At 38.9% G+C, this 139,774-nt stretch overlaps 5 protein-coding genes and 2 long non-coding RNA genes across 16 annotated transcripts; 2 read left to right on the forward strand and 5 right to left on the reverse strand.

Moving 5' to 3' along the window:
• Positions 1-21,245: 21,245 nt before the first annotated feature.
• Positions 21,246-26,802, reverse strand: LOC130415374 (uncharacterized). Its single transcript, XR_008905915.1, has 4 exons — positions 26,783-26,802; positions 24,239-24,310; positions 22,351-22,732; positions 21,246-22,247 (listed from the first exon to the last, which is right to left on the reverse strand). It is a non-coding gene; the product is annotated as an uncharacterized LOC130415374 (long non-coding RNA).
• Positions 26,803-27,651: 849 nt separating this feature from the next.
• Positions 27,652-37,519, forward strand: LOC130417946 (uncharacterized). Of its 2 annotated transcripts, none has more exons than XM_056743823.1 (7): positions 27,652-27,743; positions 28,273-28,385; positions 32,553-32,581; positions 32,651-32,714; positions 36,468-36,602; positions 36,695-36,789; positions 36,979-37,519. In XM_056743823.1, the coding sequence occupies exons 2-7, from the start codon at positions 28,280-28,282 to the stop codon at positions 37,315-37,317; spliced, it is 768 nt and encodes a 255-aa protein (XP_056599801.1). In that variant the 5' UTR covers positions 27,652-27,743; positions 28,273-28,279; the 3' UTR covers positions 37,318-37,519. The 2 variants fall into 2 exon arrangements, with proteins under 2 accessions (XP_056599801.1, XP_056599802.1); XM_056743824.1 differs by lacking the exon at positions 27,652-27,743 and adding an exon at positions 28,496-28,605 and having other exon boundaries at positions 28,367-28,385.
• On the reverse strand, positions 36,504-38,534 carry LOC130417947 (uncharacterized). Of its 2 annotated transcripts, none has more exons than XR_008906243.1 (3): positions 38,203-38,534; positions 36,890-37,125; positions 36,504-36,586 (listed from the first exon to the last, which is right to left on the reverse strand). It is a non-coding gene; the product is annotated as an uncharacterized LOC130417947 (long non-coding RNA). The 2 variants fall into 2 exon arrangements; XR_008906244.1 differs by lacking the exon at positions 36,504-36,586 and adding an exon at positions 36,637-36,736.
• Positions 38,535-39,184: 650 nt separating this feature from the next.
• sf3a2 (splicing factor 3a, subunit 2) lies at positions 39,185-41,763 on the reverse strand. Its single transcript, XM_056743671.1, has 8 exons — positions 41,699-41,763; positions 40,929-41,152; positions 40,804-40,850; positions 40,613-40,722; positions 40,347-40,396; positions 40,104-40,244; positions 39,935-40,003; positions 39,185-39,748 (listed from the first exon to the last, which is right to left on the reverse strand). Exons 2-8 carry the CDS (start codon positions 41,124-41,126, stop codon positions 39,473-39,475), a joined length of 891 nt encoding a protein of 296 aa, XP_056599649.1. The 5' UTR covers positions 41,127-41,152; positions 41,699-41,763; the 3' UTR covers positions 39,185-39,472.
• A 2,573-nt stretch (positions 41,764-44,336) lies between these two features.
• On the forward strand, positions 44,337-47,668 carry plekhj1 (pleckstrin homology domain containing, family J member 1). The gene is made up of 6 exons (XM_056743488.1): positions 44,337-44,664; positions 44,844-44,911; positions 46,111-46,177; positions 46,357-46,447; positions 46,532-46,595; positions 46,684-47,668. Exons 1-6 carry the CDS (start codon positions 44,571-44,573, stop codon positions 46,768-46,770), a joined length of 471 nt encoding a protein of 156 aa, XP_056599466.1. The 5' UTR covers positions 44,337-44,570; the 3' UTR covers positions 46,771-47,668.
• A 102-nt stretch (positions 47,669-47,770) lies between these two features.
• Positions 47,771-50,697, reverse strand: tpgs1 (tubulin polyglutamylase complex subunit 1). Its single transcript, XM_056743693.1, has 2 exons — positions 50,299-50,697; positions 47,771-49,883 (listed from the first exon to the last, which is right to left on the reverse strand). The coding sequence occupies exons 1-2, from the start codon at positions 50,565-50,567 to the stop codon at positions 49,337-49,339; spliced, it is 816 nt and encodes a 271-aa protein (XP_056599671.1). The 5' UTR covers positions 50,568-50,697; the 3' UTR covers positions 47,771-49,336.
• A 3,563-nt stretch (positions 50,698-54,260) lies between these two features.
• LOC130417691 (NACHT, LRR and PYD domains-containing protein 3-like) lies at positions 54,261-101,707 on the reverse strand. Of its 8 annotated transcripts, none has more exons than XM_056743401.1 (19): positions 101,582-101,707; positions 98,707-98,798; positions 98,461-98,571; positions 98,211-98,259; positions 97,641-97,845; positions 95,791-97,549; positions 93,819-93,992; positions 91,535-91,708; positions 81,666-81,839; positions 77,246-77,419; positions 69,797-69,955; positions 68,799-68,972; positions 67,321-67,494; positions 65,527-65,700; positions 64,502-64,675; positions 61,035-61,208; positions 57,570-57,743; positions 55,090-55,263; positions 54,261-54,761 (listed from the first exon to the last, which is right to left on the reverse strand). In XM_056743401.1, exons 2-19 carry the CDS (start codon positions 98,757-98,759, stop codon positions 54,743-54,745), a joined length of 4,269 nt encoding a protein of 1,422 aa, XP_056599379.1. In that variant the 5' UTR covers positions 98,760-98,798; positions 101,582-101,707; the 3' UTR covers positions 54,261-54,742. The 8 variants fall into 8 exon arrangements, with proteins under 8 accessions (XP_056599379.1, XP_056599381.1, XP_056599382.1 ...); XM_056743403.1 differs by lacking the exon at positions 101,582-101,707 and adding an exon at positions 101,034-101,193 and having other exon boundaries at positions 68,799-68,957; XM_056743404.1 differs by lacking the exon at positions 101,582-101,707 and adding an exon at positions 101,034-101,193 and having other exon boundaries at positions 65,527-65,685.
• Positions 101,708-139,774: the final 38,067 nt, after the last annotated feature.

The following is a 139,774-nucleotide window of genomic DNA, read 5'->3' on the forward strand; positions in this document are numbered from 1 at the left end:
ATAAAGTTTAACACTGGATACAGCGCGACACACAAAGCTATTAAAAACAAAGCGTTACACCGCTCGCGTCTGTTGTAAAGGCTGTGCGAAGAAAAAGCTCTTCACTAATCTTGTTGAACTTTTTCAATTAGCTTATTTTTCATTCCCCGCACGGTCAGCTTTGTCTGGTTTTAAAGGGACAGTTCACCCAAAAAGGAAAATTCTGTCGTTATTTACTCACCCTCAAGTTGTTCCAAATCTGTGTAAATGTCTTTGTTCTGTTGAACACAAAGGAAGATATTTGGAAGAACGTTAGCAGCTGACATTTCTGGGGCATCATCATATCAGAAAAAACTTAAATGTAATGAAATGAAATGTATTAAGCAAATTTTCCCTTTTATGGTAGTCAATGACGCAATTTATTTACCATTGAATTTAAAAAGCATATATTTATAATAAAACATCTATCATCTGTCATATTTGAATTTTTATTTTATTAAAGTTGGAAATTCAGGCGGAGGAGGCGAATGTATACTCGAAATTCAGAGTGCATTGTGGGTAAGCATTTGAACATTTGTCGGGAGTGACGTTGTTCACTCATGTTTTGGACACTAGCAGAAAATGGCTGCCATCCAATCAAGTGCACTACATAGGGAGCGGTTTGGGATCCAGCTAGTGAATATACTGGAGCTCACATTGAGGCAGTGCCGAGTCCTCATATGTTCATCTTTTATAAAATCAAAATATATAAATACCCACACAAAACAATCTTTCTTCTACTCACATTAGCCTATAACTCTCTACTCTACCTGACCAGATGGGAAAGTGAGGGACTCGGAGAAGACTGGAGGTGAAATAAAAGAGATGAATCCCTTTCTCCCTCCATCATCTTCCATCTCCTCGTCCAGACCTCCATTTATTCCTCTTCATCCACTGAGAGCAGGAGAAAGTCATGCCAAGGACAGGCGCCGCTCAGTGTGACTGTAATAACCATCTGATCCTGACGCAAGGAGAAAAACAAACAGCTGAATGATGGAGAAATAAAAGGGGTGAATCTAAAGGTGCAGGTTTGTATTATACTGACAGTGTGTGTGTGGTTGCAATTCTTCTCAAGCAGAGATATGATAATGATGCAGAATATATTCATCATCCTACAAATACATCCGTAGAATTAAGTGTGCACGGTAAACCCCAATAAGTTGGGAAAATATTTTGAGTTCTGATGATCCAAGTTATCAAGTTTTGAGTTTGTTGTACTCGTGCATGTTAATTCTTTTTAATTGTGAACATTTAGTTAAGTAACTTTTTTACTAAGAGTTAAATAATAGAAGGGTCTTATTGAGACATCCTAAACATAACAAACAGCGTTCACAGAGAGTCATGTAACACACGAGTGCAATGGCAACTCCCACAACCAAAGCATAAGGACCGGTCTTCTGAACCCCAAAAGTCAAAAGTACAACAAACTCTTCCAAATATCCAAGATAAATAAAATTCCTCCTTTTTTTCTTACTAAAAATAACACTTGATTTCACAATTTACACACGCAAAGCATTTTGGGAACTGAAATTCATTCTCAACAAATCATCTTGAATGAACTTGTTTAATTTAAGTTAAACTAACTCAAAAGTATCAATTAGTTATAACTAAGTACAATTTTTACATGAAATTAAGTTTACACTACACTGTAAAACTTTGCTGTAGTTTTCAGCTGGTTTGCCAGTAATTTAATGTAGATTTGATAACTACTTTATATTTCGCTATAAGTGCTGTTTTCAATGTGAGTTCAACTTTACTTTAATTAAATTACGAAATAAAAACACATTGACTTCTGAGATTCAAAATGAGTCAAAAGAGACTGGTCTCAATACTGGGGTTACACTGCAAAAAAATGACATTCTTCCAAAGCATTTTCGTCTTGTTTTCTAGTAGAAATATTTATAACTATTCAAATTACTATACATTTATATAACAAGAAAAGCGTCCTTGCATATTTAGTTTTGTTTTATGGAAGAAATATAAGAACTAGGTAACTATATGTTAATAAGAAAATTGTGAATTAAATCTAGAAGTTACAGGCAAATCTTCTGTAAAACTACAGCAAAGTTTACAGTGTACTTTAAACTATTGAATTACTTTGAACATTTGGGTTTACAGTGTGAGGAGAGAGACGGTTCTCTTATCCATATTATCCTATATAAAACCAAGCATCACTGTTACAACCAGACATATATATATATATATATATATATATATATATATATATATATAAGACATTAACTTCAGATATATTCGCATGATTTCATGAGATTTTTATATTACATCATATTTCAGTAATTTAGCAAAACACACAGACTGACGGAAACAGAAGACAGACACTGACCTTTAAACACATGAGTACAGAATGATCTCTCTCACACACACAATCACACACATGTACACACACACACACAAACACACACACACGTACGCGCATACGTACGCACACAGACACGTACGCACAAGCACACACACACACACACTCACACACATGTACGCGCACACACACACACATGTACGTGCACACACACACACACTCAAACACACATGTGTACACACACATCTACAAACACACGTACGCACAAACACACGCACGCACGCACAAACACACAGACGTACGCGCATACATACGCACACAGACACGTACGCACAAACACACACACACACACACACGTACACACGTACACACACACACACACACGTACACACACTGAAGAAACCTCACTGCAGGCAATCCAAATGACATTTTTGAAAACAGTATGAAGTTAAACTGGTGAATATGAGCAGACCTGAACGGTGAAGCTTTTTAAATCAGATCATCATTCTGAGTCCATTACTGCACAACATCACCTTACAAAATAACAACAAGAACTTGTAGAAGATGATGATTTTCTGCTAAATAAACACAGGTTTTACAAAAGCCCTACAACTGTTTCATATACAGTTGAAAGAAAAAGTATGTGAACCCTTTGGGCTTACTTGGATTTCTTCATAAATTGGTCATAAAATGTGTTCTGAGAATATTTTTTGCCACAGAACCTTTTGTGAAACAGACAGATTCTTCAGATATTAAAGGTTCTCTATGGAAGGACCTTTATTTTGAAGAGTGTCTACACAATCCTCTCCGTCCCTCTTTTCATCTTTTATTCAGTCACACTTTATTGTCAAACTACGAGCAGGTGTGTGTACATCAGATTGATGTGTTAAGCTGTTTGTACAGTTGAAAGAAAAAGTATGTGAACCTTTTGGGCTTACTTGGATTTCTTCATAAATTGGTCATAAAATGTGTTCTGATCTTCATCTAAGTCACAACAATAGAGAAACACAGTCTGCTTAAACTAATACCGCACAAACATTATACCTTTTCATGTTTTTATTGAACACAACATGTAAACATTCATAGTGCAGGGTGGAAAAAGTATGTGAACCTTTGGGTTTAATAACTGGTTGACCCTCCTTTGGCAGCAATAACCTCAACCAAACGTTTCCTATAGTTGCAGATCAGACCTGCACAACGGTCAGGAGAAATTTTGGACCATTCCTCTTTACAAAAGTGTTTCAGTTCAGCAATATTCTTGTGATGTCTGGTGTGAATCGCTCTCTTGAGGTCATGCCACAGCATCTCAATCGGGTTGAGGTCAGGACTCTGACTGGGCCACTCCAGAAGGCGTATTTTCTTCTGTTGAAGCCATTCTGTTGTTGATTTACTTCTATGCTTTGGGTCGTTGTCCTGTTGCATCGTCCATCCTCTGTTAAGCTTCAGTTGGTGGACAGATGGTCTTAAGTTTTCCTGCAAAATGTCTTGATAAACTTTGGAATTCATTTTTCCATCGATGACAGTAATCCGTCCAGGGCCTGAGGCAGCAAAGCAGCCCCAAACCATGATGCCCCCTCCACCATATTTCACAGTTGGGATGAGGTTTTGATGTTGGTGTGCTGTGCCTTTTGTTCTCCACACATAGCTTTGTGTGTTCTTTCCAAACAACTCAATTTTGGTTTCATCTGTCCACAGAATGTTTTGTCAGTAGTGATGTGGAACATCCAGGTGCTCTTTTGCAAACTTCAAACGTGCTGCAATGTTTTTTTTGGACAGCAGTGGCTTCCTCCGTGGTGTCCTCCCATGAAGTCCATTCTTGTTTAATGTTTTCCTTATTGTAGATTTGTCAACAAAAATGTTAGCATGTGCCAGAGATTTCTGTAAGTGTTTAGCTGACACTCTAGGATTCTTCTTCACCTCATTGAGCATCTGCGCTGTGCTCTTGCAGTCATCTTTACAGGACGACCACGCCTAGGGAGTGTAGCAACAGTGCTGAACTTTCTACATTTGTAGACAATCTGTCTTACCGTGGACACATGGACATCAAGGCTTTTAGATATACTTTTGTAGCCCTTTCCAGCTTTATGTAAGTCAACAATTCTTGATCGTAGGTCTTCTGAGAGCTCTTTTGTGCGAGGCATGGTTCACATCAGACAACGCTTCTTCAGAACAGCAAACTCAAAACTGGTGTGTGTTTTTTATTGGACAGGCCAGCTTTAATCAACACATCCAATCTCATCACATTGATTGGACCCCAGGTTGGCTGACTCCTGGCTCCAGTTAGCTCTTGGAGAAGTCATTAGCCTAGGGTTTCACATACTTTTTCCACCCTGCACTATGAATGTTTACATGTTGTGTTCAATAAAAACATGAAAACGTATAATGTTTGTGCGGTATTAGTTTAAGCAGACTGTGTTTCTCTATTGTTGTGACTTAGATGAAGATCAGAACACATTTTATGACCAATTTATGAAGAAATCCAAGTAAGCCCAAAAGGTTCACATACTTTTTCTTTCAACTGTACAAACAGCTTAACACATCAATCTGATGTACACACACCTGCTCGTAGTTTGACAATAAAGTGTGACTGAATAAAAGATGAAAAGAGGGACGGAGAGGATTGTGTAGACACTCTTCAAAATAAAGGTCCTTCCATAGAGAACCTTTAATATCTGAAGAATCTGTCTGTTTCACAAAAGGTTCTGTGGCAAAAAATATTCTTCAGAATATGAAAAGAAACCTAAGAGATGGTTCTTTAAAACACTCTTGACTGAATGGTTGTTTGTTGTTTGTGTGTGTTTTTTTTGTTACTCATTCTGACTCACTACAGAAAAAACCCCACGACAAACCGTAACAACACACAGTACAAACACAGCACAAACAAACATCAGACATCACATTTCACAGCATCACACATGAACTCTGAATAAATGATGTCATAGTGAACCCCGGAGGAGGCCGTTTGACTCACAAAAGGCTAAAATAGCAGCGAATAGATACAGACTTAAAGAGGCGGACCCTTCGTGACATCGTATGTGTGGTCTTCAGCAGGCTGAGAGAGAGAGAGAGAGAGAGAGAGAGAGAAAGATAGTGAGACAGATGGAGAGAGAGAGAGAGAGAGAGAGAGAGAAAGAAAGAAAGAAAGAAAGAAAGAGAGAGAGAGAGAAAGATATAGAGACAGATGGAGAGAGAGAGAGAGAGAAAGATAGAGAGACAGATGGAGAGAGAGAGAGAGAGAGAGAGAAGATAGAGAGACAGAGAGAGAGAGAGAGAGAGAGAGAGAGAGAGAGAGAGAGAGATAAAGATAGAGAGACAGAGAGAGAGAGAGTGAAATTAATTGGCTCTTTAAACAGATCAGGCACTCTCTTTGTGTGCCTGTGAGAGGGAGATAAAGGGTGTCTGATTTGCTGTGTGTTTGTCTGTGTGTGAATGGCTATTTGTGTGTATGTATGTGTGTGTGTGAGTAATAGGATGATTGTGTGTGTGTCTGCGTGATTGGCTTATTGTGTATGTGTGTGTGTGTGCGTGCATGCATGTGTCTGTGTGATTGGTAATTTATGTGTGTGTGTGTGCCTGTGTGTGTGTGTGTGTACGTGCGTGTGTGAGTGTGCATGTATGCGTGTGTCTGTGTGTGTGTGTGCGATTGACTATTTGTGTGTGCGTGTGTGGTAGGCTATTTGTGTGTGATTGGCTGTGTGTGTTTTTGTGTGTCTGTGTGATTGGCTAATTGTGTGTGTGTGTGTGTGTGTGTGTTTGTGTGCGTGCATGCGTGTGTGTGTGTCTGTCTATGTAATTGGCTATTTATGTGTGTGTGTTTGGCTATTTGTGTATGAGTGTCAGTTGGCGATTCAGTAGGCGGCAGGCGAGTGGATCTGAGCAGGTGAATTCTTGCACATCCTCCTCAACAACAGAACATATGGAGAGATAAAGAAAACACAGACAGAATGAAAGAGAGGCAGAGACACAGACTGTCTTATTCAGTAGATTTAGAAACATCTCAGATATCACAAACAGTCGAATACTTGATGTTTGTTTAAATCAACTACAAGCTCTAGCAAAACATGTATTCATTCCTCCAAAGTAATTTACGGTGAATGAATGTCCATTTTGTTCAGTTTCTGATAGGAATCAAACCCTTGATCTTGGTGTTGCTAGCGCCACATTTAAGCCGTTGAGTGTGATGATTACTTCAGCACTAATAACACAATCCTGGAGAATTCCTGAGACAAAAACTCTCATTTTTTGAAAAGCACTCATTTCTATTCCTCTGCATTTGTTCTACACAATGTTTGTTGTTGTGTTATTGTTTGTTTCTTGTTTTATCGACAATGATTCGAAAATACACACAATCATGTCAATGTCCATAAAGTACATTTACATTGAGATTGAAAAGTTGCTGACTTGCACAACATACACAATACACATGCTATACACACAGAAATACACACACACACAGATGTACATTTATTCCTGTTCCTGCTTTTTAGTTGCTCAAGTAGACATGCTATTCTACAATAGTGTGTGTGTGTGTGTGTGTGTGTGTGTGTGTGTGTGTGTGTCTGTGTGTGTGTGAGATTGGCTATGTGTGTGTGAGTGTGTGTGTGCAACACACTCACTAGTTTAGACAGAGCGAGTTGTTAATCCTTTATCAGGTGTTTCACTCAATAGCAAACAGAGGCAAAAGAGATTCTTTATCTCCCTTCAGTCTCTTAACACACACACACGCACACAAACACACACATTTTCCCCTTTAACCTTCACATAACAAACTAGAAAAAAAATCTACAGAAGATAAATGAACCCAAAGATGAAATGCACTTTTCAACATGAAATGACTTTAATTTTCTTTGATATGAACGGTCCCTAAACATTATGGAGAAAATACAAATGAAACATGATTTTTTCACCTAGAGCAAAGTATAGAGAAAAGATTCACACACAAAAGGGAGAGGGAGAGGGAGAGAGAGAGAGAGAGGAGAGAGAGAGAGAGAGTATCACATACCTCATTCTGTCTCCCACAATGCAATGCGCTGGACTTGACCTTCTGTGCATTTAATGAATAAAGTCAAATCTGCCACCGTACGTCTTTATCAATCTGTTAAAGATGAAACAAAAATATATTGTGAATATAATGAAGAATATTGGCAAATGCTTTATATTACATGAATTATTACAAATAATACATATTAAATAAATAATATCGTGTATATACTGTATATAGGGGCCTTTATTTTTTATATGTTAAAAGTGATATGTCAATATTTTGTAATCATGTTATATATCCTGACTCTATTGTATACGGGTAAGACTAAAAAAACACGACGTGATAAAGTGACGTCACAGCAATATATCAATGGTGCTCATATAAACTCATCACGTTTAGTAATCATGTCATTCCACACACACATTGACAGTTTTTTAGAAATGCATCACAGTTTCAGTTATGGTTATTATCAGTTTTTATTTAAAAAAACGCCCATATTTGCAGCACAAAAATCACTATTTTCCCATAAAGTGTAACACGACCGGAAATAATCCTGCCCGACTCGATGATCGAAAATATAATACGGCGGCTTCGTGGAACTAGCCTATTGGGGAAGGCAGGTCACTTGCAAAAATCACAATTAATCTGCATATTTTCGATTAATAAGTAAACATGACCTGAACTGTCTCATTACTTTGGTTTGCTAAGTGTAAATTGCGCAAAAATAAATATTTTTGTCATCTCCTGCATACACATACTGTTAAGCGCCTCACGAAGGCCCCGCCCCAGTGACATGTCAGTCTTAACTTATTGACGATTGGCTCGTTTTACTGGAAGGCGAGACTTCGGGCGCTAGAGCGGCCATATTGAGCGTTACATTCCTCGCCATTTATTGTAACAGAACTGTTAATATTATCATCTTTGACGCATATCATTCAACTGCACATGAACACCAACAAATCTTTCAAAAGAATCCGATAAGAACCGTTATTAGGATAAACTTGTCTCTCCGATATCTTTTTAATTTAGACGGCGATACCAATCTCAACTGCTAGATGTCAGTGTACCATATGGTTTCTTTAAATGCAACCAATTTGCAAGACCCTTTCAACTGTTAAACAATTGTTTATTTAATAACAAGAATGTACAACAAAATCCAACTAATTGTTTATTTAATACAATCATTATACAATAAAATAATAATATAAATCTCTAATTTTCACCCTTCTAATCTCTCTCTTTCACTCTAAATTTTCTATTTTAAAGATTTTTTCTGGCTTCAAAATAACAATACAATAAGGTGGTTTTAAAATAAAGTGCTAGGTACACATAAGAAAAAGAACAGAAATATGTTCTCTGTCTCTTGTGAGAGGTTTGACAGTCTCTTCAGATGTGCTGCTGTCTGTAGATTGCAGATAATTATAATCTGAAAGTACATTTTCACACAGAACAAAAGAGCAGCGTTTCTCCATCATTGAAGAGTCCTGTTATGTATATAACAAAGCGTTCACATCGCTGCCTTCACGAGCACTTCGACGTCTGCAATTTCATGTGACCAAACGTGTTTTCTTTTAAGCTCGAGACTGTTGCATTTGTGTTAAACAACAGCTGTGTTGTGTGGTTATGGGTCAGCAGACGCTCTATAAAGATTCAGAACAGTGAGCGAGACTTTTTCTGTAATACACAATGAATGACTAAACACTAAACCTTTCAGGTATTAACAGGACAAAATAATTTGCCATCAAACTGCACATCAGGAAACGTGGGGCTTTGTTCGAAAATACCAAAAAAATGCCTAAAAACCTCACTTGACTCAATACACTTTGTTCGTGCGTTGTGTTTTGTGTGTTTTTTTGTGCCAAACCTCAGTAAATTCTTTTTAAAGCTGAGCATCAGTTTAAACTACAAACTACACAACACACATAAACAATCCTGAATACAACTATGATTACTGATTTGAGTAATTTTGGACATCCCTTTAAAGTACTACTGTAAATATAGTAGTGTTGGGTAAGTTACTAACCACGCTTTCAAAAGTGTAATTATAACTGTACAAATTACTGTACAAATGACTCTCTCTAAAATGCATTTAATTACTTTTTAACTACTTTTCCTTGAGGACCAGATTCCAAAAGTATAAATATGATGCGGGACAGTTTTTACCATTTCATAATTTCTTGTTATTTGTATTTCCGGTATTTATTGCATTTGGTTCCTTTTATACTGGTTCCCTTTCTGTCGGTCTCTCGACGTTGTGTCGAGAACGACAGATGGGGTTCGCCCTTGAGAACCAATCAACTCTGACTACTATAGAAAAGGCCAATGAAATTTGGCGAATGCAATTTGCATGCCGGGCTCCGCCCCCGGAAATCCGGTATAAAAGGAGGCCGGCGTGCAGCATTCACTTACCTTTTTGTTCTTCAGAGCCATCGCTCATGAGTACAATTCAGGATTCAATCCTCTACAACTACACGCTGGTGCTACGACGTGTTACAGCGGATCGTCCCTTCCTGCAGCGACCTTCCCCTGGGCGTCTCGGCGGTTCCGGAGGTGTTAGAGATTTTTTCTAAAAGTCCTTTTCAGGACTAACTGAGCATTCTCCAGCGCGGCATGTCCCGCTGTTCTCTTGGGTGCGGCACCCTCATCGAGGAGGGGGATGGACACGATCGCTGCATTAGGTGTCTGGGCGTCCAGCACACTGAAGCAGCGTTCGTTGACACATCTGCCTGCACTGCGGGCAGATTGTCATTCAGAAGTTGCGGTCACGGGTGGCTGTCTTCCTACGGGAACCAGCCACCATTTCGTCTGCTACCCGGGCTGTGACATCTGTGGCTACGGCCCCAATGACCACCCACGTTAGCAGCGTTAGTGATATGGGGAACTCTGCGAACGTAAACCCGCCAGCCAAGTGCTCACGGGCCGATCGCACCCTGATTCGCTCTTCTGAAAGTTTCCCAACCGGCGGGTGCATACCGTCCGGATCCTCACGCACACACTCGGAAACGATGTGTGACGTAGATGAGATGTCGCTCGCAGCATCGGAGGGAGACTGGCATCCGACTCTGCCGAATCCAAACTCCACCCCCAGCGGTCGAGTTCAGGAGGAAGCAGAAGTGATGTCATCCGTGCTAACCCGGGGATGCGTGGTTCCCGAGGTCGGTGCGCGGTGCAAACCGCGCCCACCCCGGGTGCCATGTTTTTCCCGGAGGTGCATGAGGAGCTGTGTAAAACTTGGAACGCTCCACTCACGGACCGTTCCAGTGAAACCAGCTCTGGCTCCCTTACTTCCCTCGATGGTGAGGCAGCCAAGGACTGCGTCGAGATCCCCCGGGTGGAACGTCCGCCTGCGGTGCACCTGTGCCGCGGACGGCTACCACCTGGGGGGGGATAGACCACTCCTACCGTCCAAAGCACGTAAGACTTTGGCATCACTGGTGTCGAAAGCTTGCGATGTTGCGGGCCAGGCTGCCTCCTCTCTCTATGCCTTGGCCATCCTGCAGGTCCGCCAGGGCGTTGAGAGGGCTCCACGAGGGTAAGGCCGACCCGGGTATAATGCAGGATCTCCGTGCCACCGCTGACAGCGCTCTACGGGCGACTAAGGCGGCGGCACGGGCCCTGGGTCGGACGATGTCCACGGTAGTGGTCCAGGAGAGACACCCCCGGCTATACCTTGTGCAGAAGAGTGACAGCAAGGAAGTCCGCTTTCTTGATGCACTCATCTCGCAGGGTGGGTGTTGGTAACACCGTCGAGGACTGCGCTCAGCAGTTTTTTGACGGCGAAGCAGACAGTGGCAATTAACCACATTTTTTTTCACGCCGCGACTCGGCCGCCTACAGGCCTCCGAGATCTCACGTGACGTCTGCTTCCCTGCAACCCAGGACCCTTTCGACATCGGCTCCGGTTCCTGTGCCCCCACAGGCGGCACCCCGGAAGCAGAGGTCGAGGGGGAAACCTCCACCCCGTCAGCAACCTCCTCGCAAGAAGGGACACTGACGGGAAGACCCCAGGGAGAACAACATCGGGCCCGAACCTTCACAGCCACGGCTCTGATCGGTCGGTACGGGACGACTCCTGCCTCGTCACCAAAGCCGGGCCCTTGTTAGGGCTTGGCGCCCACTTACTCACTGAGTTTTCTGTTCTCCCCGGGTTTACTTGCAGCCGATCGCACACTCCACTGGACTGTGCTCGGCGAACCGACCTCACACCCTGGCGAGGCGTGAGGTCGTACACATACGACAGCCGTCACCACTCTCAAACCGACAGTGCGTGCCGTTGTCCCGCCAGGCAGGTAAGTAGGCGGAGCAAACCTTCCCTCCGGGGACTCCCCACGACATGGTTAGCTCCGCCAGCCGACGAACCACCCCCCGTGGGAATGATGAAGCAGACCGTCCCCTTGGTCACCCTGCCACAGTCCCTGGGAGCTCGAGAGCTGCCCACACTGTCTCGCTGGCTAATGAGGGCGGTCCGTCTTGGTTACTCGATCCAGTTCGCCAGAGACTCACCCAAGTTTCGGGGCATCATCTCTCCCTCTGTCAGAGGCAGGGACGCATCCGTACTTCGGGTAGAGGTCACCACCCTTCTGGCAAAACAGGCATCGAGTTCGTCCCTCAAAACCAAGATGTTCAGTGGGTCACCACCCGCACTTCATCGTTCCCAAGAAAGACGGCGGGTTGCCCCCAAAGGCTGCGTACCCTGAACAGAGCACCTTCACAAGCTGCCATTCAGGGTGCTCACACAGAGGCGCGTCCTGACATCTATGAGGCGTCAGGATTGGTTCGTGGCAATCGACCTGAAGGACGCTTACTTTCATGTCTCGATCCTCCTCGACACCGGCCGTTCCCACGGTTCGCGTGCGAGAGGCGGGCATATCAGTACAGAGTCCTCCCTTTCGGTCTGTCCCTGACCGCCCTTTCTCCCTGAGAGGAGGAAGGCGAGCGGGTACTAAACTATCTCAGCGACTGGCCTATCTTGGCACACTCGCGAGATCTGTTATGTACACAAAGGGACCTGGTGCTCCGGCACCTACGTTCGATTGGGACTCCAGGTCAACCAAGAGAGGGGCAAGCTCTCCCCAGTGCAGAGCAATCCTCTTTCTCGGTATGGAACTCAACTCTGTCACCATGTCGGCGCACCTGTCCGCAGTTGTGCCCAACCAGTGTTGAACTGTCTGAAATGAACATTTTAGGCAGACAGCGGTCCCCCTGAAACAATTCAGAGGCTCCTGGGACACATGGCGTCCTCGCGGGTTAATACCCCTCGAGTTGATGCACATGACACCGCTCCAACACTGGTTTCAGAGTCGAGTTCCGAGGAGAGCGTGGCACACCGGCAGCAGGCGCATGGTGATGCCGCCCTGCTGCCGACGCACCATTACCCCTAGTCTTTATGACTTTTTCGACGGACTCAGGTCCCTCTGAGCAGGTTATGAGGCAGGTCGTGGTGACGACTGAAGTCTCCCTGCAGGGGTGCGGTGTAGTGTGCAACGGGCACGCAGGTGGGGTGTTGGACGAACCCCCGCCTGCGCTGGCATATAAATTGCCAAGAGTTGTGGGCTATGCTACTTGAACTGAGCAGGCTACGGCCTCTCGTGCGAGACATGCACGTGCTGTTCCGAGGACAGCACTATAGCTGTAGCGAATACAGATCGTCAGGGTGGCGTTCGCACACAGCAGCTAAACACAACTTGCTCGACGCCTCCTCCGGTGGAGTCAACAGGTGACTCGTTCCCTGCAGGCCACACACCCCGGGCAAACTGAACTAGACAGCCGATGTGCTTTCTCGCCAGTTTATGCCTCATGGAGAGTGGCGACTCCACCCCCGTGCAGTCCAGCTCATTTGGAGGCTGTTCGGGTAGGCCCAGGTAAAACCTGTTCACCTCCCGTAACACCACCATTTGCCCGCTTGATAGTCCCTGCCCTCGGCACGGATATCCTTGCGCACAGCTGGCTGCGGGATGGGCGGAAGCACACCTTCCCCCCCCCAGGAGCCTTCTTGTACAGACTCTGTGCAAGGTCAGGGAGCAGGAGCACCAAGTGTTATTGGTTACACCACACCGGTCTAACCGCACTTGGCCTCAGAGCCGATGCTCTGGACAGCGACTCCCCCTGAACCATTCCCCTGACAGAGGACCTGCTCTCTCAGGGGAAGGACACGTTCTGGCATCCCAGATCAGACCTCTGGAACACCCATGTCTGGTCTCTAGACGGGACGAGAAGATCCTAAGATGGCTACTCCCCCTATACGGCTGAGACCATCACCCAGGCTAGGGCCCCATCTACTAGGCGGTTACACGCCTCTAGACGGTGCGTCTTCTCGTCCTGGTGTCTTTCTCAACGAGAAAGACCCACTGAGGTGCTTGATCAGGATTGTGTTCCCCTTCTCACGAGACTGGAGACTAACATCTCCCTTCCACACTGAAAGTGTATGTAGTCGCTATTGCCACTCATCACGACTCAGTCGGTGGAAAGTTTCTAGGGCAACACGACCTGGTCACCAGGTTCCTAAGCAGCGAGAGGGCGGAATCCGCCTCATCTCCGCTCCATACCCTCTTGGGACCCTAAGTGGTCCTGGGGAGCCTCAGGGCCCCCCAAGGAGCCCCTCGGAGGTTCCGATCTTCCTCATAGAGTAAGACGGCCCTCCTGACGGCGCTCACTTCCTTCAAGAGGGTAGGGGACCACCGAGCATCCTCCGTGTCCCTGGATTGCCTTAAACTCGGCCCTGGAAACTCTCACGTTATCTTGAGACCCAGGCCCGGATGCGTGCCCAAGAAGTACCCACTACTCCCTCCGGGGCCAAGTGGTGAACTTGCAGGCGCTCCCCATAGGGGAGGAAGACCCAACCCGATTAGTGTTGTGTCCAGTACTTACTGGACCGCACGCAGAGCTCTGAAGCTCTGACCAGCTCCGTGTCTGTTGGAGGACAGCAGAAGGGGAAGGCTGTCTCCAAACAGAGGCTGGCGCACTGGGTCGTGGACGCCGTTACGACGGCATTCCGATCTCAGAATCTCCCATGCCCATTGGCAGTGAGGGCTCACTCCACACGGAGTTTAGCCACCTCCTGGACACTGGCAGAAGCGCCTCTCTAGCAGACATCTGTAGAGCTGCGGGTTGGGCTATGCCCAAACACCTTCGCAAGGGTTAACAACCTTCGCGTAAACCCGGTGTCAGCCCACGTCCTGCGTGGCGACATGTAGGACTGGCATCCGGGGGGGCGTATGCCTGCGAAAGTACCTTTCCACCCTCTAACAGGTTGGGTCAGTGTGCTATTTACCTTTTCTTCTTACCCGAACACATTGCTAAGAAACTGGTACCTCACCAGCCTCCCTTCTTACCCAGACACTGGTTAAGAATAGGCATTCCATCCATCACCAAACAAGCACCCCCTGGGGGCTGGCTGGGCAGAGCAGCCTTCCCCCTTAGGCCGGGATACCATGTGAGCTATCACAGATAGCTCTAACCGGACCTAGTGCTACCGGACGTCTGTAACACCCCCTCCGTGGGCTGTTCCGTCTGATGTATCCTCATGAGAATGGTTCCCACTCCTGGTAACCCATGAGCTTCCCCAGGTGGGCCTCCACCTCGCGGTTAACTACTCAGTCCGCACGTTCCATGCGTTCTCCTCCAAGGACGAGACCATACCTATATCCACCATATTCCTCCCCACGGGTAGGAGGTGGCCTCTGTAGCGCTTCTCGGATTAAGAGTCGCGCTTACCCGGTGTAAACTGATCTGGACGGCCTCTCGCCTATAGAGAGCTAAGGCCCCGTCCGTGAAAGTTACCGGTCAGGGCTGTACCCATCTTTCTCCAAGAAAGCTCTGGAAGCCCCCGACCACCACACTGGAAGGTTACAGTCTCACGAAAGCTTCGAGATGACACGCCCAGGCTTGTTACCGTCGCTTCGCTAGAGATTGTGACGCGATACAGCGTTGTGGCGTTTTCCATAGGCAACCCCATCTGTCGTTCTCGACACAACGTCGAGAGACCGACAGAAAGGGAACGTCTTGGTTACGTATGTAACCTCAGTTCCCTGATGGAGGGAACGAGACGTTGTGTCCCTTATGCCACGAACACGTATCGTATTCTGCTGCAGTTTGAGAGGTCTCAGGCTCTTCAGAACAAAGGTAAGTGAATGCTGCACGCCGGCCTCCTTTTATACCGGATTTCCGGGGGCGGAGCCCGGCATGCAAATTGCATTCGCCAAATTTCATTGGCCTTTTCTATAGTAGTCAGAGTTGATTGGTTCTCAAGGGCGAACCCCATCTGTCGTTCTCGACACAACGTCTCGTTCCCTCCATCAGGGAACTGAGGTTACATACCTAACCAAGACGTTTTGTTGCTGTTACTTACGGATCATATATTAAAGCATGCACACAAATATTGCATGCAGTATACCTATTCTTGATATTTAATTAAAAGGGATATTGTCTTAATGAAATTGCTGTTAATTTACTCACCCCCACACCCCAAGCCAAGAAGTGGGTTGTATTGTTTTTTATTCAAGAAGATATTTATGACGATATTGAATTAATGAAGTCAAAGAGATTACATAAGAAAAAAAACGACTCTAAATATTGAAAGGGACAATATTTTCATTTATTCATCTACATGTAGTTCAGAACATGAATATGATTATAATCTCTCTCTCTCTCTCTCTCTCTCTCTCAGTCTATTAGAGGTAATAAATTATTCTCCAGCGATATTTATTGATTGTGTTAGATGGAGATGATCGTTCCCCCACGCCTGCAGCAGAGATGTCAGTATAACACTAAACAGTTCACACTCACTGGATTCAACGTGTCTGTCTGATGTCTGAAGAGTCTGTGTGAGCCGCAGACAGATTACAGAGCGTCTCACTTCACTGCGCCTCCATCACGTTAAAGACTTTAGCCGTCACTCTCCTTTCACCTGAACAACACACACAAACATGCACACACACACACGCACGCACAAACTCACACCACATAGACACATGCACAAGCGCACACACACAACACGCACTCACACACTCACATACACACCACATAGACACATGCACAAGCGCACACAACACGCACAAACACACGCACACATCCACACATGCAAACACACTAACACACATTTACTACATGGCCCATTGGAATGCTTGATTCTGATTGGCTAGTCGCGACATTTGCAGGTTCGTCATTACCAGATAACCACTGCTCAAAACTAATAACACACGCTAAACCAGATGCAGCAAATCGTTTTGACCGTTTTTTTTACAAATTACATATGTCTTTTAATAACATATATTACCAAGCCCGGATTGGCTAATGAGGAAGACCTGAAAGACTCCTGGTGGGCCGGTCTGTTTTTTGGCCACAAGGCCTGGGGTTGTTGTGCCACTGCAGGGGCGGACTGGCCATCTGGCATACCGGGCCGAAACGCAAATGCTGACAGACGGATGCATTAGAAACGCGAATCGGAATGACAGCAACCCCCACCCACCGTCCACGGAATGGATGGACCGCGCTCTCAAGAATGCCAGGGCCGATTTTAAGTCCCAATCTACCCCTGTATATGACATCATATTTACAAATGATTAAACCAAATTGCCTGTTCGTGACATTCGAACGTCGTTTCTTACATTAAAAATGAAAGTGAACTGCTTTTCATCATGAAAGGACTGCATTCAGTAAAATGAGCTAATAAAATATTTCAAATTCCCATTTCATGTCCAATTTTTTTATTATGTGTATTTCAAATAATATTTTCCAGTTGTCACTGTCAGAAAATTCTAGAAATATCTGTAGGAAGATGGGATGAAGTGATGATGGGTGTCTGGACTTGATTTGTGAGGAAAGTATGAGTCATAAAAGACAAAAACCATCAAAAAATTAACTAGATTCAATAAACAAGATACATCAAACCTCATATTCATTGTAAAACATCATTGTTTTTTCCATAACATCATATCTTAAACCTGTTGGACACACACAAGAAAGTGTCTAGTGTTGGCACAAATACACACACACACACACACACCTGTGATGGACAGCAGGAGGAGATGGATTAAATGTTGAGTTTATCAATACTGTGTGCCGTGAAATGAGCTATCGATTACAGAGCCAGAGGACACAACAGAGCTCAATAGAGAAAGAAACGAGAAGATCCACAGGAAATAAAACTCACATGAGCATCTCTCAAACGTGAGGTTTATAAACGTCTCAAGAACAGCTCGAGAGTGTCTCCTGTCGCCTCGGGCTCAGTCAGATGAAAGACGTTACATTATCATCCAACCAGTGAACCTGTCAAGACAACCTCAACAACACCCAAAGAAACAAGATATCCTATCACCTGCGTTCTGAAGCACATTTACCAAACAAAATCACATGACAGTTATAAAATAATAAGAAAACATCATTCTCACTACCGAACAACTGTAAAAAAACCTCTATGCGTAATATTTGCCTTGTATTAATTATTTATACTCAATTTTTATCTATAAATCTGAGGCACTCATACATGGTTTAACTTCACTCAAAACAACTGAAATCACAGAAAAGTGTAACATTTGGGTGAACCTTCGATATGTCATATTTCAAATAATCAATAATTTAAGCACATTCTAGTACGTTACGTCATTATTTTTCTGTGCCTTTGCTGTTGATTCATCTCAGACATGGTTGTTTTGGTTCAAGGCCTCTGTGAAGAAAATAATAGAGAAAACACTTCCTTTAACCAAGGTCACTGAAAAAGTGGGTCACTGTTCTGAAAAGATTAGAGAAACCGCCGCCCAGACGACTGGAGTTTTCTCTGAGCAACCAACCCAGTATCACGGCAGTTCGTGGCATTGTCACGTTTGTGGTGAAACACATGGACAGAGTACCCAGGCGCAGAAAGCGGGTAAGGGGTAAACATGGGACTTTAATAATAAGAACAAGACAAAAACCCATGAGGGGGTAAAATAACAAACAAGGTTATAATATGACAGGTAACAGGAATACGGACTAACTAAACTAGACAAGACTAAAGATAACATATGACATAACTACAAATAACTAGACTAGACTACACTGAACAAGACACAGGAACTCACCCACATGAATCGAAATGAACCAGCACAGGACAGAAAACACAGGGGCATTAAATAAAGGACAAGAGGGAACAAGTGTAGGGCATGAAATCAATTACAAACAATAATGAGGAAACGAGGCCGGAGAGAACGAGACCACAGAGTATGGAAGGCCATAAGTGTCATAATTGCCTCTCTCCACATAAAACATGAGGATCTGCCATGGTTCTGCCTCTTCATGTCATGACAGGTATAGACACGAAATTTGCAATCCATTAATGCGTGTTCATAGAATATCCCCATTTTTTCGTGCCACTCAGCACTACTTTCAGACTGCGTGTGTATTGAAATTTATATATTTATAACCTGATATCAAACGAAGTCGTACATATTTAAGGATGGCACCTCACTTCACCCCAAACCCTAAAATCATAGCCTTAATTGCTAATTTAGCAAAAAACGTGAGTTCCACGAGGTGGCAGAGCAATGATAAATGGCTTCCCTAACACTGCCCCTAAACCTGACGTCACAGGAGAAAAGATAATACAGAGATTCACACAAACGAGCCACCTTGTAAAATAAGTATGAATTCCAATTATTTTGCATCAATGTATATACATACACATGAAAGATACTGCATTTTAAAATACGTTATATTCAAAGTTGTGCTGCCTGACACGAAAAAGGGGGAAATTCGTGTCATTAAACACAAATTAATAGAATACAGTTTGTGACAATGTCACAAATTCCCTGTAAACAGTAGGCACTAGCCGTGAAAATAATACATGTTGACCGCGATTTGCTGAGAGGTTGTCGAATGTCTCAGGGGGCAGGTGTGTATTAAATACCATCTCTGGTGTCAGGAAGGTAACACTTCTAATTGAACGCCTGAGAGTCTCGAGCTTTCGTGCTCTGCCTTCATCTCGCCAACAAATCCGCTCTGATAAGCAGATGAACTTAATATGCACATCAGCCGCTCCACAGAGAATTAACAGACCCACAAGGTCACAGAGAGTAGATCAGTCTGACAAACACACACACACACACACATACACACACACACACACATGAAAGGAGACTTTGAAGGGACATGTGAAGTGAACTGTGATTGTAGCCGACTGTAGAAAGTTCCTTTCAGAAGTGATTTGAGACTGGTCATAAAGGGATCATAAACGCTTTATGCTGTAACGTGATGATAAAGTTGTTTCAAAGTCAAAGCAATTCAAAAGTTATTTAAGGGCCGCAATCCCAGAAAATGCTCTTTTAAATGTTTATCTACCAGAAATTGAGTCGCAGAAACACCCTGTAGTTATCCTAATCCATCTATTCTTCTTTTTGTAATCTCCTTTAAACCACAACAGTGACACAAAACAGGCTGTTGGGGATCGCCTAACAATCTGATGTCACATTGATTTACGTCTGCCCATGACCGCTCATAGACTCCGCCTTATGAGGACTTAGGTCCACCTTCAGCCAGAGAAACCCTATCAGCCATTATCAGACAAGAGCGGAAGTAGCCACTAGCCAGCAACAAAAATGTCTAAGAAACAACAAATGTGTGCTGTTGTAGGATGTAAAATGGAACATAAACTAGGCCTGGAAGAGAATTTTCCGACAAGGGCGGGACGATGATGACTTCGGGAAGAAATTAACTTTTTACGGAGCGACAAAACAACATTCACCGGTATGTATCTCCATTCCGGAAAGACTTAAAGAAACGAGCCAGGACTCCTTGGAAATGTCTCCGCCGGGGCATTCGAATGACACTGATCGCGAGTCGATGTGACCCCTAGGTCGGGAGCTAGAGCTCCCGGTAGCCGGAGTTTTCACGTATTTCCTAAGTGCGACAATACTTAGAGCTTATAGAACCAGAGTTTGCATTTGTAATACAACCTGGTTGCTAATCTTTACATACATGTCTGTCATATACAAGCACTCGGAATGCATGTTTTGGCCTACATCCGTGTTTATGTCTGTTAGTCATTTGTATGGACATGATTGATCATCAATGGACAACATTTCAAACAGCAGATGTTGTTCTATATGTTTTTATCTTCTCCATTTAATTAGTATGTATGAATAAGGCATTGAGGTGATTTTAAGTGCAGTTAGTGTATGGTTTTGGTTGGATAGGGCATTACAGACGTAATTGCCCTTTGCGCCATATTGCTTATCTGGAAAGCACATGTGTAAGCGTTAACGTCATATTTTGCATACGGGGAGGGGAGCAGAAGCTCATTTGCATTTAAAGAGACACACACAACTGTGTATGTTCAACATATTGTAATGAAATATATGTGGTGTATTTTGAGCTGAAACTTTACAGAGACTGACTATTATTATATTACAGAAAACACCTGGGATTGTGGCCCTTTAAAAATAAGTCACGGCACTCTGCTAAATCTGAATTTTTATATTTTCTGAGATTGTTTGCCATTTTCTGCAGTTTATAAGAATAAACCTTCTCGTTTTTAGGATGAAATCGTCTCCTTTGCTTTATTCAGAATAATCCAGAATGCTTTTAGCTACCGTATAAGAAAGTAAAAGGCGCAAGATTCTTCTTTTCATGCTACTTTTCATAGCATTGTTTTATGGTATTCGAAAATTAGTATTCAATTTATAATTTAAAAATTTCTTTCGTTGTTGAGCACCGCTTTGATACGTGCGCTTCTAGTCTAACTCAAGCGTAAAATGATTTTACCGCTTGTAGCCACTAAGGGCCCCCCAAGCATGTGGGGCCCTACGCATTTGCTTGGTGGTTAACAATGCTACTGCATACAGCCTACCACATCTGAAAACAGGTAGTATGTAGGCTACGCAAAATATCAGTATGTGTTACGTAAACATCCAGATGACTTACTGCATTCGCCAAAATGTGGAGTAAACAATTAGAACACCTGGTGCTTAAAACGCTTTCCCAGCATTGCAATGCAATTTAAATCTGACAAATGAGTGAAAATGATAAACTAATTGTATATTCCCATATACAGTTGGAAAAAATGAAGAGAGCATTCCAGATGTTTATTTAATTTATATTTTTAGATGTATTGTGATCATTCAGTTCAGTGTCTGTTAAATTAAAAAAAAAATCAAACCTCAGGACTGACATAAAGTAATCCAACAGACTGACAGCATGAAAAAACTGAGAAAAATCCTGGTTTTCACATTAATATGTAAGTTAGATCTTATCCTAAATACATGTATATTACTGTCGTATTTCTTAAGGCCTGGTTTACATTTCGCCTCTAAAACCACGCGGAAAACGCGGCACTCTGAAAAATCTAACTATTTTCATCTCGATAAGGCGCCAGCACGCCAAGAAAAATGTGCCTACCGCGCGTCTACTTTTAAAGTGCGCTTTCACAGAAATCACGTGAAATGTGAATCGGGCCAAAAGTGTAAACAGTCATTTCAGAATTAAAATGTATGTTACGTGTCATTGCGTTACATGCATGCTGTACGTGTCTTCTTACTAATCCCTAAACGTGCATTATTACGTCTGTTTGTCCACCCCAAGCGTCCATTCCAGCCCCACACGTTAGTGGCCCAACAGGAAAAGTTCCGGTACTCCAGATGGCCCTGGTCAAAGCCGTAGGCCGGCGGGGGGGACAGTCTTTCGGGACTTTGACAGAATGTCCTACCTGTCAGTCCGCCCCTGGTTGTGATGTTGGCCAAACTGTAAATGTCATTTGAACGTCCCTCAGATGGATGAGTAAATACTGCATGTTTATTTTTTGTGTTCAAAATCACCCTGCGGTAAGCAGGACGCACCTGCTTACCGTCATATCAATCATATCGCTCGCAGAGGCAGTCTGACAGAATAATGTTTGATTTCGAGCAAATCCTCCAACGGCGATGCGACTGAACCCCCACAGGTCCAGATGCAATTTAAAATCTGCCAAGCAAAGTCAAACAGTGAGGAGTCCACTTCAAAATGTTTAGAGCGCTGATTTTCCCACTTACTGTGTGTGTGTGTGTGTATTTCATAAAACACTCACATCTCTCGCTCATTCAACCCCATGCAGCGGATGCTGGAGATTTCTCGAGCACTGCTGTGAACTTTCAAACCCCCAGAAGTCTCTTTCATCGGCCCACCGCCACTGTTGTTTAAGATTTGTGTGCCGTCTGTCTGGTTCTGTGCTGGACATTATGATTATTATTGCACCATCTTGAGTGACTTGTGTTTTTAGACAGTAAGGGCGTAAAGTAGCTTGAAACACATCACTTTCTCATTACACTGAATGTTTAAATACTATTCATACATCACATGACATCACTCATTGACCCATAAGACAAATCACAGATGAGATGTCTCTCGGTTATTTCTCATAGACGTCATTGAGAATAAATGGAGAGCAAATGGGAAAGTCTCATCTGAGTCTAAAAAAAGAGAGAAAATATATATATAAATGTGAGACACATGAAGACAGTGTGTGTGTGTCTGTGCGATTCTCTGTCTTTACAAAACCTTTTTAGATCAATTGATACCAAAGAATCTTTTCATCTGTCAGACATAAGCAATCTTATATGTGTTGTTTTTCAGGGGCGGCGCCAGGACGTTTTTCTTGGGGTTGCAAAGGGGGTGCTCAACAGTTTAGAGGGTGGGCTAATAAAATGATTAAATTAATAAATTCCTAAGACAACATGCAATGTTGGCGTTTAAATACAGAACAGCATCTTAAATATATTGTTGTAGTGCATTAGCCTACACTTTTACAATGGGTGCATTTGTTAATAGTTATTGCTAATTGATGATTATTATTTTTACATTTTTGAACAAGCCTGCATTTTATGCGTGCGTTTTTTTAAAAACATTATGCAATGTGTAAATAGCCTACTTACGAAACAAACTTATTTATGAACAAAAAAAAACAAATGAAGCAGAATAAAGCAATGAACCTACACGAAGTCTACAGTAGCATCTATTCTGCGTTTAAACACGCTTATTTCAGACCAGAATGTGATCAGACTAATAAGAACGTTGAATATATTAACAAATGGCCCAAACTCCATGTAGCCTACTCTGTTGTAGTTTTACAATTCTGTTTTAACCCAAACTTAGATAGCACCCGCGCTTCACGTATAAAAACTTACAAACAAGAGCCAAATACGAAAAAACGCATTCAAATATTTTACACTGTATGTGCAAAGACCTTAAGTCTTGATAACAGATGCCAATATATTCAATATCCAAAAATACGTATTTTGTTTTTTATTGATTTTTATTTGATTATTGATTTTTTGTTTGCATTTATATAAAAAACAATAAAATAATGTTTTACGAAATAAAATATTTAAATAAAATATCAGTGGGACTATTCATCATTGGTGGAAGGGACAAGCCTGTCATGTCTGTTAAATTACGTTGCCAGTTGTTCACCCCAACCTTACCCCTTAACTTCATTACTCAAACTCAAACTTTTTTAATTTGATTAAGAAAAAATGGTTTTATGATCTGATAAGTGATGGGAAAAAAGTAGTCAGAAGACGGATTCGAACCTGTGATGCTTAGAAGTTAACATTGCTTTACTCTCTACGCCATGGAAGACATCAGCCGGCAAGCGTCATTTCACATTTCTAATCCAATCAGTAACTGGTAAATAGCCACCAAGACGGGATATTTGCGATTAGTGTTAATAGATACTCCGTAAAATATATTAGGATATGCTTGGGGGTGGGTGAGCAGTTTCTGACGGGGCTATAGCAAGCCCCCCACCAGCGCCGCAACTGGTGATCTACAAAAAACAAAGCCGTATAGCTCAACATTTCAAGTATGCAGTGGATTGTGGAGGATTTTCTTATGAAGAGACTCTCTGAATGTGGAGGCTGAAGGTCAGAAGGTTTGAAAGTGGCCACATGAAGATATCGTATATTTTTACTGCCTACCTTGAGAACAGACCTCAGGTCAGAAGCGTTGCCTTTAAATACAGCCCGCTAGGGTTTGGAACAGAAAGTATGCTGAGCCAAAAATACAAAAAGGACACAATGTGTTAGCAAATCAGGTGAATGATAAAGATTTTTCTCTTCAAACCTACATAGAAAGACATGTCATCATCGCACAATGTGTGTGTGTGTCATATGTAATGTGACACATACACACACACACAGCTCTCAGAAGTCAGTCTATAAAGGGCACTGCTGGAAGATGTTGCCATGGTTACACGGATGTACTGTATGTGTAAAATTGAAACACTTGGATGAAAAATTTAACAAAGGAAAATAACTTTTCTTTTCTAGAGCAACTCGAGAGAATATTTGAAGCTAAATGTGTGTAGTTGTTTATTCTGCCTGACTCTCTCAGTTTGTGTGTGTGACTTTTTTGGCTTTTTTGTGCCCACAGAGTTGACAAAAATATTAGATAACCTACATTGTAACATGATTCATAAAACACGTTTTTTTTAAGGGGTCACTGTAATAAATCCAACGTAAAGAGCGAAGAATGTTCTCAATTGTGACTCTGAAACATAAGCATGGATTTTTAATCTTGACTTTATGAAGAAGTGTGAATAAAGCAGGACAGACCAGCAGAGACCGACTGTAGTTTCAGTTGTGTGGTGTATTTCGAGCGCAGGGACGCCCCGGGCGACGTTAGCCCACTTTCTTACCCTTTACCACACGGCTCAAAGCCCTCAGACACCTTCAAGACTCAAAGTTAATGTGTTTGTGCTTGAGGTCAGCGTGAGATCTGGCTCGCTCAAGTATACTCACACACACACACGCAAACACACAAACACCCATCTGCTGCGTGCTGGCACTGAAACATAGATATTTTTATCACCTGAAGGACTGGATCACACCATCAGTTGTCGTTCTAATAGGAAACTGATAATTTTGCTACAGACGAATTGAATACATTTATTAAATATTCTGTTATAGTCTTGCACAGTATTAGTTCTTTTCATCACATAAACAAGTTCTTAAAGAGACAGTTCACCCAAAAAGAATGTTTTGTTTCTTTCTTCTTCAGAACACGAAAGAAGATATTTTGAAGAATGTAGATCATCAAACAACACGTGACTTCCATTGAACACAAAACCACTGAGACGTTTCTCAAAATATCTTCTTTTGTGTGCCACTGAAGAAAGACTCACATACAGATTTGCAAACGCGTGAGAGAGAATAAATGATGTCAGGATTTATTTTCATTTTTATTTTAACTCTACTGTATGGAATTGATATTCTAATCATTTGTCCTGACAGTATCGGGAATGTCTGATATTCTTTTCCTTGACACATTCTTTACAGTCAGTATCTTCAGCTATGAGTCATGATCGATCGTGTTTCACGTTTTCTATCATATTTATTCTATTTGAACTATGCCAAGGCCAATATACAGTAAGTGCTAACATAATAAAACATTCATCCTGTATGAGATATTTAATTCCCAAAGACTTTCAAGATGTCAGACACATCACAGCAATAATATTGAACAGAACGCATTCACAGTGAAAATATATTTAACACTTTATGATTGAATAAAACCTAACAATAATTCGGAAAGATCATTTCATTTTAGCAAACAAAAGTAAATTGTCGCAATAATGTGAATAACATTTCCACTCAAACACTCCCCACAAGGTTAGTTGTGTGTATCAGTCTGTGAGTCTTTTCACAAAGCAAATGTGTTACAAATCAAAGTAAATGTTTATTATAAAAAAAATGTTGGTCTTCTATTTTATTTTTATATTATATATATATATATTGTTTTGCTTTGTTGTGGTTATAAATTAATGTTTAATTGCATATATTTTACGCAGCTGGTATGTAGAGTCAGAAACCAAACCGACGCTGCGGGGGCGCCAACACCCGGAACAATAAAACCAAAGTTCGGACCGCAGCAAACGAGTGTTTGTGAACGTGTACCGGAAGTGAAAACGGGGTCACAAAAGTGCGCATGCGCTGCTTATCAAGATTGTTAAGATGAAACCGTCTATAAAGTCAGTTTTGTGCGTGTGTGTGTCCTCTGTGCTCAGACTGTCTCTCCTCCTAAATGAATCTCAACTGAGTGACATCAGCCGTGAAGGAAAGAGAGAGAGAGAGAGAAAGAGAGAGAGAGTGAGAGAAAGAGAGAGAGAGAGTGAGAGAGACTGAAAGAGAGAGAGAGAGAGAGAGAGAGAGAGAGAGAGAGAGAGAGAGAGAGAGAGAGAAAGAGAGAGAGAGAGAGTGAGAGAAAGAGAGAGAGAGAGAGTGAGAGAGACTGAAAGAGAGAGAGAGAGAGAGAGAGAAAGAGAGAGAGAGAGAGAGAGAGAGAGAGAGAGAGAGAGATAACCATGTATCGAAAACCCAAGGTTTAACAAACCATATACCAGTTCATAATACAAGAACGTTGCAAAACATATACAGTATAATTACAACTTTAACAACAAAATATTAGTCAAATATTTTAAATTTTAGTTTAATAACTATGTAAAATCAAAACATATTGATTACCTCAGATGGTTACTCCGGTGACGGTTAGCCGTAAAGTGTACACGCGCAAAACTCCGACTCCTCCCACCAAGTATCCAAATAAGGTTATGTTTCCGACCAGCCGTCGTATTGATAATATCTTTTCGATATTGAATCAATGTTTTACTTCCGACGGTAACATTTCGATTTACCGACAAAATAGTTGATTCAACATCGAAATATGATTGAACTTTCTATCCAAAAAATCAACATGGATTCCACCACGGTTTGCTATCTGGGTAGTAAACATGGTTACTATAGTAAAACAATGGTTATCAATGCACCAATGAAAACATGCTTGATGTGATTAACACGCAGATCTTGTTTGAGTGATCTTAAAGAGAAGACAGTCAGGTCAGGTTTGTTTGTTCATGTGTGCATGTTGACTGTCATTTACAAACTCTGAGCTTCACAATTCTGGGCTTCGTGGGATCATAGCGCCACCTGCTGTGTGTGTGAAGGGATTACAGACACATTAGTGCAACACATCCCGAAAAGAAAAGCGGAAGACATGTCTGTGTTCTCATTGGATTCTTAAGGTTTTGTGTATTAGCATAAAGAGACCAAACACTCGAAGATGAAGATGCTTTATAATGTAAAATGTACTTGTGTTTTTATGCACTTATGAAAGTGTTGTTTTTGATCACCATGATAAAATTTCACCAAATAACACAACAGCACATTCGGAAACATAAAGCTCAAAGTTTTTACTCGAAAATCAAATGTCTTCAGCTGTTTAAGATATAATATAGACTATCATGTTGACATTTGACTCACATTTCATTACAGGATTATCAGAGTCCTGCAACACTCTCGCGCGTGTTTTTATTCTACTGCACCTGTGCGTGGCTGTCACGCGCGCGCGTGCGTGTGTGTGTGTGAGCGAGCGCTCTGTTGTGTCCTCTCTGACCGTGTGTCCTCACGTCTCCTCACCTCCATGCAGGTAAGACTCTGTGTGTCACTGTGACGTCCACATCCAGACTTTGTGTTCATCTCACGTGTTTGATTTTCATCTGTTGTTACTATCAGAACACTGAGAAACTCACATGATCAGATACTATTAGTTCAAAACAAGAGGTTGTTTGACACAAGACATTTGCCTTTGGAGGGATATTAATGCTTTAGATATTTCTACATGTTTGTTCGTACCATTGGATTTAAAAATACTCAACACACACACACACACACACAGAGAGGTCCATTTCTGACCTATTCCATAACTTCCAAAGAATTTCATGACTTTTCCAAGTCTGAAAATCACAGCTTTTTAAAAGGTATTCTCCAACCATGTCTCCGTTCTCAAATAATTGCCTTGTGTCTGTTTTAAATACTATAGTATACTATACTATAGTCTTTCTACTATTGTGTGTGTTTTTCTGGGTGTTCATTTCTCTCATGTGAAATGAACTGGTGTCTATTGTTGACTGTCCTGTAACGTTGACCTCTGTCATGTAAATGTCATCTTTCATCAGGTGAGTTATGGATGAAAGCACATTTGAGACGTTTGAAGACGAGCTCGGTCAACCGCTGAAAGACGTTTTTCCTCCAAAGCCCCTCAGAACAGCTCGAACGGTGGGCCGAGCAGGTATTCAACATGAGAAAATAGTAAATGCACAGACACGATTCCTACTTTACGAAACATTAGCGCAGAGGTCAAGATGTCTTTGAAACAAAGCTTCTCTCTGCTAAATAAAGATCAGAGCTGAAGGCACGGAGAGTATTTGTGGTGTTCAAGTGAACAGTGATTCTAATAATATACATCTGAATGGCCTTGACCAACATGAGCAATGTAACACCAGTGTTGGGTAAGTTACTCTGAAAAAGTAATGAATTACTTGTAACTAATGACATATTCTATAGTGTAATTAGATTACTGTATAAATTACTCTCTCCAAAATGTATTTAATTTAAGGGAAGCCGAATTAGCTTTTAATCGTTCTCAGGATATTCATTTTTAATATCAACAATTTAATTTTTACTAGTCAAATGATCATTCTTGATTTCAAAAATGAAATCTCTACTAGTAACAATTGCTATTTTTGATATCAGTAATACAATTTTCACTAGTAAACATGTGAATTCTTGATATCAAAATTTTTATTTCAACACATTATTTTAAAAGTTATATTTCAGGTATCAGAAGTGCAATTAGTAAAAAACATAATTGTGATATCAATAATTACTTTCTTACATGAAAAAAGGCCAATTTCTGATATCAAAAATTCAATTTTACTTGTTGAAATGCTCATTTTTGATTTCTGTAAATTAATTTTAACATGTTGCATTTGGTATTTCTAATATCAGGAAATAGATTTCAGATATCAATAAATCTGAGAGCAATCTTAGATATCTAAAATGGCTTCCTCATAACAATCACATTATTTATATCAAGAATTCAAATTTTCACTGGTGAAAATGTAATTATTGATATCAGAAAATGGAATTTTTACATCTAGTAATTCAATTGTTTATATCAAGAATAAACATTATCTCTAGTAACCACACAATTATTGATATTAAACATTATGTTTTTTACTTGTAAGAATTGCATTTCTGATATCTGAAATAAGATTTTTAACAAATAAGAAATTACTTATTGATATCTGAAATTGAATTTGAATGGCAGTCGAATGTGATATTTAACTAGTAAAATAGAAATTACAGAAATCAAGAATTACGTTTTCTAATAGTTGAAATTGAATTTTTGGTATCAAGAATAAACCATTTCGATGAGTGATGACGTGATTGCTGATAATCAAGTAATCGCATTTTTACTAGTAAAAATTTAATTGTTGATATCAAATTTTTTCCCTGATAATTATTAGAAGCTAATTCATTTACATACATTTACATTTAGTCATTTAGCAGACGCTTTTATCCAAAGAAACTTACAGGTGGGGTAGGCAATGGAAGCAATTGGGACAGCATAAGTACAACAAAAGCATAAGTGCAATCAAAAAGAAGACTGGTCTCACATAACCTAACACAGTATACACAATCATTCATTATTTTTTTTTTTTAAGAGTAGGGAAGAAAATAGAGTCAGAACAGATCAGTCAGATGTTGGCAGAAGAGATATGTTTTCAGATGTTTCTTAAAGATGGCTACAGAATCTGCAGATCTTGTAGCAGTGGGCAGATCATTCCACATAGGTGGAACAGATCCGGAGAAGAGAGAGATCTTTTACCTTTTTGGGATGGCACCAAAGGACGCCGTTCGCTTGTAGAGCGTAGGGATCTGGCGGGTACATATGTCTGCACTAGCGAGTGAAGATAAGGTGGTGAACCAGTGGTGGTCTTGTAGGCCAGGAGCAGAGTCTTGAATTTGATGCGAGCGACTATAGGGAGCCAATGTAGCTTAATGAGTAGAGGAGTGACGTGTGCTCTCTTTGGTTCATTAAAGATAACTCTTGCCGCAGCATTCTGGATCATCTGTAGAGGTTTGGTTGTGCACAGGGCCGCATTACGAGCTCACTGGGCCCCGGGGCTATGAGTTACTGCAGGGCCCCCCCACCACTTTAGGTCACCAACTACAGAGAAAGAGGAAAAAAAACAGCTTTTTTCTAAAACACTGCTGAAGTTGTTTTACATAAATATAATCTAGAATCATTCAGAATAACTGTTGCCAATTCCTTTACAATATACAATTAAGAAAATAGCTTACCTTAAAAAAAGTGTTTCCTGCTTTTGCGGAAAGAGAAGTCCTTGATAATGTCACTGAAGTCAAGGGATCGGAGAATGTCATTTTCCAGGGACATCAAAGTAAGATGGTTCAGTCTCCCTTGTAACATGGATGAACGAAGACGGTTTTTGACCAAAGACAGTTTGGAAAAAGAACGCTCTCCACTGGCGTTAGTCACAGGCAAAGTCAAGAAAATACGAAGAGCTATGTTCATATTAGGGAACACAGACTGCAGGTTTTTCTTATAGCTGGAGCAAGGCTATGGCACTTTTGTTTTTTTTTCATTTTTTGTAAAGTCCTTGAATTGAGCAATTTCATCAGGGAAATCGTCTTGCAAATCCGTGTCGTATTTCTTCTAAAGAGACACAGCATTAGAATGTAGTTCCTCTGAGGTGATTGTATGCATGTTGCTCAGAAATCCAAAACTTTGCTCCAGATCTTTGTAGGATTTGTAGTGCGATCAAGCTCACTCACAAGTTTGTCAATTACGATATTAAAACACACAAACTTGAAACTTCTGTCTTCCTGACATTGTATAAAGTAATCAAATATTCAATACATAGCTTTCAATATAAATTCAACATCCATTCTTATTTAATTTACTACAGTGATTCAGTCAAGGACAGTAAATGACTTTCTTTCTGATGTTTGATTAACATTATTGACACAATGGCGACAGCAGCTTTATTAGCAGCTTCTGTCACTTTAAGACCAAGTGCGCTCTGCAAGACCGTCTCAAGTTCACCATGGTATCAAAACGAGCATTTACAAAATGAATCCTCTCCTGCTGCTTATTGTGTCGGAGCAGTTTAAAATAACTTGTATCTATACCACAATGCTTAAATACGTGTTTAAATTATAAACTTACATCATGATGATGGCGCAGCACAATTGACATATTTCTACCGGACACATTAGCATTATCGCCACTGCCAGCCCTTTAGGCGAATAGTTTGATCAAACACAAAAAGTAATATCATACATCCATCAAGTTAATAATCAAACTTTACAGTCAACGTTACCTGAAATATGTGGGGTCGCTGTGTCTTTATCATCAGCTCCAACATCCACCACTCCGTGATGATCAGCTTTAGTAAAATAACCCGATAGTTTTGGGATTTTACTGAGTAGCTCATGTTTCCTCTGCTGTTTAGCTTTTAAAAAATCATTTTTTGAGCCCCACTCGCACATTGTTTTTTTAAAGATGACATTTTTAACTGTCGAAGACTGTTTTTTGCGTGGCAATTTTAAGAATAGTCTAGAATGAAGTGAAGAGTGGAGGCGATGGATTGATTGGTTGATGCGTAGGCTATATTCTAATAAGGCATCGCCTGATAGGCCTAAGCTGAATTGTTGTATATAAAATAAGCGCTACTAAATAACAGGGCTAATTTGTGGGGGGCGTGGTAAGGCTTTGGCAATCAGATGGCTAGTAGTAATCAATCTGCTCCACAGCCAATCACGGGCCTCCTCCTTGCTCGGGCCCCGGGGCTTTAGCCCCGCCTAGCCCTATTGTTAATGCGGCCATGGTTGTGCAACCTGGAAGCCTACCCAGTAGCGCATTTCAGTAGTGCTTGCCATATTAATTACTCATTACTAATTACTTTCTATATGCTACCTCGGCCTTGATTTGTTAAAGTCCCCGTGAACCAGAATTTGCTTTCATTTTTACTTCCGTTTTATGACACATTTCCGAGTAAAAGGGAATTTCAGAGAAAATGAGTGGGTGTGGCTTGACAGCTGAAGGGGAGGAGTTAAATGATGCTCCACCCAGGCCGTCTAATTTACCTCACTTGAAATTGATAGTCATTACAGGAAGAAAGTGTATTTTCAGATTTTAACTGAAGATTATGAGGTCACATAAATTTGAAAAAGAAAATGACGAACATTGATAAACTATTTACTATAAACGCTGAAATATTTAATGATAAAATAAGAATTGTCATTTTTAATTTTATATTTACATTAATCATACAATGATTGTTGAACTTTTTTTTTTATAAAAAATAATAATAATAACATTGTTGCATGTGTTCAGTGTTTTTCTCACCTGTTTGTTGTTTTGTTATAGAGATGTACACACAGAGGAGAACACGAGAGGTGAGTGACATCTCACTGTCACAATCAAACTGGTGAATTATTCACTTAATAAACATTCTTCGCCGACAGGAGACTCCAGGCCTCCAGCAGGTGCCGAAGATGACTCCACGAGAACACCCGTTGTCCAGTGCAAGTATGTCACAGGCTCACCTGCCACAACCTCACTTCTGCTCGTCTCTAGACCTTTAACTCATTTTTAGTTCTAATTCATTTAGATACTTTTAACTCCGTCTGCTTTTGTGGTGGCATTTAATAAGTGTACCAAATGTTGCCGCCGGTGGTCCAGTGGACTGTGTGAACATGCTTTAGGTCACTACCCATCACCTATTCTCCTCTCTCTCTCTCAATTTAAGTTTGCCTTATTGGCATGAAAAAATGTACATTCGTATTGCCAAAGCATTTGCAGCTGGGCTGCGTACAAATAAAGATAATTATATTAATGAAAATCATAATTTAGTAAAGTGTGATGTGTGAAGTGTAACTTAAAGTGGTTTATAATTTATGTAAATAATAAAATAAAATACTCAAATAAGGTGTAATATATGTAGTGTAACTTAAAGTCTTTTATAATATATGTAAATAATAAAATAAAGTGTGATGTATGTACTGTAACTTAAAGTGGTTTATAATATATGTAAATAATAATAAAAAAATAATATTAAAATAAAATAATAAAATAAAGTATGTTGTATGTAGTGTAACTTAAAGTGGTTTATAATTTATGTAAATAATAAAATAAAGTGGGGGGCACGGTGGCTTAGTGGTTAGCACGTTCGCCTCACACCTCCAGGGTTGGGGGTTCGATTCCCGCATCCGACTTGTGTGTGTGGAGTTTGCATGTTCTCCCCGTGCCTCGGGGGTTTCCTCCCCTGGTCCAAAGACATGCATGGTAGGTTGATTGGCATCTCTGGAAAAAATTGTCCGTAGGGTGTGAGTGCGTGAGTGCATGCGTGAGTGAGTGAGTGAATGAGTGAGTGTGTGTGCCCTGCGATGGGTTGGCACTCCATCCAGGGTGTATCCTGCCTTGATGCCCGATGACTCCTGAGATAGGCGCAGGCTCCCCGTGACCCGAGGTAGTTCGGATAAGCGGTAGAAAATGGAATGGAATGGAATATGTAGTGTAACCTAATGTGGTTTATAATTTATGTAAATAATAAAATAAAATAATAAAATAAGGTGTGATATATGTAGTGTAGCTTAAAGTGGTTTATAATATATGTAAATAATAAAATAATAAAATAAAGTTTTATGTATGTAGTGTAACTTAAAGTGGTCAATAATATATGTAAATAATAAAATAAAATGTGATGTATGTAGTGTAACTTAAAGGGGTTTATAATATATGTAAATAATAAAATAAAATAATAAAATAAAGTGTGATGTATGTAGCGTAGCTTATAATATATGAAAATACACTGCCCTTCATAATTATTGGCACCCCTGGTTAAGATGTGTTCTTTAGCTTCAAATAAATTCAGTTTTGTTCTAAATCATACAGGACCACAATGAAAAAAATATTTAACCTATTTAATATTTAAATATAAACCTTTAATTCAAGTGCATGTATTCAGTGGGGGAAAAAAATCCCACATAAAAAAAATATTATTTTACATCAAATCATGTGTGCCACAATTATTAGCACCCCTGATGTTAATACTTCGTACAACCTCCTTTTGCCAACAAAAAGGCACCTAATCTTCTCCTATAATGTTTCACAAGATGGGAGAATACAGAAAGAGGGATGTTCGAGCATTCCTCTTTGCACAATCTCTCTAAATCATCCAGTGACCTGAGTCCTCTCCTCTGCACTCTCCTCTTCAGCTCACTCCACAGATTTTCAATGGGGTTGAGGTTTGGGGACTGAGATGGCCATGGGAGGAGCTTGATTCTGTGTCTGGTGAACCATTTCTGTGTAGATTTGGCCACATGTTTAGGGTCATTATCTTGCTGAAAGACCCAGTGACGACCCATCTTCAGCTTTCGGGCAGAGGCCACCAGATTTTGCTTTAAAATGTCCTGTTATTTCAGTGCATTCATGATGCCATGCACCCTAACAAAGTTCCCAGGGCCTCTGGAAGATAAAGAGGCCCACAGCATCACCGATCCTCCCCCATACTTCACAGTGGGCATGAGGTGCTTTTCTGCATACTCATCTTTTGTGTTCCGCCAGACCCACTTAGAGTGATTGTTGCCATAAACCTCTATCTTGGTCTCTTCTGACCAAAGCACACGGTCCCAGTTGAAGCCACAGAACTGCTTAGAGAACTCCAGACGTTTGTGTTTATGATTGTGAGTGAGAAAGGGTTTTTCTGTGCATGCCTCCCAAACAGCTTGTTGGCATGTAGATAGTGCCTGACGGTTGTTTTGGAGACTTTGTGACCTCAAGATGCTACCATTTGTTGCAATTCTTTCACAGTGAGCTTTGGAGAACTTTATATTTCTCTTACCATCCTCCTCACTGTGCGTGGAGGCAAAATAAACTTGCGTCCTCGTCCAGGCTTGTTTACCACTGTTCCAGTTGTTTTAAACTTCTTAATGATTCCTCTGACAGTAGATATGGGCAGGTGCAGGCGAGTGGCTTTTTTCTTATAGCGATTGCCTGACTTGTGAAGGTCGACACACATCTGCCTTACTTGTATGGTGTGTTCCTTTGTCTTTTCCATGTTGAAGAGTGGATAAGAGAAATGGCCTCTGTGTCACGTCATAGTAATACCCCAGGGAAACAGGAAGTGATGAATTACGAATTAAATGTTCCTAGATACACTTGGTAAACTACTGTAGAAATGACCGAAATACTTTAATTGCATATATTTCCCAGGAATTGTTAGGGGTGCCATATAATTGTGGAACATGTGATTCTATTAAAAAATAATTAGTCACGGATTTTTTCCCCCCTTTAAATTCACTTGAGTTGAAGGTTACATTTTTCTACAATTTTCAGTGTGAGAGTATGCTTCTGCAATACAAATTTAATTTATTTTAAGGCTTTTAACACATCTTAACCAGTGGTGCCAAATATTATGGAGGGCAGTGTATATAAAAACAGAAATAGTTTAAACAAAGATTTGCAAAAGCAAAATATAGATTTAAGTAGCGGAATAAAGGGATATAACAATATGATGTTACATATATTGGAAGCTCTCTCTCTCTTTCTCTACTGTACTGTAAATAGGCAAAGAAAATATAACAGAAAGATTTTGCCTTGTGAATATCTCAAAAGACAAGAACAGCTTCTTCTTGCAGGCCATCTCAATATTGAACAGCAAGCACATCCTCCATTACCTATCTTTACTGTTAAGCGTAATATATCTCTGTGCAATATCTTATACTCTCATAAGTCAAAAGTTGTGAGTCCGTGTTGGGGGCGTGTTTGAACTGCTGTATATACATATCTGTCTTCTGTGTTTGCACCTTTTTGATTTTACTTTATATAATATAATGTAATATGATATAAAGTAATACTGTAATATAATATTTTATAATATAATATACTATTATATTTTACTATACTATTATATATTATATCCTTTTAGTCTCATGTGTTCTATTCTTTTCCTTTATATTTGGCGTGTACCGTGTGTCGAAGACAACAGTGCTCGTGTAAACAGAACAAAGTCCTTGTGTGCGTGTGCATGGCGAATAAAGCTTACTCTCATTTTGCGAAAAAGTATAAATGTAGTTGTCCGTTATGTTGAAATGACAGAACTGCTAATGCTGATTGATTTATACATTTAACTGCTTTTTCAGACTGACCCCTGTTAAAATCACCACCTTTGATTTCTGCTGCTTTTGGGAGATTGTGACTGAATTTTTAAAAAGTGTTTCCTCATCTTTTATTATAAATCCCACATGAAAATCATCTCTATTCTTCTGTCCATCTCTTCAGCGTCATTGCGTAAATCGATGTCCATTCAGAATCTGGCTCAGATTGAGACGCCGTGGGAGGGTGTGACACTCAACAGATGTCTGATCATCGCCATAACCATCCTGGTGCTCACCTGCGGTCTACAGAGAATTAACGGCAAGTTCACAACGTCGCCGAAACCTTCCTTTAATCTCTTTAACCTCCTGAAACAAACTCTCAAAGTCAAATGAAATGTTCTCTGCACACAGAGGCTCTCAGGGGCCGTAAAGATGTCGCTGAAGAGTTCACGGCTGTGAGTGAGCGACACACTTTCATCAAGAGAGCAAAACTACCAACACATGAGGTGAGAGAGAGAGAGAGAGAGAGAGAGAGAGAGAGAAAAGAGAGAGAGTGAGAGAGAGAGAGAGAGAGAGAGAGAGAGAGCATCTCCATTATTCACTGACCTTCACGATCTTTGTGATCTGGTTCTGTTTCAAGTAAATAACATCAGAACGTTTTGAGCTGACGAATGCCTTTCACGTGATGTTCTCAGCCTGAGACGTCTTTATGGGACGCGTTCTTCCAGTGGGTCACTGACGATGACGACGATGAAGGCAAAAGCAAACGTAGATCCAAGAGGGCTTCTCAAGAGAGAGCGTCCGGGGGCTTCAGACACAGGGCCGTTCCAAACCTGAGACTCCTGAAGAAGAGAGAGAGTAAATTCAGCGAGAGGAGAGGAAGGCGAGACGAGGGTGAGATGAAAGAGAGAATGATGAGGACGAGAGAGAAAGTCAGGAAGAAAATAACAGAGGAAGAGGAAGAAGTGGAGAAGACGGAGAAAACAAACACACCAGTGAAGGATCACAAACAAAAACTCAAGAGAAAACCGTGAGAAGACTCATGACAAATCTGGCCTGTTAACATCCTTCTTGAAATGCGTTTTGATGATTTTTGCCCATAAAATAAAAAAACAATAAAGAGTGAGATACTTTTTTGACCACATTTACATGATCTTAAACGTTACAAATACGTTCTTTTCGTAGATTCTTTCACGTAGGCCTATATACCGTTTCATCGGACGCGCGCGCCCGATCCCCAAACATCCGGTTTGTGTTAGGCTAGTCTAATAGTTTAGCAATTTATATTAGATTTAATTTATGTTAATATTAATTTGTAGTATTGTTTAACTGAATTATAATTGTATTAAACACATGATTTGTTGAATTTTGTTGTATGTTCATTTTGTAAAAAAAATACATTTGTTCCTTTAGTTCAGTCGCATTTTAAAGAAAGCGTGTGGTGCACTGACATCTAGCGGATGAGCTTGGTATCGAAGTCTAAAGTAAAAATATTGAAGAGACAAGTTAAAGCTGCAGTATGTAACCTTGGTATTTGACCACAAGAGGGCGCATTTCCAACAATAACAAAGGCGAAGCTTGATGACGCTATGAAGCAGGTGACGATGGGAGATGTCGTTTTAAATGCGTTTTCGCCATAGCGATGTATCTAAATTGGATAAACGAATCATGATCACGGATGAGCTAATTTATTTGATTTTGTATTACCTGTATATCTGATCGTATTATTTTATGTCATCATAATTAATGAACTGCAAGGAACGTGAAATGTTATGCTATATTATCCCGTTACAACTTACAGCTATTTGTTAAATGATTTGTTGGGTTAATGTTGTGCAGTGTTACGTGTTTATGGTTAATGCCGTGTTGTTTAACGTGCTCAAACCACTCGTTCTAAAATAAATAATTGATTTGCGTACCTGTCTATCAATACACTCGCGAGAGCAGAGTCTCTGTCAAGTCCAAGATTGTCGCGCAGCTCTCTCCATCTCGAAAACGCCTGGCCGATATTTATCCTGGTTTTATTCCTCCGTTTGTCACACTGTCTGCGTGTATCCAAATATGGACGCTTCCGTTTTACTGGCACTTCAATTCTCGCCAAAGAGTAATCGTGATCCATAACAACCACTTCCGCATTTCACCATGTGATATTATGGTCTACACCGGAACAAAGTATAGAGCGGACATTGCGTCACTGAGAGGCGACATTTCTTTTCCGGGACGGCCAGTTATTTAAAATCGGAATTTCTCTGAAATAAAAAATCTTTAGAGACTTTTGAAATATTGTAAGTACACAACTGGAGGAAATATATCACACTGTGAAAGTTATTTTCTGAAATTTTATTACAAAATTATTACATACTGGAGCTTTAAACCAAGTAACTGTTCTTCTCGGTTTCTTTTGATTGTTAGAAATAATCTACAGGCACTCTATTGTTTGTGAATGTGTACCTGAAGTTCAGTTGGCGTCACAAAAGTGCTCATGCGCAGTAAGGTTTATGTTGTTAAGAATAAACAGTCTATACAAACAACTAGATGGCACTTTAAAATTGGGCTGTATTTTTTTTCATTCTTATATCATATGATAATGGTAAATAAACCTTTGTTTTAACTCATTGAAGTTAATAACAACAACTTTAGCAGTTTGTTCTGCCAATAAATCCATAATTATATTTATTCATAAACCAAGCACCATTTACAACCCCTTTAATCTGAGACTAAAACTGATTTAAGGACAAGGAACAATTCACCTGCAATATAAAAAAAGTCTTTCAAATATCGTTGTCATAAGCACTTGGTTTATGTGTATGTAGTCACAGAAACAAATGCATTATGCTGGAATGCTGTACTTTAACAAACCTGAATGCAAAACCTTCTTTTAAGAACAGAAATGCAACAAGCAACAATTTTTTTCCTTTTAATACTAAAAACACAAAAAGATCAATTGGACATCGTTTGGTGGAGTGGGATTGCAGTGAGATTCACAGATTTTTATACACATAAGAAACACATTGGGACACCCTACACAAACCTCATGAAATCTTTTGACTGGTGTACACATTTACAGCGTTATCAATAACGTATTCAGAAGATGAAAAACATGAGGAAGCTGGTTTACAAACGTGTCCATGGTGTCTAGAGAGATAAGAGTTAAAATAAAATCTTCGAGAAAATCTCCTGGATGTTCAGTTATTGCATTCCGTGTTGTCCGCCCGTGTGGAAGTGGTGCCTCAGGTGGGGTGGAAGGGCACCCGGTGGAGGCATTTGTGGGTGCATCTGGGCACCAGGTGGCAAAGGAGGCATTCCTGGGATGCCGCCGGGTGGAGGAGGCATCATGGAGTCACCGGCTGGGCGCGGCCCCATTCCAGTTATGAGTGATGGCGGACGCTTGATGCCAATGGACACCGCTTGACCCGGCGCAGCGGTCAGAGATTTCTCCATCTTAAAGTGAAACTGCAGAAAGAACTGGAGAAGAAGAGATTGTGTGTTTAACACAAGAAAGGTCACATAAACGATAGCTGCAATTCCAAAACTCAATATTAAAAAAACGTAACCTCTACATTCAAAGTAGATTAGAAAGTACAGACTAGAGTAGATAGTACATTTCAAGTGAACATTAGCAAGATGCCGTCATGAAAACATTTCTCTCACTTGTTTTGTTTCCCTATTCCAGTGAGTCCAAAAACGAGTCTCTGCTTTGTCAATCTCACGACTGGGGACCTGAAAACAAAACAAAAAGAGATGAAATTCGTTTACGTCATGTAAAGCAAAGGAGTTTGAGCTTCACATTACTTCTAAAGCATATTGACACACGACAGACCTTGAACGAGATGGTTTCGTAGGGTTCAGCGGCAAACAGGAGGTACTGCCAACGACGGTCTGGTGGTTCGATTCTCTGCTCATATGCCGACATAAACCGATGCCTCGGTCCGATACCTTCTGCTACCTCTGGATAGTCAATCTGAAAAAACAGAGAAACACTTTGAGAAATGTCAAAACTATCAAAGAAAATCATCAACTTTGCAGACAGATGAATGGACCTGATCCTAGGAAATAAGGTTACCTGGAAGAGCAAGCTCTGCTGCCCACTTTCTGAATCCCTCTGTTTCGTGACTGAGTAAGAAAAACATATTTAGAAAATGTGCTACTACATGATTTAACAGGTGAATGTAAAATATGAATTGAAACATTTTATAGATCAAAACACAAAGACTGACTTTACTTTTTATAAAACGGATAAATCATTAGTGAAATAATTTGACATCAATACACATGTGTATAAGTCAGAATGTTTTTTTCATAATTTATACACAGGACATGATCTCATACCTTTATAACCTGGTCGACCGATCTTGACAAATTTCTTCACTTCAACCTTCACTTTCTCTGGGGCGGGCTGCGCCGGCGATTCCTTTGCCTCTTTCGCGGCTCGTCTCGCTCTGAAACAAAAGAATAAAGATATCAGGTGAGTACCCCTCCAACGCAGATCCCCCAACACATGAATGAAACGCTGGACTTACAGGTTTGTCTGATGCTTCTTGCCCTGCGTGTGAGCCAGATAACTTCCCTAAAGGAGACAAACATGTGAAGTTGAACACGACCACACAATCATGTTCATATGGTGATCATCTGTCAAAGGTCTCACCTCATTGTTGTGAAGCGTGAGACACAGTTTACACTCATATGAGCCCAGGTGGTTTTTCATAAAGTAAGGATCTTTATTGATGTCTATGGTCTCGAGGGCGAGCTGCCGCAGACGCTCGCGTCGGTCCCGGTTGCTCTCGGACGAGGACGCGACGCCACCGCTGCCCGTTTTCCCTCCAGCTCTGTGCTGGAAATCCATGATGACAGATCCTCGCAACGATACTCCTGGAGTCACATAACACACAAACAAATTTGACTTTTATAACAAGATTTCGTTGAAATGCTTTAATGTAGACTTTGATGTATAGTGTGACTTCCACAATTATTGTAAAAATAAGTCCCCCAAAAATCACGATCGCTCAGGTTAAGGGACCGTGAAGCAAAGTTTATTTACACATTAAATCTTTACAGTAAAAACAAGCCGAATAAAAACACAATATTAGAAAATCGCCAGAAACTTCGCCTGCAAGTCAAATGACAAAAAACTGGAAGATAAACACTCTTTAATGTTTACTAATTATCAACTTGACCAAAAACTGCTTAAAGTAAATAAATATGATGTTAGATATATACAAAGAGAAATATAGCCGTTTTAAAAATATAGTTTAAACACTCGTTGAGCTTCATTGAACGCTTACAGCTCAATAAAACCTCACAACATAACGCTCGTGAGTAACGTTAAATGTAATGGGTCTAATGTGCTACTTAAGTCTAAAAACAAGTCGGTTTTAGTTCGCAAAAAAACATTTTAAAACATGAATTTTAACTCACGCTGCCGCCGTTGTTACACCAGTGCGCAAACGCGAAAACAATGCACTTCCGGTTCCTGTTATTTCATCTTCTTCTTTTTTCGGATTTATGGCGGGTAGAACCAACGTAAAGGCGCATTATCGCCACCTACTGTGTTGGAGTGTGAACCAGAGTTTGCCCTTTTCCCCGAAGAAAATAAATAAATATATGTATTACATTAATAAACATTTTCTTATGAATAATATTTAGATCTTGTAAATTCTCTTAATCAACTGTGTTCTTTTGAGATAAAGAAATAAACTCTCCATTCCTTCCTGTATTTTTGACGCGCGCAACTTTATTTAAAAACGTTGACAATCGCTATACAGCAAAATCCGTGTATCATTCGTTCTTTTCATATTCAATTGAGATTTCAAAATCGGAAAATTTAAAAACGGTTTGTTATTTCGTTATTCGTTTATAAATGTAATACCAAAAAACAAATAACGGGTCATTTTTCGTACTTTTGATTTAATGCTCAGATCAAAAATAGGAAATGAAATAAAGGGGGCACGACCGATTTTGATTTTGATATTTAATTTGTTCGATTTGCGTGAACCGGAAGTTATCTTCGTGTGTGTGTGTGTGTGTGTGTGTGTGTGTTGCACTTGGACGTTTGCCGCAATTGCAAAAAGTTACTGGGTATACTGGGTATAACTCTAATGTAGAACGTCTAACACACCCTCAAAGAAAGGTCAGATATGGCACCCCAAATTGTCCAATAACCCCAAAATGCTACAGTAAAACAGTTTTCATGCATGACAGTAGACATCAAGACAAGGTATAACTAGCTGTGGAACTTTGAACGCACCATCAAAGACATACTTGTACAAAAACACAGTTCTGTGTCAAAGTTTACTTAAATCTATATACATGTAACTACATAGCAGTAATATAATGTGTGTATAATGCACTGGCTAAGACCAACAAGAGTATAATAAATTGTATAAGAACAATGGATCAGTAAAAAATTAGAATAAGCTTTATTTTCCAATTGTGCACACACAGACAAGCAACGTGTTGTGGTTGTAGGAGCTCAGAATGAAACAATACAGTAATAGACAAAGACAGGAAATGGAAAAAATAAATATATAGAATAAAAATAAAATACGTCAATGATGAAAATAATTAATTTACATAAGAGGTAAGAGGGACAGTCAATTAAAGATATGCAAAGTATAACAAAACGGTGTATGCTATGCTTTTTACAAATATACACGTAAATTAATTATGCATAAACCGTACTGCATGCTCTGCACCAGAATATTGCACTTTCAAACATGTAGGTACTTTTGGATTCGATTAATATTCATGGTGGAGATAGGCTGCCTAAAAAACTGTTCGATCAAAGTAATATAGAGAATGTTAAGGGGAGTGGGTGATGGAGGTTCCACGTGAAGTTCACGGTCATCTCAAGGGGCATTCAGCAGGTCATGAGCAGCAGCCCATCCTCTGTGAACGCTCTCTCTCACACACACACACATACACACGCCAACAGACACACACACACACGCCCACACACACGCCCACACTAACGCGCGCGCACACAGAAACACACACACAAAAAAGTTTTTACTTTAAAAACGTAAAAGAAGAGAAACGCGAGATGGTCCCTAAGAAGCTAAGCGTGAATAAGAAACTGCGAATAAGAAGCTGGATTCAGCCTCGTCTCATTTCAGAACATCGCTGGATACCCATCTTCTGCAGCGTAGTGAAAATCTCTTTATGTGTCTTGACAGTATCAAATAAGTCTTTAATTAAATCAGCATATGATTCCAGTGCGGCCAGGGTGTCGATACGAAATTATTAAAAAAAATACTGAGTCAACCACTGCAAGATTGAGGTTTTTTATGCTTCTTTAAACTTTTTGCAAATGCGGCAAACTTCCAAGTGCAACACACACACACCGACACACACACGAAGATAACTTCCGGTTTACCCAAATCGAACAAATTAAATATCAAAATCAAAATCGGTCGTGTCCCCTTTATTTCATTTCCTATTTTTGATCTGAGCATTAAATCAAAACTACGAAAAATGACCCGTTATTTGTTTTTTGGTATCACATTTATAAACGAATAACTAAATAACAAACCGTTTTTTAATTTTCCGATTTTGGAATCTCAATTGAATATGAAAAGAACGAATGATACACGGATTCAGCAAACATAAATATGAAGAGTTTGGTTCCCAAATGAGTAAAAAATAATAACATAATAATCAAAAATCATGTTTTTCTATTGTGCATTCCAATTGATATCAATCAAACTGCAGTTGGTTTGTTTTAATTTAAGCCATAATACCTCCAAAAAATACAGCTAACTTACACAATAATCACAATTGGCCTACAGGATTTCATTTTGGAATCAAACTCTTCATAGATATATCTTTTTTTTCTTACAAACATAAATATATGTGTTGGTGAACTTAAAAAAAAAACACTGTTATTAAACACGCCATTCTACAGAAAGGTTTCTTCTTAGAAAAGTGCAATGGCATATTTGAGCAATTTAACTATATAGATAAAGCAAATGCACAACATGACATAAATTACATTTGAAGAAAAAGCTTTGAGATATTTTTGAGGTGTTACATGAGCGCCCTCTGGCGACCGGATGAGTTCAGTTCCTGCTCACACGGTGTGTTTGAGTGTGTGTGTGTGTGTTGTGTGGCGTATGTAAGTGACACACATATTAACTTAATTCGGTTCAGAGTGCGATCAGAACACGATCAGAGGACTTTAATGAGCACGTCAGAATGACTGTCAGCGCGAGGAGCGTCTGATGCGCTTCAACAACACGGAACTGCCGTCACGATGAGACATAACGAGGAGTTCGTGCTTTAAGAGCCAAACATGAGATTTAACGAGAAAGAGTTGATCTTCCTGAGCCGCCAGCCGTCAGATAGATCGGCCGAGCTGGGCATGAGAGGCCCGAAGAGAGGAGACGGTAAGAGCCGATCACTTCATCTCGACCGTTGCGTGTTTCATCACTGTGGGTTTCTAACACGCGTCACGTTATCAATCATCATCACGACTGACACCCAACACAACTACAGTGATCGTGTTATGAAGATCAGTAAAGTGTTAGTAGTGGACAGGAGGTTTATAAAGTTTCTTTTATTTCAGTGGTGAAGAGGCGTCTAGTGAAACTGATCGTGAACTTCCTGTTTTACTTCCGGACCGATGAGGAGGAGGTGAGTTTCGTCACAGTCCCTGCGGTCCAATCAGGACACTGTCCGTCATAATAGTATTCGAAAGTAAAATTAGTTCGTCCCACATCGTAGTATGTTGAAAATAGTGTTCCAAAGATTCCCGGATTGGCCTTCCGGTAGCACCGCGAGTAGGCGGAGTTTAGTGACGCTGCACTGTATTAATAAATTATATCACTGATGCGTCATTAAATTGGCAATTTACGTACAGTAAACATAACATAAGAAATAGCGAATAAGTAAATGCATTAATGGAAAGAAGAGCTGTATTTTGATGTGTGTGACAGTTAATGGCCACACTGTTGTCTAGGCCAGGGGTTTTCAAAGTTTAAGGACACCCAAATATGATGCACCTTGTGTGAAGGACCCTCATCCGAAAATACATATCCAACTATTTTTGTATTTACAGTATAAAGAAACATGTTCGATAAATAAGTGCGGTATTCTAAAAGCAATGTACAGTTTTGTTGGATGTATAAACTGAAAGAGGAGAATTTTCAATTTTATTTTACTGTTCTGACTTTCATATTTTTTTTAAGATTTTAAAAGACTGCTTTATAAAGATCATAAATAGTATGCGTGACGCAAATAAATAAGACAGAACACTTAGAAATAAATATATACTTCTTTTCTCAAAAAAGAAATTCTGGGGAACCATTAGAACCTCCTGGAGAACCCCTGGGGGTCCCCGGACCCCAGTTTAAAAACCCCTGGTCAAGGCAACAACGGCCACTTCCGTTTCCTGTTAGTATGTCCCAGTACGGTCAATCTCGTTTGCCGTGCACTCAAAAGCACATACTATTCAAACACTAAAACACTAACTACTATTAGGGCGTATAAGTAGGATGAATTTGAACTCTGGGAGTCTGATCTGAATCAGGCCCTACGTTCCTTTCTTAAGAGCCCTGCTCCCTTCCGAGGGTGCACCCTCCCGAGTAAGAACTTTGAAGGGATGAAGTGTATGGGGAACCAAACACACTTCTGTGCCATCTTCAGGAGATGCAGTCACGGCCCAAAGGAATGTGGGAATGAATTGGTTGGAAGTCCTTCGATCTGAAGTGCCCCCGGAAGTGGAATGGGATCCAGTTTGTTCTCAATTCAAAGTGCCCTTCAAAGGGGGTTTTAGAATGCTGATCCGTGTCACTGTTTCATTTTATTCATGTTGACATGTTGTGTGTTTTCAGCCCATCGGTGCTCTGCTGTTGGAGCAGTGTCGGGTGGAGAGAGAAGACGAGCTTGTTTTCTCTATTGGTAGGGGGTGGAAATGATCTGATTCTCTGATTAAAGTTCTTGCTCTTTGTACATTACATTTACATTTTTCCTAGAAAAAAAAACAAGATTGTATGGTGATATTTTCACATAACTCAAGATTCACTTTATTTGGACGGACCTTTAAAAGAAAAAGATGACCAGTGTTTTACGTTTTTCAGTGTTTCTAGACGAGGCCGAGCGGAAGTATTTGTTCGAATGTGATTCTCGGACGCAGTGTGTGGAGTGGATAGATGCCATCATGAAATCCAGGTGATGGACACACACACACCGCCTCCTCTGCATCTTATATTTATACACAAATCTCATCACTGAAATCTGTCCTCCGCTTTACAGCTACGAATTCATGCGCAAAAACCTCATATTCTACCGCACGGAAATCCATCGATTGACTGGCAAGGTGAGACTGATAGCATTGATCATTACACAAACACCTGTGCTATATCAGCTCAAGATGAGTAACGTATGTGTCATGTTTGGTCGATCAGGACCCTCTGGAGCAGTACGGGATTTCAGATGAGACACGCTTTCAGGTCAACACTGGTCTTCCTCCTCTGCATCCACCGCTCCCGTGAACATGAAGCCATCGTCACTTGTTCTGCGTTAACCTGCAGTCACATTCGTATGTAGATCACTGTACGTTCATAGAGATGACATCACTGTAATGGGCGTCTGCTGTGTTGAGCCAGTTGCAATAGTTTTATTATTTGGGTGTGGAGGCGAGCGGGATATAATGGGAATCTAAAATTAATTTGATTTTATTTGTTTTGTGTGGACATGCTTAAAGCTTTAGCACATCATCATCTTTCTCGTTTAAGTGCACTAAACTGTGTAGTGTTCAGTAATGGTGTGAGTCATGGAGGGTCTGTATTCAGGGCACTATATTCTGTCTGTAAGTATTGTCAAACATTTCTTTTGCCTCTCATTTCACATCACAATCAAAGGGAAAACGTGTCTAAAAGATTTAAAACAATTGTGTTTTTAAGAGCACATGGTGTCATCTTTATGAAAATGAATCACATCTCATTACTTTAATGGCTGAGTATTCTCATTATTGTCATTTTTATTTCTATTTTTGTTTTCTAATTGATTTTGGGGTGAGCTGTGAGCTAGACACACTTTGTTTTAAACCTAGTCATTTCAAATTTGTTAGAATTAGATGATGAAATAGTTGTGTGTTGTAAAGAAGCAGATGGAAGTAACAATGAGTTCAAATGTACACTAACCCCTTTATCAAAAGAACGTGTAGTGTTCAGATGGGTTTGTTTAACTGGTGGGAGTCAACAGCAAAATATGAGGAGATGACTTTTATTATGTTATCGTGGGTTTAACGCACGTTTTTCAGGACCTTGAATAACGCAGTTCTTATTTCTGAATATTATGAAGGTTTTGTTTGCAATTTCTTGTTCCCAATGGCATGATATGAAAATTATCTTATTTTATTAATAAAAACAATATATTCCTCTTAAAGAATCCAATTGATTTCTTTAATGATACAAATTGCTTTAATGACACAAATGCTTACAGACCACTTTGGAAACGTAAACGATGCTGGTTCAACACCGGTCCAGAAAAACACACAAACAAACAGGTATAACTCAAATAAAACAAATATCTTTTAAGTTTAATTAAATCTTCAAGATCAGAAAATAAAAAGTGTTTCTGGATCAGTGTTCACATCCAGCAATGCGATCTATAAGTATCAGCACAATAGATCAACAGGTCATACAAATGATTTATTCTAATATTTCACCATTCATGTTTATGCTAATATGAACAAAAGAAAGGAAGGCGGATCAATACCGTCCAGTAATTTGATCAAAACATTCTTGGTGATTAAAGAAAGAAAAGCGACACAAAAAGCAAACTTGTAAAACATTTGCGTTTTAATGTTCAAAAGTAAATTGTGTGGATGTTTATATATATATATATATATATATATATATATATATAAATATGAAGAGAACTAGAGGTTGAAGCAGAGCAAGAGCAGACATGCACGTTTGTAATGTGCTGATGGAGAACACGTGACTGTCACTCACACCGTTGAATTATTGACACAAGGACTCTTATTACATTTAATAACACACTGATGACTGAGGAGTCTGTACGAGTGAAACCTGCTTTCTGTTTCTACACAATGATTTTAAGACATTTATTAGAAAGGTTGGCCAAAAAAAACGATTCATCGTTTTTAAAAATGCGATCGATTCAATATCGATTCTCAAAAGCCGTGAATCGATTTCTTCTGAAATGTCACTTTATAAATGGTGGATGTTACATCAGGGAGCGTTTCATGTGCCGTGTCTGACTGAAACCGCTCCCTTTATAGGGATAGGGAGCGGTTTTAGACACAGCCACAGTTTTGACTAGAAGAGATAAGGCTATTGTTAAATGGTTTTATTGAACACCTTCCAGCCATCAGAATCGAGTATTCAAACAGACCATGGTTTAAAATAAAGCATGTTTAACACAACACAGGTTTAATAAAGTTTGCTCAACTATGATGCGTGTTACAAAGCTTCTTTTTCCACCATTATTTTCCCATAGTAGGAAAAATTACTTTATCATGTTTTGTTGTTCTTTTGAAAACAAAAGAAGATATTTTGAAGAATGTAGCACAGCAAACAGTTCTGGGGCACTATTGACTAACATTGTATTTTTTCCTACAATCGGAGTCAAAATCTGTTTGGTAATAACATTCTTCAAAAAATCTTTCTCTGTGTTTATCAGAACAAAGACATTCGTACAGATTTGGAACAGATCAAAGATGAGTAAATGATGACAGAATGTTGGGTGAAGTATCCCTTTTAGCTTTAATAAAATTGAACCTTTAATTCATTCAGACAAGCTAAAGCAAAAGTTATGAAGGTGAAAAGGAAACCGTGCCAAACAAGATTTTCACAAATCTTTCCTTTCCTTCTTGACCTCATGACTCTCAAAGTTCACAAACAGTAGATGTAGCTGAGGTTAAAGCGTGAGTTTCATCCCTGCACCAGCGCAATGAATCACTTCTCATGTCAGTCTGATGTTCTCTGTCACCAGAATTAAAATCGAAACCAGTAACTCACGTGATGATGTTTTAAATTCCAGAACGTTTAGGCTTTACTTCAAAAGCTCTCTTTATGCGACCGAAGGCCTTCAAGTGACCTTTCGCACCCGAGCTATGAAGAGTGCAGCTGCAGCATCTTCAAACTCCTGAGCGTCCATAGTGGGACCCTCCTGCTGTTGTGAAGGGGGCCGTGCCTCTGCCATGGCCTGAGCCAGCTTAGCAGGCGAGATCTTAGCGCTGGCCTCCAGGTAACGTGCCACGTCGGCCCCGTCGGCCGTCTCGAGTGCCTCCTGGAGGGTGGCGAGCACGGCCTGGCACAGCGCTCTCTCCGCAGGTCTGTCCGGAGCTCTGGCCACCGCCGCATACAGGCACTGAGACTTACGGATGTAGTCTGCGAACACGGAGCACGTGAGCACACCCTGCCGGAACAGCTCGAAGGGCACGGCCTCGTAATCGTGACACTGGATGCGTTGCAGGAGGGGTGCGGCGCTGGCACCGGAGAGCCCGCCCTCACTGCACAGGCACCGGAGCACCTCCGTGTACACGACCCCACGGACCCCTCCGGCACTGCGGCGACGGGGGGCGCTCTGCGTCAGAAGTTCATACGCCACTCGGACGTTATTGTTGAATGCAGATCTGTGTCATGTTAAAGAGAAACGGTTCAGTTAATACATTTATAATGCTAATATGTTTCTGTAATGGTATTTCGTGTCGTGGCTGTGAACCTGAACGCGAGTCTTTTGTCAATAAAACACAAAAGAAGATATTTAGAGAAATGTCTCAGTGGTTTTGTGATCATACAATGTAAGTCAATGGGGATCAATGTTGTTCCATTATCAACATTCTTCCAAATATCTTCTTTGGTGTTCTACAGAAGAAACTCACACAGGTAACACATGACATGAGGACGATTAAACGATGAAAACATGTATTTGTGGACTACCCCTTTATCGAAGTATCTTTTACTAATTCATTATACGAAATTGTTTAGAATTATAAAGAAAAACGTGAAAACAAAGGTTTTATCAATATAGTAAAGAAGTGTTAGGACCTCTGCGAGTGATGGGACAGACTCAGGTGCCACAGCGATCTGCTGACGGTCAGATTCTCCGCACTTCCGTCATCCACCTCCGACGACAAATGACCGAAATGTTCTGCCAGAAAGCCGATGGGGTCGTCGGATCTGGACTCGACCAGTTTCAGCAGAGCCCCTCTGAGCAGCGCGCTGACGCCGGACTGAGATAGAAACTCGTGGTCCGTCTCGCATTTGGCTGCTTTTGGATCGGACATCACTGGACCGGACCGTCGCTTCTCCGCCATCGTTTCTTTTCGTCTGATTCTGACTTTAAATGATCCCTTTTGCCAACTAAAACATCGTGTTCCGGTTAAACGCCTCTACGAAAGAGACGGTTGCTATGGACACATGACTCGGATCAGATGATGCGCATGCGCAAATGCGTCTTAATGCGCTGCTGAGCGCACCGATTATGTCACATGACAGCAACATATTGGAGAGCGATTCAGAATTCCACAAGGATTTGTTTTTTTTTCTCAGAAATATGTGAACTATGACCTATGATCTCTATTGTATTGGTTCTAAAAATGTGGCAAAAATGAGAATCTGTCTGCAATGTCTTCTACATGTATTGCACTATAACTTTAATAACCACAATAACTCATCTACTGCACTGTAACTTTAATAGCTAAACTCTGTAATTAATGCACACTTAAGTCACATGCACTATTGTATAGTCTATATTGTTATCTGTTCATAACCACCTGTACATTAATGTTCACAGTATATAGCCTTCTGTCTATATTGTTCATAGTACATACCGACTGTCATATTTTCATAGTACATGCCCATTGTATAGTATTTTCCTAATATTGTATTCTGTATTTATTCACACTGTATATCCTGCACTTCTGGTTAGACCTAAACTACATTTCGACACTGTACTTGTATATGTGTAATGACAATAAAGTTGAATCTAATCTAATCTAATTTTAAAGATATGTCTTATTTCATTCTGTCAATCATTTTATGTAAAGCACTTTGAATTGCCCTTGTGTATGAAATGTGCTTCATAAATAAACTTGCCTTGCTTTGCCTTTAGAGAACGTTACTTTCTCATAACGTTCTGGGAACCAAGACCTAACGTTAGGGGAACGTTACCTTAACGTTATAAAAATCATGAAACTAACGTTTTATTTCCGTAATCATAATCAAAAACGAATCTTTAAAAAAACTTTCTGGGAAAGAAACGTTCCCAGAACTTTAGCCTAAAATATTTTTCTCGGGTCCGTTTGGCCTCACTACACGTCAGTAATGAATACATCAATGGTCTGTTTTTATCCATCTCTTGTCTAATCTAATTAAAATAAGTAAAATAAATCACAAACAATATGGAGGAAGAAATCAATGCATTCTAATGTATATAACACATACCTTTTACTACTATAGTTTATTCTTATTTTTTACTTGTACATATTTACATACACACATAAGTTTACTCTCTATAGCTTTTCTCTAATGTTTATTGTATTGCATTTCTTAATTTTTTATACCCCTTATTTAAATCATCTGTGTAACAGTTTTCTATTGTTTGATGGTCTCTGTGTGTTGTTACTGATTCTGTACTGGTTGCTCCTGTCACCAAAACAAATTCCTTGTGCAAATATACTTGGCAATAAAGCTCTTTCTGATTCTGATTCTGTCAACATCAGACATTTTAGATATTGAAATAAAATAACCAATGACTTCAACACAATATTTAAAGCAGATTTTTATTGACAGAAGAATAAACATTTAATTATCTTCAGGCTAACAATATTTTTGTCTCACCACAGAAGTATTTGCGCGGATCTGTCTTTAGATTTAACAATCAAATGCCATGAGTTTCAGTCCTTACATCATGGTCTGTTGATTTAGATTTCAAATAAATCGAAAATATAAATTTACTCTCAAATGGGGATATTTTTAAATACATAAACCTCTAAAATAATGGGTGAGGTAAAACGAAATGACCGCAAAATTTTTAAATGACGGGAGTGAGCGAACACACATACAGTAACAAACAACCACACTTAAGAATACTGGATTTATATGATTGAATTTTAATTTAGCTTAACTAGTTTATTATTTTACACCATTAAAGGGGACATTTATTAATTTAATTTGGGCAGTATAACTTTGACAGCTTTGACCATTTTTACCATTTAAAAAAGAACCAAAACAAGAACCATCAGGGAACATTTGCTGATTATTTCCTGTTTGCAAAATAATAACCAAAAAAGAACAATCAGCAAACGTTATTTTCTGGTTTCAAAATAAATAAATAAATAAAATAAATCACCAAAAGGGAACCAAAAATAACGTTAGAGGAACGTTCTGTGTTTGCTGGGATTGAAGAGGATATGTCCACACTTGACACGATAGGGGCGACGCGACACCACAAAAGACATTAGAAACGCATTAGAAGTCTTTATAATTTCAATTTTTGTCCACGCTGGATGCGGCGCGACGCGACAAACCCATTAAGCAGATGTCACGCATGTCGTGTCCGGTGTGGTAACGGTGTTAGGCACTTTAAAACGCTTTTCATGAAAAACATGTTTTCATAGGTGTTTGCTTGAACATTCAAAAGTATATGTGAGCAATGTATATACGTGTATGCATGCTTTTATATATGTATTCATTAGCGCAGTTTGATTTAAACCCTATACGGCGCCTCACACCGTGCTGTCAAACGATATCTCACGCTCGAGTGTAAAGCAAGCTAGCTGGGTTAGTTCTCTGCACGCACTCCTCCCGAACTTTGTTAATAAAACATCATGTCTTCACATCAAAATTGAACTTTGGAACGCAGAGAAACTTGCAGTAACTTGCTTTTTCTGGCGATTTGCATGCATATGAATGGAAGTTACGAAACGCTTAGTATGAGCGCACCCTTAGACTGAAGGCTGTTTAAAAAAAATATTTGGACACCCCTGGGTTATGGGCTGTGTCAGAGTATACAAGAAACAATCTGTCCTCAATTGTTTTTTATATTTAGGGTGAATTACATTACTATTCTCCACTCAGTTTATTGCTATAATTCCCGCCTAAAAAGTTCAAACCAGTTTTCTAGAAACTACATTTTTTCCAAAGGACTACAATGTAATGCATTTGTTTAATGCAGCATATTTTTAAATACAGAAGTCTCTTGAACGCATGGATGCATTACATGATGTTAAAGGGAACCCCGGGAATAGAGAGATGTATACAGTTACACATTCGGCGTGCGGTTCATGTCCGACATCTTTTAGCTCTGGGACCGCTCCATCTATCCTTTTCAAGCTATCTCCAAATCCAGCGTTATATCCACAGTTTATATAACATTCATCACCCAAATGCAGTGAATAAACAAACACAGCTGTGCTCTGTCTCTTACTGAGTGACGCGTGGCTGTGCTTTTTCCAGGAGAATTATGCAAAAAGCAACTAAATGTTTTTTTAGGGAATTTCGCGATCGAAAAAAACTTTCCAAAACCTTTACAAACTCAAGGGGGGATGATCAAGCACAGAAATACTATGTGATAAGTCCAACATGTTTTTTGACAAGTTGACCATGTTAAGCATGAGAAGCCAGCATGTTTAACAGTTAAAGACTGCATTTATTTATTTCTTAATTACATATTATTTATTAGAATGATCTGCTTGTTGTATAAACACCATGCACTGTGCTGTGTTTTAACTTTTCTGTTTTCCTGTTTGCCCCTGTAAAGCTGCTTTGGAACAATGCACATTGTGAAAAGCGCTATATAAATAAACTCGAATTGAATTGAAGAAGTCAGAATGCACAAAACACTGTTGCACCACCCCTTTAAAAAACTAAATGTAATCCTCATTTTAACCTGAGGAGGCGCCATTATCTTTCTTCATGACATTATCTGGTTACACCACAGACAGCCAAACATCATCAACACATCAGTTCTTCTGTAGATATAAGGTGCTGTGAGTTAAAGATAAAAATAAAATTTCATACATTTTATTATTGTTGGTCAAAAACATTACAAACATACATATCATAAAATCATTGTGAATTTAATAAAGGTCTATACAAGATATTTCAAGCTATAGTAAAATGCATTTGATTCAGATTTTTATATATATATGTATATTTTTTGTTTTTCTTAAATATATGCATGTATGTGTATGTGTTTATTAATACAACATTAATATGCACAGTACACAAACATATTTTATGTCAACAAAAACTTATATTCTGCAAATGTGACACAAAAAACTCAGATTTAAGGACGATCCTGCTGCATTTGAGCTCTTTATAGTGCGCTGGAGCAGAAAAACATGAAAAGACAAACAATCAACAGTTTGTTTGTTTACATCTCTAACAGACGCCCTCATGTTGAGCTCTTATGAGTCACTGATGTTGTTTGTCCAGTAGGAGACAGAAAACAACTCTTGTAGTTTATGACAAAACACAGTTGCTTGGTTTATAATTTTGGCTCAATCCTGTAAACATTAAAGAGAAACATCAGATATTATTATTATGAACTCATCACAGTGATTATCAACAGATATCATAAAACACTGACTTGTGTAGTGATCATAAAATATGATAAATATAAATGTACACACTTCTAAAGTGACTTACAAATGAGAATAACAACAGAAACACTTCATCTTAAGAACAACACAACACAGGTAGTGTAAATATAACAAGACTAATAGATGAAAGTGTATTTTTAAAGAGTCACTTTTATCAACAAAGAGTATAATTTATAATGACATTGAATTTAATAACAAAATTGATAATTTGAAGAGTAAATAAATAACTCACTGTAGTTTCTGTAGTTTACATTGTGGATCCTTCAGTAGATCAGAGAGCTGCTTCACTCCTGAATCTCCTGGATTATTATATCTCAGATTGAGTTCTGTCAGGTGTGAGGGGTTTGATCTCAGAGCTGAAGTCAGAGCAACACAACCTTCAGATCCAATACTGCAACGAGCCAGACTGCAGAGAAAACATTAAATTCATTTCAATATAATAATGATAATATTTAGCTCCATCAGTATAACACAACTGTTGAGAAAAACAGCATATATTGGTTTGGTATGTTTTGATGCTGGTTTGTGAGCTGGTTTAAGCTGGTCATGTGCTGGTGCTTAGCTAGTTTAAACTGGTCAAACCAGCATCAAACATACCTGATCCAGCATATGCTGTTTATTCAACAGAGACACACACATACACAGATTCATCAGTCCATCAGAGAGCAGTTTCATCTCATGTTAATAACAGTTAGTTTAACTCAAAATGGCATCTCACACAAGCCTAATGGTTCTCAACAGTCCTGAGGATCCACTGCTCTGAACATTTTGTGTCTCTTATTTAACACGTTTCACATCATCAGCTCTTTGGGAGAAATGTTTATGAAAGGAATGGACAACTTGGGTCCTGGAGGGCCACTATCCTACAAAGTTGAGCTCCAACTCTAATAAAATTATCAAACACACCTGCCTGTAACTTCCCTGATATCAAGAGAGCAGATATGGAAGCAAATAGGAGACATAATGTTTTGAAATTTAACAGCCTATGAATACTTGATTTTGAATTATTTTACTTTGGAAACCATGTATCTGAATTTATTTGTCTCGAATTTACCTCTATGAAATTTAAATATGAAAATTCTTGATTTCCAACTTTAAAACCTGAATTTAATGCTCACAAATTCAGATACAAAAAAAATCAACTTACAGAATTTCAGATAAAATACATTCAGATTGATCAAATTTTATTGCCCTTATTCAGATCTCAAATTTCAAGTTAATACTTTTCAAAGAAAACATCTGTCTAATTCAACTGCTCAAATTCAGATCGAAAAATTCAAGTTAAATATTCACATGGTAACATCCGGGCTACCCAGTATAGGAAAAACAGTTGAGCCCAGAGCCCGTCTGCTATTGAACCGAACCATTGAACCGAACCATTGAACCGAACCATTGAACCGAACCATTGAACAGAACCAATGAACCGACGTCGGGCGGCCTATCAGAGCACGACAACCTGACTGTCCGTCATGATCCAAGAAGCGGTCCAGGCACGGATATAAAACCTGTTAAGATGATGACTTCTAGGGAAAACGAAGGCGCTCCGGTAAGTTTGCTGTTTATGTACAATCAGACTCTACAGAACAAAAGTATGTTGATGCTAATTATTTTTTGGAACTATTATTATTATTATTTTTCGACGTGGGTTCGGTTCATTGGTTCGGTTCAATGGTTCGGTTCATTGGTTCGGTTCAATGGTTCGGTTCAATGGTTCGGTTCAATTGCAGACAGGCTCTGGGATCAACTGTTTTTCCTATCCTGGGTAGCCCGGATGTTACCATGTGAATATTTAACTTGAATTTTTAGCAGTGTGTTAAAATAATGAAGGTTTGAAAAATATTGAATGGCAATAACACTGATAAATCAACACATATGAACATTGATTCAATGGTTGTTAGCTGTCAGGGTTTCTAATGATCTTGAAAATGTTGATTATCTTGTTCAGGTGTGTTTGAGGGGTGCGGATCGATACTAATATTGATACTATAAATATTGGTTTAATTTATCTGACAAGATTGATATTTCAGTTTGAATCTCTGTAATCTGCACTAAAGTTTTGCTCCTGTTTCATCAAAGAGCAGACGTGGGTCTGAACACACTGCTTCTTCACATCTGGAACACACACGTCACTCCTCTGCTCTGCTGTTGGGGTGAGAAATACTAAATCTGTTATTGATCTGAGACCAGGTAAGTACAGGGCCAGTAATGCTGATATCAATACAGATACTTTTGATTTTTTAAAGAATACAGTTAAACCTACATGTGTACTTTCCTGTAGAGGAGGAGCAAGAAAGAAGCAGTGTGTTCAGACCCACGTCTGATCTTTGATGAAACAGAAGCAAAACTTTAGTGCAGATTAAAGAGATTCAAACTGAAATATTAATCTCATCAGATCAATACCAACATTGGTATCAATAGTATTGATATTAGTATTGATCCGCTCAGCTCTAGTGTGTTTGATTAAGATCTGAACTAAACTTTGTAGGACAGTAGATCTCCAGGAGCAGGATTGAGCACCTCTGGATTAGAGGACAGAAGACACTAGACTGATGTCAACATATATAGTCTACATGAGGAATCATACAGTATACGAGAGTATTCACTAAATACACTGAAACAAAACTCTGGGTTTGTATTTTAAAATCCTGCAGACTTCAGTAAACTTGCACATGAAGTCTGAACATTATATAAAATTATAACACTATCACTCACTGTAGTTTCTGTAGTTTACATTGTGGATCCTTCAGTAGATCAGAGAGCTGCTTCACTCCTGAATCTCCTGGATTATTACTGTCCAGATCCAGTTCTGTCAGGTGTGAGGGGTTTGATCTCAGAGCTGAAGTCAGAGCAACACAACCTTCAGATCCAATACTGCACTTATACAGACTGTAACACAAAGAAAAACTCTTCACACTTACAGCAAATGATTCATGATTTATAATATTTGTGGGATTATTGTCAGTTAATAGAGAAACACATGTCAGTCCAGTCAACACGTGAGGTCACAGTGAGGTCACACCATTGACATACTGTGACAGTGTGAGTAATATGTGAGTCACTGTGAATGTTTGATGTAAAATCTTCATTATGTTGATCAGTGTTTGCTTTAGCTGGACTCTTCATGCTTCATCATCACTTTTGCTTTATGAATCACAATCTGAAAGTAGATCTGAGCAGAGAACGCTGGCTAACTGGCAGGGACGTGCACAGGGGGGTTGCTCAGGTTGCCCGGGCAACTGCCCATATTGCCCTTCTCGACTCAGGTTGCCCTTCCGAGGTGGAAAAAATAAAAAAATAAATCGTACAATGGATGCAGAATTTCACGTAGGTCTAGATAAAAAACAACGCAAAGCCTCATTCACTTCCATATTCGGTTACCGAAAATGAAAGTCAGTAGGGGAAGAGCAAACTCTGTTTACATGGCTGCAGCGCTGCACGCGACCGGCACCTGAGCTGAGCCTGCATGAGCGGTCCTAGAAGGAGATTGTCGCGGTTGTCGGGTGAGACGACTCAACGTTGTCAGAAAAGGTGAGTTTGTGATGTATAACAAACGAACGATCATCATCATCAAGTTTTTTTAAATGAAGTAAAATCTTCATAAATCCACGCTGAGTTTGCCACGTTTAGCCACATTTAGCCTAAATAATAAGACAGATATAGGCAAAAATTTTTTTGCTGGTTTCTCACATTTCGTTTTAGCAAGAAGAATGAATGATGGAAGTAATGCATCACATTAATTATTTTATCCAAAAAGGTTAAATGCCTTAATATACGATGGCGTTTTAGTGCCACGAAAAAAAAAAGATTTCGAGAATAAAGTCGAAATGTTACGAGAATAAACTCGTAATATTTTGAGAAAATTTACAGAATTGCTGGATTTGGTAAAAGTTCTTCAGCAGGGGGTCACAACGAGTTGTGGCATATGGATTCATATGATAAACCGAAGCAAACATTGAAATAGAATACAAACATTGAAATATTAAAACAATGCTTGATAACCTAATGTACAAAAAGCTGGTTGCATCAAGCTTATAAAAGCCACAATCCTTAAGGATTTATAAAAAAAAAAGTACAAATGTGATCTAAAGAGGTTTTAAAAATGACTGCTGTTGTTGGTAAGGCCTTCCGAACTCACTGGTTCAGATGACACAACTTAAACTCTTAAAATACAACATTCACGTAAACAAAATACGTTTAACGACGAGTTTATTCTCGTAAAATTTCGATTTTAATCTCGTAACATTTCGACTTTATTCTCGAAATCTTTTTATTATTTTTTTTACGTGACATTTCGACTTTATTCTCATAACATTTCGACTTTATTCTCATAACATTTCGACTTTATTCTCGAAATCTTTTTATTATTATTTTTACGTGACATTTCGACTTTATTCTCATAACATTTCGACTTTATTCTCAAAATCTTTTTTTTTTTTTTTACGTGGCATTTTGACTTTATTCTAACATTGATACTTTATTCTCATAACATTTCGACTTTATTCTCAAAATCTTTTTTTTTTTTTACGTGGCATTTCGACTTTATTCTCGTAACATTGATACTTTATTCTCATAACATTTCGACTTTATTCTCGAAATCTTTTTTTTTTTTTTACGTGACATTTCGACTTTATTCTCGTAACATTGATACTTTATTCTCATAACATTTCGACTTTATTCTCGAAATCTTTTTTTTTTTTTTTTTTACGTGACATTTCGACTTTATTCTCGTAACATTTCGACTTTATTCTCATAACATTTCGACTTTATTCTCGTAATCTTTTTTTTTTTTTTTTACGTGACATTTCGACTTTATTCTCGTAACATTGATACTTTATTCTCATAACATTTCGACTTTATTCTCGAAATCTTTTTTTTTTTTTTTTTTACGTGACATTTCGACTTTATTCTCGTAACATTGATACTTTATTCTCATAACATTTCGACTTTATTCTCGAAATCTTTTTTTTTATTTACCAACCAGCAGGTGAGACAGAGATTTTGCACTGTGATAAAGATGACATGACACTGTGTAGGCGAATTGATTAATTAATCAGAGTTTTTCTCAGTCCTTCATATAGCCCGGGAGTTTATTTTCAGTTTTCTGTGGGGGGGGGGTGTGCCCTTTTTTCAGGTCAGAGCAACTGCCCCTCAAAATTCCTGTGCACGTCACTGCTAACTGGTGATAGTGATGTAATGATCTCATTGTCTGGTCATCATATTTCTGTCATTATTCAGTTTGAGATCAGTGTTGGGCAGATGAGATGTTTGGAAGAACTTCTTCAACTCTTAAATGCTTTAAAGTTTTTAAGAGCGTCATTGAAAATCACAGACATGAAGAATCAGTTTATGAATCTCAACAATGGTGACAATCAACAAAAGAAAGCTTCATGCTGCAATGCATGCTGGGTAACATCATAGAACAAAACTCATTCATAACTCCCAGCATGCATTGCCTCATGAAGCTTCTCAGTTGATTGTCACCATTGTTGAGATTCATAAACTAATTCTTGATGTTTTTCTGTCTAGATTTTAAACTGGTGCAGTTTTTATGAGCATGATGTTTAGAAGACCTTTACAACATCAGATTGTCTCAGAACATCTAGACGTCATTTTCTACTTTCACACAATTGTCAACACAAACTTCTTCTCATCATCAACAATTACCCATGAGGAAGAGAAAACAAACACTTCAAAGCAAACACTAAACACCATAATGATGAATGAAAACCAGCGACATCTAAACTTCTGTTTCTTCACATTAAGAGCTTTTGTAGACGTATGACAGAAATAAAGTCAAAGTGTTTTGTAATAAAGGAAATAATAAGAGCACAGATTGAGCACACAGTGAGTGTTCTGTGAGGTCACATTGAGAAAACACCATCATGAGTATTCTGAAAGCTCACGTGACATCAAATTATTGATCTGAGAGATTGAAACATTCATTCAGAGATATAAACTGATGGTGTTGGATTTAAAACTCTTCTACCAGCACAGACAAAATAAATGTGTTTAAATCTGAAATTACTTGCCAGAGCCAAATAAAATTCAAATGTGTTTTAAAAATGTCCAAAATTAAATAAACTTTTGAACACAAGGACTTGAAGTTGATGGAAAAGTTTAACACGTCCTTATATTCAAACATTTCTTATTTAATGACATAATAACACTTTCACTCACTGTAGTTTCTGTAGTTTACATTGTGGATCCTTCAGTAGATCAGAGAGCTGCTTCACTCCTGAATCTCCTGGATTATTACAGTTCAGATTGAGTTCTGTCAGGTGTGAGGGGTTTGATCTCAGAGCTGAAGTCAGAGCAACACAACCTTCAGATCCAATACTGCAGTCAGACAGACTGTAACACAAAGAAAAACTCTTCACACTTACAGCAAATGATTCATGATTTATAATATTTGTGGGATTATTGTCAGTTAATAGAGAAACACATGTCAGTCCAGTCAACACGTGAGGTCACAGTGAGGTCACACCATTGACATACTGTGACAGTGTGAGTAATATGTGAGTCACTGTGAATGTTTGATGTAAAATCTTCATTATGTTGATCAGTGTTTGCTTTAGCTGGACTCTTCATGCTTCATCATCACTTTTGCTTTATGAATCACAATCCGAAAGTAGATCTGAGCAGAGAACGCTGGCTAACTGGCAGGGACGTGCACAGGGGGGTTGCTCAGGTTGCCCGGGCAACTGCCCATATTGCCCTTCTCGACTCAGGTTGCCCTTCCGAGGTGGAAAAAATAAAAAAATAAATCGTACAATGGATGCAGAATTTCACGTAGGTCTAGATAAAAAACAACGCAAAGCCTCATTCACTTCCATATTCGGTTACCGAAAATGAAAGTCAGTAGGGGAAGAGCAAACTCTGTTTACATGGCTGCAGCGCTGCACGCGACCGGCACCTGAGCTGAGCCTGCATGAGCGGTCCTAGAAGGAGATTGTCGCGGTTGTCGGGTGAGACGACTCAACGTTGTCAGAAAAGGTGAGTTTGTGATGTATAACAAACGAACGATCATCATCATCAAGTTTTTTTAAATGAAGTAAAATCTTCATAAATCCACGCTGAGTTTGCCACGTTTAGCCACATTTAGCCTAAATAATAAGACAGATATAGGCAAAAAATTTTTTGCTGGTTTCTCACATTTCGTTTTAGCAAGAAGAATGAATGATGGAAGTAATGCATCACATTAATTATTTTATCCAAAAAGGTTAAATGCCTTAATATACGATGGCGTTTTAGTGCCACGAAAAAAAAAAGATTTCGAGAATAAAGTCGAAATGTTACGAGAATAAACTCGTAATATTTTGAGAAAATTTACAGAATTGCTGGATTTGGTAAAAGTTCTTCAGCAGGGGGTCACAACGAGTTGTGGCATATGGATTCATATGATAAACCGAAGCAAACATTGAAATAGAATACAAACATTGAAATATTAAAACAATGCTTGATAACCTAATGTACAAAAAGCTGGTTGCATCAAGCTTATAAAAGCCACAATCCTTAAGGATTTATAAAAAAAAAATGTACAAATGTGATCTAAAGAGGTTTTAAAAATGACTGCTGTTGTTGGTAAGGCCTTCCGAACTCACTGGTTCAGATGACACAACTTAAACTCTTAAAATACAACATTCACGTAAACAAAATACGTTTAACGACGAGTTTATCCTCGTAAAATTTCGATTTTAATCTCGTAACATTTCGACTTTATTCTCGAAATCTTTTTATTATTTTTTTTACGTGACATTTCGACTTTATTCTCATAACATTTCGACTTTATTCTCATAACATTTCGACTTTATTCTCGAAATCTTTTTATTATTATTTTTACGTGACATTTCGACTTTATTCTCATAACATTTCGACTTTATTCTCAAAATCTTTTTTTTTTTTTTTACGTGGCATTTTGACTTTATTCTAACATTGATACTTTATTCTCATAACATTTCGACTTTATTCTCAAAATCTTTTTTTTTTTTTACGTGGCATTTCGACTTTATTCTCGTAACATTGATACTTTATTCTCATAACATTTCGACTTTATTCTCGAAATCTTTTTTTTTTTTTTTCGTGACATTTCGACTTTATTCTCGTAACATTGATACTTTATTCTCATAACATTTCGACTTTATTCTCGAAATCTTTTTTTTTTTTTTTTTTACGTGACATTTCGACTTTATTCTCGTAACATTTCGACTTTATTCTCATAACATTTCGACTTTATTCTCGTAATCTTTTTTTTTTTTTTTTACGTGACATTTCGACTTTATTCTCGTAACATTGATACTTTATTCTCATAACATTTCGACTTTATTCTCGAAATCTTTTTTTTTTTTTTTTTTTACGTGACATTTCGACTTTATTCTCGTAACATTGATACTTTATTCTCATAACATTTCGACTTTATTCTCGAAATCTTTTTTTTTATTTACCAACCAGCAGGTGAGACAGAGATTTTGCACTGTGATAAAGATGACATGACACTGTGTAGGCGAATTGATTAATTAATCAGAGTTTTTCTCAGTCCTTCATATAGCCCGGGAGTTTATTTTCAGTTTTCTGTGGGGGGGGGGTGTGCCCTTTTTTCAGGTCAGAGCAACTGCCCCTCAAAATTCCTGTGCACGTCACTGCTAACTGGTGATAGTGATGTAATGATCTCATTGTCTGGTCATCATATTTCTGTCATTATTCAGTTTGAGATCAGTGTTGGGCAGATGAGATGTTTGGAAGAACTTCTTCAACTCTTAAATGCTTTAAAGTTTTTAAGAGCGTCATTGAAAATCACAGACATGAAGAATCAGTTTATGAATCTCAACAATGGTGACAATCAACAAAAGAAAGCTTCATGCTGCAATGCATGCTGGGTAACATCATAGAACAAAACTCATTCATAACTCCCAGCATGCATTGCCTCATGAAGCTTCTCAGTTGATTGTCACCATTGTTGAGATTCATAAACTAATTCTTGATGTTTTTCTGTCTAGATTTTAAACTGGTGCAGTTTTTATGATCATGATGTTTAGAAGACCTTTACAACATCAGATTGTCTCAGAACATCTAGACGTCATTTTCTACTTTCACACAATTGTCAACACAAACTTCTTCTCATCATCAACAATTACCCATGAGGAAGAGAAAACAAACACTTCAAAGCAAACACTAAACACCATAATGATGAATGAAAACCAGCGACATCTAAACTTCTGTTTCTTCACATTAAGAGCTTTTGTAGACGTATGACAGAAATAAAGTCAAAGTGTTTTGTAATAAAGGAAATAATAAGAGCACAGATTGAGCACACAGTGAGTGTTCTGTGAGGTCACATTGAGAAAACACCATCATGAGTATTCTGAAAGCTCACGTGACATCAAATTATTGATCTGAGAGATTGAAACATTCATTCAGAGATATAAACTGATGGTGTTGGATTTAAAACTCTTCTACCAGCACAGACAAAATAAATGTGTTTAAATCTGAAATTACTTGCGAGAGCCAAATAAAATACAAATGTGTTTTAAAAATGTCCAAAATTAAATAAACTTTTGAACACAAGGACTTGAAGTTGATGGAAAAGTTTAACACGTCCTTATATTCAAACATTTCTTATTTAATGACATAATAACACTTTCACTCACTGTAGTTTCTGTAGTTTACATTGTGGATCCTTCAGTAGATCAGAGAGCTGCTTCACTCCTGAATCTCCTGGATTATTATTGTTCAGATTGAGTTCTGTCAGGTGTGAGGGGTTTGATCTCAGAGCTGAAGTCAGAGCAACACAACCTTCAGATCCAATACTGCACTTATACAGACTGTAACACAAAGAAAAACTCTTCACACTTACAGCAAATGATTCATGATTAATAATATTTGTGGATTATTGTCAGTTAATAGAGAAACACATGACAGAGATTGAAACATTCATTCAGAGATATAAACTGCTGGTGTTGGATTTAAAACTCTTCTTCCAGCACAAAGTAAATGTGTTTAAATCTGAAATGATGTGGACCAGTTTTATTAATTTAATACATTTTTGCACATGAAAACTTGAAGTTGATGAAAGCGTGTTACATGTTCTTATATAGGCGAGGCAAGATTATTTATATAACACATTTCTTACACAACGGCAATTCAAAGTGCTTTTACATAAAATGATTGACAGAATGAAATAAGACATGTCTTTAATGCAAATGATTTAAGATCACAAATACTTTAGATTTTAAGAAACAATAAAACAGCAATAAAATGGATTAAAAATGTGAGTGTAGTGTATATATAAAAGAATAAGAGCCAAAGAAAAATCAGTGAGAAATAGAAGTGCAGTTGATGTAAAGCAGCACAGTGCTCAGGTTGTGAATGCACAGCTACACAAGTGTGTTTTTAATCTGGATTTAAAGAAGCTTCTGTTGGTGAACGTCTGATGTCTTCTGGAAGCAGATTTCAGCTACGGGGCGTAATGACTAAACACTGACTCGACTTGTTTTGAGTGAACCCTTGTTATCTCTAACTGACTTGATCCTGATGATCTGAGAAGTCTGTTTGCTTTATATTCAATGAGCATATCTGAGATGTATTTAGGTCCAAGACCATTGAGTGATTTATAGACAATTAATACACAAACATTTCTTGTCTCTACTAATGACATAATAACACTTTCACTCACTGTAGTTTCTGTAGTTTACATTGTGGATCCTTCAGTAGATCAGAGAGCTGCTTCACTCCTGAATCTCCTGGATTATTATATCTCAGATCCAGTTCTGTCAGGTGTGAGGGGTTTGATCTCAGAGCTGAAGTCAGAGCAACACAACCTTCAGATCCAATACTGCAACCAGCCAGACTGCAGAGAAAACAAAAATACATTTAATTTCAATATAAGATTGATAATATTTAGCACCATCAGTATAACACACCTATTGAAAAACAGCATATATTGGTTTGGTATGTTTTGATGCTGGTTTGTGTGCTGGTCCTTAGCTATTTTAAGATGATCAAACCAGCATCAAACATACCTGATCCAGCATATGCTGTTTATTCAACAGAGACACACACATACACAGATTCATCAGTCCATCAGAGAGCAGTTTCATCTCATGTTAATAACAGTTAGTTTAACTCAAAATGGCATCTCACACAAGCCTAATGGTTCTCAACAGTCCTGAGGATCCACTGCTCTGAACATTTTGTGTCTCTTATTTAACACGTTTCACATCATCAGCTCTTTGGGAGAATTGTTTATGAAAGGAATGGACAACTTGGGTCCTGGAGGGCCACTATCCTACAAAGTTGAGCTCCAACTCTAATAAAATTATCAAACACACCTGCCTGTAGCTTCTCTGATATCAAGAGAGCAGATGAAAACCATTGAATCAATGTTATAAATGATTGATTTGTCAATGTTAAGCCTATTGAATCAATATCACCTTTGCATTTGCAGTTAATGCTGAAAAAATGTTGACATTTCAACAAATCAGCGCTATTGAGATCAGTGTTTGCTTTAGTTGAGCTCTTGACTCGTGTATTTTAATGTAATTTTTTTTATTGTTTCTCATAACAGTGTGTTAAAATAATGAAGGTTTGAAAAATATTGAATGGCAATAACACTGATAAATCAACACATATGAACATTGATTCAATGGTTGTTAGCTGTCAGGGTTTCTAATGATCTTGAAAATGTTGATTATCTTGTTCAGGTGTGTTTGAGGGGTGCGGATCGATACTATTATTGATACTATAAATATTGGTTTAATTGATCTGACAAGATTGATATTTCAGTTTGAATCTCTGTAATCTGCACTAAAGTTTTGCTCCTGTTTCATCAAAGAGCAGACGTGGGTCTGAACACACTGCTTCTTCACATCTGGAACACACACGTCACTCCTCTGCTCTGCTGTTGGGGTGAGAAATACTAAATCTGTTATTGATCTGAGACCAGGTAAGTACAGGGCCAGTAATGCTGATATCAATACAGATACTTTTGATTTTTTAAAGAATACAGTTAAACCTACATGTGTACTTTCCTGTAGAGGAGGAGCAAGAAAGAAGCAGTGTGTTCAGACCCACGTCTGATCTTTGATGAAACAGGAGCAAAACTTTAGTGCAGATTAAAGAGATTCAAACTGAAATATTAATCTCATCAGACCAATACCAACATTGGTATCAATAGTATTGATATTAGTATTGATCCGCTCAGCTCTAGTGTGTTTGAATAAGATCTGAACTAAACTTTGTAGGACAGTAGATCTCCAGGAGCAGGATTGAGCACCTCTGGATTAGAGGACAGAAGACACTAGACTGATGTGAACATATATAGTCTACATGAGGAATCATACAGTATATGAGAGTATTCACTAAATACACTGAAACAAAACTCTGGGTTTGTATATTAAAATCCTGCAGACTTCAGTAAACTTGCACATGAAGTCTGAACATTATATAAAATTATAACACTTTCACTCACTGTAGTTTCTGTAGTTTACATTGTGGATCCTTCAGTAGATCAGAGAGCTGCTTCACTCCTGAATCTCCTGGATTATTATAGTTCAGATTGAGTTCTGTCAGGTGTGAGGGGTTTGATCTCAGAGCTGAAGTCAGAGCAACACAACCTTCAGATCCAATACTGCAGTCAGACAGACTGTAACACAAAGAAAAACTCTTCACACTTACAGCAAATGATTCATGATTTATAATATTTGTGGATTATTGTCAGTTAATAGAGAAACACATGTCAGTCCAGTCAACACGTGAGGTCACAGTGAGGTCACACCATTGACATACTGTGACAGTGTGAGTAATATGTGAGTCACTGTGAATGTTTGATGTTAAATCTTCATTATGTTGATCAGTGTTTGCTTTAGCTGGACTCTTCATGCTTCATCATCACTTTTGCTTTATGAATCACAATCTGAAAGTAGATCTGAGCAGAGAACGCTGGCTAACTGGTGATAGTGATGTAATGATCTCATTGTCTGGTCATCATATTTCTGTCATTATTCAGTTTGAGATCAGTGTTGGGCAGATGAGATGTTTGGAAGAACTTCTTCAACTCTTAAATGCTTTAAAGTTTTTAAGAGCGTCATTGAAAAACACAGACATGAAGAATCAGTTTATGAATCTCAACAATGGTGACAATCAACAAAAGAAAGATCATGCTGCAATGCACGCTAGGTAACATCATAGAACAAAACTCATTCATAACTCCCAGCATGCATTGCATCATGAAGCTTCTCAGTTGATTGTCACCATTGTTGAGATTTATAAACTAATTCTTGATGTTTTTCTGTCTAGATTTTAAACTGGTGCAGTTTTTATGATCATGATGTTTAGAAGACCTTTACAACATCAGATTGTCTCAGAACATCTAGACGTCATTTTCTACTTTCACACAATTGTCAACACAAACTTCTTCTCATCATCAACAATTACCCATGAGGAAGAGAAAACAAACACTTCAAAGCAAACACTAAACACCATAATGATGAATGAAAACCAGCGACATCTAAACTTCTGTTTCTTCACATTAAGAGCTTTTGTAGACGTATGACAGAAATAAAGTCAAAGTGTTTTGTAATAAAGGAAATAATAAGAGCACAGATTGAGCACACAGTGAGTGTTCTGTGAGGTCACATTGAGAAAACACCATCATGAGTATTCTGAAAGCTCACGTGACATCAAATTATTGATCTGAGAGATTGAAACATTCATTCAGAGATATAAACTGATGGTGTTGGATTTAAAACTCTTCTACCAGCACAGACAAAATAAATGTGTTTAAATCTGAAATTACTTGCCAGAGCCAAATAAAATTCAAATGTGTTTTAAAAATGTCCAAAATTAAATAAACTTTTGAACACAAGGACTTGAAGTTGATGAAAAAGTTTAACACGTCCTTATATTCAAACATTTCTTATTTAATGACATAATAACACTTTCACTCACTGTAGTTTCTGTAGTTTACATTGTGGATCCTTCAGTAGATCAGAGAGCTGCTTCACTCCTGAATCTCCTGGATTATTACAGTTCAGATTGAGTTCTGTCAGGTGTGAGGGGTTTGATCTCAGAGCTGAAGTCAGAGCAACACAACCTTCAGATCCAATACTGCACTTATACAGACTGTAACACAAAGAAAAACTCTTCACACTTACAGCAAATGATTCATGATTAATAATATTTGTGGATTATTGTCAGTTAATAGAGAAACACATGACAGAGATTGAAACATTCATTCAGAGATATAAACTGCTGGTGTTGGATTTAAAACTCTTCTTCCAGCACAAAGTAAATGTGTTTAAATCTGAAATGATGGTGACCAGTTTTATTAATTTAATACATTTTTGCACATGAAGACTTGAAGTTGATGAAAGCGTGTTACAGGTTCTTATATAGGCAAGGCAAGATTATTTATATAACACATTTCTTACACAACGGCAATTCAAAGTGCTTTACATAAAATGATTGACAGAATGAAATAAGACATGTCTTTAATGCAAATGATTTAAGATCACAAATACTTTAGATTTTAAGAAACAATAAAACAGCAATAAAATGGATTAAAAATGTGAGTGTACTGTATATATAAAAAGAATAAGAAGTGCAGTTGATGTAAAGCAGCACAGTGCTCAGGTTGTGAATGCACAGCTACACAAGTGTGTTTTTAATCTGGATTTAAAGAAGCTTCTGTTGGTGAACGTCTGATGTCTTCTGGAAGCAGATTTCAGCTACGGGGCGTAATGACTAAACGCTGACTCGACTTGTTTTGAGTGAACCCTTGTTATCTCTAACTGACTTGATCCTGATGATCTGAGAAGTCTGTTTGCTTTATATTCAATGAGCATATCTGAGATGTATTTAGGTCCAAGACCATTGAGTGATTTATAGACAATTAATACACAAACATTTCTTGTCTCTACTAATGACATAATAACACTTTCACTCACTGTAGTTTCTGTAGTTTACATTGTGGATCCTTCAGTAGATCAGAGAGCTGCTTCACTCCTGAATCTCCTGGATTATTAAAGTTCAGATTGAGTTCTGTCAGGTGTGAGGGGTTTGATCTCAGAGCTGAAGTCAGAGCAACACAACCTTCAGATCCAATCCTGCAGAGAGAGAGACAGAAAAACTTGAAGCAAACTATAATGTGTGATTTATGTGTCTCTGTTATAAACACTGAAAATCAAACTAAAATAAATCAGTGGTTCCCAAACGCTTTTTACATACATACATACATGATACAGTAAATGGATAATTTAAACCCAAATATAAATTGTAATAAGCATAAATAAAATACAAGCAGAACAAACTTCTATTAAACAGTAAAGAACCCTCAGAATTTGGAGTAAAGCACTGTTCTAGACTATGATGATCTTTTATTCCATTAAAGGGACACTTCACCCAATGATGAAGATTCTGTCATCATTTATTCACCCTCAGATTGGTACAAACCTGTTTAGATGTCTTTGTTCTGCTGAACACAGGGAGATATTTGGAAGAATGTCAGATCCCATTGACTCCCATAATATTTTTTTTCTTACTATGGCAGTACAGGGAAATGAGATCTGTTATACATATACAGTAGTGATGCACGATATTGTATTTTTGCCGATATCTGATACGCCAATAATTTTCACCTCAATTTAGCCGATAGCCGATATATGCTGTATATCCACCAGGGCGTTTTTTAGGCAGCTAAAAGCAGGTGCTGGACAGCTTTTTTTCAATCAAGGTGCTCTGGTTTTAAATTTAAAAACAAGCACCAGCAATGAGCCAGTGGAAAAAAAACAAGGGTGATTGGTCGGTCACTTCACTGACCGTCCCTTCTCACATTTGGAAATGAGGAGAAACTAAATTATTTTAAAAAGGTTTAAACAATGAATTTGGTGCATATTAATTAAAGAAGTAAAAAGAGCAGAGGTTAAAGAGATCACAGACTTGCTTATGGCATGTTGACTTTGAAATGTAGACTAAAAAATTTCAGATTGCACAGACGAAAAGCACCCGTGAGCTCAGGTTCAAAGTCTTTTCGATGGACGATAGGCAGGATTTCACTTTATTTTTACTCTGTGTTTTAGTTAAAAACGTTCATCAAGTAGGTAGTGCGCTGCTAACGCAGAGATGTATTTCTTTACGCACTCGGTTAATGTGCGAATGTGCAGCTTTTACCAGTCCGCAATAACTATTCGAATATCAAAAATGTGATTTGAATATTCTAAAAATATATTGCTTCACCACAAGTGTAAGTTACTACTACATAAGACCTATAGAGTTGTCACGTCTCATTTAATGCATCTTCGTTTCAACTGGAATGATTTTATAATGTACAGAAAATAAAAAAATAATTTGTATGTTTTCCTAAATCTTGTTGACTCAGATTGCTAGTTTAATTATTTTAAGTTTACTCACCGTATGCCCGGATCGCCATATTAAAATGTTTCAAAACTTGTAAGCCACAGAATTTGTTAACAATACTTACATTAAGTATAAAATATACCAATGTATTATTAAATAATTAATAATAATTTATCTATTACCATACCTTAGCGGTTGTTCATAGTAAATTCATATTCATTCTTGAACCTCTTGAAACATGAAAATGTCGGCTACATTTCACTTCAACTAATGTTTATGAATTTGGCCTTAACATAAGACTGGCTTTTTCCATACATAAAAGCCTCAGACTTCCTTCTAGAAGTTTAAATAGGGTTGTCGTCTTCCAGTTACAGCCTGTAAATAAATTTGCACGGATGCTTTTTTGTTTATTTTAAAATGCGCTTATGATCCTTTACCTTAGATGAAATAAAAAAGCTGATCTTATTTATTGATGCAAATGCAATGCAAAGCTAAACAAGTAAGACACTGGCTGTGAACGACAAAGAAAAAATATTTTTATCTGGTGCTGATAAGGAAATATCTATGGCTGTCTTTGTTGCAGGGTCAGCTTGGAGGTATCAAGCCCGCTTACTTGATTAATTATCAACATTATAAACAATAAAGCCAGATATTCTTGTCAGATCTGGGTTTTGTTACTGGGAGTTAGAGAAGATCAGCGCGGTTTCTTCGCTGTCGGCTTGTTGAACAAACTTTCACCAGAGTGAAATAGATCTAGCCTTTATGCTTGATTTTCTTATCAAGAACATGTAAAACAAAATAAACAATATCATTATATAACACAGACTGTCAATACACTCGTATACACGCGTTTTGTTCATTTTGTTCAGTTCTGCGTGTTTTCTTTTTGGATTATTTACATTTACATTTACATTTAGTCATGTAGCAGATGCTTTTATCCAAAACGACTTACAAAGAGTTTAGGAGCAAGAAGCGATATGTCATACAGGAGCCATAATACATTAGGTGCCAATACAAAGTTACTGGTTTTAACAAAAGTTAGACCACTACCTGTTGAGAGAAAGGGTTAGTGAGTTTTATTTTTATTTGTCTGTCAGGAATTCACAGAAGAGTTGGGTTTTAAATCGTTTTTTGAATATTGTGAGAGTACCGATCCGTGAGGGACCCCAGTGATCAAGAAGTATTTGGTGATTTCCAGTGTAAAACGTTGCAGATAAATCAAGCAGAATCAGGACCGAGGATTTAGATTCTGTCTTGACAAGCCGCAGTGCTTCTCTGACCGATAGCAGTGCAGTCTCAGTGGAGTGGTTTGTTTTGTAGCCAGACTGTTTGTCATCCAGTAGTTTGTTCTGGGATAGGTCGGAAGACACCTGGTTGAATGCTGCGCTTTCAAGTGTTTTTGCAATAAATGCTAGGAGAGAGACAGGTCAGTTATGCTGATGATACTCAACTTTATATTTCCTCGATGCCTCATGAAACCCACCAGTTTCATCAAATAAAGGATTGCATAGTTGACTTAAAAATGTTGATGAGTAACAATTTTTTACTACTAAACTCGGACAAAACAGAAGTGTTACTTACTGGACCGAAAACTGCTATGCGTAACAACCAAGAATACTGCTTAACGATTGACGGATGCTCCATAAAATCCTCGTCATCAGCTAAGAATCTTGGCGTTGTATTCGACAGTACTCTCTCATTTGAAAGCCATGTCGCCAACACCTGTAAAATTGCATTTTTCCATTTTAAGAATATATCTAAATTACGTCATATGCTGTCACTGTCAGATGCAGAGAAATTAATTCATGCATTCATGACATCAAGACTAGATTACTGTAATGCACTTCTAGGTGGTTGCCCTGCAGGGCCTATTACAAAAACTGCAACTGGTTCAAAACGCGGCAGCTCGAGTTCTTACACGTACAAAAAAGTATGAGCATATAACCCCGGTTCTGTCAACCTTGCACTGGTTACCTATAAAGAATCGCATTAACTTTAAGATCTTGCTTATTACCTATAAAGCCCTACATGGTCTAGCGCCGCAGTATTTGAATGAACTTCTATTGTATTACAGACCTCCACGTACATTACGCTCTAAGGGGTCCTGTCAGTTGGTAATACCTAGAATTTCAAAATCAAGTGCAGGTGGTAGATCCTTTTCTTATCTAGCGCCTAAACTTTGGAATATTCTTCCCTGCACGGTCCGGGAGGCAGACACACTCTGTCAGTTTAAATCTAGACTAAAGACTCATCTTTTTAATCTTGCATACACTATACCTCCATAATATTAATCCTCAGAGGATTTAGGCTGCATTATTTAGATCAACCGGAACCAGGAACACATCCAACAACAAATGATGTACTTGTTGCATCAAAGAGTGCAGAACAGTACTCTACTCTCAGCCAGTCTTGTCTCTTTGTTCCAAGGTTACCGCAGGATGCAGTTCATGCCCAGACCTGATGGCAGAGCTGAGAATGGGAAGCGGTGACCTGACAAGAGCTAAGAGGATAGAGCTGGATAAAGGACGCGACAACTTTGTTTTTCCTACAACATTTCAAATGCTATTAGATTGTTAATGATAATCTTAAATCCTTAATTTTTATATTTTTACTAAGCCTTGTTGTGCAAGCACTGTTGAGCTTGTGCAGAGGCAGCAGCTTTTGCCAGAGGGGAACTGGAATCCCCTGGTTGGGCCTGGGTTCCCCTGAGGTTTTTTTTCTCAATGGGAGTTTTGGGTTCCTCACCACCGTTTGCATATTGTTTTGCACTATCTGCCTGGCCGGGGGGGCTGCTTTAGAATTCATACTTGTATTAAATGTGTCTCATGTACAGCTGCTTTGTAACAATGAAAATTGTAAAAAGCGCTATATAAATAAAGTTGAGTTGAGTTGAGTAATTTTGTCGGGCGTAGAGGGTTCTTCAGTAGGGGCGTGACCTGGACCTGTGTGAATGTTGATGGAAAAGTGCCTCTGGTTACTTCAGTGTCTGTCAGTGGGGTGAAAGAGGAGAGTTCGATGATTGAAGTGGGGGAGGTGTTTACCAAGGTCTGCGGTACCGAGAATTGTTTTCTGATGGATGATGATTTCTCAGTGAAAAATACAGCAAAGTCTTCGGCAGTCAAAGATGAAGTGGGAGGGGGAGGAGGGGGGCAAAGAAGAGAGTTAAATGTCTTGAAAAGCTGTCGAGTGTTAGGTGTATAGCTCACATTGGTGGTATAGAAAGACATTTTAGCTGTGGTAACACTAGCAGAGAAAGAGGAGAGTAGTGACTTGTAGTCCCCTAGGTCAGTAGGGTTCTTGGTCTTGCGCCATTTCCTTTCAGCATCCCTTAGTGTACTACGTTGTTCACAGATGATGTCAGACAGCCAGGGGCAAGAGGGGGTGGCACGAGCTGGTCTGGAGGACAGAGGACAAAGGTTATCTAGACAGGATGTAAGTGTTGATCATAAGGTGTCGGTGGCAGTGTCAGCATCTAGAGAAGCAAAGTTGGAGGGAAGAGAGGATGTCACTCTAGCAGAGAGTGTGCTCGGGGAGAGAGAGCGAAGGTTCCGTCTAGAGTAAACTGGTGGTGATGTTGGTGTAGTGCATGTAGGAAGGAGCATGTTGAAAGTGATGAAGAAGTGGTCCGAGATGTGAAGAGGTGTGACTTGAATGCTGTCTGTGGTGCAGTTACGGATGTAGATGAGGTCCAGCTTGTTTCCAGATCTATGAGTACTGGCTGTGATGAGGTGCGTGAGGTCGAACGAGGCGGTGAGGGTGTAGAAGTGAGAAGCATAGGGTTTCTCCAGGTGGATGTTGAAGTCCCCAAAGACCACAAGAGGGCCGCTATCCTCCGGGAATGATGAGAGCAGCACATCTAACTCTTCAATGAAGTCGTGAAGAGGACCTGGGGGGCGGTAAACTACAACAACGCTGAGTTGAGTGGGAAAAGTGATATTAACAGCATGATATTCGAATGAATAGTTGATACATAGAGAAGATCGTGTGGAATATTTCTAGTCTTCTGGTTTGGCGGGGAGAGTGAGAGAAGGAGTAGTTTGTGGAGAGAGCAGCGGGTGTGGCGGAGTCTTCAGGACGAATCAAAAATAAGCAAAACTAATATTCGAAGATCGATGAGAACTATTAGAAAATTATTCGAAATTCTCACCCCTCCCCCTCCCCCACATGCACAAATTTACAGTATTACACACACATAAACGGAAAGAGATAGAACTTTTACGCTTTATTAATTATGGAATAGGCAATCTTACATCAAGCTATACATTAAGATAACGCGCTGAAACATTAATATATTAACAACCGAATGACGACACTTATTAACAGTACGTCGATCAGCATCAACCGTTCATAATGCTAGGACATATGAGCATGCCCACTTATACCAACTAAAAAACTGCAGTGTGATTGATCAATGAAAATATAATAAAGCCATAAAGATTTTAGACCAGACTTAAAACGCGTTAAAACATATTAACCGAATGACGGCATTTATTAACAGTCCGGAACGATTTCATGAATTAACAGCTCAAAAGGCTTCAGTTTCTATTGTCATGAAAAAGTTTCTCTAGTCTGGCAGTGATGGTTTTTCTAGACGAACAGTAAACTCTGGCTGAACAAACACCATAAGATTTGTAAAACCCTCTCCTCCAGAAGCATCCTTAGCGATCATGTCAGTATTTAAAGCCGTTATTTGCTCCGCCCGTCTGGCATCCAAATTGGTTGTTCTGACCATAAAACTAGCAACTGATTGCTGACCTGTGGATGGATCTGCTGGGTGCTTCGCCCTCAAATGACTTTGCTTCGTAGTTGTTGATCCACGATAAGCCAGCTTTGCATTGCACTTCACTTTATTCTCATTCATTTTATTAAAGGACCTTCACTCAGAACTCATTTTTGACACCGTCTCAATTTACCGTATCCGTTATGCCACGTGGGTCTACAGTGTGCGTAACTTTGATAACAATTGTTGGGAGAAACTGTCTCTTGATTAATAGCCTTTAAGTTTAAGGTGCGTCATTATTGGCAGCGCCACCCTTTGGTTACATGAACACGTTACGCCTGAAAACACAGCGATTTTTTAAAGATCGCAAACACTATTCAAAATTCTATAATTAAAAAACTAATTGAATATTCGAAATTCGTGACTCATCCCTTCTAAAAACAACACATTTTGTGTTGATTTAAGGACAACACATTAATGTTGTTCCTGTAAATACTAGCAATAATGAACGGACGATCATAGCGCATCTGGATGAGCATCAACTAGCTGAATCAGAAGTTTTCATTGGTTTCTCTATTGAGTCAGACCTGTCTGTTATTACAGTAGTTGTGTATTTGACTTATTCTGAGGCTGCGCACACAGACAGATCGGTGTATGATGTGTTTCAAAAGCAACTTTTTCCAATCACTCTCCCGGTTCTTTGATTTAAGTAAAGAAAGTAAAAAAATTGCTTTTGTGCTCAAAGTGCTTTAAGGTAATAGTTAAAATATCTAGAATTGATCTCCTAGTTAAAGAGTGACTTGTGTTGTCTAGTGATGCCGGATCACAGTTATATCTGTGGGCAGGTGGTTCAAGTAATAAAAAACAACATTCTTACTGCGGGTGGGTCGCTGGAGAATGAGATAAATCAATAAAGATGATCATATTAAAATGAGCTGATGGTCTACATGTGTTCTACAAGTTTTGTATCATATTGCATTTCTGTCAATAGATCCTTCAAAAAAACACACATTGTTCCTTTAATCTGTGTATTCAACATGTCCTGCATTTTTGTGGGGTAACGTTTCATTTCTTTGAAAGTAAACAATATATTTTGATAGTTTGGAACTGTTGGTTCAGGGGGCTAAGATGAGTCCACCTAAAAAGGGTCTAGAACCGCCCCTGCTTGATATTCTGACCCCTTTATTCAACTGCCATTAGAAACATATACAAAGACATCATTTGAGATGAAGCACTGTGATATCAAGTTAATTTGTTATAATTTAATGATCCATCTTTAACATTCCTTATTATTCATAAATATAACTGGAGTTTGACTCACTGTAGTTTCTGTAGTTTACATTGTGGATCCTTCAGTAGATCAGAGAGCTGCTTCACTCCTGAATCTCCTGGATTATTATAGTTCAGATCCAGTTCTGTCAGGTGTGAGGGGTTTGATCTCAGAGCTGAAGTCAGAGCAACACAACCTTCAGATCCAATACTGCACTTAGACAGACTGTAACACAAAGAAAAACTCTTCACACTTAGAGCAAATGATTCATGATTTATAATTTGGAGTGTCATAAAACATACACACAGTTTCACCATACACAATTGTTTTTATAAATTTTTCACTTTTCACTTCTAACATTTGTTTAGTGATTTCAGTCTATACGCAGCCTGTGAGTACTAGAGCCTTAAAGTGGTCATTGATATTTAAAATGTGACTAAAACAACAAACTAACTAAAAAAATAAATTACCATGTTTTTGAGTGCCAATTTGTATAAACATATTTTTAAGTGGATATTAAGTGACAATAACATCATAATGCATATTTTACATTCTAAATTTTGGGATTTAAAAAAACATATAAAATAAGGTATTGTGACATTCCTTTTTTGTCCATGAAGGTCACAAAGAGGGTCGTCTAATGAAGACTATCAGAGTTTAAAGTGAAGATGTTGTTTGTGGAGATGTTTAATCCTCTGGTGAGATACTGGTGGACAGCAGACTATTTTCTCAAAACAAATTACCCAAAATGCAATTCACAATGAATATTTCTACAGTTTATTATCTTCATTTACTTTAGTGTTTTACTCCACTACTCATGTAACATCCATCTAAGTGTATTATTTGTTAATTCAGTGTTTCCTCTACATTCATTTTAACGTCACAGTTAAACTCCTCCACACCACAGGTGTAGTTTCTCTCTGACGCACTGTTTCTCATTCATTCTTAATTTGTCTTGCCAGTGTTGGTAAATTATCAACTCTTTCATACGTTTTAGCGACATTTCTGATCCCTTTAGCGACTTTTGTTCAGTAATGGCGCATGTAGACAAACTACTTCTTGGATAAAGTGTGAGGTCTTGCTTTCTGCAGGGAACACCTCTCTCGACGTCTACTCTGTGCAGTGAGCAGCGGGGAGAAGCAGCAAGAATATTTAGAAAGTAGAAGCAGGGGTTCAATTGGGTTTTGTTTTGTGGTGGGGCTTTGTGGGGTGTGTATATATCTTATAATATGATTTTATTAATTGACTGTATAAGTTGAAAGAGTCCTCTGTGCTTGTGCATGTTTTAGGGGAAACGGTGTAAATCTCTTCTGCACTGACAGAACCTCAGTCATCTTTCATTAAAACAACATATAAAGCGCTTTGGCATTTGTTCCTGTTATTTGCACTACACGGAGAGCCCGAGAACAATGAGGATTAAATTACTACTACAGCTATTGTGTTCTTATAGATTTAGTCACTTAATATTGCTCTTAAAATGCACCAGATTGCAACATTTACCTTTAAAATAAGAAAAATACCTTTAGCCCCCAAAGTCTCACAATAGCTGAAACACTAGTTATTTGTTGTACATGTACCATTTGGGACAGAGACTGTGCAAGTAAATGTTATTATTATTTTTTTTAAATTTAACTGCTTATGTAAACTTGGCATTAAAAAATATTAATAAATTAATTGAAGCGAATTGCATCAAAGAAATTTTGATTTGTCATTGTATCATGATGAACTGTGTGATTTACACAACTAATTTGTGTTACTATCTGTAGCTGTCACAGATAGTGTAGTTTCTTGCTGAATATTTGTGTCACCTTTTTGAAAGTTTTTTGTTGTTGTTGTTGGTTTGTTTTATATATTATGCAATATTTGAATACTTATTTGGGAGTATATTTGATTTACATGATAGTTTGGCAATAGTGACACCTACTGGAGAAAATGAGTACCATGAGACGTACTGGTCATGTCATTTGATTTTTGCGTGAACACCAGAAAAGTAACAGAGAAACACGAGGTGTAAGCACACAAATTATTAGGTGCAAGCAATGTAGTGGCCAGGAGCATAAAAAATTGTGTTACTTGCAGAAAGCTGCGTAGATCAGTCGAAGAACAACGTATGGCTGACCTTCCAGCTGACCGAGTGGAACCCTCGCCTACATTCTCGTATTCTGGTGTCGACTGTTTCGGCCCCTTCTACACAAAACAAGGTCGAAGGGAATTCAAGAGGTATGGACTGTTGTTTACGTGCTTGAGCTCCAGGGCTGTACATTTAGAGATGCTAGAAGATCTTTCATCCGATGCATTTCTGAATGCCTTAAGATGTTTCATAGCAATCAGAGGAGCCGTGAGACAGATTAGATGGGGGCTAAGAATGAGCTGGAGAAAGGTTTGAAGGATCTGGATCAAGAGAGGATCTCTACCTATCTTGCAAGCAAACAATGTGACTTCCTTATGAATGTTCCTGAAGCAAGCCACATGGGAGGTGTGTGGGAACGCCAAATAAGGACGGTTAGGAATGTGATGAACACTGTTCTAGCACAAGCTAAAGGAAGACTGGATGACGCGTCATTAAGGACATTTTTTTACGAGGCAATGTCAATTGTAAATAGTCGTCCACTTACAACTAACACAATAACCCGAAGAGTGTTGAGCCTTTGACACCTAATCATCTGCTCACAATGAAAACCTCAGTATCCCTTCCTCCTCCTGGCAAATTTGTCCGTGAAGATTTGTACGCAAGGAAAAGATGGAGGAGAGTGCAGTACTTGTCGGAACAGTTTTGGAGCAGATGGAGCAAAGAATACCTGGTCAACATCAGCCTCAGACAACAGTGGCACACGCCTAGAAGAAATGTTCACGTTGGAGATGTAGTAATTCTCAAGGAGGACAGTGTTCCCAGAAATAAATGGAGGCTAGCTAGAGTTGTTGAGACAAGTGCAGAAGATGATGGGTTGGTGCGAAAGGTTAAACTCCAAATGGGACAAAGTAAGTTAGGAAAAAAGGGTGAGCGACTGACACACATATCCTTTAAAGAGCGTCCAGTCCAAAGGTTAGTAGTAATAGTTGAAAACAACTCTTGAACTATGAGTAAACCACAAAATGGGATTACATAAATTAGTTGGGACATCTAAAATAGTGTAATTCAAATAAAGGTAAACTAACACTGGTTGTAAAAGTGTTGAAAGAGGAGTGGAAGTTAAGTAACAGCTTGTAGGAAAATTGCAGGATTTATTTGATTTGAAAAAATATATATATTACTGACATAAATCCTTTTAATTTTGGTGGCAGTGTAGCTGTCACAGATAGTGTAGTTTCTTGCTGAATATTTGTGTCACCTTTTTGAAGGTTTTTGTTGTTGTTGGTTTGTTTTATATATTATGCAATATTTGAATACTTATTTGGGAGTATATTTGATTTGCATGATAGTTTGGCAATAGTGACACCTACTGGAGAAAATGAGTACCATGACACGTACTGGTCATCTGATTTGATTTTTGCGTGAACACCAGAAAAGTAACAGAGAAACACGAGGTGTAGCACACGAATTGAGAGGTGTAAAATTGAGAAGATTGTTGATGAAAATATGTCTCCTAATGTCTCCTGAATCCTGATTTGGAAAGCACACGGTATGTTGATATATCTTGGTTATGATTTATTTGTAAGTTTAATAAGCTATATTGAACGACGCCATGGCAAATCATTTCATCACTAATTTGATTGTAATTTTGGTTTATTTTCAGTTTTTTCACGGTGTACATTTGATGTTTGTGAAGTTGATTGATTCAAGAGAGGAAGACAGTTAAATAAAAAAGACATCGAAGGCATCAGTTGAAGCGTGTTTTTTCTGCTGAGGAGAAAACATTCAGGAGCCGTTATACTATCAAAAGACAAGTATGCAGTTTTGTTGTATTTAAATGTCTGTGTGAGTGTTTCTGTTTCTATTGAACGTTTAGCAGGTTATTATGGATAATGCTGTTGTGGAACAAAAGACACTTTGATGCAACAGACACACATTTAGACATCTACACTCATTATACAAACCTCAACAAACATGAATAATTCAGATAAACAGATCAACTCTGAACATCCTTAAACAATCTATTAAAATCACAATCAAACAAATAAATACACACCAACAAAACACATTAAATAAGATAATAGGACAATTCATCCGCTTCATTTATTTGTGTTGCAATGCATGCTGGGAGTCATGAATAAGGTTGTATGATGTTGGTACTCAACATACATTTCAGTTTAAAGCAGTTTTGTTGAGTGTTAAGATTCATTCACAGATTCTTGATTTCTGAATTCAGTTGAAAAGCTTTTTTACTTTCATAACTATCACTACACTGGAGTCTTACAAGCTGCAAAACTTAAACTTCAGTATAAAAAATCTTCAGTATTTGTCTTTAATATAAATGTTTTTTTTTAGGTTTACTGTAGACGCTCACACTTCTTGGTTTAATAGTGTACTTACTGTAATATCTGTAGTTTACAGTTTGTGTTCTTCAGTCCATCAAAGAGCAGCTTCACTCCTGAATCCTGTAGATTATTGTGACTCAGGTTCAGTTCTGTCAGACTTGAGGAGTTTGATCTGAGAACTGACGCCAATGTTGAACAACTTTTCTCTGTCAGACTACAGCGACTCAGACTGAGAGAGAAATAACAAGAGAACAGTGTGTTAAAAGACTACTAATATTTACCCTAATCATTCGCACCCTGTATAACACACATGCATGCACAGGTCATCAGTCCATCAGAGAGCAGTTTCATGTCATGTTAATAACAGTTAGTATTGCCTGAAATGGAAACTCATACAAGAAATGGTCCTCAACTCTACACATCTTGTGTGGCCGTTTCTAAATATATGCGTTCTTCAGTGTTCTCTCTCTATGTCATTAATTTACATTTACATTTACATTTAGGCATTTGGCAGACGCTTTGCGACTTACATTGCTTTATTCTATACATTTTACATATGTATTTGCAATCCCCTGGGATCGAATCCACAACCTTGCGTTGTTAACTCAATGCTCTTACCACTGAGCTACAGGAAAGCTAATTAATAACTGTCAAAGTCCAGTTCCAATACTCAAGAACACAAGAGCAGAGAAAGCATGAAAGTATCCGGATGTGTTCTCGATATCAAGAATGCATCGAATGCAGCCTTGCGCGTGTACGGAACCCGCTTGAAGTCAAAAAAATTTTTTTCAGTGCAAAAAAGTCCAAACCTCTCAATTCAGACATTTTGTTGTAATTTTACAAAAAGAAATAAAGACTAGAAATAACTACATCATTATTATTAATACCAGCTTATTCTATTTCCCTATCACACACATAATCATTATTTAATCAGTGGGATAAACCATGAGGCCTCCATCATTAACACACCATTAGAAAATATAAAAAAACAAAACTTGAAAAGACTACAATTTTTTTTACAGCATCACTACTGAAAATAACAGATTGATTTGTAATATACATTTTTAACAGAGATACTGAAATAATTACATATATATATATTGTTGATCATACAATAATCAGAGGTGTCAAAAGTATTTACATTCATTACTCAAGTAGAAGTATAGATACGAGGGTTTAAAAAGACTTCTGTAGAAGTTGAAGAATCAACTCAAGCTTTTTAGGCTTCTCAAGTAAAAGTGTAAAAGTATTGGTTTCAAACCTACTTAAAGTATAAAAGGAAAAGTAATTTAAGGAAAAAAATGCCATTAAGGACAAAAGCTTAGGCCGCGCCACAGGGGCCTATTGTGCACTACCCCACCTCCTCAAAAACACGTTGTTGTAGGCCATAATGACTTGTTATATTAAAATGTCAATGTTGAAAAATATGGAATGCAGACTGTTTCAGCCACATATATGCCAGTTGAAAATAACTCATTTTAGTACAATGCAAATACATTAAAGAATATATATACATATATGTGTACTATTGAGCATTAACATGTGTTTCATCAGGCATGTGATCAACCCAGGACGAAAAAGAAGGAAGACTGCACGCACCCTCGCCCAACCCCAATCCCCCCAAAATAGTCCTTAATGTTACTTATTAAATGTTACCTGATTAAAAACAGGAAACTGTTTGCCAAAGTTATTTTTCACTTAGCAAGCACAAAACCAAACTATTATAATCACTAAATTATGACTGGCAATTTTGGAAATATCAGTTCAAATGTTTATCAGTTCTACAGTCACCTAAACAATATTGAATAAAATAGGTTGATGCTTTGTGAAAATATCTAATGCTCATGTGTGGCACCACTTGAATAGTTTATATTACGCATAATTTAAATTATATTGTAATCAACAAACATTCCTCAAACAATTGAACACAAACAGTACAGAATTCAGCGCCCTCAAGAGACTACCATACACAGCCACTAGATGGCGCATTGCGTCATTCGTACAGCTTCATATTGCAGTATTTATACATTTAAGTGTATGCATTGCGTAGAGACTTCGACACGTTTATATTAAAAAGTGACTAGTTCAGGCATTTGTATAGTTTTAAGCCATTAAATGGAGGAATGGCCTATTTTAATCTCTGTATATAGATATTATTAAGCATATCACAGACGTTACTGTAGATAATTGTAGGAATGATTATGTTAATATGCTGGATTTGTGTATAACTGTACAGGCCCCTTTAAGGGAGCCCCTCGTCTGTTTCCGGTCTGCGTGATACGTCAGTTGTGTTACGTCTGGTATACTGATGGCATGCTGGAGCAGATGCTAATAAAGAACTTCAGGTTAACAATGTCCAGGGGCCCGTTTCAATAAGGAAGTTCAACCAACACCGAGTTAAAATCTGAACTCTGAGTTGATTTACTCAGAGAATCGCTACTCTGAGTTTTCAGTTTCAGACCAGCTGATTTGAGTTAGTTCAATCCACTCTGAGTAAGTTCACTCTAGGTTACGCGCGTGCAGCATGGCGATGAAAAGACATCATCAATTGAGTAAAGATAGCACGATTCACCATGGCAACAGCACATGACAAAAAGCGCTCTGTTCATTTCTCGTCAATCGAATTGAAGGAACTGTTACAAGTGTACAGTGAATATGAGCAGATATTTAGAAAAAAGATCAACACAGTTGGCGTGGGAGAAAAGTGCTTCACGTGTTAATGCGCAAGTTTACATGTCAGTCACTTTTATATTTATTTTGTTGAAACTGTGAAAATGCGAATTATATTTAACTCTCTCGCTCTCATGTAGGTGCTATCCTTCTGAAATAAAAAGATCTTGGCAGCAGCTGAATATGAAATATACGACTGCGTCGTAAAAAAAAAAAAAATTCGAGAATAAAGTCGAAATGTTACGAAAGGTCGAAATGTTACGAGAATAAAGTCGAAATATAAAGTCGAAATATAAAGTCGAAATGTTACGAGAATAAACTCGTTATATTTTGAGAAAAAAAAAAATCACAGAATTGCTAGAAAAAACGGCTGTGGAGGATTTCGTTGAATCCTACTTTAGATTATGATTTAGCAATAAGGAAATTATTTGTCTTTTGGCGCATCATCACAGAGTTATAATTAGTAACAGGACAATACAGCGATCATGTAGGAAACTGAATTTATTCAGAAGAAAAAATCTGACATGAACTACGAATTAACTGATTCAGATGACGTGCTTAAACAAAACTTAAACTCTTAAACTATAACTTTCACGAAAATAAAATACGTATAACGACGAGTTTATTCTCGTAACATTTCGACTTTATTCTCGTAACATTTCGACTTTATTCTCGTAATCTTGAATTTTTTTTTTTTACCGAGCACTAAAACGCCGTCGTAGTAATACAATAACATCATTCATTCAGGAATGTTAAAAGAAATAAAATGCTCTTGCTAGTAAGATGCCTGATTGGGAAATGTTAAATATACTTCTTAAACTGGACTTAAAAGTTAAGATAAAACGTCCAAACGGGGCCTCACAATTCTCTCCCGACATAAATATAATTCTCTGCGAATTAATGCAGCATCCTCTTCTATGGGTTCCTGAATAAACGAACATGACATTTTAAGTTCCCTTTCGAGGGAACTCGCACTGCGTCGCCATGGCAACGCTTTGGGGAACGCCTCAGCGTGACCAGCTCTGAGCACATGTGTCAACATCGTCCAGTAGTGGATTGCTACGTCATAGATGACGTATGGACCAGGAGGTATAAAACGACATCCGAAATAGTGAACTACAGCTCTTTTCTTCTCAGCAACGGCTCTGTGTGTAGTGTGTGTTTGTCTAGTTAAAAGAAGCGTGAGAGTGTTCTGTAAAAGAAGTGTGTTTGGTTAGCCAGTCCCGCTTTTGCCGAGGCAGAGAGGAATCTTCGCTCGTGGGGCTCGCAGATGGACGTCAGGGAGGCTGAAGAGACATGCTCCGGCTTCTCTTTACCCTCCGTAGCTTCCACCTCTCTCTCTGCTGAGTCGGGAGCACGCACTGTGGTTTCTCCCGCTCAGAGAGGGAGTCCGGTTCGGCAATGTTCTGCATCTGAGGATGTAGACATAACTAGTATCGAAGCAGGAGAGTTAGATTGTGTTCCCCCTCTTGCTGCTTCGGTTCACGCCGATCTGGTGGAAGTCATGACAGCTGCGGTAGCCCAACTAACAATAGACTGGCCCGCAGATAAACCTAACGCTCGTCCTGAGAATAAGATGGACGAGCGATGTCTCAAGCATAGCACACAACCCTCACGACGCAAACTCCCTTTCTTTTCTGACCTACATCAGGAGGTGTGTAAGTCGTGGCAGCATCCATATACCGCACGAGTATTCACCCACAGACTTGCATTTATTCTAATGTTCAGGGCTATGAAGAAAGAGGTTACGTGGCGATGCCGAGAATAGAACAGACGCTTGCGAGCTATCTGTCTCCATCCACGGCTTCGTCCCTAAAAGCCCCTACCTTGCCATCAAAGCCATGCAGGGTGACATCGACTTTGATTGGCAAGGCATGGTAGCCACTGAGAGGCATTTATGGTTGAACCTCTCAGACATGAAACCATCTGACAAAGCATTTCTTCTGGATGCCCCATTGTCCCCTACGGGCCTTTTCGGCAACGCTGTAGACACCGTTGTTGAAAGGTTCGAGAAGGCTAAGAAACAGGCTGCGGCATTTAAACTTTATCTCCCCCGCCGCGGACAAACTCCCCAGGCGGCGGGGCGAGAACAGCCACAGGCGTCCACTAGCTATCGTGAGCGTCAGAAGCAGAGTGTTGCTTCCCGAGCCCCACCCCAGAAGGATGGGGGTTCAGGAAGAAAATATAACCCGCAGCCTTACAAACCTAGGACTGACCTGAGGGCAGTCATTCAGGCGAGAAAAGGGGAAAATAAGAAAAAGTCCTGACAGACTTCCCCCCGAGGAGCGTGCGCTCGCACCTCATTATACGGTGCCCGTTCCTCTTCGGTGTCTCCAGAGGGTTCAGCCGGCTCTGCAAATCGAGGTTTGCCGAGCCGTTGCGGTTCCCGTAATAATATCACCAGAGGCTGGCCCCGAGAGGCTAGTTCCCTTAGTCGACCATTTAGCAGCTTGGAAAAGTCTACCAAATGTGTCAAAATGGGTCCTGCGCACGGTAGAGCAGGGTTACCGGATTCAATTTCAAGTCCGTCCGCCCCGCTTCAACGGAGTTTTGTACACCGAGGTGTGCCCCGAGCAGACTCTGGTGATGGAACAAGAAGTAAAAACTCTCTTGTGCAAGGAGGCAATCGAGTTTGTACACCCTCACGAGAGAAACTCAGGCTTTTACAGCCGGTATTTTATTGTTCCAAAAAAAGACGGGGGATTACGTCCGATTTTAGATCTGCGACATCTAAATCGGGCAGTGCAACGTCTCAAATTCAAGATGTTGACGTTGAGACAGATCGTAGGACAAATCAGATCCGAGGACTGGTTTGTCACGATCGATCTGAAGGACGCGTATTTTCACGTCTCCATTTTTCCTCCCCACAGAAAGTTCCTAAGATTTACGTTGGGGGAAAGACTTATCAATATCGTGTTCTCCCGTTCGGCCTGGCTCTGTCTCCACGCACGTTCACGAAGTGCGTGGATGCAGCCCTAGCTCCGCTACGCATGAAGAGCATTCGCGTGTTAAATTACATAGACGATTGGCTGATTCTAGCAAAGTCGGAACATCTGGCGGTTCGACATCGAGATGTTGTTCTCGCACATATGAAAGAACTAGGGTTGAGACTGAATACCAAGAAAAGTGTGCTTTCTCCAGTACAGAGAACCACTTTTTAAGGAGTGATATGTGATTCCATCACAATGCAGGCGCGGCTCGCACCTGCTCGTATTGTTGCAATCCTGTCAGCCGTTTGCAGAATAAAGCTAGGCCAATCACTGACTGTAAAGCTTTTTCAGATGTTGTTGGGACTCATGGCAGCTGCGTCCAACATTATTCCCGTCGGCCTGCTGTATATGAGACCTCTACAGTGGTGGCTCAAAACCAAGGGGTTTTCCCCGAGGGGCAACCCGTTGTGCATTATCAAGGTGACACGCAGATGCCTGCACACACTGAGAATGTGGAAAGAACCTTGGTTTGTTGCCCAAGGACCAGTGTTGGGAAGCACTTGTCGGTGCGTTGCACTGACAACCGATGCTTCACTCACAGGTTGGGGAGCTGTTATGGAAGGCCAATGGGGCCAAAACCGATGGGAGAGCCAGTTTCGATCTTGGCACATAAATTGCCTAGAGATGATGGCAGTGTCTCTGGCGTTGACACACTTTCTCCCACAACTCAGAGGCCAACATGTGCTTGTCAGGACAGACAACACAGCTGTGGTCTCATACATAAATCACCAGGGGGGTCTGCGGTCACGGCAACTATACAAGTTGGCACGTCAGATCCTCCTGTGGTCTCAGGGGAAGCAGCTCTCCCTGAGGGCAGTATATATCCCCGGTCACCTGAACCGAGGAGCAGACTTCCTGTCGAGACAGGGGCTGAGGCCCGGGGAATGGAGACTCCACCCAGAGGTGGTGGAGCAGATCTGGATGAGATTCGGCCAGGCAGAGTTAGACCTCTTTGCAAATCAGGAAAACACGCACTGTCGGCTCTGGTTTTCCCTCTAGGGCTGGATGCCATGACACAGGTGTGGCCGAGGCTTCACCTGTACGCTTTTCCCCCGATCGCTCTACTCCCGGGAGTTCTGGAAAGGGTGCGCAGGGACGGAGTTCGCCTACTGTTGGTAGCCCCATTCTGGCCGGCCCGAGTATGGTTCTCAGACATCATAGACCGGTTGGAGAACTCTCCATGGGAGATTCCTTTGAGGAGGGACCTCCTCTCTCAAGCGGAGGGTCAAATACATCACCCACGCCCGGAGTTATGGAAACTATGGGTTTGGCCTCTGAGAGGGCTAGCCTCTTAAACACTGGTCTCTCAGCCGAGGCTGTGGAGACCATACTTAATTCCAGAGCTCCTTCTACAAGGAAGCTTTATGCCTTAAAGTGGAGAGTCTTCACTACTTGGTGTTCAGCTCACCGCATGGACCCTGTAAACTGCCCGGTTTCAACAGTGCTTGAGTTCCTGCAAGATCGTTTTGCTGCAGACTTATCCCCATCTACCTTAAAGGTTTATATGGCAGCCATTTCTGCCTTTCATGTTCGGCTAGGGGGCATACCTGTTGGTAGAGACCCCTTGGTTCTACAGTTTCTTCGTGGTGCTCGCAGGTTGAGGCCTGTGAGCCACACTAGGGTACCTACCTGGGACTTGGCTACAGTTCTCGAGGGACTGTCAGCTCCTCCCTTTGAACCGATTGATTCGGTCGCTCTAAAGTTTCTCACTCTTAAGACTGTCTTCCTGTTGGCTATTACTTCTCTCAAGAGAGTGGGAGATCTTCAGGCCTTGTCGGTTTCCCCTACGTGCCTTGAATTTGCTCCTGGTTTGGTTAAGGCGTTCCTTTTCCCCTGGGCAGGATACGTGCCTAAGGTTATGGATAATGTACCGAGACCCATTACCTTGCAAGCATTCTGTCCTCCACCTTTCAGGAGCCAGGACCAGGAAAGGTTAAATTTGTCATGTCCAGTGCGAGCACTGGACTCGTATGTACACAGAACTGCGGCTTGGAGGAAAGCGCAGCAGCTCTTCGTATGCTTTGGTTCACCGAAGAAAGGTCTGTCGGCAACCAAGCAAACCATCAGCAGATGGATAGTTGAGACTATCTCTCTGGCCTATGAGGCCTCTGGCAGACCATCGCCTTTGGATGTCAGAGCTCATTCTACTAGGGGTATGGCGGCCTCCTTAGCCTTAAGGTCGGGGGCGTCTATGCGGGACGTGTGTGATGCGGCAGGCTGGTCCTCTCCGCTCACATTCGTGAGATTTTATAGTTTGGACATGAATCTCACCCCGGGAGCCCAGGTGCTTGTGTCTTCCACGTGACATTTTTGTACACACATACAGGCATTTGGACGTATGGCGGTTTGGGTATTTCGTTCCCCAAAGCGTTGCCATGGCGACGCAGTGCGAGTTCCCTCGAAAGGGAACGTCTCGGGTTACGTCTGTAACCCTTGTTCCCTGAGAAGGGAACGAGACACTGCGTCACCTTGCCATACTCCCTACATCCCTGTAAGCCTTTTGCTTCGAAGTTTTTCGAGCTGAAGTTCACTATTTCGGATGTCGTTTTACACCTCCTGGTCCATACGTCATCTATGACGTAGCGTTCCACTACTGGACGATGTTGACACACGTGCTCAGAGCTGGTCACGCTGAGGCGTTCCCCAAAGCGTTGCCATGGCGACGCAGTGTCTCGTTCCCTTCTCAGGGAACAAGGGTTACAGACGTAACCCGAGACGTTCTGTGTGACTAAATAGAGCGCGATTAGGAACACGAATCAATACACAAATGACGTATGCAATTTCAACAACGCTCGCGCTTTGAAAAGGGGGCGGAGATTGTAACAAACCCTGGGTTTGCGGAATAAAACCTGCTCCCGACCAGGTTAGGTTCACGGAGTAGGTTACTCTGGTTACTCACTCGGAGTATAAGATACCTTGATTTCTGAAATGGGCTTGACTTACACCGCGGTCGCGGGTTTGACATACCTCGCGTTCTGAAACCAAAAACCCTGAGTATTCCGTTTTCTGGGGTTGACTTACTCTGAGTTTGCACTTACCCTGCTTTCTGAAACGGGCCCCAGGACTGTTGTGATTTAATAGAGACACACAACAGTTACCAAACCCGGTTAAGTTCCCCACTTAATTAAAATAACATCACACACTATTTTGAGTACCAAGTATGTTTATACTTCTCATCCAACCACAATCAAATTCACTCGATCCGGATGGAGCGAGTTTTGTTTTTACGATGACAAGCCGGAATGAGGAACGAGGCTGTTTTTAAAATGGAAGGAGTAGAAAGTACAGATAACTGCGTGAAAATGTAAGGATTAGAAGTAAAAAGTTGGCTGAAAAAGAATTACTCCAGTAAAGTATAGATACCTAAAATTTCTACTTAAGTAAGGTAACGAAGTATTTGTACTTCGTAACTTGACACCTCTTACAATAATTCATAATGTAAATAAATGTGCATCAGTCTCCTACGGCGCTGTTCACAGCTTCAAACTGAACCTTGACGGCCTCACTCACCTCTTTCATCTACTGCTCTAATCTGTCAATAATAACTTTGTTTCGAGACTTCATGAGATGATTTTATTCATCGGTGGACAGAAAACACAAAGCGTCTTAACAAACTTAAATGTTCATTGCAGTGTTTTGTGTGCGTGTGTGCCGCCTGCGTCTGAGCGCGGATTTCCTTAACACGATTGTATGCTTCATTTTCTAAACAAGAACAAGTGAAATTTATATTATTTATATGAAAACAATATGTGTAGTTGAGTGTTTATTTTAATTTTGTACGTTGATTAGGAAAGCCTGCTGTATTAGCGGTTTTAGTCTCGCTTTGCGTGAAGTAAAATTCTCTCAGAGGGACGTGTTCTTACTATTTTATTCATTTATATCTGAAAACAGAAACTGACAATATGTCAATGAGAACGGCTTTATTGTGCATTTAGTTGTGCTAAAATGTTAAAATTATACTAGTTATACTGTATGTAACCATTTAAGAGAGTAAACTCAAATACGTCGCAATGACGTCATACATATGATAATAGGCACTGCTGCACAGGTCACATTTTTTTCCGTGTTTCAAAGTGACAAAGTTGAAGACATCATTAGACTGATGTGAACATATATAGTCTACATGAGTAATAACATATGACAGTATTTACTAAATACACTGAAACAAAACTATAGGTTTGTATCTTAAAATCCTGCAGACTTTCAGTAAACTTGCACATGAAGTGCAGAACTAATAATATAACAACATAACACTTTGACTCACTGTAGTTTCTGTAGTTTACATTGTGGATCCTTCAGTAGATCAGAGAGCTGCTTCACTCCTGAATCTCCTGGATTATTATAGTTCAGATTGAGTTCTGTCAGGTGTGAGGGGTTTGATCTCAGAGCTGAAGTCAGAGCAACACAACCTTCAGATCCAATACTGCACCCAGACAGACTGTAACACAAAGAAAAACTCTTCACACTTACAGCAAATGATTCATGATTTATAATATTGAGTGTCATAAAACACACACACAGTTGCAACCGACACAATTGTTTTTATAAATTCTACATTTGTTTAGTGATTTGAGTCTATACGCAGCCAGTGAGTACTAGAGCCTTAAAGTGGTCATTGATATTTAAAATGTAAATAAAACAACAAACTAACCAAAAAACTAAATTACTGTATTTTTATTAGTGCAGATTTTTATGAAAATAATTTTAAAGTGAATATTAAGTGAAACTAACATCATAATGTATATTTTACATTCTAAATGATTTTAGACATCAATAATGTACTAAATAATTTCATGATTTAAATTATTTTAAATTGATAAAAAACAAATAAAATAAGGTGTTGTGACATTCCTTTTTTGTCCATGAAGGTCACAAAGAGGGTCGTCTAATGAAGACTATCAGAGTTTAAAGTGAAGATGTTGTTTGTGGAGATGTTTAATCCTCTGGTGAGATACTGATGGACAGCAGACTACTTTCTCAAAAACAATTACCCAGAATACAATTCTAGTTTTTATTTATATTTTTTTCCTTTCTCGTTTGGCTCTCATCGGAGGCGGTCGCATTTTCTCTCTCCCCGTCTTTGCCCATATCTTCCCTGCTTTGTCTCCTGTCTTGTCTCGTCTCATCTATTGAGAGACTCTCTCTGCACTGCTCTCGAAACTTGGAAATTATGGATCTGATCAACTGGTCCCTTAGCGCAATTGACACCATTTTCTCGACGAGAAACAAAGGTTCGGGTGAACCTGAATGCCCTGACGGAACGTTCGCAGCTGGCTACACGATGGACGCGTGGGAGAGAGGCGGATTGTGTGTCTGACGGCTCTTTCCGTGGAGGACATCGAAGATATCTACCTTTTTGGAACCATGATAACAGGTATTATGCTTATTGGATTATGCTTTGCCCTGAGTTATCGAAATATTCTTAAAACGGGAACAGCTGTCAATAGCCTCAAGGTTATTTTTGATGGAGGCCGTGGGAAGAGCGGTCAGCACTGAGACTGAGACTATTAATCACAATATGGATTACATCTTGAAAAAGCTCACGGCTATGGAAAGGAAAATTGATGATGCTAGAGACCAGAATGGACAAAGAGAGTAGCCGTGGAATTGGAATGCGGTTTACTCGCCTCAAGACGAAACAACTGCAATCTTATCTTTTCGGCCCCCCTGAACCAGGATTGGCCTTGGCCGAGGCCGATACTGGAGAAACAACCCTGAAGGGCAATGTGGCGTTCCCTCCCCCATCATACACACACACAGACTTTTGGACCTTATCCCTCATACAGACACACACACAAACACAGACTCTGACCGATTCCAAGCCTCCGTCGCTTTGACCCGCCAGCTTGACAAGCGGTTCTGTGTTAAGCGCCGTAATGGCTGCAGGACCGGATGGCTGCTCGCCGGAGCTGGATTACTTACCCTGTTGCAAGTCTTGTCTATGTGTACTGTGTGCTTGTTTTTCTCCCCACCTTCCTCATGTTATGCTGTATTTCCTTCTTGATACATTTCGTTGCATTGTACTTGTACATGTGTAATGACAATAAATTGAATCCAAATCCAAATATATATATATGAAACAAACTATTTACATGAGAACAGCTTTATTGGGCCTGCATTAAAATAGTAATACAGAATATTTAGAAAGTAGAAGCAGGGGTTCAATTGGGTTCTGTGGCGGGGCTTTGTGGGGTGTGTATACATATCTTATAATATTATTTCATCATTTGACTTTTTGATTTGGCATCGTATCATGATGAACTGTGTGATTTACACAACTAATTTGTGTCACTATCAAAAGACAAGTATGCAGTTTTTTTGTATTTAAATGTCTGTGTGAGTGTTTCTGTATAATAATAGAACAGGTTATTGAACGTTTAGCAGGTTATTATGGATAATGGTGCGAAACTTAAACTTCAGTATAAAAAACCTTCAGTATTTGTGTTTAATATTAAATGTAGTTTCTGTTGTTGTGTGAGGTTTACTGCTAAATATAAGAAAACGCACAATTGAAATGATCACACTTATTTGTTGATGAATGTACTTACTGTAATATCTGTAGTTTACAGTTTGTGTTCTTCAGTCCATCAGAGAGCAGCTTCACTCCTGAATCCTGTAGATTATTGTGACTCAGGTGCAGTTCTGTCAGACTTGAGGAGTTTGATCTGAGAACTGACGCCAATGCTGAACAACTTTTCTCTGTCAGATTACAGCGACTCAGACTGAGAGAGAAATAACAAGAGAACAGTGTGTTCATTCACTTCTAACAGATGTACAATGTTAAGCAGCTGGTGTGAATAGAGGATCATCAAGAGAAACATTTTTATATGGTGTTTAAATACAGTTATCTGTGATGTCACATTTGGCCGCACTAACAATGGAAATGTGCAGCAGGACATCTAGAGGCGAGTAACACTGTGTAATATAAGCGTGCAGAAGTCACATGCAGACAAAATAACAAAATGAGTTTAAAACCACAGAAATGTGTCAAAGACATCTCACATCACTATCTTTAAAGACCATTGAATGCAATCTTGTGAAGCAGCTGGATTTGGATTATGTTGTAGAAGAGTTTTCTCTGAGGAAATCACCTCTGAAAACCTTTAAAACATTCATGTCCAGAGCACATTAAAGTCATAATCCATCCCTGCTGCTGTACACACATTGAATTCAACCTTCAATTTTCACCAGAAACAGTAGACCGCTCATGTACTTTGAGACTACTCATGTCAGCAGACTATGATCTGTCACATACGAGTTCTACTTCTCAATAGTATTTAGGACGGATAGGATGTGAATCTGGACACAGCAGGACTTGAATCACCCTTCAAACCTTTGAGACATCTAACAGAACTAAACATGTCATGAAACTCTTTGAAGAACCCAATTGCAGACAGCCAAGGCAGTACGCACACGGGACAATGAACGCACACTGGACAATGAACGCACACAGGATGTTTTAAAGGGAACCAAATCAAGAGGGAACAGGTGAAAGGGATAAACTAATTAACACAAACTAGGAAACAGGAGGGCAGGAACGATGACGCAGACCGGAGAGAGAGAGTATGGTGACACATAGGTGCCAAAATCGTCTCTCTCCCACATGAAACAAAGGATCCTGTATGAATTCCACCTCTAGACAAAGAAATACCTGACAAGGTGAGGTGGAATCATGACATAAACATATCTGTAACATGTTTGTCAAGTTCTTTCACAGGTGACTGACAGATGAAGCACTACACACCGCCATCTATTGAGCAATATTTAATAGTTATTGAGCGCTCTAATATTAGGAAAAAAACATCCTTCGCTTCACTTTATAATTAATCGCAAAAATCAGCAACACTTATAAAATGTAATACTGTGTCTATTTAAGACTTGCTTGTTTGATTTTAGACTTTTGTAAGGCCTTAATTTACATGTTTATGAATTAATACTTTTTAAGATCTGGGAAAACCTGTAACACTTCAGTCTGTCCCCTGCCTGTGTTTCCCACATGTTTTGCTTGTCATCTGTTCTCACCTGTCCCTCGTTATTGCTAATTAGTCTCACACCTGATTCTGTTCTCCACAAGTGTTTGCATTTGTATTTAAGCCCTGTGTGGTTCTCAGTTCAGGGTCGGTTATTGTAATGTCAACATTGTATTGTCGTCCCCGATTTTCCTGGTCCCTGTTGGACTTCTGTTGGCAGAACTCTCTCTCTTAATGGCTCTGCATAAAACCAAAGAGTCTCTTTGAATACTGGATTCTGATTGGCTGGAGGTGTGCATTAAAACTAATGTAATTCCTGTCAGTTTGATCAATGTTTGAAATGAAGTGACAAAATTAACTTTTACATTTTCACCTGTCTGATCAAAAATTGGATAGACAAGTATTAAAGGATTTTTATGCACTCCACTCCATGTCGGCTGGTTCTTTTCCTCCACTTTTGCATTAAAACGTGGTTTTGATCTCTTACTTATATAAAAACTACACATTCCTGAACTTATTGTTTAGTTATAAAAACATGTAAATGACTCACTCAGCTTTTCTGGATGCTTTGATCACTGGCAGCAGCCTCAGAAGACATTCATCTGATCGATCATAACTTCTCAGATTAAACTCATCCAGCTCCTCTTCTGAGTTCAGTAACACAAACACCAGAGCCGACCACTGAGCAGAAGAGAGACGGACTCCAGAGAGACTAGACTCATCTCCTCTGTTCACATATGTTTGTACTTCCTGCACTAGAGAATGATCATTGAGTTCATTCAGACAGTGAAACAGATTGATGGATTTCTCTGGAGAGAGATTCTCTCTGATCTTCATCTTAATGTACTCGACTATTTCCTGTTTACTGTCAGAGCTTCTTCCTGTCTGTGTCATCAGATCTCGTAAGATTGTCTGACTGGACTCCAGTGAAAGACCCAGAAGAAATCTGAGATAAAGATCCAGGTGTCCGTTCTCACTCTGTAAGGCCTTGTCCACTTCACTCTTCAGTAAATCACTCATGCTTGTGCTGAATCTGCTGAAGAATCCTGATGTTTGCTGAAGAAATGACAGAAACTTGAACAAAGCAGCGAGAAACTCCTGAACGCTCAGATGCACAAAGCTGAACACCTTCCCAAGGTTCAGTCCAAACTCCTCTCTGAAGATCTGAGTACAAACTCCTGAGTACACTGACGCTTCTCTGACATCAATGTCACACTCTCTCAGATCCTCCTCATAGAAGATCAGGTTCCCTTTCTCCAGCTGTTGAAAAGCCAGTTTTCCCAGTGACTCAAGACTCTTTCTAGCCTGCTGAAGATCTACCTCACATTTCCCATCATACTTCTGACTCTTCAGTTTGGTCTGAAACATCAGGAAGTGTGTGAACATTTGAGTGAGAGTCTTGGGGATCTGTGCTTGACTCTCTGCTTCACTCAACATTCTCTGGAGAACAGTGGCTGAAATCCAGCAGAAGACTGGGATGTGACACATGATGTACAGACTTCTGGATGATTTCATGTGTGTGATGATTCTGTTGGCCAGACTCTCATCATTGATTCTCTTCCTGAAATACTCGTCCTTCTGAGGGTCATTGAATCCTCGTACATCTGTGATCAGATCAACACACTCAGGAGGAATCTGATTGGCTGCTGCTGGTCGAGAGGTGATCCAGATCAGAGCAGAAGGAAGCAGATTCCCCTTGATGAGGTTTGTCAGCAGCACATCCACTGACGCTGATTCTGTTACATCAAACAAACTCTGATTCTTTGAGAAATCTAGAGGAAGACGACACTCATCCAGACCATCAAAGATAAACAGAACTTTATAATCATCAAAGTCTGTTGATCTCAGTTCTTTTGTATCTGTGAAGAACTGATGAAGAAGATCCATCAGACTGATATTTTTCTGTTTGATCAGATTCAGTTCTCTGAAAGGAAGTGGAAATATGAAGTGAAGATCTTGATTTTCTTTTCCTTCAGTCCAGTCCAGAATGAACTTCTGCACAGAGACTGTTTTTCCAATTCCAGCGACTCCTTTAGTCAGCACACTTCTGATGGGTTTGTTTTGGACTTTAAAGATGTCATTACATTTGATTTGTGTTTCTTGTGTCTGTGATCTTCTGGATGCTGTCTCAATCTGTCTCACCTCATGTTCATTATTGATGTCTTCACTCCCTCCCTCTGTGATGTACAGATCTGTGTAGATCTCATTCACAAGTGTTGAGCTTCCTTGAGCTGAGATTCCTTCATTCATTCTCTGGAATTTCTCTTTTAGTTTGGATTTGTGTTTCTTCATGCACAGTGGTGCAAGTTCTGTTGTGTAAAGGAAAATAAATGAATGTCAATACATGAAATATGTCAAATAAAGTCAATAATCCACAGGAATAATTCATGACTCTCTTACTGGTCTGTAATGTGTTTGCGAGCTCTGACTGGTTCATCTTCTTCAGGACGTTCAGTGTGATCTTCAGAAACATCTCTGTGACTCTGCACAGATCTTTATCATCATCTTCTTCTCTCTCAGAGCATGATGGGTAATCTGAACTCAGTAGACTCTTGAAGATCTTCAGCTCCTCCTTCATCACAGAGATGATTTTCTGCTCAAGATCCTGAAGTTATTGTTTAAAGACACAGAGATTTAATCTCCTTTGCTAAGAACAAATGTATTTTTACCCACAGAGACAGTCAAAGAAAACATTAACACACCAGAAGACAACTAAAGCAAACACTGATCACAATAATGGGGATTCTATTAAATTTTAACATTTTTCAACATTAATTAATTATTTAATAACTATTTTAAAATGATTCAGTTGTTGTTTTATTATCAGAGTAGCCCTTCTTTACAGATTTAGTGTTAATGACATTCATGATAACAGCACGCACGCACGCACGCACACACACACACACACACACAGACAGACACACAGACACACACACACGCACACACACACACGCACACACACACACGCACCTGGAAAATTGAATCCAGTTTCTTCCCTTTGATGGATTTTGATCTGTTACTGTAATATAAAAACACATTAAATATGTTTGTGTATATGAGGAAATGTAAACATGTAACACACATAGTCAACACTTTGATAATTGTGTGTATTTGTCAGTTGTGTAAAGTGTTCAGGTGAAGATCAGAAGCACAGACTCAAGTTTAGAGAATACAGACTGATGAAGTGATTTACTCGTCTAAAGCATCAGACTGTCCTCACCTCACATCTGCATCACCAAAGTCTCCTGAATTAAAGTTTATTGGATGATCCATTGATCTCTCACTCTTCATGGACACACAACTGGGTTCAGGAGATTTTCCATCAGTCAAACTAAAACACAACAGCAAATACACACTGTTACAACAACTACAAACTCTCACAACTCTGACACAAAGTCTCTTCATGTTCTCAGTGTTATTGAGAATATTATTGTCATAAAGTTTTGTGTAAGTCAGATTCTCTCACCTGTTCATTGTGTTTGTGCTTCTTTCTCCAGAGAGACTCTTTTTGGAGGTCATGACAGCGACTCAAATGTTGACTTTATACCTGCAGATGAACTGAACACATATTGAATATTCAGATGTGAGCAGCAGAAGTCTCAGTATTTGTGCTGTTTTAGTGTCTGTATCTGAACGTTCAGTCGACAGTTTAATGTTCTTATAACCCAGAGAGGAAACTTCCATATAAAACTTTTTAATATTTTAGTTGTTTAAATTGAGCCCCGTGCCTACACAACGGAAAATTACATCAAACAAGCTCTTATTAACATTTATGTAATTGATCTTTTGCCGCTTTATCCTCTTAATATCTTTATCTAGCGCCAAACGCGCTTCATTTCAACACTTTCCGCTCCGCACGCTGCTTCTCCGCCGCCACATAAGAGCAGAAAACACATTAACAACACTTGTGCAGACACACAGAGAAGGTAAATGGACACACAACAATGAACAACATGAAGCAACATTTAAGCATTTGTTTCTTACTATTTACTGTTTGTTATATGACTCCAACCTTTCGACCAGATTTATGATATTCTATTAACCATAACGATTTTATCTACATTGAGCATTAAAATTATTGATCAGCATGTAAAAATTGTAAAAACAACCTGTGAAAACCCAGGATAAAGTCTCATAATCTAATTGATTATTACATCCATCCATTTTCTTCCGCTTATCCTAGGGCCGGGTCAGAGGGGGAAGCAATCCAAGCAGGGATGCCCAGACTTCCCTCTCCCTAGACACTTCCTCCAGCTCTTCCGGGGGGACGCCGAGGCGTTCCCAGGCCAGCCGGGAGACATAGTTCCTCCAGCATGTCCTAGGTCTTCCCCGGGGTCTCCTCCCGGTGGGACATGCCGGAACACCTTCACGGGAAGGCGTCCAGGGGGCATCCGAAAAAGATGCTTGAGCAACCTCAGCTGACCCCTCTCAATGTGGAGGAGCAGCGGATCTACTCTGAGCTCCTCCCGAGTGACCGAGCTTCTCACCCTATCTCTAAGGGATCGCCCAGCCACCCTGCGAAGAAAGCTCATTTCTGCCGCCTGTATCCAGGATCTTGTCCTTTCGGTCATGACCCACAGCTCATGACCATAGGTGAGAGTAGGAACGTAGATTGACCGGTAAATCGAGAGCTTCGCCTTGCGGCTCAGCTCCTTCTTCACCACGACAGACCGGTACAGCGACCGCATTACTGCAGAAGCTGCACCGATCCGTCTGTCAATCTCCCGTTCCATCCTTCCCTCACTCATGAACAAGACCCCCAGATACTTGAACTCCTCCACTTGAGGCAGGAACTCTCCACCTACCTGAAGTGGGCAAGCCACCCTTTTCCGAGTGAGATTATTACATAACAGCCATAAAAGATTAATTTCAGGCATTAATTTCACAAATATTTTGGCATTATTCAGTCAACATTGAAGATATTGTTATAATTTCACAGAATATTCTGTAGGGTGATTTTAAGAAGGACTTTTGCTGGGTTTTCTCAAGCAGGGTCACACATGAATAAATGGCCCGATAAAATATATCTTTTATACAGGATATCCAACTGGACTAAATTGATTAAATATTTATTTATTTTCCATGAACATAATGTCCGGACCTCCGTTTGTAAGAAACTATCAAGACCAGACCTCTTGGAACTTTAATTGAGTACCCCTGATCTATAATCTAATGTTCTTAAATTGATGCAAAGCATTAACAACAAAGATCTCAGATTATCAATCCATCAGATGCGTGTGAACGTTGTGATCTTTGGTATGAAGTTAAACTCACTGCAAGTTTTTATGAAAATCATCATAAAACTTCAGCAAAAAACATTCTCTCCTCCAGAGGGCCTCACACAACAAAAATGGCACAGGGTCTCTTACACCCCTTGGGACGGCCCTGATGATGACATAGAAGTTTAAATATAATATATTATTTACACTTTACTAGCACTTGTGTCTAATTTACGGAATAACCATAATTATCCCTAACATGAAATAAACATGATGTGTTTTAAAACACTGAACAGTTTTAATAAATGATAAGCGCACAGTGTTTCTCTGACACAAACACAGCGTGCAGCTCTTAAACTTCTATGTGTGGTTTTAAAATATATAAAGACTTAAAGAGTCATAGTGTTCAAGTCTTAGTCAAGTCTAAACTCTGATTTTGTCGAGTTGAGTCGCAAAGATCAAATGTGTGACTCGAGTCCACAAACCTGTTTTCTGTCGTCTCACTCTGTCTGTGTTGAGTTTTAGTTTGTTAGTGAAATGTTCTCTTATTGTTTTGTATCAGTTCAGTTCTCACCTGTGTAGAGCCGTTGATCTTCACTTCTTCATCACTGTCTGCAATATTACTTTTATACAGAAATACTTTTCTTTTAGACATTTTAGACATTCGGTTGAGTTTTCTGTTCTCATGACAAAATGGCTCCTGACTGTCGAGTTGTACTTTTACTTTCACTTTAAGGAGGAAGAGTCTGAGCCAAACAACATTTAAAGGTGCAGTAAGTGTTTAATGTTAAGAAGACACTTTTATCCGAATTTGGGTACTCACTGAGTACATCCCTTACGAAAATTAACCATAGTTTTATTTGTGGTATAACGGCTCCTGAATGTTTTCTCCTCAGCAGAAAAAACACGCTTCAACTGATGCCTTCGATGTCTTTTTTATTTAACTGTCTTCCTCTCTTGAATCAGGACAATCAACTTCACAAACATCAAATGTACACCGTGAAAAAACTGAAAATAAACCAAAATTACAATCAAATTGGTGATGAAATGATTTGCCATGACGTCGTTCAATATAGCTTATTAAACTTACAAATAAACCATAACCAAGATATATCAACATACCGTGTGCTTTCCAAATCAGGATTCAGGAGACATTAGGAGACATATTTTCATCAACAATCTTCTCAATTTTACACCTCTCAATTCGTGTGCTACACCTCGTGTTTCTCTGTTACTTTTCTGGTGTTCACGCAAAAATCAAATCAGATGACCAGTACGTGTCATGGTACTCATTTTCTCCAGTAGGTGTCACTATTGCCAAACTATCATGTAAATCAAATATACTCCCAAATAAGTATTCAAATATTGCATAATATATAAAACAAACCAACAACAACAAAAACCTTCAAAAAGGTGACACAAATATTCAGCAAGAAACTACACTATCTGTGACAGCTACATGTGGTACAAGTGTATTTTTTGGTGTGCATTGGTTACTTAGGGCAAAACCATACATGTTTTTTGGTTTTAACTGTAGGTACATTTTTGTAGAGGATTTTAGCTTCTGAAATATAAAAGTGCTGATAATATGTGTGATTGTGTGTTAATGTGTGGAACTGCACACGTTCAATTATTTGACTTCAACACATCTTTATATACTTTAAAAAATGCTTCCATTGTGTTTAAAATAAAGTTCAAGTGTCCTGATCAATGAATGACAAACTCTTAATGTGAACTAAAATATACTTTAATGTCAGTTTGGACTACACTTAATGTGAATTACATGTAATATATTTGAAATTCTTACTGTAAAAAGTAACAGTTGAGCTGACTTAAAACAATGATATAACCTTGACTTCAATGATTGAGTTTGTTAATTAATGATAATGCGATAAAATGTAAAAGATTAATTTAGATCAACTAAAAATGAATAGTTTTTGTGAATGTTAAGACTGCAGATTACACTATAACATGTGATTCTTTTACTTATAAATAAAAAAATTCATAACATTTTTAGCTTACCTTAAAATCCTTTGTTCATGCAACACAAAAAAAATTACAAGAAAAGCTCAAAAGTATGCATGAAGTGAACGGAAAAAATATAAAATCAGTCATCAATTATTTCAAAACTGTTTGTTTAAATAATATACTTCACTATGCTATGTGAACGTTCAGGTAGATGAATGAAATATTAAAATACAGCCCACATGAGCACTGTAAGTTGATTGAATTCGTGCTACATAATGTTTTAAGTAAAGAAGGTCAAGCAAACGGATATATTTGTGTAAACGAAAGATTATTTTGTTATTTTTACTTAAAATCTCTTTAAATTGAATTTACTTAAAAAGCCTGATTCTCAAATATTGTGGACATACTGTATATTTTAAGTAAAGTCAACACATCTTTTTTTACAGTGTATGTAAAGTTACACAATTCTGCCCTAAGTATGCGTTCAAGCCTTTTGATTTTATTGCAATGTCACGTTAATTTCTTATTATTCATTGTTCAACATAACAATGATACATTCAAAGAAATGTACTGTCGGCACTGTTAGTTTCACTAACCCATCCTTGTTCACAGTACATAAAGAATGCAAGTAACTGAATTAACCGAAGTTCTGTTAGCTTTACTTAAAAAGTGTTTGACTGGTCAACTTAACATTGTTGAGTAGAAGGCTAAACCCTATAATATTGGACCTATTCTTAAGTTTACTTCATATAAAATAGCTCATTCAAGATGATTGGTTGAGGGGAAATTTCAGATCCCAGCATGATTTGCGCCGGACTGCATTAAGGCATAATTTTTATTCAGTGTTATTTGAAGTGTTTTTGAAGACAACTTCAACAATGACTTGTTTGTGTTGTTCATTTAGCTTTGAAGTTTAAAAGATTTTGTTGTATTTTTTTGTTTAAGGGTTGCCATTGTTTTGAAGTGTGGTACATGTGCTTAGAGTCTGTGAGAGGTTTATGCGCGCCCATGATTTTATTTTATCATTCAATGATCCTTAACTGTGCTAATGCCAGTACTGAGATGCCTCTCATTTGGTTTTCTCATTGTGTTTTAACTTACATGCAGTACGTCTGTATATAATTTATGTATGACATCAAAAGTACAATTGAGAAGGATGAATATAGAGTAAAATTAACTTAAAATTACAAGTACAATCGGAATGATTTGGAAAAAAAGTTTTGTTAACATCATTAAAAAAATGTATTCATACAACTAAAGTTTTATTAGTTTAAATTACTTAATATCGTTCCAGGGAACCACTTGATGCAGCTTTTTAAGTAAATTCAACAAATACATTTTTTGAGTCCACCAAGAAACCAATGAATTAATGCTTACAACTGATTGTCAGTGTTAATTGTATTGAATCAATATCACATTTTCACCCGGAGTTAAGGTTTCATGATTTTGAAATGTTATCAAACCATCATTATTGTGGTCAGTGTTTGACTTATAGGGCTCTTGAATCTTATATTTAATGTTACAGTAAGTTAGGTTTTCTTTGACATTGTAACAGTGTGTTAAGATATCTTTTGGGGCAAATACAATGAGATCAGATCTTGTCTTTTAAAGAGATATTTCTTAACCTTTTTTTAATAAATAATTGGCAATTCTCTCACTTTTTGAAGCATAATATCTAATTGAGGTAACACCAGATCACCTAAAATTGACTGTGCGACATTCTAAAAGAGCAGCACTAGAGGATCTTAGAGTACGATATGGAATATATTTTGATAGACAAACAGAAATGTATGTAGGTGCAAATGCAAATAGACTAATAATATTTTCACAATCTATTCTTTGGTGGACTGGAAGCCAGTGTAGTTCCATAATTGATATGATCTGTCCCTTTTGTTTTCATTAATACTCTGGATGGTTCATTTTGTATCAATTATAGCTTTTATAGAGTCCTTAGGCAAACCAGTAAACACAGCATTACAATACAGATCATACATACACATAAACGAAAGGGAGAGCCTACCTCACCTTAATGGCCGACACAATAAAGTATCAAATAAGCCTATATACAGTATAGTAATAATATATTTTTTATCAAATAGAAACACACACATAAACAAAGAGTTGAATTGAACAGTATTTGGGTAAATAAAATAAAAATACCCTTAATAAATAAATGCATGATTTGAGTGTATTTTATATAAAGAGTGCTGGGACTTTAAGGGTGCTCTGCTTCAAATAATCTGAGGGTCAACAGATAACACTTTACAATAAGATTTTATTGTTAACATACTGTAAGTACGCACTTAAACTATCATGAACTAACAAAGAGCAAAATACTTGATGTCATACAAAATACAAAATGTCAGTGTTACTTAATGTCAATACAGTTTTCATGTTAGTTCAAGGTGAGTTAACTTTGTTACCGTTTTCAATTTTAAAATAGGTAAATGCTGAATTTAACATGAATAAAGATTAGTAAATGCTGTAGAAGTATTGTTCATTGCTAGGTCAGGATAGCTAATGCGTCAACTAATTCTTAATAAATTCAACATCTTCTTGCCATATGACCAGATGAGGGAGACATACTCATATCAAAACTGTGTATCACAGGGCCTTTGAGAACACATTTCATCATGCTTGTAGGATCTGTCAGAGTCATTATTTTAAGATGCACCAGTCATTTTATTAAATAAACTAACTTAAAAAAATGTGCACACAAAACTGAAAGGTTTATTTAATCTAATAGACTCAGATTTGATTGGCTGAAGACACTGTTTCAAGAGGTCGTTCATGCTTTGAGAGTCTCAATAATTGGTTCTCAAAACTGGTCAATTATTACAGAATAACGCATCTCTCAAAATTGTATTCTAAATGGTGCATAAAACAAAGAAGTGTAATGTGACTGTTCACTTTACAGATGCCTCGTGTGGTTCATGCCCAGTTTAAGCACCAGGGGCCTCATTTATAAAATGTGCGTTTGATCTTTAGCGTGAGTAAAAGAGTAGAGAGAGTAGAAGTCCATGTTCATGTTTTTAAAAAGACGTGCACACTTTTGCTTGTCCGAGTGCAGAAGGTTTCTTGGAAATATAAACCATTCCTGCCGCTCGTATTGACAGGTGCTCTTTCATATGAGAATTATATCAATTAGACATCGTTAAAAGATGGTGATCTGAAACAGTTCAGCTGTCTGCAATTTCAAGATCATTTGAGATTTTAGACTTCACATCTGATAGAAAGACGTAAACGTGTTTTCTGTGCGTACATTCATTCTATAAATCACACGTACGCACTTTGAGAAATGATGCAAATCAAATTTAGGACAAATATTCTGTGCAACATTTTATAAATGAGGCCCCTGACCTTCCTGAAACACAATTTTACATTTAAGTAAAGTACATTGTAAAAAGTAATATCTTATATCTACTCAATAAAAGTATGGCAACAGAATTCAAGCAATTTTTTTAATTAAAAACAACTTATTAGAAATGAATTGTATTGCTTAAAAATTACACAATATAATTGAGTAAATGTAAATAGTGACAAAATAAAATGTACTTAAGGTTACAAGGTCTATTTTATTAATAATGAATAACAAATAATCAAAATAAATAATTCAACTTTAAAGGGTAGAATTTACCTAAAAATGATCAAACACAAAAGGTTCTGAGATGAGTTTGTTGAGGTTCACACACTGATTCCTGATGTCTCTGTGTGTCACATGCTGTAGATTTTATATGCATCCATGTTTTCACAAATGTTTCTATCAAAATGTACTGAAACTCACTGATCTTATTCTCTCATGATCAACAGCAGAGCACCAAACCAGATGAAATCAGAGAATCAGTGAAATATTTGATTAGTTTCTCACAGCATTGAATAACAAATCTACTTTAAAAGCACACAGATAAAGCATTCTAAAATAACAATCTACAAAAGTCAAGGATCAAGAGCCCAACTCAACAAAACACTGATGGTAACGTTCTTAAAACATTCAAAAACTTGACACTGAAACTTCTTATGACAAACTTTTGTTAGCTGGGTATATGTTTTCTGTGCTGTTTAAAGCCCCATTATAGCCGCTTCGGCGAAATCGCTTTTTTAAATGTCTTGCGGCTTTTTCCATCATCTGTTAAGGTCACAGTGTTAGAAGGGAAGAAATTAATTTTGTTATTATTCTTATTTACGGAGTTATTTGTGTGTTTTTCTGTATACTTTATATAATGTCTCTTTGTTTCTGACTTTTTTTCCAAACGTTTTGACCAAGATAAACTCATCTCAGATCCTTTTGTGACTGATCATTTTTAGGTAAATTCTACCTTCTCTGATCATTTTTAAAGTTTAATTATTCCATTCCATTTTCTACCGCTTATCCGAACTACCTCGGGTCACGGGGAGCCTGCGCCTATCTCAGGAGTCATCGGGCATCAAGGCAGGATACACCCTGGATGGAGTGCCAACCCATCGCAGGGCACACACACACTCACTCATTCACTCACGCACTCACACCCTACGGACAATTTTTTCCAGAGATGCCAATCAACCTACCATGCATGTCTTTGGACCAGGGGAGGAAACCGGAGTACCCGGAGGAAACCCCCGAGGCACGGGGAGAACATGCACTAAGCCTGCACATGCACTAAGCACCACTAAGCCACCGTGCCCCCCAGTTAAATTATTATTTTTGATTATTTGTTATTCATTTTAAATTAAAGATACCTTATAACCATGAGTACATTTTATTTTGTCACTATTTGCATTTACTCAAATATATTGTGTAACTTTTAAACAATGCAATTGATTGAAATCTACTAATTTCTCATAAATTGTTTTTAATTAAATATATTGCTTGGCAATACTGTTGCCATAATTTTAGTAGAGTAGATATAAGGTATTACTTTTTAGAGTGTATAACGATTTCTTTTATAATTGTGTTGTGTTAACTTGATTTATTTAAGTAAATTGAACAAGCATCGAATGTAATTTTTATCTACTCAATTAAAACATATTATTTCAAAATGTGAAAGGTAGTTACGCCAAAGTCTAACTGTCTTGAGTCCATTCAACACAATTCAATTTGTTTGAACATGAAAGCTAATACAATGATATTGAAACAAAAATAATTGTTTAAATAAAGCGAACGGTATCGTAATTTTTTTTTTTTTGAGTTTTGATTTAACCTGGAGTAGATGCAGACGGGTGTTGAATTAGTGCTTTACAGCAATAACAACAGTTTTACACAGCGGTTCAATTTCAGAAATACATAAGAAGCACTGTAACGAATTGCTGTAAAAACTACAGCGTTATTTTACAGAAGCTGACTGTTTTTTAAATAATACAGAATATTGCTGTAAAGTGCAATGCATTCTGGGGTAACGTGACGGATTAACTCAAATGTACAGAATATTGCTGTAAATTTCAAATCTACAATGGCGGGATGACCTTCAAAAGTCGAGATTGGGGTAGTGCGCAAAATTAGTGATTCACACCTGTGGTAAGTGACTTATTAAGTATTTTTTCCATATTTGGTAACTATCATACTGGTATTGTTATATAGAGGTATCTACATTCGCGTTTCATATTGGTAACCCCGGATTCAACCTCCATCCGCGGGGACCGAAGGAGTCTTGCGCAGGGTTTTAGCAGAGCCGTTGCGGTAAGATTTCAAACATTCTCCGACGCTATAGCACCTGAGGACAGAAGTTGTTCATGTAATTTTGAGTTTTTGTACACACCAGCAGTATGCGGTATGTGACGAGCTACAGTTCATTGTATTTGAAAGTTGACGGTTGTTTTTTTAATGTTGATCAACGCGCCCGCCGTAGACACGGTAAAAGTTGCATGCTTCGACAGTTGTGATTCACGGGAACTTAGTGTTGAAGATCACACTCGGTCGTGATTATTTTGTGGTGTAATTCAAATTTGCAAATGCAGATATCCGTTAATTCGAGCGCCCAAAATCAAAACGAGTCACCAAATCTTGAGGTAAGTCGATGTTCACGGAGGATAGCCCAGTAAAGTGATTACTGAACGTAACCAGCTAGATATACAGTATATGTAACGGAGGCCAGATGAGAGCTGTAGACGTTAGCGACACCCTCAGCGTTAGAGCAGGACTGTCTCCCAAATAGGACCGTTCGAGGATGGGAGTGAGACAGTGGCGGCTGCTGATCTTTTAAAGAGGGGAAGCTCATTTTCGGCCTAAATCATAAAAATTGTCCATTTATTTATATGTAAATTCTGCCCTACGTTCCTTTACAAGAAAATGCTCTGTAACCCTGTCGTACCAACTAGGCGTCTTTTCCAGTCACTTGACCAGTGTCCTCTCAATGGCCAGCAGAGCTAGGCTGCTTAAACGGCCTTGGCCCATTGTGTTACGGGTGTAGGACTTGAGCCGCTTTAAACAGGAGAAGCTCCTTTCTACACCTGCAGATGTAGCTCCAATTGTTGCCACTAATGAGAACAGTTTGTAAAGCTGAGGCACTGCACTGTCCAACTCCATGTCTTTAAGGAACACCAAGTAATCACACAGCTTTCCCCTGTTACTCTGCAAGTCCTGATCTGAATACAGGACTTGAAGTTCAGACCTCAGTCTCTCTGAATCAAAGTGATGGCCATAACTTTTCAGGACATGGCCAGCAGTACATTTTCTTTTTCACAGCACTTCCAGTCAGCCAGCTAACTTTGTCATAGCAGGAGAGCTGAAAAGACCTTTTACTTTTCCCTATCTTTTGCATTAAATCAATCTTAGGTGTTGATCTGCCCTGCTGTTTAATTCTAAGTTTCTCCTCATAAGGAAGACTTTCTAATGGCTTTGCCAAAATCAGGTCGACAATATTAGCACTGTCAGCCATCGTGTGCAGTTTGCTAGCTGGCTAGTTCAGACTATATGAATTAATGAACAAACGATCTAATATATAAATATATATTTAACTCAACGGGAGGAAATGTGGGAATTATGTTAAACTGAAACAATGAATGTGGTGTGAAATTCTGTGAAATATACGATGAAGGTTGCAGCAGTTTGTCTTTCGACTACACATGCAAAATCCGCGATGGGACTGAGTTGGAAATGGAGACACAGAGTGATACGCGTCATAATCCGAAGAACACGCCCACGCCAACCGTCTCTTTGCATTATGAGAAGCTGCCGCCTCCTTATCATTTATGATTTATAACAAAAAAAAAATGTCTAAAAGCTGATATGTGACAATGTGTATAGCAAACAAGCTAAAAAAAACAAGAAATACGTTTTTATAAGCTGTCGACCCCAAGAAACAAGCATTTTAGGACATAAAAGTGGATCAAAAAGAGATGACAGACCCTCCAATCATCCCAGAGACGCTGAGCGTCCGTGGGCGGGACATAATCGCAGCATTATCCAATGACCGTCTTGTTTCTAAGCACTGAAAAAAACTGTTTAAAGCAGCCCCATTGAAGTCAAAGGACGCTGGGCCTCAACAGAGTAATGCACTGTACGCTACGGGAATGAATGAGAAGGAAATCGAGTCAGCCGACCTAAGTAGCTGATTCTGAACGAAATTGTTTTTTGTTCGACATGAACGTGTTTAACGCATTTTTTGTCAATAAAATGTTAACATAATAGTACATATATTTGACCATTCATTTTTTGACAATTATAGGGGAAGCTGAGCTTCACTTACAGTCTTAAAGAAATCGCGTCTGGAGTGAGACGGCCCGTTACAAATACCAGTGTGACAATTTCTTGACCGTGACATCCCTAACGTTAATGGCTTACATTTCTGTATAAGTACGGTTTTAAGTGTAAGTTACTCCGTGTAATTTGTTTGTAGAGTCACTTATAATAAAATGTGGTTTAAATGTAAAAAGCCTAAAGATAAAATTGTATAGTAACTATTAACTATTGTCACATGTGGTATTGTTTGTTTTAGGACACACTTGCAGGCCACTGGATGCTGACTACTGTAGGTTAGGTTGTGTATGATGGTGCTCAGCACAGCTTCATGTCTGGCCTTACCACTCTGTTCATAGCGTGTTACATATTCCATCTTGAGTACCAGGATGGGGCAGCGTGTATCTTGGAGTCCACGGAAAGGTATTATTTGAACAACTTCCTTACCTGTATTTTAATGATATGTTAATGTTATATAACTTAAATATTTCTCAACGAGAGATGGATTTTTTTTAGTCTCCCCTATTTAACACTAGCAAGCTGATGATTTAATTCATGTGTTTAAATATATACAATTTTGTACATTTAATATATAACATTTCGTTTTTCCTGATTCTTTATAGATATTAATCCAGAGAGTGGAACCAGAAGAATCGTCATCTAAAATCCCAGGACACAGAAGAAACAGGTTGCAGTGAACCCACATGTTGCTGCTCCTCTAAACACAATGATGAATTTTCAGCGTAATCGATGAAAAGTAAGAAGCACACACACACACACACACACACACACACACACAGATCTCATCATTGAATTACATCATTTTATTATTCTCTGTCCCTGACTGTATATGTTGTCCTCTGTTTTTCTCAGACTATAAATTGAATATCTAACATTATTCTCTTTATTCTCTTGCATAGTTCTAGCTACTTGTTGTGCACTGATGGATCAAGATGTGGACCGTTTTGCAGACTCACTTTGGCCTTGTTTAGCGATGTTGTTACATGATGGTTATGTTGGTTAACCTGTTGTTTAAACATTCATTGTTTAAAGAGCAATGTTGGCTACTATGAAGTTGTATAATAAAATAATAAAAATGAATAAAAATATTTCATGTACAACAAGGTACAAAATCGTCTGTTATGTAATTTTGTATCAATTAAAAAAAATTAAAACACTGTATATCCCGTATGCAAAACATACTGGATATACAGTGATTTATGTATTTCTTCTAAATACAGTAAAATAAAATCAAGCAATTTGCTGTAAAAAATACAGCATTACACTGTTGCTATTCAAAATTACAGTTTTTTCCTGTATTCCGCAATTACAGTAAATGCCTGTAATTTAAATTACAGTACTGTGGCTGTAAAATGTACAGTAACTGGCTGGCAACCCTGCTGCCAGTAATTTACTGTAAATTTTACAGGATTTTTTCTACAGTGAGCTTAATTTACACGCAGCTCACCGGAAGAGAGAGAGAGTGAGAGACTCACAAGCGCCAGTCTGTTCCCGATCTGTGTTTACGTCGACCAATGATAAAACAAAACAATGGGGAATACGCGTTCGAACCCAATAACTAGCTTATATATGTGATAGTGGGAGACTTAACAGCTTTCACAACCGTCTCAGACCCTCCCGAATGTAATTATAAAGCTCCTTCACAAACATACAGTCAATTTATTTTATATACGACAAAGATGCCTAGAGGTGAACTGATATTGTATTATGATATGAACTACCTCTCAGGCAACGTCAAATAATTTACAGATTTATTGAGATTAAATGATAATCGATATTTATCCACTTGGACACTGTTTTTTCTTTTCAATTTACTTGTTTTTTATGTTCTGTTCTGCGCTTTGGGAAGTTTCTTTCCTCGATCCATTTGGTCATTTGACTGTCAAACAGTGGTTGACATATTAACTTGATTAAATAAAATATATATTTATTGAACTTGTTTAAAATGCTAGACAAAAGTGAAACTAAAACGTTTTAGATAATGACTTTTTAGTTTATTATTTATAACGTTTTATTTAAAAATAACTTTAAATCATATTTTGGCACGATCCATGCACCGCATATACTGCATACCCCATTTTTACGCCACTAGCTACACGTACCACAGTTTGAGAACCACTGCAATAGATCAATTTGTTTTATTTAGGGCTGTTCATTTCTGGAATCAACCGCAAATTTTTTTTAACGTATTAATGCATTCCTGCCTTGTTTTACCCTCAATTCAACCCCCTCGTGTTCATTCCTCGTTGTGTAAACAGCATGGCTGACACGAGCGAGATGGAGGTGTCCGAAGAATCTGTTGGATTGACAGTTCGAGTATAAAAAAATGGGACTGTTTTTTTTTCCAAAAACACAATAGCCAGATGGATAGCCACGGACTGTAGACCGATTAATATTGTCGAGGACACGAGCCTCAAGAAGTTTTTAAATTGGCAACTTTAGAAGGATTCTTAAAACTACCCTTGAGAGGCACAGTGATGACTAAAATCAATGAAATATGACGCTAAAAAGAAAATGAAGATAGAGGAAACGTGAATTTTTCAAACATATAATGGATTGTGATTAATCGAAACTAATTCAAGAAACCTTGTGATTAATTAGATTACAAATTTTAATCATTTGAGAGCCCTAGTTTTATTTCTAGAATCCTGATTTCTGGATCCTCAAGATTCACTTTGGCAGCATCGCCCCCAGTACCAGGGGCTCACGGGTGTAAGGGTCCCACAAAAGGGTGAGAGAGCCCTCCCTCTTCCCAATAGAGATCGTCCTGACAGGACTAATGAAGCTGATTTATATTCATGTGTCTCATTTACCCTGCAGCTGCTTTGAGAGGCAATTGTTCAAGCCGCAAACCCTTATTGCCTGACTAATGACAGAAGCATCACAGGATCTCAAGACATATCAATGAAAAGCAAAGAGCTTTTTTATATCGATGATTGTTTCAACTGTTTTGTGTGGATCTGTAAGATGCTATAAGATCTCTGACTCTGATGTCTTCCTACCGTCAGCTTTTCAAATGCACTGTAAATCTAATCTACACGGTTGCACCAGACACAATATGTACAATAATATTGTGTCTGATTGGTGTGTTACATCCACCATAATCTTTTTTAATCTTTAATAACACAGCAGAGTACGGCAGAGCTTATCTCACGGTCACAATGACTGAAGCTTTTGAAGTTTAATAGACTGCCCTGTCAACACCCCTTCCCCCATTAGTCCCCCTGAAAAAAACAGCATGCTAAATATTTCATAATCTTTTACTGAAACAAACAAAAAACAAAGAAACAGACGTGTGCTGATCAAACACAGACCGCAGTGTGATTGTTTGTGTCAGTCCAGTAGAGGAGCCATTGTGTAGGAGTGACATGTTTCCATGAAACCAGCATGAATCCTGTTTTATAGATGATATTATATTAAACTATAGTCTACTATATTAGGTTATATTACATTACACTGACCGTTTTATCACATCCATGTAGAACAATAAAAAGCTTACATTATACAGACACTGAACTGTGTCCAACAGCACCATCAGCTCATTCTTCAATTTGTTAAATACATTTATTTTATAAGCGGCGATCACACAGAATGCTATTTTTCGGTTTTAAAACATGAACACTGCACTGGCTCATATTGTTGACCTTTTGAAAAGAGCTGCGCGCTTTTATGTTGCTATGCAACCACCGAATCAGATGTCCTTTCAGTCAAGCATTAGCGCGAGCACTCTCGTTGCTGGTAAACTAGTTTTAGAAACGTAAACAGTTTCAATCAAACGCCGCTTGCTGTGACTTTGCCCAGTTAACCTGCGTCAGCCAGCACAAGCTTCTCCTTCATCATTGCACTCTGTTGACGGTTAAAGTCACTGTAAAGTTCCGTCGCCACAAACACGCTCTATCTGATCGGCCCCTAATGCTGGGTTCACACCAAACTTGAACAATCGCGCCCAACGCTCTTTATTGCTCGTGCGAAAAAAAATGAACGAATGTGGACGACAGCGTTTTTGGCTCTGCCACAGCTTTGAGCACTACAGCCAATCAAGTTCATGGTATGAATATACTGGCCAATCAGAGGAGTTTCAATTATTCACCGGTGATTATGAGCTGCTGAAGTGCTTACGGTACTCACAAAGTTTATCTTTAACAACCGCATACAGATACGATGTACGGTAGAGATTAATTAAGCCATTGAGTGTCTTTGTGATATTTGATTTTTTTGTTTAATTTACTTTATATTTTCCCTTTGAATTACTGATTTTTATGTTAGAGAATCAAACCAGAAATAAAATTATTAATTAACACTTCTCAGCTGGTTCGTCCATCCATCCATCCATCCATTTTCTACCGCTTATCCGAACTACCTCGGGTCACGGGGAGCCTGCGCCTATCTCAGGAGTCATCGGGCATCAAGGCAGGATACACCCTGGATGGAGTGCCAACCCATCGCAGGGCTCAGCTGGTTCGTGTATAATAATATCTGAAAGTAGCCTAACAACCAAAATAATATCAAGGGCAATAATCAACAATCAATGATTTTGTTTTAATCTTGCAGTCCTATGGAATGAGTATGTTTCATCAGATATATGCTGCTCTGATCCACATCACTTTAAAGACATCTCTTGTGCCGTGTTGTTTCTGTTTAAATTAATTTTCAACATTATTTCTATTTAATAATTTATTTCATCTACATACATTTAGAAGTAAATTATCATTTGTACCTCTCATCAGCAAGCCCAGGATTTATAAGTCAATGCCAGGTCAGGGTTACTCACACATTTTCTGTCATGGTCTGTGGATCCCCTGAAGTTGCCTTGGCCACCCCTGTCCACCCCATGTATAAAACTCTGTCACTGATTTACTCGCACAAATTGCGTAACTCACGTTTGGTGTGAATCCCCTTTAAGAATACATCACTATATCAAAAATACTGTAAAATATCAAAATAAAAAAAATCACCACCAAAGCCTTATTTCAATGTGAATACACAAGTATTTACATAAACATATGAAAGTTATGAATAAAAAGATGTATCAGATCATGAAATATTAACTTAACTTCTGGTTTGTATTTCCAACTCACTAAAGCATAAGGAACACATGAAGGCAAATGATCCTACAGGAGCAGCTCTGTAATGTTCTCTTTCAGACTCACACTCTTCACCATGACCTCCTCCGTACAGTCACTGGGTTAACATGACGATGTTCATATAGGCACCTTCCTGTAACGGCAACTAGACCCTTTAGTTTGTGAGGGTTGTGTTATCAAGATTGCGCATGAAGAATTAAGGTATACCTATGAACATTTTGAAAAACATATTAGCTCCTTATATGAAAATTGAAAATGTGAGGTCACTGGCGCAATATTCATCTAAAATAACCTTTAAAACCTAAAATAGTTACAAATTGCCATGACAGAGCCCAACACAACCATTTCGTTGATTACTTTAACTTACACAAACATTGTAGCACATTTAACAAGGTTTAATAAATGAAATGGGCTCCATGCAGGACATTTCATGTGGAAAATGTTATATAATGTTTGGACTGGGTCCTTACACTTTACTTCATTACTTCGAAGGAGAAATTTGGGGGTTGAGTAAGAGAGAGTTGGTGTGGCACTGAAATAAATACCATTATTGCGATTTTAACCCGTGGAGATTCAGCCGCCTTTTCCAGCTACAGCAGATCAAAGCATTTGCTCGGCCCACCACACACTCTCTCTCTCTCGCAAATCCCTCTTTTCTCCGTGCTCCAATTTCAGGAGCAGAATTCCCATTTCCTGAAAAAAAAACACGTGTGCGTGTTTGTGTGTCCGCGCACATCTGTGTCTGAAAGAGAGAGACTCTGTTTGGAGTGTCTAGCTGAGCATGAACATCTAAAGCAATTGCATTTGAATAAATGGAGCATGATTGTCATTCTGCCATGAGTCAATCGGGCAGAGAAAAATGATAGATTGTTTTCTAGGTATTAATGAAAGTGTTGGAAATACGACTATCAAACCCGTACTTAATATTTGTCATCTGCATTACACACATCAAGTAAATTGTGAACAGATAAACCCGGGCTATCACTAGAAGTTTATACTGCTTTCATCACCAAAACAGCCAATATTGTTACGTGTACACCAGTCAATGTACAATATCCCCAAATTGCTATATACTTTTCACCATTGTATAGTATAAATAATGCGAGAAGTGTATTCACAGACAAAATCAGCAAGTAGATGTGCGCTTAAGTACCTAGATGATACTCTTGCTCAAACAAAACAATCTGTGTCCCAACTTGCACACTGTCCTTCTTTCTGGTTTTTGTATCTGATATCTGACATTCCACCAGTGTTGTTATGAAACTGCATTCAAGAGGTTGAGGATACAAACACATAATCCATTAGACAGACGAGAGGTCAAAACAAAACGATCCAAAAGTGAAAACAAACGGTGTAATCCTTGAGCTGTGAATAAAGGAACAATGGGTTTAAATGGACAGAGTTGGAAAGCCAAATGGGACACAGGTGAACATGATTGGGATAATGAGTCCAGCAAAGGGTTATGAGCAATGAAGAAAATCAGCAACACAATTATGCCTTAGCAACCACCCAAAAGACCTTAGCAACCACATAGGAACAAAAATGATAAATTCTGCAACTATATTCTAGCGTCGCATTACCATATATTGAAGATTTTACCTGTTAAATGTTGTTATTTATGGGTTCACAGTTAGTTAGTGTGCCTAATCACTAAAATCCAGAATTGAATCTTTGTTAAATTAAAGATGCAGCAGGTGTTCCAGAGATACAGGTACAGTACGAGGCATAGCCCAGCCACCACTGACGCCCTCATTCTGTTGGCATCAATTAGATTTCTGTTCCGAGTGTAATTCCTGACAAAATGAATAATATGAATGCAATTATAAAATGTAAATCATCAATCAAAATCAATTTTGTTCACAAACTATTAAATTATTCATTTTTCATTTTGGCGAATCTTCCCTGTGAAATGGAAACAAGAAAAGAAAATGAAAAACAAATTGCTGCAATAATAGTGATGGCAGTCAAGACATTTATCTTTTTCTGTATATGGTAAATGGCATTTCAGGAAATATAAATCTAGATCTCTGATGGGAGGTTTATTTGTCTGACTTCACTATATCAGAGCAACTGGTGTGTTCACAGCATATGTGAGTGAATTGCATCGCTCGTTGTACACAATTCAAGGAATGTAGTGTCACAGCACATGACCTGCATATCAGCGTCCCATGATTATAAATGCAGCTCTGCATTATCTCTGTCGGACGCCACGTGACAACCTGGATGTTCTAAATTGGTTTGTTGCGTCACGCCGCATCCAGTGTGGACAAAATGTTAAATTATAATCGGTTTCAATCAGGGCCGGATTGGGACTCATTTTCAGCCCTGGAGTTTCATGCCTTAGACCGGCCCACTTTAGTTCACGACTGACTAGATTTAAATAATGATCATTAAAACCTCAGAATATAAGTCTGCAATAACGCACTGTTCTCTACAGCCTTTTAATTCATTGTATTTTTCAAAAATATCATAATTTCCAATTCAGTGAAAATACAGTAGCCTAAGTTTTGCTTCACAGTGAAGATTTATTAGAACAGTAAATAACAGGACAGTATCAGAATATATTTCTTTAAGAATTAGTGTTCATAAATATCCAAACATTGAAATGAGGAAAAAAATCTAACAAAAACTTAAAACAAAATAAATTAAAAAAGATTCAAAATAAAATGTATTGCACTGTCTAATGACACTATAATTTCTTTTTCAATGATACGGCTGCTTTACAACTTCAAATATTTTTCACAAATATGAGAACATTAGTTAAATAATAAAAAAAGTATTGCACTTTTATCTGACTTTTGTTCACAGTCTAACTTTCTAATGATTGTTTCATCTCTTTTTCCTCTGAATAAACGCATGTTTATACACGAGCCTGGCTCCTTTCCGCGAGCCTCCACTGTCCACGCGCGCAACTCCCCAAACGGGAAGTGTTCGCTCGAGTCACAAAAAATGTTTAGCATCCGGCCAAGTGAAATGAGCTCGCGCTCACCCAAAGCGAACTCCGTTAGCTTACCGGCCGTCTCGTCGTCTTCATTTGTTTTGAGAAAAAATGTGGTCAGCTTAGAACATTTGGCCGCGTCAGTTTCCAGAGCTTTCTTCTTTTTATTCTGGCCTTTTCAGCGCCGCCTTTGCGCTTTCTGTTATCCATTTTTATTTCTGACGGTTTTCTATTTTGAGCAACTTGCAGTGTCGCTGTCGGGGGCGGGGCCAGGGAGTCAAAAGATAATCACGTCATCATTAACCCTCAGGCTGCACTCTGAGTGGGGCTGCGAAAAAACATTAAATAAAAAAAAGTGGGGCTGCGGTAAAATAATAAATATAAAGATTAGGGCCGCTGTGAGAGCAGGCAGCCTAGGAACAATAGCATCCACATTTCAACCATGCCATGACAACACCGGCCCTCCCGGCCTAAAAAACAGACCGGCCCACCGTGAATTCTCCCGGTGCTCCCGATTAGCCAATCCGGGCCTGGTTTCAATGCATTTCTAATGTCTTTTGTGTCAATGAAAGTCAATATTGTTTGGTTACCAGCGTTCTTCAAAATATATATATTGTGTTCTGCCGAAAAAAGACGTTAAGTTTGTAATGACATGAGGATGACAACGGAGACAACAACGGAGTTTACATATAGATATTATATCTATATATATATATATATATATATATATATATATATATATTACATACATAAAAACACAGACGTAATATTTAATAATTCACATATTTGATGTTTTACCATAACTTAAAAACGGTTGTTCATTGAATTCATGTACGTAACTTAATGCTTATTTAAGCTTAAAACATAAAAATGTACACATTTCACAGTAACTAATGAATTTAGAAGCGCAAGATAAGGTATCTTTTCCATAGCCTACCTAAAAATCTGAATTTTCCTCCTAAGATTTTATTTGAATAATGATAGGGTCGTCGCCTTCAATGTATAGCCTGTAAATTAATTTGTTGAAATGTGCATAGATGTTTTTCCATTGTAAAACGCTCTGTAGTCCTGTTACCTTCGTTGGTTTTATTTAATATACAATACAGAGCTAACTAAGAAAGACACTGACAATGAAACGACAAAGAGAACAACATTTATATGTTCTGGTGATTAGTAGAATCAAAGATCATTCTTTTTGCGGGGCTTTTGTTACGATCTTAACTATACAGTCAGCATGGAGGTGTCAGTTTTTTTTACATGTATTATCAAAATTATAAATTATACAATCAGATATTCTTGTATTCAATAATATGTGCAGGTGTAAACAGTCAAATCCGAATCTATGTTGGAAAGACTACAACATTTAAATATGTTGCTGTTTTTTTAGAAACCCCATTATATGTCATGCTGCTTTCAGCAGAACCAGTTAATAAACACGTGAATCTTAACAAACCTTTCAGCAAGACATTTGAAACATTTGAGCTAATTTAATATCATCAAAACCTGCAGGGAGAGGCATATGCCAGTGTTTCTCTCCCAAATTTAGATTACATTCAACTTTATTGTCATTACACATATACAAGTACAGTGTAACGAAATGTAGTTTAGGTCTAACCAGAAGTGCAATTAATAAATACAGAATACAATATTAGGAAAATACTATACAATGGGCATGTACTATGAAAATACTTTACAGAAGGAATGTTCTATGACAATATAACAGTCGGTATGTACTATGAACAATATATACAGAAGGCTATATACTGTGAACATTAATGTACAGGTGGTTATGAACAGATAACAATATAGACTATACAATAGTGCAAGTGACTAAGTGTGCATCAGTTACAGACATTAGCTATTAAAGTTACAGTGCAGAAGATGAGTTAATGCGGTTATTAAGGGTACGGTGCAGTATATGAGTTAATGCAGTTACTGAAGTTACAGTGCATTAGATGAGTTAATGCAGGTATTGAAGTTACAGTGCAGTAGATGAATTAATGTAGTTATTGAAGTTACAGTGCAGTATATGAGTTAATGCAGTTACTGAAGTTACAGTGCATTAGATGAGTTAATGCAGGTATTGAAGTTACAGTGCAGTAGATGAATTAATGCAATTATTGAAGTTACAGTGCATTAGATGAGTTAATGTAGTTATTGAAGTTACAGTGCAGTATATGAGTTAATGCAGTTACTGAAGTTACAGTGCATTAGATGAGTTAATGTAGTTATTGAAGTTACAGTGCAGTATATGAGTAGATGCAGTTACTGAAGTTACAGTGCATTAGATGAATTAATGCAGTTATTGAAGTTACAGTGCAGTATATGAGTAGACGCAGTTACTGAAGTTACAGTGCAGTAGATGAATTAATGCAGTTACTGAAGTTACAGTGCAGTATATGAGTAGACGCAGTTACTGAAGTTACAGTGCAGTAGATAAGTTAATGCAGTTATTGAAGTTACAGTGCAGTATATGAGTTAATGCAGTTACTGAAGTTACAGTGCAGTAGATGAATTAATGCAGTTATTGAAGTAACAGTGCAATAGATGAATTAATGCAGTTATTGAAGTTACAGTGCAATAGATGAATTAATGCAGTTATTGAAGTTACAGTGCAGTAGATGAGTAGATGCAGGTATTGAAGTTATAGTGCATTAGATGAATTAATGCAGTTATTGAAGTTATAGTTTAATGCAGTTATTGAAGTTACAGTGCAGTAGATGAGTAGATGCAGTTATTGAAGTTACAGTGCAATAGATGAATTAATGCAGTTATTGAAGTTACAGTGCAGTAGATGAGTAGATGCAGGTATTGAAGTTATAGTGCATTAGATGAATTAATGCAGTTATTGAAGTTATAGTGCAATAGATGAGTAGATGCCCTTAGTTATGCAATTGATGCAGTAATGCAATAGATGAGTTACAGTGCAGTAGAGAAGTTAGTGCAGTTATTGAAGTTACAGTGCAGTAGATGAGGTAATGCAGTTGTGAGAGTAGTCCATTAGTGCAAATGAGCTTTTAGTGTAATATTCCTGGTAAGTGAGAAATCCACTTCTCAAAGCCACATCAGGGCTGTCAACTGACATCTCAGGATTAATCTCATGTCACCCAGAGCATGGAGGTGTGAGACAGGCCGGGACTGTGACAAGTTAGAGCCATTCATTCTTTTTGGGCCATTCTACAGAAATGGTGAAAAATCTGAGTTCGAAACATCTTGACATATTTTTGTATATTTTTTGTGTTTGCAAATTGTATAATATCAAAGGTGCACATTTCTAGAATTTATGCATTTAATTTTCATATTGTATTTTTTTACTACTAAAACAAAATAATAATATCGGCATTTTTACATTTTATTTTCAGCACTTGCTCACCATAGAAATGTGTCAAAAGGTTCATTCTTGTTCAGTCGTGATGTTTCATCCGAGCGAGTACTGCACTGGTGTTGACTTCTTATGTAATGAAGGTTGGCTTTGGTCTCTCTGTTGTCATAATATGTCATGGTGTATTTTTGGCTCTGAAGTGCCCGTGGCCACAAAATAAGCAGTGACCACACCACCTGAATTGTCAAATTGTTGCTATGGTTACTGCGGTCAGATAAATGCAATAGAAAACAGACGAGGTTTCTTGAAAGTGGTGGTCCAGGCAGACGTGCTTTGGTGCTTGAACCGTGTAACTGCACGTGACTCGCGTGAGTCAGACTAGAACTCTTGATAGACAAATGGTTTCTATGGTTACCATAGATTGGTAAGGTTATCATCACAGAAAAGAACATTATAGACATCTGCATATTTAGAGGAAATTGGTTCATAATAGCACATGACTCATCACTTTGAAGCTGGGATGGAGGGTCACCGTTTGGCACCAGCACAGAGAACTATAGTAAGAAATGAAATAATAAATGTCTGCATACGTGTGCTCTTCATTTCTAGGTGATTCTTCATCTACTGACTTTGTGAATATTAATACAATCTATTAGCATCCTGGATATGTTACCATACATCTTAGTCTTTTGTCAGTATTTTTCTCCTCATGTAATCCTATTGTGCTTGAGACAGAACTGCAGTGTACCTTGTTTTAGCTGCTTAGTTACCATACATATGCTCCTCCGATAATGTGTCTGTATTTCTGATGTCAATCCAAGGCAACACGTCTTCATCCCTACCCGCCACATTGCACTTTTTGGATTTTATCTTTCTGACACTAGTCCCCGGAGGAAAACTTTCAACTGTCTTATAACACACTCACTTAACACTGACATTTGCCATGTGGCCTCTCCATAGACCAGTGTTACGGCTGTATTACTGTGACTGGAGAAATGACATTCAACACATGTTTGTACTTTAGGCTGAATATGCCTTTTATGGACTATCCATCTAAACCGAGACGTAAACTGAGAACCTAGGGCGTGACATCTGTGGCTGTCAGAGAAGTACATTTACATTTACATTTAGTCATTTAGCAGACTCTTTTATCCAAAGCCACATACATAGAGTTAGGGAGCAACAAGCGATATGTCATACAGGAGCCATAATACATTAGGTGCCAATACAAAGTTACTAGTTTCAACAAAAGCAAGACCACTACCTGTTGAGAGAAAGGGTTAGTGAGTTTTTTTTAATAATTAATTAATTAGTCTGTCAAATATTCACAGAAGAGTTGGGTTTTGAGTAGTTTTTTTAATGTTGTGAGAGATGTGGTTGACCGGACAGAGTTAGGAAGAATGGTCCACCATGAAGGAGTTGTGAATGAGCGGGAAAGCATTATACTGTCCTTACGAGAAGGCAATACAAGACACCGCTGGTTTGCTGAACGCAGGGATCTTGATGGGGTGTAGGGTTGCAGGAGGGTGTGAAAGTAACCCGGTGCAGATCCAGTGAAAGTCCTGTAGGCAAGCATAAGTGACTTGAATCTGATGTGGGCTTCGACGGGCAGCCAGTGGAGAGAGATGAAAAGGGGAGTCACGTGAGCCCTTTTGGGCTTTTGGAAGACGAGGCGTGCTGCTGCGTTCTGGACCAGCTGAAGTGGTTTGATAGCCTTTGCAGGAAGACCGACAAGGAGAGCATTGCAGTAGTCCAACCTTGAGATTACCAGGGCCTGGACAAGGAGTTGTGTCGCATGCTCCGTGAGATAAGGTCTGATGTTGAATAAGGCGTATCGGCATGACCGTGTTGTCTTTGCAATGTGATCATTGAAGGACAGCTGTTCATCAAATATGACTCCAAGGTTCCTGGCTGTTTTGGAATGGGTGATTGTGGTATTGCCAAGATGGATGTTGAGATCGTGTTGCACCGTAGGGTGTGCCGGAAACACAAGTAGTTCAGTCTTGGCAGGGTTCAGCTGGAGGTGATGGTCTTTCATCCAAGCTGAGATGTCCTCGAGGCAAGCTGTAATGCAAGCTCCTACAGTGGCATCGTCTGGTCGAAACGAGATGTAGATCTGGGTGTCGTCAGCATAACAGTGATATGAGAAGCCATGTGCCTGGATGATGGTCCCCAGGTATGTCATGTAGATGGAAAAAAGCAGCGGTCCAAGTACCGATCCCTGAGGGACCCCAGTGATCAAGTGGTGAGCAGTGGACAGCGAGCCCCTCCATGACACCTTGAAGGATCTGTTGGAGAGGTAGGATTTGAACCAGCGGAGAGGAGAGCCCGAGATTCATAACGATAACAGGGTTGCTAGCAGTATCTGGTGATTGAAAGTGTCAAACGCTGCAGATAAGTCTAGCAGAATCAGGACCAAGGATTTAGATTCCTCCTTGGCTAGCCGCAGTGCTTCAGTGACTGATAGCAGTTCAGTCTCAGTGGAGTGGTTTGTTTTGAAGCCAGACTGCTTGTCATCCCGTAGTTTGTTCTGGGATAGGTAGGAAGACACCTGGTAGAACGCTGCCTGTTCCAGTGTATTTGAAATAAATGGTAGGAGAGAGATAGGTCTGTAACTGTCGGGAGTAGAGGGGTCCAATGTGGGTTTCTTCAGAAGGGCCGTGACCTGGGCCTCTTTGAATGTGGATGGAAAGTGCCGGTGAGCAGTGAGGTGTTGATGATGTGTGTGAGTGTAGGTGTGAGTGTGCTGGATATGGCCTGAAGGAGATCGGAGGGTATTGGGTCAAGGGGACAGGTGGTGGGGTGGCTCGAAAGAAGTCTGGTTACTTCAGTGTCCGTCATTGGGATGAAAGAGGAGAGTTCGATGGTTGAAGTGTGGGAGGTGTGTTCCAAGGTCTGCGGTACCGAGAATTGTTTGCTGATTGATGATGTTTTCTCAGTGAAAAACACAGCGAAGTCTTCGGCAGTCAAAGATGAAGTGGGAGGGGGAGGAGGGGGGCAAAGAAGAGAGTTAAATGTCTTGAAAAGCTGTCGAGTGTTAGGTGCATTGCTCACCTTGGTGGTATAGAAAGACATTTTAGCTGTGGTAACACTAGCAGAGAAAGAGGAGAGTAGTGACTTGTAGTCCTCTAGGTCAGCACGATTCTTGGTCTTGTGCCATTTCCTTTCAGCAGCCCTGAGTGTACTACGTTGTTCACAGATGATGTCAGACAGCCAGGGGCAAGAGGGGGTGGCACGAGCTGGTCTGGAGGACAGAGGACAAAGGTTATCTAGACAGGATGTAAGTGTTGATCATAAGGTGTCGGTGGCAGTGTCAGCATCTAGAGAAGCAAAGTTGGAGGGAAGAGAGGATGTCACTTTAGCAGAGAGTGTGCTAGGGGAGAGAGAGCGAAGGTTCCGTCTAAAGTAAACGGGTGGTGATGTTGGTGTAGTGCATGTAGGAAGGAGCATGTTGAAAGTGATGAAGAAGTGGTCCGAGATGTGAAGAGATGTGACTTGAATGTTTTTTTTTTTATGCAGTTACGGAAGTAGATGAGGTCCAGTTGGTTTCCAGATCTGTGAGTACAGGCTGTGATGAGGCGCGTGAGGTCGAACGAGGCGGTGAGGGTGTGGAAGTCAGAAGCATAGGGTTTCTCCAGGTGGATGTTGAAGTCCTCAAAGACAACAAGAGGGCCGCTATCCTCCGGGAATGATGAGAGCAGCACATCTAACTCTTCAATGAAGTTTTGAAGAGGACCTGGGGGACGGATAACTACAACAACGCTGAGCTGAGTGGGAAAAGTGATATTAACAGCATGGAATTCAAATGAATAGTTGTTGCATAGGGAAGATAGTGTGGAATATTTCCAATCATTGGTGATAAGCAAACCTGTGCCTCATCCTCTTCCAGTTTGGCGGGCAGTGTGAGAGAAGGAGTAGTTTGTGGAGAGAGCAGCGGGTGTAGCTGAGTCTTCAGGACGAATCCATGTCTCAGTAAGACCAAGAATATGAATGTCAGACTGGCTGGCAAACGCATGGATAAAGTCAGTCTTGTTAACAGCTGACTGGCATTTCGAAAGACCCATAAAGAGAGACAGAGGTGTAAAAGGAGAGATGTGAATGGGACGCGCGTGAGAGTGAGACTTTCAAGATCTCAGTGGCAGACATTGTATTATCTAGTTCTCATTAATCACTTGAATTGGACATCCTTTTAATATATTTTTAATGTATTTTGTTGCTCTTTCCAGCATGAATAGATATGTTGCTAGTTGCTGTGTAACGACAAAAGCTAGAATAATACATGAAGAGTTTAGTTCCAACATGAGATAACATGGTTTTAAAAAAATATTTTTATTATGTTATCATGTTTTTTATTGTGTTAGTTGGCGGTATTTTTAAGTTAATAACGCTTAAATGAATACAATCCAACTGCAGTTTGATGATATTAATTGGAATGCACATTAAAAACATGATTTTTTATTTTTATTTTAAACTGAGTAATTTTAGAACCAAGCTCTTAATTTGTTGATGTGGTAATTTCCAGTTATGACTGAGAAATCATATACATTCTAGACAAATGTCCTTATCATCACAGAAGTGAACAGCTTGCACTGGTTTATCTTAAAATAAACTAGTGACATTGTTTTGTATCAAAATACACACAAATATTGTTTCTGTAATCCATGTTTGTAAAAAAACGTCTTGGCCCGTTTTGATTTATTTTTCGAAGCTGCTTGTGTCTGTTTTACATTAATATTCTATGGAGTAAACTGTTGCTTCTAAAACGTCCTCAGCGCTTTTATGAACGCCAGCTCCGGCGTCCTTTTCTGCAGCTCTGCGTGTCTTCTGAGGTTGAAAAACTTCAACTTTTCTGGAGAAAAAAAACGCCCCATGTCACACTCCTTTTCCACAGCCAACCAATGACACAGACCTGTCATTTCCATAACAACATGCGAGGAACGGAATTGGTCGAGAAGGCTCCAGCTCTGAAAAATAAAATGGCTGCCGAAACGCCCGTAGGAGCATAGTTTTGCATAAATGTAAGTTTAATTTTCTCTTTCAACAACTTCTAAATGCATTTCTAGCAGGAAATGAGTATTGTAGTTTTTAAATATGTGATAACTTATTGCAAGGAAGCTCTCTGTTTCTTATTTTTGTTTGTTTGTATTATTTTTTGTATTTCTGTTTGTAACCGAACGCTGCAAGCGTTTTTTTTTTTTTACTAAAAAAACACCTTGGTCAACTTTTTCTTTCTCAAAAAAGAAGTTAAGTGAAGCCTAAACACGGGCTAAAATGACATAATTTAACCAAGACCAGGTCCTGGCTTAATCTAATATATATGACACGACAATACACTGCTTGCTCAATTAATGAGAGGATCACAACTAACTGTTATTAAATTATATCATTTAAGCACCAGTGCAGTACTGCAGATTATGATAGAAAGTAGAAGGTCCACCAGGAATAGAACATTTAATAAAAACAAAGTCCATGTCTGTGTACAAAAAACAAATCTGAAGTGTTTACATTTTCCCTGCCATCCTCTCATCCATCATCTGAAAAGTTCAAATGATTCAATTCATCCAAAGACTTCTCTCTGACACTCTGTTATTATATTCACTTATTTTCTGTTGCTCTACTGTTTCCTAAAGGTGTCACAAAAAACTGCTTTTCGACAATTGTGATATTAATAACCACGACTGTTGACATAATGCACACCCTCGTGTTCATTATCCTGTGCTCGTTCATTGTATGTGTATACCTTGTATGTGAATGTTATGGTGAAAGTCTTGTGTCCAGTTGCTCTATGTGTATGACCTTGTCTCGCCTTGTTCCTGTACCCCGTGTCTAGAAAGTTCAGTTTAGTGTTTCTAGTCTAGTCAGTCTTTGTCCTTGTATTAGTTAAATAATTTTCCAGTCCTGTTTTCCCCCTCGTGGGTTTTGTTTTGTCCTTTTGTAGTGTCTTTCTTGTATATTAAATATCTGTTTAACCCCATACAATCGTCTCGTCTTGTCTGCCTGCGATTGGGTTCTCCTGCCATGTCGACCCGTGACAGAACATATGTTAACCATGATTTTTTGTCCACGACAATCGTGCATTAAAGACCTGATGTTTTGAAAGCCCTTTGTACTATTTCATTTTAATAAAGGTAATAAAACGACATGGAGTTCATGTGTTTTTGTAACATTTTCAGAATTTCAGGAGACCTTTAACATGTACAGCTCTTTGAAATGAAGTTACTACACAGATCACTGTAACAGACAATTGTCCTTGTGACCTCGTTGACCACATGGTCTCTTTTACTCAAATAACATTATAAAACAGTACATCAGTGTCAGTACATCCTTACATCTTTTTACCAGTCTTGTTGATTATTATATGATTATAAAACGGTGTGCTGTTATGCCTGTCATGCAGAAATAGGTCACTCTTACAAGTTCACAAACTTCCTCACCGAAAGGTCTATAAAGTCTTAACACGTAGAATATAATCGGTGTCATAACATAATAGTTTCATGCATTGGCCGTTAATATCTGAAAGAGTGCGAGTGGGCATCCAATGCATGCAGAAGTGGGCATCTGATTCCTCTGATTCCTCTTTTTTTCACTTAATCCTCTCCATCCCTCCCATCCCCCTTCCCTCATCTCCGCATTATCCTCTGTGCATTTGAATCGTTTTGTCACGGGGGTCTCTCTCCTCCCGCCCCCTCACCTCATTTCTCTTCACGGCACATTGTTCGGGCTGAAAAGGAACATTTCATTTCTGTCTCGCGTCTGCTGGTGTCGAGTGTTCATCGCGGAGACCGAAACTGAGCAACTTCGCACGGGCACGCGCTCGCGCTCGCGCTGGCCCTTCTGTCTGCAGTTCACGTTCAGATGTGCTGAGGGTCGGTAACATGGATCCACATCTGAATTTGACCATGACAGCGACCGGGACGTCGAGAATGTTTGGAATAACGTTACATTGGAAGTGATCTCGACCGATTTTGAGCGTTTACAGCTGTAGGTGAGTTGCTATGCAACGCGATGGTTGCCGTTACAGGTGCGCGGTGCTGTTAGATATCAAATTATACAATACTGTCAACGTCCATATATTACTTTTATAATTTGTATAATGCATTGTTTTGACAGGTGAGATTTAAACGAGCCTCGGTTTAAATGCAACACTGAATGAAATATTGGCTAGTGCAAGTGTTGTTCCGCATGTGCTCTTTAGTTGTATATAAAAAAGCTTGAGAAATGTTTAAGGGGAAAGTTCCACTTTACAATTGATTATTTGATTCGGAAACGTCTTTTTACTTACGTAAAAAATGAAATACGATGATAAAATCACCCAGCGTTCTTTATAGCTACATTATCACACTACATTGCCACGTAAAATGTATTTTTTTATTATTTGATCGTGTTTTTGTTGTTGTGTATTTTGTACTTATTATGGCTTAAATCAAACAAACCAATTGCAAGTTTGATTGATATAATTCGGAATGCACAATAAAAAACATGATTTTCGAAACTCTTCATGCGATCTTACAGAAAACATTGCTGAAACTTCATTAACCGGTTTCTTTAAAACAGAAGGATACAGTTATGCACGTTCTGTTATTCATTCTAATAATCATGTGATGTATATACAAAAGCAATGCCTAGAAACACCAATACACACACACAAATGACCGAAACCATGAGATGATGTGAGATGAGTATATGCATGTTTGGCTATGTATTTAACATTCAGCTGGATGCTGGACGTGTGCTTTGGTGTGGTGGGGGTTGGGATGCTGATATCTTGGCTGCTATCTGACTGATCTCATGAAAATAAATGAGCTACATCTGAAAATGCATTTAAGACCATTGCTTTAGCTGAGGCCTATTGAATTAAGGACTTCTTACCATATGGGTCATGGCACGTGATGCTGGTATAACACAAATAACTAATGCCAATAACATCATACCATGTTGAACAAATTAAAATGCTACTTTATTGCTTATGATGTGGTAGCTTATTGCGCATGAGAGTTCATTCAGGTTTAATGCACCTGACATTGATTGATTCTTTATGATGTGTACAGTGTACAGTGGTATTACTCATTAATTGACCTGAATGTAATTTGAACATACAGTTAATAGTCCCTTACACACATACAATCTTTACTGGTAAATTGAAAGAAAATTGCTGTTAACAGATGTGAACAGGACCTTTAAAGTTAATCGGTACTTCCAATTTCCCAGTAATAGAAGTAGTAACGTTACCGGCAAATTCCAGTAAGTGGCGATTGGTGAACAGCACATTTTGTTTTTACCATAAATTAACCAGAATAGCTTTACCAGTAATTTACCAGTATCGCACACGCTTATCGCCAGCGATTTTCAAGATGTTTTTTGGCACTTACACCCTAACGATTTTCACTGGTGATGAGCCGAGTGAACGTGCGAATTCATTCCCTGACATAAATGGCGCTGAATGGAGAACAAAAATACCCCGGTACACAAGGTGGCGCTGCGCAACTTTCTGCTTCTGACACTCGCTTTTCACACAGAAGAAGAATTCATCTTGCTTCCTCTTCGTCCATGTGTGCTTGAGTGCCACCATGTCGTGTTTTACTTTAACTTCAGCAGCTCCAGTCATGTGAACAAAAGCTCTAATCTCATTGGTCGGTCAGTTTTTAAAAAGAGCCTGAGGCGTTACAAAAAGTTACGCTTTTGAGCCTGCCATTTTAAACGTCGATGTGCACACTCGCATTGGAGGGCTTTTTTTAATTCACGAGGCGCTTAACGTCGATGATAAACATTCGCGAATATCGTCCCGGTGTGGACAAGCCCTTAGAAGAATTAAAGTTACAGTTCAACTTAAAAGGTAAAGAGTTAAAGTAAAAGTCGGGCCCAAGGAGCTCTACAGTAATAACTTTGATAAAAGATCACAGTGAACGTACAGAACCTCTGCCTTCCATCAGGAGCATCAACACCCAGGAGGAAATGTGATGTAATATCTCTGACGGGAGGTTTGCGTTTACACACCAGGTTCATGCACTCATTTTCTTCTTCCTGTTCAAGTGTATGCTGGTCGTGATCCCAAAGCAGCAAACGTTCTATAGCTTCATAAAACAATATTGTTCTCTCAGAACTTTTGTAGACTTACCTAACCTTTTCTTAAACTTTGCTACTAGTAACTTTGAGACAACATCAATCAAAAAACGTGAAGCATTTTATAGCTTTTTTGGTGTTATTGTGCCAATACCTACAGTAGATGAGAACATACTATAAGGAAATATACAATATTTGCCAGAAAAGTGAAATGGAAAGAAGTGGGGTTGTAATTAATCGAAAATTAATGAGAAATTTGAATGACACCCAGTCTCAAATATCACAAGGCTTATAAATATTAAAAGCCAAAACATATTTTGATGACAAACCCTGATGAAGGCACTATGGGTTGGGTTTAAGGGATCATTTGACGCGGCTAAAACTAATATTATTGTTTGCTTCAGATGTAATACAATGTCTATACACGATTTAAGGTTAAAAACGCTGTATTTTCCACATACCGTGCATGTTTGTATCTCCTCTTTGCTCCGCCTCTCTGAAACCCTGTTATATTTTACAAAACTCATCGCTCTGAAAAGAGAGGTGTGCTATGATTGGCCAGTTCACTAGGCGTGTAACGCCTCTTACCATATTTGGAACATCAGGTTCGAAAGCAATTGTACTGACAGGTACACCACGTTACTTATATATACATTTGAGCGGTCTTGGTCAAATCGTGTTACGAACTGACGTAGATTACACGAGGCGTTTCAGACAGATCTCGGTGAGCATTCGCTTCTAGATCAAATAAATATTTTGTTCCGACACTTACATTTTTGCAACATGCATGGGCAACTTATACACAACAAAGACAAAGAAAAACATGTATTTCCGGCGAATCACCCCTTTACATTTTTTAGGCCCAAGACTTCAGCTACGGGATATTGTGTGCTTTGCATGTCCCCTGTTTATTTTTGGACACATTACAGTTGATTTGGAGTTAGGATACAATCTACATTATATAAAGCAGTACTGCATCCACCATAGTAATTTAGCATGGTGGATCACAAACTTGGGGGTCCCCTAAAATGGTAACCGGGGGCACAGATTTATAGGATGTTTTCATTTAGAATTTCCTGTGTACTTAAACATCAGAAAAATAAGCATTAAATGTTTTTGTCTGAATTAAAATTCTAAGTACGATTTTGGGGGGCACAGAGGGGTGCACCCTTCGCAAGGGGGGACTCACAATGATAATAAGCCTCTTATTTAGCAGATGCTTTTATACATTCAAAGAAACATCCAGAACATTTTTAACAGGTTTACTCCTCTGGAGGTTAAGTGCTTTGCTCAAGGGTACTGTCCATCGGCAGAAAAGGTCATGGCTTACTCTTTATGGGGCGTAACCCAGCAACTATCCCATCACTAACCCCAAGCTTTAGCCACTCTCACAACCCCAGTGGTTTCAATGAGGAATAAACAGGTTGAATTTTATGTCAAAATTTAAAAGCTATCGTTCGAATCTGTGAGTTTTAGAAGGTTATCTTTGCATCTCATCTGCAGATGGTCAGGAAGTCGCAATGATGGCAGCAATTTCATTTTTTTAGAGAAGATGACACGTTCTTAAGATATAACAGCCAGCATGTATCATTTGCTGAAATTTTTAAACATATGGTGACATAAATACTGCTGCTTCGTCTGGAGCCTTTGTATGCTAATGCTTGTTCCTCACGGATGAATTATGAACTTGGCCAGCAACATCTGGCATATATGGAGGATTTGAGGGTGGGCGACGAAGGCCGTTTTGTGTGCCCTATAGTCACTCAGAGAGACATCTTTGACTTTTCCCTTCTACCAGTTATTCTTCTTCTGTGATGTAAAAACTAAAGTGATAGTTCACCCAAGAATAAAAAATGCTATCATCAATTATTCACCCTCTTTTCATGTCAAACCTGTATGACATTCTTCCACAGAAAACAAAAGAAGATATTTTGAAAAATGTTGTTGACAGAACATCCGTGGCAGCCATTCACTTGCATTGGTTTTGTGTCCATGCAATGGAAGTCAATGGCTGCAACCGCTGTTCAGTTATCAACATTCTTCAGAGTATCTTCTTCTGTGTTCTGTGGAAGATAGAAAGTCATACAGGTTCAAAATTAAATATTTTCACGCATACGCTCGTGTACACGTTAAAAAATAAGTATGTCACAGGCTTTAAGCAGCACAAGAGAGACAGAGAAGGTTCAACTCTGCAGTTCATTTTTCTTTCAATGGACTGTGCGTTTAGATGACCCCATGAGTGATTCAGCATATGGACAGCTATCCCCTCAAGGTTTTTATTCGTGGCTCCTCTGAACCATATAATGTGTTTGCATCGCTCTACCAGCTATCCTGATGTGTTAAACTGGACAATACAAGGGAAAATAAGTCACATCGAGCAAAGAAATATTCTGTGTCACTACATTAAATTAAGATTTATGTGCACTTTATCATGACGATTGCTTGCACTGTAAGAACAAATTTGTTTACTTAATGCAATTGTTCAAACTCATAGCCATTTCAATTCAGTAAGCTTAACTAAACTGTACTAAAAAAATGTTGCTTGGGTGACATAAAGCAGATGACATCTAAACCTTTCAGAGACTAAGCATACGCACCACTCTTGTGGAAAATGGTAACCACAGAACTGAAAAATATGTCAAACTATTCTAAATATCTAAGATATGTGAACATTAAACACCTTCAAGTCTTTGGAAATCCTTCTCGACCAATTGTGTTGAATTAAAATGTTTAAATAAAGTAAATAGAACAAGGAGCAAATCTTTTTTTTTTAGTTTTAGTCAAAACTTCAAATTAATCAAAAAAGAATAATTATACTTTACTTAAAAGTAAAATTGTGTTTCAGGAACTTAAACTATTGAAGTAAGTATAACTTTTTTATGAAATAAAGTTTACATTACTTAATCTGCATTAGTATTTTGAGCATTTGGTTTTACAGTGATGGTGTTATATGGTGCTGAAGGGATTTGCTGGCATAGTTAACTGGTAGATTAGCAATAGTTATGGTGAGGAGTATGACAAGCTGCTAATGTGTGGTCATATCAGCTGCCTGTGAAAGAGGAACATATTGCGATATTTCACACTTCCAGTGATTCCAGGATTCTATTATTTGAGAACCCATGTGAGATCAAATTTGCATGACGGAAGCACAAATGATTGTCTAGCATGTTCAGCTTAATAACTATAGCGGCCTGACTTGGTTTCAAAGATTTCATGGATTGGAAAAGAACAAGATGCAAACGGAAAACCGAACGGAAATCTTTTTATACTTTTTATAAAATAACACTGCAATCTCTAATGTTGTTTTGCGACGTTGTTTCTAGATTATGCAAAGCATGCATCCGTCACTTAACCTCCGTGTCAGTTGTATTAAAATGCAATGTTCCGAGAGTAAACACAAGAGCGGTGCGATGACGTCACGGATATGCTAATTGGCACGTAGCGTCACCTCGCGCCATAGTGACAGGTAATAACAGATTATCATAGGTCCAGATAAAAGACCATGGAAAACATTAGGATGGAGTAGACATTACTGACATGCCCAAAATGATTCAGTCTTAAGTTAATTGTTCGAAAGTGTGAATTGGTCTAAAATAATGAATTTCTGGTAAGTGCTGGCGACATTAAAATTGACGGCTATTTTATATTTCTGATGTATGTCAGATAATAGGATGTATTTCAAAGCAAAGATGCTTTGCCCCATTAAATGCTATATTAATTCGATCTGGATTGCAATTAGTGTAAATTTATAGCAGAAAAACTAGACCAAATTGTAAATGAAGTGAAGTGTGAATCGAGTCATATCACACACATATGACCCATTTCTTCAGGCACTTTTTTTTTACGAGTGACTAAATGACTAGATGAGTGGCATGAAGCTTTGTTATATCGTTTGGATTTTACCATGTGTTTTTAGAAAGAGCTGAAGGATTTTCCCTGAGCTCTAAAAATATGCGTTATTTATTTCACACAAATGTTGCACATAGGAACTAAAATAGAAGCACAGACAGATCTGATGTGTAGTGAAGAGCAGATCCCGCAGGGAAACAGTGTGATGCTGGAGAAACAGTAGAGCTTGATCTCATTAGTACTGAAGCGTATAGTGTTGACCTTCCTCCACAATCTCGTTGCCTTACAGATACAACATGCAGTAAATCCATTTGCATTCCAATCTTAAATCGTTAAAGATAAGAACAGAATTATTGAAATGGTCATGACCCAAAATATTTTTTTGGCTAGCCCAATACAAAAGTAACAATTATGGTCACGTGTTGCCATCTCAAGAGACAAATGTGTACCAATTCTTGTACAGTATTTCAGAGGTTCATTACTGTTATGAATGACTCAAGAGTCAGATGAAGGAGAAGGTTGGTTTTATTCGACCCAGCACAAAAAGGCTTGTACAGGGAATCATAGACAAAGACAGATAAATCAGAACGTCAAGGCAGCAAAAGTCAATAAAGGCTCGAGCGCTCTGCCGGTAGGTTCAGGGGCCCGTTTCAGAAAGCAGGGTAAGTGCAAACTCAGAGTAAGTCAACCCCAGAAAACGGAATACTCAGGGTTTTTGGTTTCAGAACGCGAGGTATGTCAGACCCGCGACCGCGGAGTAAGTCAAGCCCATTTCAGAAATCGAGGTATCTTATACTCCGAGTGAGTAACCAGAGTAACCTACTCCGTGAACCTAACCTGGTCGGGAGCAGGTTTTATTCCGCAAACCCAGGGTTTGTTACAATCTCCGCCCCCTTTTCGAAGCGCGAGCGGTGTTGAAATTACATACATCATTTGTTTATTGATACATGTTCCTAATCGCGCTCTATTTAGTCACACAGAACTTAAAATAGCATGTTCATTTATTCAGGAACCCATAGAAGAGGAAGCTGCATTAATTCGCAGAGAATTATATTCATGTCGGGAGAGAATTGTGAGGCCCCGTTTGGACGTTTTATCTTAACTTTTAAGGCCAGTTTAAGAAGTACATTTAACATTTCCCAATCAGACATCCTACTAGCAAGAGCATTTTATTTCTTTAAACTTTCCTGAATGAATGATATTAGTGTATTTCTACCATGGCGTTTTAGTGCCACGTTAAAAATAACATAAATTCAAGATTACGAGAATAAAGTCGAAATGTTACGAGAATAAAGTCGAAATGTTACGAGAATAAAGTCAAAATGTTACGAGAATAAAGTCGAAATGTTACGAGATTAAAGTCGAAATATTACGAGAATAAACTCGTCGTAATTTTATTTTCGTGAAGGTTGTAGTTTAAGAGTTGAAGTTATGTTTAAGCACGTCATCTGAATCAGTGAGTTAATTCGTAGTTCGTGTCAGATTTTTTCTTCTGAATAAATTCAGTTTCCTACATGATCGCTGCAGTGTTCTTTTACTAATTATAACTCCGTGATGATGCGCCAAAAGACAAAGAATTTCCTTATTGCTAAATCATAATCTAAAGTAGGATTCAACGAAATCCTCCACAGCCATTGTTTCTAGCAATTCTGTGATTTTTCTCAAAATATTTCGACTTTATTCTCGGAACATTTCGACTTTATTCTCGAAATCTTTTTTTTTTTTCTACGACACCGTCGTATATTTCATATTCAGCTGCTGCTAAGATCTTTTTATTGCAGAAGGAAAGCACCTACATGAGAGCGAGAGAGTTAAATATAATTCGCATTTTCACAGTTTCAACAAGATAAATATAAAAGTTATTGACAAACTTGCGCATTAACACGTGAAGCAATTTTCTCCCACGCCAACTCTCTTTCTTTTGCTTCTGCGGCTGTGTTGGATTTTTTTCTAAATATGAGCTCATATTCACTGTACGCTTGTAACAGTACCTTCAATTCGATTGGCTAGAAATGAACAGAGCGCTTTTTGTCATGTGACGTTGCCATGGTGAATCGTGCTATCTTCACTCAATTGATTATGGCTTTTCATCGCCATGCTGCACGCGCGTAACCTAGAGTGAACTTACTCAGGGTTGATTGAACTAAATCAAATCAGCTGCTCTGAAACTGAAAACTCAGAGTAGCGATTCTCTGAGTAAATCAACTCAGAGTTCAGATTTTAACTCAGTGTTGGTTGAACTTCCTTATTGAAACGGGCCCCAGGGGACTGCACGAGAGGTACGTATATCAGCAGGGGAAAAATAGTCAGAGACTCAACTCAAAAAAACAAAACGAGTCCGCCCAGAATGGGGCAAGGAAAAGTCCACCTGCTGCAGACAGGTGAAAACAAGGTAATTCCGTCCCGTGCGGACAAAGGATAATTCCACCTTCTGAAAGCAGATCAAAACACGTAATTCCGCCCAGCGAGGGCCACGGAAGAATCCACTTGATGGCGGTTTGACTGGTGTAATTCCTTCCAGCGAGAGCCAAGGAAGAATCCACTTGAGGATGACAGTTCAACTGGTTTGGTTCCTTCCAGCGAGAGCCAAGGAAGAATCCACTTGATGATGACAGTTCAACTGGTTTGGTTCCTTCCAGCGAGAGCAGAGGAAGAATCCACTTGATGATGACGGTTCAACTGGCTTGATTCCTTCCAGCAAGTGGCTCAAGGCGGACTGCTGTAGCTACCTCGAGCGGAAGATGACGAGCATAACCCTGGTACTCCCATATGCTTGACAGTGGAAGTCCGTAGCCTCAATCCCCACAACCAACAGCCTGTTAAGACCCAAGGGATAAGATGTCAGGACGGCAGTCACATGTGCGGCAAACCAGTGGGTTCCCCAGGCAGCTGGAGGTAGCAGCAAGATCCCTCGAGAAGAGGTAATGGCAGTCGTAGATACTTTGATAATCAGAGAGCAAGACAAGGGTAGATTCCGGTTGAAGACTAACAGCTGGAGCCTGGACAAGACAAGGTGATATCAATCGCTAGAGTAGAGTAGAGTAGAGTAGAGTACCCACAGGTGATTTATACCAAACGGACTGACATTAGTCAAGAGAATGCACAGGGAATATAAGGGAAATTGAGCCGGAAGAAAACAAGGAACAGCTGGAGAAAGTAAAGAAATATATGAAAATCCAGGTGAAGAGTATAAACTAATGATGAAGGAGTAAACAAGGTAACGAGGGAAGTGGGTGAAACGCAGACACTGAATAAGTGACAAACCAGGAATAAAAAACCCATGTGCCCGACAACCCTAACAAGACATAAGTAAAACAAACCCCACAGACGCTAGACCAGTGACCTGGGGCCCGTTTCAGAAAGCAGGGTCAGTGCAAACTCAGAGTAAGTCAACCCCAGAAAACGGAATACTCAGGGTTTTTAGTTTCAGAACGCGAGGTATGTCAAACCCGCGACCGCGGGGTAAGTCAAGCCCATTTCAGAAATCGAGGTATCTTATACTCCGAGTGAGTAACCAGAGTAACATACTCCGTGAATCTAACCTGGTCGGGAGCAGGTTTTATTCCGCAAACCCAGGGTTTGTTACAATCTCTGCCCCCTTTTCGAAGCTTACATACGTCATTTGTTTATTGATTCGTGTTCCTAATAGCGCTCTATTTAGTCACACAGAACTTAAAATGGCATTTTTGTTTATTCAGGAACCCATAGAAAAGGAAGCTGCATTAATTCGCAGAGAATTATATTTATGTCGGGAGAGAACTGTGAGGCCCGTTTGGACGTTTTATCTTGTTTAAGAAGTATATTTAACATTTCCCAATCAGTCATCCTACTAGCAAGACCATGTTATTTCTTTAAACTTTCCTGAATGAATGATGTTATTGTATTACTACGACGGCGTTTTAGTGCCCGGTAAAAAAAAAATACAAGATTACGAGAATAAAGTCGAAATGTTACGAGAATAAAATCGTCGCAATACGTATTTTATTTTCGTGAAAGTTGTAGTTTAAGAGTTTAAGTTTTGTTTAAGCACGTCATCTGAATCAGTGAGTTAATTCGTAGTTCATGTCAGATTTTTTCTTCTGAATAAATTCAGTTTCCTACATGATCGCTGTAGTGTCCTGTTACTAATTATAACTCTGTGATGATGCGCCAAAAGACAAATAATGTCCTTATTGCTAAATCCTAATCTAAAGTAGGATTCAACGAAATCCTCCACAGCCGTTTTTTCTAGCAATTCTGTGATTTTTTTCTCAAAATATTTCGACTTTATTCTCGTAACATTTCGACTTTATTCTTGATTTTTTTTTTTTACGACGCCATCGTATATTTCAAATTCAGCTGCTGCCAAGATCTTTTTTATTGCAAAAGGATAGCACCTACATGAGAGTGAGAGAGTTAAATATAATTTGCATTTTCACAGTTTCAACTAAATAAATATAAAATTGATTGATATATAAACTTGCACATACACACGTGAAGCACTTTTCTCCCTCGCCAACTCTCTTTCTTTTGCTGCTGCGGCTGTGTTGCTCTTTTTATGAATATGTGCTCATATTCACAGTATGCTTGTAACAGTTCCTTCAATTCGATTGACGAGAAATGAACAGAGCGCTTTTTGTCATGTGCTGTTGCCATGGTGAATCGTGCTATCTTTACTCAATTGATGATGGCTTTTCATCGCCATGCTGCACGCGCGTAACCTAGAGTGAACTTACTCAGAGTGGATTGAACTAACTCAAATCAGCTGGTCTGAAACTGAAAACTCAGAGTAGCGATTCTCTGAGTAAATCAACTCAGAGTTCAGATTTTAACTCGGTGTTGGTTGAACTTCCTTATTGAAACGGGCCCCTGACAATTACAATTAAAACTTGAATCTGAAAATGAAAAGTTACGATTTTCTAGGCTGCAGTGATGTCACACAAGCATGTGGAAATAGGCTAACTTCCGTCAACATATCGAACGTAACCAACTGCTTGCACAAGGAGTGTGATGTCACTGCGCCTGCTGCGGCCAAACAAACTTTATTGATTATTACGCCAGAATTGGAGTTAAGTTCCTAATCCTATTGGCCTAGAAAATCGCAACATTTAATTTTCCGCCGGTTTTAGCAGACAATATAAGTACAGAAGAGTCTAGTTTGCATCATTTGCGCCGCCTCATTCACGAGAAAAGCGCCACAGGATATCTATCACCTCTTTACATTGACTTAACATGTAAATCACTCGCGCTTAGCGTTTCATTCGCGTCTCGAGGGAACGTAAATCCAGTCAATGAAATAATATTTTTTAGAAACACGTTGAGGGGCATTTTGTTGAGTATATTCAAAACAATCATTGGACTCCTTTAACTAATATGTTATGTTCAAGTTACATATTTATCTTTGTAGGCAGATCATTTTGCATGGCAGTAAATGTGGAATGAG

This window comes from Triplophysa dalaica, chromosome 3 (genome assembly GCF_015846415.1).
Source record: "Triplophysa dalaica isolate WHDGS20190420 chromosome 3, ASM1584641v1, whole genome shotgun sequence".
Classification (NCBI taxonomy): domain Eukaryota; kingdom Metazoa; phylum Chordata; class Actinopteri; order Cypriniformes; family Nemacheilidae; genus Triplophysa; species Triplophysa dalaica.

Excerpts from the sequence above, each read along its gene's own strand:
- LOC130417946 (XM_056743823.1), top strand. The coding sequence starts at position 28,280 with ATGGATGAAAGCACATTTGAGACGTTTGAAGACGAGCTCGGTCAACCG. Across the intron at positions 28,386-32,552 it reads TCGAACGGTGGGCCGAGCAG|AGATGTACACACAGAGGAGA; the intron begins GTATTCAACATG and ends GTTTTGTTATAG. Across the intron at positions 32,715-36,467 it reads ACACCCGTTGTCCAGTGCAA|CGTCATTGCGTAAATCGATG; the intron begins GTATGTCACAGG and ends CCATCTCTTCAG.
- sf3a2 (XM_056743671.1), bottom strand. The coding sequence starts at position 41,126 with ATGGATTTCCAGCACAGAGCTGGAGGGAAAACGGGCAGCGGTGGCGTC. Across the intron at positions 40,851-40,928 it reads TCACGCTTCACAACAATGAG|GGAAGTTATCTGGCTCACAC; the intron begins GTGAGACCTTTG and ends TGTCTCCTTTAG. Across the intron at positions 40,397-40,612 it reads CGGTCGACCAGGTTATAAAG|TCACGAAACAGAGGGATTCA; the intron begins GTATGAGATCAT and ends TTTCTTACTCAG.
- plekhj1 (XM_056743488.1), top strand. The coding sequence starts at position 44,571 with ATGAGATTTAACGAGAAAGAGTTGATCTTCCTGAGCCGCCAGCCGTCA. Across the intron at positions 44,665-44,843 it reads AGGCCCGAAGAGAGGAGACG|TGGTGAAGAGGCGTCTAGTG; the intron begins GTAAGAGCCGAT and ends CTTTTATTTCAG. Across the intron at positions 46,448-46,531 it reads GATGCCATCATGAAATCCAG|CTACGAATTCATGCGCAAAA; the intron begins GTGATGGACACA and ends TCCGCTTTACAG.
- tpgs1 (XM_056743693.1), bottom strand. The coding sequence starts at position 50,567 with ATGGCGGAGAAGCGACGGTCCGGTCCAGTGATGTCCGATCCAAAAGCA. Across the intron at positions 49,884-50,298 it reads CTGTCCCATCACTCGCAGAG|ATCTGCATTCAACAATAACG; the intron begins GTCCTAACACTT and ends AACATGACACAG.
- LOC130417691 (XM_056743401.1), bottom strand. The coding sequence starts at position 98,759 with ATGACCTCCAAAAAGAGTCTCTCTGGAGAAAGAAGCACAAACACAATG. Across the intron at positions 81,840-91,534 it reads TGTAAACTACAGAAACTACA|TCTGAGTCGCTGTAGTCTGA; the intron begins GTGAGTCAAAGT and ends TTTCTCTCTCAG. Across the intron at positions 64,676-65,526 it reads TGTAAACTACAGAAACTACA|TCTGTATAAGTGCAGTATTG; the intron begins GTGAGTGAAAGT and ends TTTGTGTTACAG.